Source organism: Oncorhynchus kisutch, linkage group LG29 (assembly GCF_002021735.2).
Source record: "Oncorhynchus kisutch isolate 150728-3 linkage group LG29, Okis_V2, whole genome shotgun sequence".
Classification (NCBI taxonomy): Eukaryota; Metazoa; Chordata; class Actinopteri; order Salmoniformes; family Salmonidae; genus Oncorhynchus; species Oncorhynchus kisutch.
Genome location: NC_034202.2, coordinates 23,328,573 through 23,435,194, shown reverse-complemented (window position 1 = coordinate 23,435,194; position 106,622 = coordinate 23,328,573). Strand labels below are relative to the sequence as shown.

Below are 106,622 nucleotides of genomic sequence, written 5' to 3'. Positions count from 1 at the left end.
ACAGAAGCCAATCTTTTCGATGTCTTCTGGTAAACCAGTGTCTCTCTGTGAGATCTGATATCTGTAATGGCTGTGGCATTATGGGGATTAGACTGCTGAGTGTGTCTGAAGGTAGGAGAGAGAGAGAGAGCCCTGAAGGACATGTAAAGCATCTGTAAACACACGACACAAAGAGCCTTAACAATCTAAACCACAAGCCACACTGCCCATACAATGGAGCGTCTTATTGAATTGGCCCAGTGCTGCCTGGGGGAGAGACTATCTGGTTAAAAAGAGAACAGGGTGTGAGTTAAGCTGGGAGAAAGCAGCATGGTGGACACTTGTCCATGTCGGGAATTCACACTGTGCTTTAGACACCACTCTCTTCTCTAGTTTATATAAGCACAATGACATACTCTGTCAGACATTCATATAAATGCAAAGTCACTTTTTATGTGTGACCGTGACACACACACAAACATGCACACAAACACACACACACATCCACAAACACACCTGTGCACACATGCACGCAGGCATGCAAGCACACACGAATCACCAAAACAACCAGTCAATAAACTGGGGGGAAGGGATTCATTCTAAACCTGCCTTCTTTTCATACAGCACAGGAGCTGCTGTCACCAGATCAGGCACCAGATGGCGCTGTGCCGGTGGGTGCCATGAGATAATCGGGACAGATCGGGTCACATTACTCCCCATTATCTTCTCATTATTCTTGTGTGGAGCGCTGATCCTGCCGTTTGTGTAAGAGGATGGCACAGAGAGCCTGCCTGTCGCCCCCGGCAACATGGATTCCTCCCACTTCCCTCACCTCCTCGGGGACAGAGCGAGAGAAGGGAGATCAGCTGGGGGTGGGGGAGGAAATAGAGGGGAGGTGGCAGCATAGAGGGTTAAGGCAACCAACCGTATCAAAATTCTTATAAGACACTATCTGTAGTAGCGATATGCCTTAAAGAAAGGAAGAATACAGGAAGAATACACTGTAACCTGCAACCTTTGACCTGTGTCAAAGAATATGTGGTATCATGCCCTCATACTGTATTACCTACCATACGATTGCAGGTGTTTGCCATTCGGGTCATGATCCGTCCCCTTACTTCCTGGTGTAGCCTATACCAACATACTAAAGATGCAGTCTTTTCCTTCTGATGACTCTATGAAGTGGTGTAAGGATACAGTTCAGTAACACTTTATTTTAAAGGTCTGTAATAAACCATTTATAAGGCATGTATAAATGGTGTGTTCACCATTTATTAATCATTACTCCCACATGAATAAACCATTTACTAATCATTAGTCAAGTCTTTTTTGCAGTCCCTAATCTAAAATGAGTGCTATTTATACTTTATAAATACTTCATGAATGTCTGAGTGACCAGTGTAATTTCTCACAAATATATGGGCATGCTGTTGGTAGACATTCAGGATGTTTAAGGAAATATGTGTGAATAACTAGCTTACTAAAATGTAAAAATGTGGGAGTAATGATTAATAAATGGTGAACACACAATTTATACATGCCTTATTAATGGTTTATTTGGGACACTTAAAATGAAATGTTACCCTGTCTTAAAATAGAATGTTACCCTGTCTTAAAATGAAATGTTACCCTGTCTTAAAATGAAATGTTACCCTGTCTTAAAATAAAGTGTTACCCTGTCTTAAAATGAAATGTTACCCTGTCTTAAAATAAAGTGTTACCCTGTCTTAAAAGAAAGTGTTACCCTGTCTTAAAATAAAGTGTTACCCTGTCTTAAAATAAAGTGTTACCCTGTCTTAAAATGAAGCGTTACCCTGTCTTAAAATGAAGTGTTACCCTGTCTTAAAATGAAGTGTTACATACAGTTCAACTCTCCAAGGTTCTATTTTTACAGTGCCTGCGCAGAACAGACTCACCCCCAAAGCACAGCAATAACTGCTCGGTGGCATAATGGCTTACCATGTGATGGGTCCTATGTGCACACTCTTAAGCGCGACACTACCCAGAACATCTTCACTTAATTATCAGCATTTTGTTCAGCAGCCTCCTATTTTGCATATTAATATCTGTCAGCTCAGTAAGTAATAAGAGAAGAGTAGAGGATAGATCCCTGCCAAGATCTTACAGTGAAAGCACCATTCCTCTGAGTGATTCACTCTCACTAGACATGATATGGAGGCCAAATGCTTCAATGCCTTTTTCTGACTCATAACTACATCTGTGCAATGTGTGCATATCCTCAATCTTCAAAGTGTGTATTTACAGTATGTTGAGTGTCTGTGCATTACGTGTGGATGTTTTATGTGTGTGTGTGTGTTCACATATGGATGCGTGTAGTGTGTGGGTGAACAGGAAAACATGTTTACCCACTAGTGTACCCGGCTGGTGTGTATGTGTGTGCCCACTGCGCCTGGTAGCAGCCTCAGACTGACATGCGATAAAACACAGCGCGGCGTTGATCAATCTCGCCGGCTCACAGGCCGCACAGCAAGGGCATGTACATGCAAATGAGAATAGCTAAATGCCACTGTGGGGGCGGGAGAGAGAGGCAATCAGTTCAGCTGACAGACTGCACAGGGAGGGAAGGGGGATGGGATGGGAGGTGGTATTCGGAGGGAAATACTGTATCTGCAAGGTGAACCAAGAGAAATAAGGACAGCAGTCTTATTTACTGTTACCCTATGTGGGTCGGATTGGTCCACAGCCAGTAGACTTCGAACCTATGGGTTTGGGTTAGAGAGATCCATTGGCTTATAAAGAGCCACTGTTGATTATCAAAATGTCTATGACACATTGGATGATGATGGGTAGCCTACTGAGGGGGGGACAAATAGGAAGCATTGTCTGTGTGAGTATTTGTCTGCATGTGTATGTGTGTGGGGGGGAGAGAGAAAGAGAGATTTAATGAAGAGTGTTAGAGAGCAGAGTGTGCAAGATCTAAAAGAAGAGTGGAACCATTCCCGAGGTCAGGCCAGCTAATCTGGGCCACTTGGCCAATAACTAACGCACACACGGCCAGAGAAAGGAACAAAAGTGCTTGGAGCTGCTGGTAAAAGGATGATAGAGAAGGCCCATGAGAAGATGATCAGTCAGGGAGATCCTGACAGGAGAGCAGATTAGGATGGATGCTTTTAGAACTATGGGAACCGTCGGAGGGAACCAGCCTAGAGCTCTACAAACTCTGACCCCTTACACAGAGACTCAACCCTGGGAGCCAATCCCCATCCTCTAAGCTGCTCCAGCCTGATCTAGTGATGGTTCATTAAACAACAATGAGAACAGATAACCACTGAATGGGAGTATAGAAAGCTTTTAGTTTGCCTTCAGGAGGCTTTAAACCTACGTCATCTCCCATTTGAGAGAGTAATCCTTTGCCTCTTGTCATATTCTCTCTTGTCTTTATAGTACTAAAACCACAGATAGATCTGTTTTTTTCTTCTTGAAGTCAACGCCCACCCGTTCCAGCTAGATAAAGTCTATAGGTGCTTTGACTAGTCTTGATGAAACCATACACATCATCGCCCGTTATTCAATCTCCCACAGTTAATCACACAGTTGGACAGTGCAAAGAGAGGGCTGAGAGAGGGGAATGTTTCCCGGAAATAACGCCCAGGCTCGGGGCTTTCTCTCTGGGCACTCCATCGTGCTTTGGAGGAACTGCTCCGGATCAAAGGCAAGCGCCACTGATGTGTGAGTGCAGTGCTCCACTCCCCAGTGCCCTTGTCATACGTGCTACTCTCTCCTCCACCCTTTGATATTGCTCCCCCTGCACACACGCTCCATGCCTCTCAAATGAAATAGCATTCCTTCAATAGGGACAAAGGTTGGCACCTTCCCCGGGGCCCTGTGTTCATCCTCAGAGTCAGTCAGGAGCAGAGGGGTCAATCTCAGAACAGGAACATCCTTAATTTTATCTGGACTGGGCCTGCCAGTCAATGGATAGTCATGACACCAGCCACATCAGTCAAAGTGAAAAGAACTGGCAGCCAGGGGATAATTGTATATTATTGAACTTACTAAGAGCATGCCATGCTGCTCTAGCTTGTTGATATCATATGCATAATTTAGTATGGTCTCCATACATGTATAATCAATTATTTGGATTTTTGAGGTGGTACAATGTAATTGATATCCAGGAGTATGGAGCCTTCTTCACAAATGTTCTGCCTTTCTCCATCCTCTTCCATTGTCTGATTCGGTCTCTGGGACTCTGTCGCTGGGACTTTGAGAAGCAGTATGTGTAAGTGAGTGAGTGTGTGTACATGCGTGTTGTGTGCACATCTGCCTGTGTGTGTGTGCGCACTAGAGGCAGACAATACCTTATCAGCTCCTGCTGAACGCCAACACCTTGACGTCCCTGACAGCAAATTATTACTTTTTCATGACGCAACCAGGTGCAATTATAGAAACATCTTTGCACCGTATGCTGCTGCCGTAACTGTCAGAACACTTTCTGGGCGGGATCCTACAGCAGGTAAGACATCAAGTCCTCCCAGTCCTCCACAGACAGACAGACAGACAGACACAGACACACACACACACACACACACACACACACACACACACACACACACACACACACACACACACACACACACACACACACACACACACACACACACACACACACACAGACAGACAGACTTTACAGGTGAAGGATTTGAAATATGTCAAAAGATATTGCAAATTGCCATTTTCAGGTACATGTTTTGTTTTGACTTGATTGGTTTCAGAGTGAACAGTTTTATTTCCATCTAGAGGTTTGGTTTCAGAGTGAACAGTTTTATTTCCATCTAGAGGTTTGGTTTCAGAGTGAACAGTTATATTTCCATCTAAAGGTTTGGTTTCAGAGTGAACAGTTTTATTTCCATCTAGAGGTTTGGTTTCAGAGTGAACAGTTTTATTTCCATCTAGAGGTTTGGTTTCAGAGTGAAGTTTTATTTCCATCTAGAGGTTTGGTTTCAGAGTGAACAGTTTTATTTCCATCTAAAGGTTTGGTTTCAGAGTGAACAGTTTTATTTCCATCTAGAGGTTTGGTTTCAGAGTGAACAGTTTTATTTCCATCTAGAGGTTTGGTTTCAGAGTGAACAGTTTTATTTCCATCTAGAGGTTTGGTTTCAGAGTGAACAGTTTTATTTCCATCTAAAGGTTTGGTTTCTGAGTGAACAGTTTTATTTCCATCTAGAGGTTTGGTTTCAGAGTGAACAGTTTTATTTCCATCTAGAGGTTTGGTTTCAGAGTGAACAGTTTTATTTCCATCTAGAGGTTTGGTTTCAGAGTGAACAGTTTTATTTCCATCTAAAGGTTTGGTTTCAGAGTGAACAGTTTTATTTCCATCTAGAGGTTTGGTTTCAGAGTGAACAGTTTTATTTCCATCTAGAGGTTTGGTTTCAGAGTGAACAGTTTTATTTCCATCTAGAGGTTTGGTTTCAGAGTGAACAGTTGTATTTCCATCTAGAGGTTTGGTTTCAAAGTGAACAGTTTTATTTCCATCCACAGGTTTGGTTTCAGGTTGTTGACTGACATTAAGAATGATATGTTTGTAGATTCATTGATATTCAATTGTTTAGCTGAAAAGTCAACAGTGATTGTTTGAAGCTATCAATACCTCAAGTAGAACACTTACTATAGACCTATGACCCCGTACAGCTAATGTATTCTAAAATTGAAAGTGTAACTCAAAGAGTCAGAAGTGTGTGAAGTCCTCCCTGTGGATAGAGCTTCCAGACAGGGGAGAAACCTTCCATCCTGGAGTGGAGGTTGCCTCATGCCTCTGTGTTTGGTGGGTCCCCCAGCTGGGACCAGTGGAATACAAGACGGTGTACGTGTGTGTGTGTGTGTGTGTGTGTGTGTGTGTGTGTGTGTGTGTGTGTGTGTGTGTGTGTGTGTGTGTGTGTGTGTGTGTGTGTGTGTGTGTGTGTGTGTGTGTGTGTGTATGTGTGTGTGTGTATGTGTGTGTGTGTGTGTGTGTGTGTGTGTGTGTGTGTGTGTGTGTGTGTGTGTGTGTGTGTGTGTGTGTGTGTGTGTGTGTGTGTGTGTGTGTGTGTGTGTGTGTGTGTGTGTGTGTGTGTGGACACATTTTACTATACTTATGAGCAGGGTTGGGTAGGTTACTTTCTAAATGTAATCCGTTACAGTTACTAGTTACCTGTCCAAAATAGTAATCGGTAACGTAACTTTTGAATTACCCAAACTTTTACTTTCCACTTAAGAGGCATTAGAAGAAGACTTTAAAAGTATGTTACCAATTGAACGACCTCTATTGCAGGATAAATGAATGGTAAAATGTACGTAGCCGGCCATATAAGGATGTTACATTGTACTTTATGGGTTGGTTATGTAGGCTTCTTCTAATCCACCGCTTTCCACTACATATAATAATACGATTCAATTATATTTTACCATTAAAAACCTAAGTCTATCAGAATCCCAGTCACTCCAATACATGTTATACACCTTTATCTTCAAGAATAAGACTTGGAAATATGGAAGAATAGATTAGCCAAAGTATTTTACCTGAGCATAACCCCAAAAGTAAGGACTTATTAGCCAGCCCTGCTCTGTTGTTTATGATTTTGTTGTCATGGAGGACTGATTGGGCTCATTGATTCGTGTTAATAAATGCTGCGTTACATGGAATGGCCTGCTTTGTTGTTTATGCTGCGTTACATGGAATGGCCTGCTTTGGGCTCATTGATTGGTGTTGAATAAATGCTGCGTTACATGGAATGGCCTGCTCTGTTGTTTATGCTGCGTACATGGAATGGCCTGCTTTGGGCTCATTGATTCGTGTTGAATAAATGCTGCGTTACATGGAATGGCCTGCTTTGGGCTCATTGATTGGTGTTGAATAAATGCTGCGTTACATGGAATGGCCTGCTTTGGGCTCATTGATTCGTGTTGAATAAATGCTGCGTTACATGGAATGGCCTGCTTTGGGCTCATTGATTGGTGTTGAATAAATGCTGCGTTACATGGAATGGCCTGCTCTGTTGTTTATGCTGCGTTACATGGAATGGCCTGCTTTGGGCTCATTGATTGGTGTTGAATAAATGCTGCGTTACATGGAATGGCCTGCTCTGTTGTTTATGCTGCGTTACATGGAATGGCCTGCTTTGGGCTCATTGATTCGTGTTGAATAAATGCTGCGTTACATGGAATGGCCTGCTTTGGGCTCATTGATTGGTGTTGAATAAATGCTGCGTTACATGGAATGGCCTGCTTTGGGCTCATTGATTCGTGTTGAATAAATGCTGCGTTACATGGAATGGCCTGCTTTGGGCTCATTGATTCGTGTTGAATAAATGCTGCGTTACATGGAATGGCCTGCTCTGTTGTTTATGCTGCGTTACATGGAATGGCCTGCTTTGGGCTCATTGATTGGTGTTGAATAAATGCTGCGTTACATGGAATGGCCTGCTCTGTTGTTTATGCTGCGTTACATGGAATGGCCTGCTTTGGGCTCATTGATTCGTGTTGAATAAATGCTGCGTTACATGGAATGGCCTGCTTTGGGCTCATTGATTCGTGTTGAATAAATGCTGCGTTACATGGAATGGCCTGCTTTGGGCTCATTGATTCGTGTTGAATAAATGCTGCGTTACATGGAATGGCCTGCTTTGGGCTCATTGATTGGTGTTGAATAAATGCTGCGTTACATGGAATGGCCTGCTTTGGGCTCATTGATTCGTGTTGAATAAATGCTGCGTTACATGGAATGGCCTGCTTTGGGCTCATTGATTGGTGTTGAATAAATGCTGCGTTACATGGAATGGCCTGCTTTGGGCTCATTGATTCGTGTTGAATAAATGCTGCGTTACATGGAATGGCCTGCTTTGAGCACTACTGTGTTTGTTTACATTTAGAATGTTTACAAACATTGAAGTAAACAAGGTTATACTGTATTTTGGGTTCTCATGGAGTATGACAGTTATATTATAAGTTATATTCTTCAAGAATCAATGCATATACATATATATATAATTTATAAATCCAAAAATGGATTTAGCAACTACAGATTGCCCCTTTAAGTTTATCAAAAGTGTGTGAGTTTGAGCATGTGTCCATTAGGCCTATGGATTTCATTTTTGTTATCAGCATGAATTAGATTGAGCAGTAAAAGCCTTACTTTTATTCCATAGGCTGGGATCTGCAATATGCAGCTGTTGTTCCATAGGCTGGGATCTGCAATATGCAGCTGTTGTTCCATAGGCTGGGATCTGCAATATGCAGCTGTTGTTCCATAGGCTGGGATCCACACTATGCAGCTGTTGTTCCATAGGCTGGGATCTGCAATATGCAGCTGTTGTTCCATAGGCTGGGATCTGCAATATGCAGCTGTTGTTCCATAGGCTGGGATCTGCAATATGCAGCTGTTGTTCCATAGGCTGGGATCCACACTATGCAGCTGTTGTTCCATAGGCTGGGATCTGCAATATGCAGCTGTTGTTCCATAGGCTGGGATCTGCAATATGCAGCTGTTATTCCATAGGCTGGGATCTGCAATATGCAGCTGTTGTTCCATAGGCTGGGATCCACACTATGCAGCTGTTGTTCCATAGGCTGAGATCTGCACTGTGCAGCTGTTGTTCCATAGGCAGGGATCTGCAATGTGCAGCTGTTGTTCCATAGGCTGAGATCTGCACTGTGCAGCTGTTGTTCCATAGGCTGGGATCTGCAATATGCAGCTGTTGTTCCATAGGCTGGGATCCACACTATGCAGCTGTTGTTCCATAGGCTGGGATCTGCAATATGCAGCTGTTGTTCCATAGGCTGGGATCTGCAATATGCAGCTGTTGTTCCATAGGCTGGGATCTGCAATATGCAGCTGTTGTTCCATAGGCTGAGATCTGCACTGTGCAGCTGTTGTTCCATAGGCTGGGATCTGCAATATGCAGCTGTTGTTCCATAGGTTGGGATCTGCAATATGCAGCTGTTGTTCCATAGGCTGAGATCTGCACTGTGCAGCTGTTGTTCCATAGGCTGGGATCTGCAATATGCAGCTGTTGTTCCATAGGCTGGGATCTGCAATATGCAGCTGTTATTCCATAGGCTGGGATCTGCACTGTGCAGCTGTTGTTCCATAGGCTGGGATCTGCAATATGCAGCTGTTGTTCCATAGGCTGGGATCTGCAATATGCAGCTGTTGTTCCATAGGCTGAGATCTGCAATATGCAGCTGTTATTCCATAGGCTGAGATCTGCAATATGCAGCTGTTGTTCCATAGGCTGGGATCTGCACTGTGCAGCTGTTGTTCCATAGGCTGGGATCTGCAATATGCAGCTGTTATTCCATAGGCTGGGATCTGCACTGTGCAGCTGTTGTTCCATAGGCTGGGATCTGCACTATGCAGCTGTTGTTCCATAGGCTGGGATCTGCAATATGCAGCTGTTGTTCCATAGGCTGGGATCTGCAATATGCAGCTGTTGTTCCATAGGCTGGGATCTGCACTGTGCAGTTGTTGTTCCATAGGCTGGGATCTGCAATATGCAGCTGTTGTTCCATAGGCTGGGATCTGCAATATGCAGCTGTTGTTCCATAGGCTGGGATCTGCAATATGCAGCTGTTATTCCATAGGCTGGGATCTGCACTGTGCAGCTGTTGTTCCATAGGCTGGGATCTGCAATATGCAGCTGTTGTTCCATAGGCTGGGATCTGCACTATGCAGCTGTTGTTCCATAGGCTGGGATCTGCAATATGCAGCTGTTGTTCCATAGGCTGAGATCTGCGCTGTGCAGCTGTTGTTCCATAGGCTGGGATCTGCAATATGCAGCTGTTGTTCCATAGGCTGGGATCTGCAATATGCAGCTGTTGTTCCATAGGCTGAGATCTGCACTGTGCAGCTGTTGTTCCATAGGCTGGGATCTGCACTGTGCAGTTGTTGTTCCATAGGCTGGGATCTGCAATATGCAGCTGTTGTTCCATAGGCTGGGATCTGCAATATGCAGCTGTTGTTCCATAGGCTGGGATCTGCAATATGCAGCTGTTATTCCATAGGCTGGGATCTGCACTGTGCAGCTGTTGTTCCATAGGCTGGGATCTGCACTATGCAGCTGTTGTTCCATAGGCTGGGATCTGCACTATGCAGCTGTTGTTCCATAGGCTGGGATCTGCAATATGCAGCTGTTGTTCCATAGGCTGAGATCTGCGCTGTGCAGCTGTTGTTCCATAGGCTGGGATCTGCAATATGCAGCTGTTGTTCCATAGGCTGGGATCTGCAATATGCAGCTGTTGTTCCATAGGCTGAGATCTGCACTGTGCAGCTGTTGTTCCATAGGCTGGGATCTGCAATATGCAGCTGTTGTTCCATAGGCTGGGATCTGCAATATGTAGCTGTTGTTCCATAGGCTGAGATCTGCACTGTGCAGCTGTTGTTCCATAGGCTGGGATCTGCAATATGCAGCTGTTGTTCCATAGGCTGGGATCTGCACTGTGCAGCTGTTGTTCCATAGGCTGGGATCCACACTATGCAGCTGTTGTTCCATAGGCTGGGATCCACACTATGCAGCTGTTGTTCCATAGGCTGGGATCTGCACTGTGCAGCTGTTGTTCCATAGGCTGGGATCTGCAATATGCAGCTGTTGTTCCATAGGCAGGGATCTGCACTATGCAGCTGTTGTTCCATAGGCTGGGATCTGCAATATGCAGCTGTTGTTCCATAGGCTGGGATCTGCAATATGCAGCTGTTGTTCCATAGGCTGGGATCTGCAATATGCAGCTGTTGTTCCATAGGCTGAGATCTGCACTGTGCAGCTGTTGTTCCATAGGCTGGGATCTGCAATATGCAGCTGTTGTTCCATAGGTTGGGATCTGCAATATGCAGCTGTTGTTCCATAGGCTGAGATCTGCACTGTGCAGCTGTTGTTCCATAGGCTGGGATCTGCAATATGCAGCTGTTGTTCCATAGGCTGGGATCTGCACTGTGCAGCTGTTGTTCCATAGGCTGGGATCCACACTATGCAGCTGTTGTTCCATAGGCTGGGATCCACACTATGCAGCTGTTGTTCCATAGGCTGGGATCTGCACTGTGCAGCTGTTGTTCCATAGGCTGGGATCTGCAATATGCAGCTGTTGTTCCATAGGCTGGGATCTGCAATATGCAGCTGTTGTTCCATAGGCTGAGATCTGCAATATGCAGCTGTTGTTCCATAGGCTGGGATCTGCACTGTGCAGCTGTTGTTCCATAGGCTGGGATCTGCAATATGCAGCTGTTATTCCATAGGCTGGGATCTGCACTGTGCAGCTGTTGTTCCATAGGCTGGGATCTGCAATATGCAGCTGTTGTTCCATAGGCTGGGATCTGCAATATGCAGCTGTTGTTCCATAGGCTGAGATCTGCAATATGCAGCTGTTATTCCATAGGCTGAGATCTGCAATATGCAGCTGTTGTTCCATAGGCTGGGATCTGCACTGTGCAGCTGTTGTTCCATAGGCTGGGATCTGCAATATGCAGCTGTTATTCCATAGGCTGGGATCTGCACTGTGCAGCTGTTGTTCCATAGGCTGGGATCTGCACTATGCAGCTGTTGTTCCATAGGCTGGGATCTGCAATATGCAGCTGTTGTTCCATAGGCTGGGATCTGCAATATACAGCTGTTGTTCCATAGGCTGGGATCTGCACTGTGCAGTTGTTGTTCCATAGGCTGGGATCTGCAATATGCAGCTGTTGTTCCATAGGCTGGGATCTGCAATATGCAGCTGTTGTTCCATAGGCTGGGATCTGCAATATGCAGCTGTTATTCCATAGGCTGGGATCTGCACTGTGCAGCTGTTGTTCCATAGGCTGGGATCTGCACTATGCAGCTGTTGTTCCATAGGCTGGGATCTGCACTATGCAGCTGTTGTTCCATAGGCTGGGATCTGCAATATGCAGCTGTTGTTCCATAGGCTGAGATCTGCGCTGTGCAGCTGTTGTTCCATAGGCTGGGATCTGCAATATGCAGCTGTTGTTCCATAGGCTGGGATCTGCAATATGCAGCTGTTGTTCCATAGGCTGGGATCTGCAATATGCAGCTGTTGTTCCATAGGCTGAGATCTGCACTGTGCAGCTGTTGTTCCATAGGCTGGGATCTGCAATATGCAGCTGTTGTTCCATAGGCTGGGATCTGCAATATGTAGCTGTTGTTCCATAGGCTGAGATCTGCACTGTGCAGCTGTTGTTCCATAGGCTGGGATCTGCAATATGCAGCTGTTGTTCCATAGGCTGGGATCTGCACTGTGCAGCTGTTGTTCCATAGGCTGGGATCCACACTATGCAGCTGTTGTTCCATAGGCTGGGATCCACACTATGCAGCTGTTGTTCCATAGGCTGGGATCTGCACTGTGCAGCTGTTGTTCCATAGGCTGGGATCTGCAATATGCAGCTGTTGTTCCATAGGCTGGGATCTGCAATATGCAGCTGTTGTTCCATAGGCTGAGATCTTCAATATGCAGCTGTTGTTCCATAGGCTGGGATCTGCACTGTGCAGCTGTTGTTCCATAGGCTGGGATCTGCAATATGCAGCTGTTATTCCATAGGCTGGGATCTGCACTGTGCAGCTGTTGTTCCATAGGCTGGGATCTGCAATATGCAGCTGTTGTTCCATAGGCTGGGATCTGCAATATGCAGCTGTTGTTCCATAGGCTGGGATCTGCAATATGCAGCTGTTGTTCCATAGGCTGGGATCTGCACTGTGCAGTTGTTGTTCCATAGGCTGGGATCTGCAATATGCAGCTGTTGTTCCATAGGCTGGGATCTGCAATATGCAGCTGTTGTTCCATAGGCTGGGATCTGCAATATGCAGCTGTTATTCCATAGGCTGGGATCTGCACTGTGCAGCTGTTGTTCCATAGGCTGGGATCTGCACTATGCAGCTGTTGTTCCATAGGCTGGGATCTGCAATATGCAGCTGTTGTTCCATAGGCTGAGATCTGCACTGTGCAGCTGTTGTTCCATAGGCTGGGATCTGCAATATGCAGCTGTTGTTCCATAGGCTGGGATCTGCACTGTGCAGCTGTTGAAAGATCGCATTTTTCACTGGCTGTCCACTAGTTTAAAAAACAATGATTTATGAACATCCATCCACAACAACAGTCCGTAAGGCACAAATAGCTAAATGAGAGAGCTGCAGTGTGATTCACATCAATACGCTATGTAGATATCAATAATAAGTGATATCTGTATCGCCGTAGACGACACCACTGCTGTCATCCTGACCTCCAAGAGTTTATTCAAGTTGGATCATCTTTGAAAAGCCTGTTCCTGCTCTTTTCCCACGATCCATCAAACACATTTGGTGTATCATCATAGTGTTTTCTGACTTGTGGTCAGACTGGCTCAGGTGGAACAAACTTGAACTTGGGCCTTTTTTCAATGCTGATTTAAATGTCATTGAGAAAACAGAGAAGTGTCAAAGATTTTTTTCGCCAACATCCTTTCTGAATTTAAAAGTAATCCTCGAAGTAATCATCTAGTTTTTCAAAAGTACCTGTAATCTGATTACAACGATACGTAAAGGATTACAGTTACCGTTTTTTGGTAATCCCTTACATGTAACGGTATTCGTTACTCCCCAACCCTGCTTATGAGTACCAAAAGTCCTCATAAGAATTGTAAACCAACTAAAATTCAGAGAAGTGAGGACATTTTGCCAATCCTCACTTCTAAAAAGTGTATTTTAGGCTCAGGGTTTAGGTTTAAAGTTAGGGTTAGGGGTTAGTGGTTAGGTTGAGGGTTAGCAGTTAAGGTTAGGTTTAGGTTTAGGGTGAGGGGTTAGGGAAAATAGGATTTTGAATGGGAATTTATTTAATTTATTTTTATTTACTAGGCAAGTCAGTTAAGAACAAATGTTTATTTACAATGACGGCCTACACCGGCCAAACCCGGACGATGCTGGGCCAATTGTGCACCGCCCTTTGGGACTGGATGTGATACAGACTGGATTCAAACCAGGGACTGTAGTGACGCCTCTTGCATTGAGATGCAGTACCTTAGACCGCTGCACAACTTAGGAGGCCATTGTTGGTCCCCGAAAAGTCACAAGTATAGTAAGACATAACTGTGTGTGTGTGTGTGTGTGTGTGTGTGTGTGTGTGTGTGTGTGTGTGTGTGTGTGTGTGTGTGTGTGTGTGTGTGTGTGTGTGTGTGTGTGTGTGTGTGTGTGTGTGTGTGGTGTGTGTGTGTGTGTGTGTGTGTGTGTGTGTGTGTGTGTGTGTGTGTGTGTGTGTGTGTGTGTGTGTGTGTGTGTGTGTGTGTGTGTGTGTGTGTGTGTGTGTGTGTGTGTGTGGTGAGGCGGGGGAGACAGGTAGGTGAGAGAACAAACCCATACACACCACTAAGAGCGAATGTCTTTCATCTCAGGCTCATCATCATAGCCGCTCCAGCACAGATCCCCCTCTCCCTCCTTCCCCTCCATCCCTCCCTCCCCACCCAGCCAATTTCCTCAGTTTCCCTTTTACACTCATTGTGCCTTGCAGACATTTACACTGGAAAACCACAGCTGACTTATGTAGCTAATGACACCTCAGTGAGATATTGGGTTTTCATAGCCCTATGTGTGTTTTTTCTCCTTCTGTCTTCTTCTCTAACCTCCCTCCCTCGCTCTTTCTCTCTCTCTCTCTCTCTCTCTCTCACCCTCCCTCTTACTCTCTCCCTCCCATCCTCCATCTCTCTCCAAGACCCCTCCCTCCAATCTCACCGTATTCCCTCCGGCCTCCCTCCTTTCCGCCTTCCTCTCTCTCTCCCTCCCTCTTCCTCTCTCTCTCTCTCTCCCTCCCATCCTCCATCTCTCTCCAATACCCCTCCCTCCAATCTCACCGTATTCCCTCCGGCCTCCCACCTTTCCACCTTCCTCTCTCTCGCTCTCTCTGCTCGGTGTGTCAGACACAGATTTATTCTGCCTGTGATGCGTGTAGAGCAGTGCAGTGTGAGTGAGTGGGGACAGGGGGATGGGGTCAGAAGGAGGGAGGTGTTTGTACAATAAAAGATAAGATCATGTCTCCCCAGGGGCTTGTTTGGCCCTGTACCCCATCCATCAAACACCGACCAGAAGTGCCAAGGTCAATCCTAATGGGCATTTTCTGGGGTCTTATTACACCCCCACCACAAGCACACAGGTACATGTGTGCACACATACGAACACCCATGGCATACATGTACCTGCTCAGTGCATGTATGTAGCTGTAGTGGCGATTGCCTATAAAAAGCCTCTGGCACAGGAGAGAGACGTCCATAACACATCCACAGAAATTGCTTTCCAGATGTAACTATTTTCGGCTGAAGTTCGAATATATTGCGCATACAAACGATAACTAGTTTAATTCCAATACAAATATTAGCATATAAAAGGTGTAGAGGTCAAATCTATGAGAATGTTCTGTGATTACGGTAAGAACTGTATGCCCTTTCCTGGTCACCTGTACTACCCCTTCCTGGTCACCTGTACTACCCCTTCCTGGTCACCTGTACTACCCCTTCCTGGTCACCTGTACTACCCCTTCCTGGTCACCTGTACTACCCCTTCCTGGTCACCTGTCCTACCCTTTCCCGGTCACCTGTACTACCCCTTCCTGGTCACCTGTACTACCCTTTCCTGGTCACCTGTACTACCCCTTCCTGGTCACCTGTACTACCCCTTCCTGGTCAGCTGTCCTACCCTTTCCTGGTCACCTGTACTACCCCTTCCTAGTCACCTGTACTATCCCTTCCTGGTCACCTGTACTACCCCTTCCTGGTCACCTGTACTACCCTTTCCTGGTCACCTGTACTACCCTTTCCTGGTCACCTGTACTACCGCTTCCTGGTCACCTGTACTACCCTTTCCTGGTCACCTGTACTACCCCTTCCTGGTCACCTGTACTACCGCTTCCTGGTCACCTGTACTACCCCTTCCTGGTCACCTGTACTACCCTTTCCTGGTCACCTGTACTACCGCTTCCTGGTCACCTGTACTACCCCTTCCTGGTCACCTGTACTACCCTTTCCTGGTCACCTGTACTACCCCTTCCTGGTCAGCTGTCCTACCCTTTCCTGGTCACCTGTACTACCCCTTCCTAGTCACCTGTACTATCCCTTCCTGGTCACCTGTACTACCCCTTCCTGGTCACCTGTACTACCGCTTCCTGGTCACCTGTACTAACCTTTCCTGGTCACCTGTACTACCCCTTCCTGGTCACCTGTACTACCCCTTCCTGGTCACCTGTACTACCCCTTCCTGGTCACCTGTACTACCCCTTCCTGGTCACCTGTACTACCCCTTCCTGGTCACCTGTACTAACCCTTCCTGGTCACCTGAACTACCCCTCCCTGGTCACCTGTACTACCCATTCCTGGTCACCTGTACTACCCCTTCCTGGTCACCTGTGCTAACCCTTCCCGGTCACCTGTACTACCCCTTCCCGGTCACCTGTACTACCCCTTCCCGGTCACCTGAACTACTTATATACACATGTGACCAGTGACCCATGACCCCAGTATATAGTGCCCTCTAGTGTACAAAAAAGTTTAAATAATCCTTGACATACAATTTACACTGAGGGGCAGTTTCACAGATAGAGTTTAATTTAAATCAGGACTAGGCTAATTCTACTCAAATTGATCCAGGTTTGTCTTTCTGAGACGTTGCTTAGTTTCAGATTAATTTGTTCTAGACCAGTGTTTCCCAACTCCGGTCCTCCAGTACCCCCAACATTACACATTGTATTGTAACCCTGGACAATCACACCTGATTCAACTTGTCAACTAATCATCAAATCCTCAATGAGTTGAATGAGGTGTGTTTAACCAGGGCTACAATGAAAATGTGTGCTGTTGGGGGTACTGGAGGACCAGGGTTGGGGTACTGGTGGGGGTACTGGAGGACCAGGGTTGGGAAACACGGTTCTAGATTAGGGAGTGTGAAGCCTGATTAGATTAACGATGTGCTGACCTGAGGATGCATTCAAAACCAGAGATGGGACACTAATACATAAGCATTGTGTGGAATTGGAACAAGTCACCTAAACCAAACAATGGACGGAGGTAAAAACTAAATGTTCAAAGAATTTCAGTGACTTCTGGAAGCTAGCCCTTTTTGATGTGAAATGTGTCAAACCACCCAATTATCGAGAACAAACAGCGAGATTCATCAACAGAAAACAAGAAGAAGAATGCCTGGACAACCATTTGTAATGAATTCAACTAAAATGAAAAAGTAAACAAAATGACGCTACAACAACTTCAGGCAAGATACTGTTTTTATTGTTGGCCCACTTTGAAATGTTCGTTTTTTGTGCAACACAACAGAGTGGGGCCTAAATTTCATGAGCACTACTAATGTATTTAAAAGAAGAGCATGATATGAAGATATGAATCCTTCATGTTGAGTTGTCTATGAAGGAAGAGGAGAAACAGGAAGCAGCAGCAGTACCAATGGTCTTCTCGAACCAGCACCAGTTTCAGGTCCCAGTATTTCCATGTGTGACGAATTAAGGCTGTTCTGAGGGCAAAGGGGGGTGCTGCAACTCAATATTATGAAGGTGTTCATAATGTTTTGTACACTCAGTGTATACATAACACACAAAAGGACACAAACACAGGCCAAAACAGCTCCTACAATGCAATGTATGTAGCAACGGAAAACATGAATGTATTGAAAAGTAATCCATCGAGCTCTACTCATGTGTAAAAGTGTAGCCTGAGTACTGTTTATAAATGACTTACAGTACATATGTACTGACTTATATAGACTGTTCTACCGCTCGGTTAATGAGCCCCATGCGCCCTACTACTCCCATCATCTCTATCCCAGGAGTAGGAAGCCGATGTGGGCCTGGATGGCACGGTGTGGAGCGGTGGCCTAGGGTCTGCTCATCATCCCCACGTCTGCCCAGACTTGTTAGGGTTTGTGGGCTTGTGGAGCGTGGGTGTGCACTGGAGCATGTGGAGCCTACTAATGAAGCAATAAAAGTCACGGCGGGTGAGGCGAGGGTGGGGTGTGAGGGGGGGTTGGTTCTGACTGGAGGATTGGGAGCCCAGTCTAACCACAGATAGGAGGTGTGATAATTGAGATGTTGCGACCCCACATATTACCTGCATATTGGCCACATTATGAGCCAGAGAGAAAGGCTGGGAGATGGATGCTGGAACTCCCTGTGTGTGTGTGTGTGTGTGTGTGTGTGTGTGTGTGTGTGTGTGTGTGTGTGTGTGTGTGTGTGTGTGTGTGTGTGTGTGTGTGTGTGTGTGTGTGTGTGTGTGTGTGTGTGTGTGTGTGTGTGTGTGTGTGTGTGTGTCAACGAGCAAGACTGTGGCCTACAATAAGATTGGGATCAACCATTCTGTCAAGACTAGAACAATCTAAAAGTAAGATGTTGAACTTGAGAATGAAGACTACAGTACTGTGTTGACATTAAGCCAATGTTATCCATCTAACAAGGGTATTACATTCAACATACTGTACAGACTTCCAACATATCCATTCACCCAACTAGCTGGACAGTGGACACAGAAGTAATTAGTCTTGTGAGTAGAATATGTCCTGTCTGCTGACACGAATGCAGTGATTCATTGACACCATAGTAGCTTTCCTAACCCTAACCCCACACATGGAGTGAAACGGGTAAGGGGGCAACACTGGTTCTCTACCCCCTGGAGTCCTGGGGACTGTCCACCAGCTTGTGTGTGTCTCCCTTTGGCAGCTGGAAGGGACCCTCGGCCCAACCTGAGCCCACCGCACCGACCCACCATCACTCAGGACAACACACTAGCATTGAACTATGGCACCTTACAGAAGAAAAATAAACTTTCTCTCAGTCTTTAACCCCACATCCCATCAGCTTTCATTTCCACTCTAATGTGGGATAACTAATTACAGGAGAGGTACTCATTGGTGTTAGATTAATTGTAAATATTGTATGCAATAATGTCCCCTATTACAATCGTTCCCCATATTCCAACACCATTCTTTGAGGCTGAAGATAGTGTTGTTCACTATCTCAACAATGTATTTTATTTTGACTGAAATATAATCAAAACTGCTGCAGTCCATTTAAAGAAAAGAACCAAAACACACAAAAGCCAGCCAACTGATGACTTCTCCTCAAAGTAAAAGCCGGAGTTCCTCAGTTCCAGCGCCAAGTGTGATAATGGGCTCTGTGACAGTGCCTGGCTCAGACCTTGGCCTCATGACTGTGGATAGGGGGTCATGGAGAAGAGGGTCAGGGTTGGTTTAGGGGAGTTGGCTTTCTTTTACCAGGGGCTGGATATGATGGATGGTTGGAGCACCTCGTCCTCTGCTTCTCCAGACACTCATCCATTGGCCTCCATTCTTTCGCTCCTCTCTTCCCTGTTGGCAACTTCTCTCCATCTCCTCGCTGCCTCGGACCAGATGTATTCATTGAACTCTGTCAAGAATAATAAACCACTGGCTTGTAGAGGCACACTGTGCATACAGAGCAGGAGGGTCTGTGTTCTGGAACAAGGATGGGCCCTCAGTCATGAGACATACAGTACATCGACTATTTGATTAAGACAGTATGCCAAGATTGGCCCACTAAATTAAATGTATGTTAAATTAACATATACACAGACTCCCACAAACACAACTAATAAGAATGTACTCAGAATCACAGATGGAAGTCCATATCAGAAGGCAATCCACAGGCACATACTGCACATTTACATTTATTCATCTCACTCTATCAGGTGACCTCTCATAGACTATACTACACTATAGATATACTGTACACACTATTTTGTCATCAGCCTTTCCGTGGTCTCATGAGATAGGAGTGTTGATATGGAACTATGGTAGAAAGGAACCACTCATGGAGTTCTGCTCTGATGGCACAACCCCGGGCTAGGAGTCCCCTGGGACTGAATCAAACCCTGTCTCTCCTGTCTCTCCTACTTTAACTCTGAAGCCCTGGGAGGCCAGCGGCTACTGACCACCTGGTTCTCCCCTGGCTCTCCCCTGGCTCTCCCATGCTGGAATAGTGGAGGCAGCGCCTGTTTTCTTTTGCAACTTGCGGTAACTCTCTGTGCTTCTAAATCAATAGTTCTTAAGTAGTCTGAAAATGTCTGAAACATTAACTTGCTTGGTCATGCTGTAGGTCATGTAACTATTTGTTACATACAATATGTTTTGTGGACTTCACCGGAAAGATGTTGCTCTCCGGTTTAATGATGAAACAGGTGTAGTTGAATTTATTCTGCCACTGTGTCTTCTTATTGTCTCAGTCTTAGGAATATACTGTATATCACAGTGGCAAGGCATATGAACTAACAAGTTATAGAGCAAACAACACAATTATCACAACACATACAGTGGCAAGAAAAAGTATGTGAACCCTTTGGAATTACCTGGATTTCTGCATAAATTAGTCATCAAATTTGAACTGATCTTCATCTAAGTCACAACAACAGACAAACATAGTGTGCTTAAACCAATAACACACAAATTATTGCATTTTTCTTGTCTATATTGAATACATCATTTAAACATTCAAAGTGTAGGTTGAACCCCAAGGCTAATGACTTCTCCAAAAGCTAATTAGAGTCAGGAGTCAGGTAACCTGGAGTCCAATCAATGAGACAAGTTTGGAGATGTTGGTTAGAGCTGCCTTGCCCTATAAAAACAGTCACAAAATTTGAGTTTGCTATTCACAAGAAGCACTGCCTGATGTGAACCATGCCTTGAACTAAAGAGATCTCAGAAGACCTAAGATTAAGAATTGTTGACTTTCATAAAGCTGGAAAAGTTTACAAAAGTATCTCTAAAAGCCTTGATGTTCATCACTCCATGGTAAGACAAAGTGTCTATAAATGGAGAAAGTTCAGCACTGTTGCTACTCTCCCTAGGAGAGGCCGTCCTGCAAAGATGACTGCAAAAGCACAGCGCAGAATGCACAATGAGGTTAAGAAGAATCCTAGACTGTCAGCTAAAGACTTAGAGAAATCTCTGGAACATGCTAACATCTCTGTTTACGAGTCTACGATACGTAAAACACTAAACAAGAATGGTGTTCATGGGAGGACAACACGGAAGAAGCCACTGCTGTCCAAAAAAAACATTGCTGCACGTCTGAAGTTTGCAAAAGTGCACCTGGATGTTCCACAGCGCTACTGGCAAAATATTCTGTGGACAGATGAAACTACAGTTGAGTTGTTTGGAAGGAACACAACACTATGTGTGGAGAAAAAAAGGCACAGCACACCAACATCAAAACCTCAAAAATACATCCTCACCCACGCACCGCTACTGGTTCTGGCTCTCCCCTGGCTAATCCCCCTGGCTCTCACCTCGTTCTCCCCTGGCTCTCCCCTGGCTCTCCCCTCGCTCTTCCCTGGCTCCTGCCTGGCCAAGGATGAGAGAGGGGCAGCGAGGTGATGAAGGGAGTGCTACTGAAGGCTAGAGTGATGATTTATTTTACAGACACCAAACTGTACACACATACACGCACACACACACATGCCCCCCTTACCCCTGCCCTCCAGCGATCCACTCAGTCACTCACTCTCTCTGACACACACACACAGACTAGGCCTCTCCAATTAAATCAAAAGTGGTTTGTTTTTATTGGTCTTTTGCACTGACAAGTGGGTTATCATTCTGACAGCTCTACCTGTCATGAGTGGCTGGGAATCCTCAGTTGACAATGCCCAATGCTTCCAATTAAAGGAGAATCAGACTCCTGGTGAGCTAGCCATATTCCCACCTTCCCTACCTCCTTCCATCCTTCCTCCCCTTTCTTCTGCACTCACTCCAAGAGCCTCTGCCATTCCCCTTCGCTATTGCTTTCCTCATAATTTCTACCTCCCCTCTCTCTGCCTCTCTCTTTCTGGTGGAGAGAGGTCTGTCTCTGCTGCAAATTACCAACACAAAATGAGGTGGCGCTGCCTGGCGCTGAGAGCTGCCGGTCCTGGGCCCTGTCAACTTTAATGAGATGATGAAGGTTTATTTCCCCCGCATGCTTGTGCTAAATTGTTTCTTGTGTGACAGCTGACTGGAAAATTTGAGTGTTAACCTTATAAAAGATTCAGCGATTCTCATTATTGTCTGTCAAGTCCCCTACCTGATGGCTTTTTAAGGTGCATCATTTGCATCCCTGACTGGTCTGGATGTGCCAATCCTGATGTTATTTTATGCTGTTTGTTTGTGTGAAGTCATCTTTTTTACATATCTCCTATCGAAAGCCATGTTATACTCAATGTCCCAAAACGATAGAGATGCCAAAGTTTATCCAAAGACGACACGTATTTTACAAAACAAATCTATATATATATTTAACACACATCCAATCGAATGAATAAATAAAAATCACCATATTGTTTTCACATATTGCCCAGAGTGAATGGGAGCCCCTGTAAGTGTTATTACTCACAGTGGACAGGGATTTCTTATTGTTGTTGTTTTTTACCCATTTTCCTCCCCAATTTCGTGGTATCCAATTGGTAGTTACAGTCTTGTCCCATCGCTGCAACTCCTGTACGGACGGAGAGGCGAAGGTCGAGAGCCGTGTGTCCTCGAAACACAACCCAACCAAGCCGCACTGCTTCTTGACACAATGTCTGCTTAACCCGGAAGCCAGCCACACCAATGTGTAGGAGGAAACGCCGTACACCTGTCGACGGTGTCAGTGTGCATGCACCCGGACCGCCACAGGAGTCGCTAGAGCGTGATCACCGTGATGGGACAAGGACATCCCTGACGGCCAAACCCTCCCCTAACCCAGACGACGCTAGGCCAATTGTGCATCGCCCCATGGGTCTCCCAGTCATGGCCGAACCAGGATCTCGAACCAGGATCTCTAGTGGCACATCTAGCACTGCGAAGCAGTGCCTTAGACCACTGCGCCACAAGGGAGGCCTGGAAAGGGATTTCTAGCAGCATAAATTAGTCAGTGTCCAGAAAGAAAATATTAACATAAGTGACAAACTGGCCTCAGAGCCATATGAAACATACTTTAAGTATTTCTGAGAAACTCAAAGACCAATGATACCTACTAGTTTACTTTATTAAAAAACTAAAGTAGGAAGGTTGGTCAGGGAGGATGGATGGGTGTAATCCTTGACCATCTAGCAATCCAAAGGTTGAGTGTTTGAGTCATATATTAGCTAACTCTTCCCCTAACTGTTATTCTAAACTTAACCCAATTCACTTAACCTGCTACGTAAATTCCCCTAAGCTTTGTTCTTTTAGTTTTCCTAACCTTTTACATTTGTTGATTATCCTAACCTTTGTCATTAGTTCCCTTAACCGCCAAATTCAATTCTCCCAGTAATTCTCCTTTGTTGTTATGCTTAACAAGCAACCTGGTCTCAGAGAAAGATATAAAGTTAGGTCATCCAATTTATATGCTATTGCACGACAGGGTAAGAGGCATGATACTATACATCCTATAATTTGTATGATATTGTACAACTGCTATTCCATTCATATAACCTAATGTAACATAATATATCATACTAAATGGACTGTCACATATTTACATACAGAATAATACGAATTGTCATGAGACCACGTTGCTAGTCTAGAAATAAATATTCTTCATTTCAGCTGCACTTTCTACAGTGTGAGGAAACCATTTGTTATGCACATATTATTCAGATACACAATTATTCGTTTTGAAAATTGACAGACTATATTGACCATTACTTACAACTGTGACACCAACCTTGGACTATAAAAAACTGACTAACACCCAAAATGTGTGTGCAAGACATAAAATAAAAATAAATTTGGTTTCATCCATTATGTCATATTTACAAAATGCATCATAATGTGAGTTTCTGTATGTTGAAAGTACTATATCTTGAAAACTTGATTGCTGACATGCAAAACATTATGGGACTGTATCAACAGCGGACTAATGAAACAAATACCAAAATATCGTTTTGAGTGGTATTACCCTTTAAGACAGAAATGTGATAGAAAGTGATTGTATGCTTTAGATCTCTCAAACATTAACACACACTGAAAATCTCTGCTTCCTTTGACCAGCCAAGTCATTACACTGCATTACATCTCTCACCTTCACACACACACACACACACACACACACACACACACACACACACAAAGGAAGTGTACACCTGACCATCCATACACTTGCAAGAGACAAGTGGTAGCAGTGGAACATATTGACAAAGAGATCAGCACACCATAAGTCTACAGTCTGGTCTCATTCCCTGGTGGAATTGTTCGATAAAGTGTACAGAAAATTACTTTGGATTACTCTTGCAAGGGTAGCTCAGAAATATAAATGTACAAAAGGTCATCAGGACAACTATTTTACAAAAGACACACCCAAAGCAATGTGTTTCCACTTGAATTATTTTGCATACAGTTGTTACTATATTATGCACATTATATTTTAGCCATGTAATTGTTAATCTGAGAATTGTAAACTCAGGCCAGATTTGAGTTGTGAAATAGATAGACCTATATAAAAAAAAGCTAATTCGTTTATTTATTTTTTAAATGGCAAGGAACAGGAGTTGTTCAAATGAAATGTCCATAACCCACCTCCGGAGCCCAAGTAGACTAAATTGGAAAGAAATACAACGTTAGGATGAGTATGAAGGCTACTCTTTTCCATCTCTGTCCCCGCCTTAATGTGACAGCTTGCAGCCGCGATAGGACACTATGGAAGCGGGGAGCGGATTCACTAACCTGCCGGTGTCGAGACCAACGCTCGCCTCCAATCTGTCGGTCACATGGGGGGTTCGATTATTAGGGCCTGTCGGGGAGTCATGTGGGGCTAACTGTTTTGGAGGAAAAAAAAACGAAAGTGGAGACAATGGCATTTCATGCACATTAAAGTTTGCGTCACGCCATCCTTTCAGCACATGCTGTTCGGACTATTATTCCTCATTAGCATTGTATTACTATTAGATAGGCTACTTATTATGAGCTAAACGTTGACTATTCGATGCTGGAGCTTTGTTCACCCCCAGAAAAGAAGTGTATGGAGTAGTATTTTGTGGCCTAATTATGCATGTATGAAAGTCTTGCTCTCGGTGCATATGCCTATGCAACAACAACACATTTGTTGTCCGATAAAATAAATATATTATTTGTGTCATAATAATTTTTTAAACAATGAGTTCACAGCACTGGCTGTGTCCTCAACGCATTAGAAATGAATGCAGGCTACGTTAAATCTAGGCTATAGGAATAAATATTATAATGATATGCATTTCTCATACCAGTATCAAAACAACAACAACATGATGAAGCTGATACTGATGCTGATGCTGATACTGATGCTGATGCTGATACTGATGCTGATGCTGATACTGATGCTGCTGATAATAATAATAATAATATACAAATCGTTTCGGAATTAATTTTGAATCAGAAAAAAAGTTATCAAATACACCCTTAATATTTTTTATAGAAGTATTTTGATATTTATAAAACAACTCTAACATAGATGGAAAAACAATTAACCTAAATTCAGACTCAATAAATGCAAAGGTAAAAAATTGTCCATAATGTTTTTAAAAAAGCCTGTTAAGTTTTGACTGAACGAGATGCGAGAGAAAAGTCCTACCAGCTCCACATAATAACCCCATTATAAGCCTCATCAATGATGTAATGAAAGCAAATAGTGGGAAAATTTTCTGTAAACAGTTGGATATGAGTATCCTGGTGAATTCAATGTCTCTTTTAATCAAAGAACGGGAGCGAGGAGGAGGGATGAGTGAGAATGTGGGGGGTCCACTTTCCTCTCCACAAGCCCGTCAGCACCCAAAAAGTCCCCTCAACCAATGAAGTCTTGTCACTGGGGACTCACGTGGACGGGGCGTCCTTAAAAACCTAGCTCCTGAGTTTTCCTCAAGTTTCATCTCTGTGCTTTCGTTCACAGTTATGTCTATTTAACCCGCGTTACCTCTGTTTTACAGTGCACGTCTTCTCGACTGCAGCTGCCCACCGGTTTCGAGTCTCTTGTTGCATCTCTATGCTGGCTCAGGATGCCTTTACCTTCCTCTGCCATCGAGCGCCGCACGGGTCACACAAGCGAACCACTTTTTAAGTGATTAACATTTCAGCAATTGTGTCCTCGCGCTGCGTCATTTCCAGGTCTTGAATTCCACCTGCAACACTCGCTGCTGTCTCTGTCCGTGGTGCTGAAACGTGGTGCTGAATCGCCTTGCGCTAATGCCGCTCCACTGCCTCTAATCAATGTAGTCTTTTGTCAATATTTGAAATAAATTGAGAAATAATTGAGAAATCTTACCGACGAGTTTTCATTTCTAAAAAATGTTGTAAAAAATTGGATCCAGAAAAATCAATCAAACTTCCCAACAGAGAATAGCACCAAGCTGCATCGATTTTATGAAGAGTGCTGTACTTAGGACAAAATAGTTGGATGCAGGGTTGATGTAACATCGATAACCTGGAGATTGTGCCATTTTGCCAGCTATAAAATTCAATCAAGAAGAGGAGAAAACATCGTGGATGAATATTTGTGATTTCCGTAACATCTTTGGATTTTCCAGCTGGATAAATTGAGGCAGTCTCATCTCAGCAATCGCCGCTCAACCTGAACTTGCCTCGAATACCAATGATAGTTTGAGTTGAGGCCTCGAAGAACTCAGTTGCGCCGGTAAACAATGGAGGCATCCACCAATGGGTCCAGCTTTGGGATCGACTCTTTACTTTCCCACAGACCTGGAAGTCCGGTCATGTCGAAAGGGGACAGTTTGGTGGGAGAGTGCCGGTCACCGTTGGAGTTCAGCCCGAGGTCAGACCTAGAGAGCGGCTGCTCCTCTCCCCGGTCGCCGAGGAGGGAGTGTCTGGATGAGGCATCGCAGAGGCAAGGTCACGCTATCGGGCTGCCGCTTCATCTCCAACAAGGACAGATCTCCGCCGGGTCACAGCCGCGGACCGTCACCTCTTCCTTTCTGATCAGAGATATTCTAGCTGACTGCAAACCGCTGGCCGCCTGCGCCCCATACTCCAGTAATGGCCTGCCAACTCAAGAAACGGGGCGACTTGTCTCCAAGCTCGCAGAGGACTTCATGGACAAAATCCATAGCAACTCGTCGTCAGACAGCGAATACAAAGGTAAAAGACTGATGTAAACAAACATAATGTTTTAAAATCAATTACACTTAGGTCTATTTATCACATAATTTCAAATTTAATTTGTGTAGGCCTGCTGTTCTGCATTTGTGTGTTAGCTTCATGCAGATATTAGGCTAGCCTGCAGTAGCAGTTGATTTGCTATATCATTGATTTTAACTCTAGAAGTTTTAAAGGTTTTACATTTTGACTCGGAAGACTAGGGAGAAAGTATTGTATCTATGCTTGCACAAAATGAATCCCATCTAATATGTATCTAATCAAATATTAAATGATATGGAACGTGATATGTACACTTATGACTGTAAACCCTATAGAGATGAATCGCTTGGTGAAAGTTTACCAACAATATTATCTTGGACAACAGGAGCTCTATCGGCTATAGTTACAGTTTATATAGGTTAATTGAAAAATAATACACTAGCCTTTTCTTTAAGTATTACATCCACACTGTTGATATTCTCCAATGATTTGCTGTCAACCCGTTTTTCCTTTCAAACGCATTTGCTTGCATTAGCAGACGTCTTAAAAGCATCTGTTGATGTCAGGGAGGCAAGAGAAAAGCTGGGGAAAATATGACAGGGTCGCCTCCAGATAAATGCCATCAAAGATCTGTCGGTTTCCAATCATGTCAGCCACAACATACATGTCACCTCGATTGTCAGTTGAATGATGCAGCACCTGGATACAACTAAGTCATCCGTTGATAGGCGAGGTCAATTCCTTCCTGGATACAACTAAGTCATCCATTGATAGGCGAGGTCAATTCCTTCTTGCAGGAATTAATCAATACATAAAATACATTTGCTCTTTATTTAACCAGGTAGGCCAGTTGAGAACAAGTTCTCATTTACAACTGCGACCTGGCCAAGATAAAGCAAAGCAGAAATATTTATCTGATTAACTTATACAACCAAAACACAAATATATCCACCCCTTAAGAAAATGTCAGGTTGCCGTGACAAAAACAGATTATAATAAGGATATATTATTAGTATTCATATTCTTATTGTTATTATTCATTAGACTATTGGTTAATATTAGTCATATTATTTAAGCCCACATGTTATTTATACTATAGTGAACAATGTTATTACATCCATCTTTTATAGCAAGAGTTTAACGTTTTTCCTGCAGGTCAATGACTTCACCCCAGTTTACAAAAAGAAACATGAACATGAATAACACATCATTCTACTTTGGATACAGTGTGTGTGTGTGTGTGTGACAGATTCTCATTGATATCAACGCAGTCAATTCTGCTCCATAAACCTTGTAGGGACTAGTACGCTGCTTTGATTTCAGCGAATCCGCCTCCTAATATTTGGGGGATTTGATGCAATTTGTCCCAGTGCTAATCAGATTTGTAACGCGCGAGACCGGCCGACTCTTTATTTCGCTCTTAACCGCAGCCCTGTGAAGTTTCTCCGGTCGCGGTTGAAAGACTCCCTTCCCTTGTGGCTCAATTAGCCGGATTATTGTGGTTCTTGAGAGACGACTCAACTATTCAGCTAGCAAGAGCTCTCACGTCGTGTAGCCTCTTTTTGGATAGAAGCGTGGGATGGGGGAGAATGAACTGAACATGGTTTATTACAGTTCAAGACCCAAAACAACAGCAAAGTAAAGAGTATAACAAATGGGAATCTTACACACAGTACATTGCAGAAACAATGTTTTAAAATGTGCAAACAATAAGTGACATAGGCTACATCTTCATAAAATCTCTAGGCGCAATGGAGAGTGGCCTAAAGTCCTCCAACATTGGATCACCAAAATTAGGCTATATGAATGTTGAAAAACAAACTTTGAAATATGTCCATTTGTAAATGTAGCTAGGCCTATATTTTGATGAAACTCAGAGCATTTTTTAAAACCTTTTTTAAACTAGGCAAGTCAGTTAAGAACAAATTATCATCTTCAATGACAGCCTGGGAACAGTGGGTTAACTGCCTTGTTCAGGGGCAAAACGACAGATTTTTACCTTGTCAGCTCGGGATTCGATCTTGCAACCTTTCGGTTACTAGTCCAACGCTCTAACAACTAGGCTACCTGCTGCCTATTTCGCATTATTCTGTACTTAAATCATATACACTCCATTTAGTATGGTGTGTTACGTTTCCTATGTTACGTTTCGTATGGTTGGTATTAATTTGTTAATGTCCAGCACGCATTTCGTATGATATGCTACGAATTAAAATTCATGTTATATGTTCCGAATTTGCTAAATATACAATATTGTCAGAATTTTCAAAACGTACAATATGTTAGGAATATGCAAAACATTGGATATATTATGAATTTTAGCTAGCTCACGAACGTTAGCTAGGCTAGGGGTTAAGGGAAGGGTTAGTGTTAGTGTTAGCTAACATGCTAAGTAGTCGCAAAGTAGCTAAAAAAGTAGTCATTAGTTGCTTATTAGCTCAAATGTTATTTGTCTATGATGAGATTCGAACTCGCAACCTATATGCCCACCCATCCACCATACTTTCATTTGCCTTAAAACCATCTGTCTTATGTAACCATACCAAAAGTAACAAATCATCCTAAATGGAGTGTTTGCATTTACTCACAGAATAATACGAAATGCTGAGACAAAGTTGGTTTAATGTTCTTACCCATCAATTTGATAGGCTTTATGAACATTTGAAATATATGTATTTTCTTGTTGTTGAGTGTTTCATGTTTAAGAAATAAGGCCCGATGAGGTGTGGTATATGGCCAATATACCATGGCTAAGGGTTGTTCTTAACACGACGCAATGCGGAGTGCCTGGACACAGTCCTTAGCCGTGGTATATTGGCCATATATCACAAGTCCGAGGTACCTTATTGCTATTATAAAGTGTTTACCAACATAATAAGAGCAGTAAAAATACATGTTTTGTCATACCAGTGGTTTACGATCAGATATTCCACAGCTGTCGGCCAATCAGCATTCAGGGCTTGAACCTGCCAGTTTATAATTGTGTATAGTTTACAGACGAATGACTCCCTGTTAAAATAAAGGTTAAATAAAATATTTGTCCTATTCTTGTGAGCAGTGAAAGAGGAAGGAGGCCGAGAGATCTCGAGTAGTAGGGACAGTCCGCATCACATTCGGCTGAAGAAACCCAGGAAGGCGCGAACAGCCTTCACCGACCACCAGCTGGCCCAGCTCGAGCGCAGCTTCGAACGGCAGAAGTACCTGAGCGTGCAAGACCGAATGGAGCTGGCTGCTTCCCTCAACCTCACAGACACACAGGTCAAAACCTGGTACCAGAACAGGAGGTAAGCACTGCCACACTTGGTTGCCTTTAGTTTAATTACACGAATTCTAACCTATTTAAAAGGACGATAAGTATTTTGATAGTGGGATACAGGCTTAATGGATGAATGCAGTGAGCTCATGCCAAAATAGAATATGTGTGCGCGCGTGCACCTGTCAGCTCTTCACCTATAGACAGAATGATTTTCTCATGTCAGTCAGACAAATGTATTTGTCACATATGCAGCCAGGTCACATAGATCGATTTTATTTCTCAAAACTTGCACACACTGCATCAATTTCTTCACGATAAAGGAGAAAATTATAACAGAAAAAAAATCGTTAAATATTGGCAATTGGGCACTGCATTAAAACTTTGAACAATGTGATTCAAATACTGAACGGAAGACGGTAGAAATATTTGTTGTTTTTAATCATTTTTGGAGGGGAAAAAACAAATGGTTTCCTAATGAAGCTTTGACATTCAGACAGCAAAACGACATTAATAAATATAAAAACACAACACTTTGGTGCATTAATAATCTATCGTTGCATGTATGCCATATCAATAATTCACCCACGCTACTACATTTACTCAATTATTATAATTATAAATAATTGACCTAATAGAGGAGTGCTTTTCAATTGACAATCTAAATCTGACAGATTACCCTTCCGCGTGAATACGCGTAACGGGGGAATGATTTAACAGAATAACCGAAGTGCGTCACTGAGAGTAGCCACACTTTGAATCTTTATTTGAAAAATAGTGGAAAACACATTTCCGACGCCATGATGACACCAATACAATCCCAAACCGAAAATTCACCCATTGAATACAGATGTTTCCAATTTACTGAACTTTAATGACTGACATTAAATGTGCATTTCAAACCCCACAATGGAAAAGAAAATGTATATTGTGGTAAGAAAATATGCTACATGTTTTGTTAACGTTTTTACCAACAAGGAAGGCCTACATCCAGTAAGAAAAATTTAATTTCGTTGAAATTGAACCACGTATCTTATTTGTGCATGCATTTTCATTTTTTTTACGCATGCAGATGTGATTGAATTCTAAACTTTATGATCCGAGTCCTATAATAAAAATATTTGAACTGTACTTTTCAAACTTATTTAGAACTTTACGATAAGAGTTCCCTTACTAATATCTACTGTTTCTTGTCCGAATAGAACAAAGTGGAAGAGGCAGACAGCGGTTGGACTGGAACTGTTAGCGGAGGCTGGAAATTACTCTGCTCTTCAGAGAATGTTTCCGTCGCCCTATTTCTACCCTCAAAGCCTGATGTCCAACCTGGACCCCGGAGCGGCGCTCTACCTATACAGAGGACCCTCGGCGCCTCCTCCCGCTCTGCAACGACCTCTCGTTCCGCGGATTCTTCTCCACGGTCTGCAGGGGGGTAGTGAACCACCCCCACTCCCCCTTCTCTCCGGTGTGCTTCCCCGGCCAACACAGCAGCGGTGAGACGGCCTCTCCGGATATATGCCATACCTGGCAGTCTGGGACTCTAAACGAGAGAGGAAAAAACGATTCAAACTGGTGACAAAAGAAGCTGGCATCAAACAATGAACTTCATGACTAAATTTCCAACTCTCTAAAGTGGACAGGTTTTTACCATACTGAAGTTATTTATTTATAACTTAGGCCTATTTATTTTTCTCTATGTATTTAACTTATATATTTATATTTTTGTTTACCATAAAAATCTTTAGCGTGGGCTACATCAGAAAGGACACGATCGTTTTACAGATACTAGTCGCTGGCACCAGGTCTTATGGCAATGTCACTTTTACTCAGACTTAAGAAATCATAAAATTACTATTATTATGATTATTAGGCTATGTTGTCAGGATACAATGGAGAGAAAAAACATGCATAACAAACCAATGTATTGGTCTGTAAACTGAAATGGCATTCCAAATTGAGTTGAATAATTAGAGGAGAGCCAAAGGCATTTCATAACAGTTATTCTTTCTCTTTCTCTTTACAAAGACCAGTTGACTTTCATTCACTTTTTTACAAAGGAACAACATTAGAATCCGAAGACGTAGACATGTAAAAAACGAATATTTTGAATTCTATTTTTTAAAGTATCTTGATTTGAAGATATTTTTCTTTCACTCATTTTTTTATTTCCTTCAGATGACAAAGATTCTGTACAAAAACTATAGATTAGCAAGAGCTCAAGGTTTATTCCCTATCATTTCAGAGATAATCAGGGGGGGAACAATGAAGTTCCATGAGATGAACATGTATTTAAAAATGTCTAATCATAAGGTTTTTACCTAAAGTCCGAATGATATCAAATACGGAGTCAAAGTAAGAGGTAGGCCTAAATCAATTTACGAAGGCGCAATGAATCCTTGCAAACCCTTCATTTTTGATAAACAAATAATGATTGAAGACTGAGTCGGTTGCCAATTTGGGTCGTGTGCCTGTTGATTTGCTAGGTGTATTAAACAGACGTTGTGCATTACTTACTTACGTTATTTCATACGAAACCGGTGGAAACCTTGTTAGGCTACTTACTCTCTTTAGTGAAAATGTATATTGCAGATATTCATTTGTGGATTGGTTCTCTTATTTCTGGTTCGTTTTTTGTTCCCCTCCCCATGTGTTAGCTAAACGAACCTTTTGTCAAACTGTTCAAACATCTTAAATCGGCGCTAGAGGGGGATCTACTTTTATATACGTGTAAATAAAGGTATTTCATTTAATAACGTGACTACGTTATATCTTTCAAAACTCACGCATGACAAATACAGGGCCCACGTCGATTTTGATTGCAAATGGAATACATGTAGGCTAATCGCCTTCGTTATCACCATCCTCACCTTCGAGTTCAACCAAAGAGCAATGCACTCGTTTGATACACAAAGTAAACTTTTGAAATGAGCATCAGACTTTGGCTGTAGGCATATACTTTTAGTCCTCTATATTATTTTATCAAGGCTATATTTTGTAATCAATCTAATATCTGATTAGTTGTTGTTTTGGGGTTATTCAAGGTCTGGTAAGTGGCGTTTTCTCCCGGAAGTAGAAATGGACAAATGGATTTGGTCCTGCAATCATTGCTCGAGTCAACAGCTCACTTTCCAATTTATCAATGGATTAATTCATGACATTGATCATTAATGACAACCTCATGTTTAGCCAAACTGTACAGGAAAATGACACGGTGACATCCTTTCATATATATAATGCCAGAATGTAATTGCAATCAAAGATTATAATTAGGTATATTTCATCATAAAACAACAAAACGTGTTCTGTTGAGACAAAGGAGAGTCAAGGTATAACTAACTTGTGATAAATATGCCTGATAAAATCCAATTAATGTTCGTATAATTATATTAGAAACACCGTGTTTGAATACTTTTTAACACTCCCTCAACCCCCCTCACGATTTGTTTAATGTCATGGATTTAATTTGTCGAACCTAAAAATGTTCATAAAGAATGTCACCGCCAGAGCAAGGAACATTAACCAACATAACCTTTAAATCACGCCTAGATATTTATCCAACGCTTTGGAGTGGTGAGATTTCAATTTGAGACATTTTATTCTGCCTTGATATCTAAAACGTTTGCCTATCTTATAAGTTATGACTAGAAATGTATTTTGGTAGGCTATATATTTGATATGAATAAATACAGATGGATTTCAACGTTCATCCACCTTGGTTTAGGCTCATAGTTCTGCCAAACGTTACATTAATGGGAATATGTATATAATAAAACACACACGCCATGCCTCAAACGTGAAGTCGGTTAAATCTAACATAGGTCTAATAAATCATGGAAATAGGCTGCTACGGATTCGAGCAATTGCATCGAGCGTCAATCATTGGAAAAAGAGGTCAATTTATTCAGCTAGGCTAGCACATGTTGCAAATAGGCTAATACACTAGACCTATACCCTACACCGGCAGACTACATTAATAATTCAATTTCATTCGTTTTCCATAAACAATATGAAGACGAAATATTAATGTAAGTGTGCAATTGTTTAAGTGCCTTAAATGATCCCATTTGGAAATTGATTGCTTCCATGCCTCTTTCTTGAGAGTGTTTGTGATGTGCTCTTTGCCAAACGGCTCCAACAGCTGGTGACCGGGCGACGCTGACTGTGGGCCGGATCAGCGTTGGGACATCTGGTCAGCGGCTCGGCAGTGCCTCTGCTCCACCAACCCCACCCTCCACCCCAACCTCACTCCTAATAGGAGTCTAACTTTAAACCAACCAAAATATCAGACTATAAAGCACAGGGTTAGGGAGTTTAGTCTGACAGAGTTGGCCAATAGGATATTAACGATTAGACCAAATACTTTATTAGCTTTTAATTGAAAGTCGATAATAGTCACCGCTCGCATGGCACATGTTCTCCCTTCTCCCATTGACCACCAGCGAATCACTCCATAAAACATCACACTGACTTTGACTAATTGACACATTTATAGTGCGTACATTTGCTATAGCCTAACTGAGAAATAGTAGCCTTTAAAGGCTACACATCACACCGTGGTTGGTTGGGACTTGAAAAAAAGGGAGAGGAAAACCTGTACCAAATTCCCACCCAAAAAAATCTAATTAGAAGTATATCATAAGGATCCATGACTGATTCAAATAACGATGACCCCCCTCAACATTTATGAAAAGGGTTATTCTTGCGAAGTGCGCAGCTGATTACAGGGAAAGCTCTCTGTCTTGCTGGATGACGCTGATATTTTTGCATGTGAAAGGATACGTGCAAATCCCTCGGCTCTTGCCGCGGTTTGTCCCCGGCTCAGGGTTAATGAAGTGCGGATAGAGTCTCGTTGAGCTCCCGACAAACAAAAACACAACACGGGGAGGCTTAGACTCAGAGGATCAGTGACTCTGATTAAACTCATTGACTCAGAATAAAAACTAAACAAAACAACCTTCAGAGGAAATTAAGAGTCAATCAAAGCGCAATTTGCGTTGTAGAGTGGGCGATAGTCTTTTTTCACAGTGCCTTTTCAATCAGTATTTTATCTGTAGATTTGGTTACTGCTGCAGACTTTTAAAATGAACAGGCAACGTTATTTAATCCAGAGGAAGCCTCAGAGAATGGACAAATCGATACATACCAAATTATACAGAATAGCATATTTTGCTTTTCTTACAAACAGTTGTAATAAAATACTTGACCAACTGCATATCCAATTGAATTTCAAATGATTAACTATTTTGTGATGTATTTATTTAATAGTGAATAATTATAGTCTTATTGTAACTTAATATCCACAACCTTTCAAAAAAAAATCAAGTTAAGTTTCCCATATTTGTTAGAAAACGAAAATAATAGGCTACTTGCAATAGTGATTGAACCAAATTAAGCTTAAATGTAGGCCATGAACATAGGCTGTACTGTTGCAGTGAAAAATACATTCCCACTCATACCCATAGACTTATAATAATGGAGGTAAAGATAATACGTAAGCATTTGTCATTAATATTTGATATAAAAAAAGACCGACAACCAGTAATACTGCATGACAATATCACACTGGATACTATTGAACATTTGCAACTAAGCTGTGTATGAAGTGTAAAGGTGAACACATACAGTGAGCTCCAAAATGATTGGGGCAGTGAAACGTTTTTGTTATTTTGGCCCAACGGAACTTTAGATTTTAAATTATACAATGCTACCACGATTACGGATCATCCGAAATGAATCATGAATAATGATGAGTGAGACATGTACCGAGACATAAATATCATACACCCCCGAAAAATGCTAACCTCCCACGTTATTGTAATAGTGAGAGGTTAGCATGTCTTGGGGGTATGATATTCACGCATCTGTAACTTTCTCATTATTCACGATTCATTCAGGACTATCCGTAATCATGGTAGCATCCGCATTAACGTAGAAGTGCTTAGAAAGATATTCTTATTTACAATAAAAGACGCTCCAAAATGACACAATATCCAATCCTGATCGGTTGCATCACCGCCTGGTATGACAACTTGCTCCGCCTCCGACCGCAAGGCACTACAGCGGGTAGTGCGTACGGCCCAGTACATCACTGGGGCCAAGCTTCCTGACATCCAGGACCTATTTACTAGGTGGTGTCAGAGGAAGGACCAAAAAAGTGTCAAAGACTCCAGTCACCCAAGTTATAGAATGTTCTCTCTGCTACCGCACGGCAAGCGGTACCGAAGCGCCACGTCTAAGGACCAATGAATCAAATGGCCACCCGGACTATTTACATTGACCCCCACCTCCAACAAGTTTGTAGAGTCACAAGCTTGATGTAAACATTGTGTGCTAGGAATATGAGACCAAATATTAAACATTGGACTACTTTATTACACATAAATTAATTTGTCCAAATACTTTTGGCCCCCTAAAATGACGGGACTATGTACAGAAAGTGCTGTAATTTCTAAAACGGTTCACCCAATATGGATGAATATTAAAGCTGACAGTCTGCACTGTATCATTATGTGTTCCTGTCCCAATACTGTTGGAGCTCACCGTATATCCATTCAGTATGGTGGGTTAGGGGGAAAAATGACAGGTCCAACCAGGTTGGTCATCACTTCGTGGGGGGGGGGGGGGGGGGGGGAACAGCCCCTAACCATGGCTCTCTCACCCCATCATTCTGTAGGCCCGCCATTTTCTCTCACACAAACAAAGTCAAGAACAACACACCTTATTCTACCATATCATTGGGTAGGATGGGAGAGGGGACAGAAAATAGAAAAATACCAAGAATTTGTATTCTGGCACATTGAAAGATAAACATTTAGTAGAGAAGATTGAAATATCAGTCGAAACTGGCGAGAGTGAAGGAGTCAGGGGGAAAAAACAGTAAGTCATTCCTGTGGCAAAGTCAGGGTTAGCAAATCCTCTTGTGGCCCAAGTTATGAGGCAGAGAGAGGAGAAAGAAAAGCTTTGCCATGCAGAGAGGAGATAACCCCGCTAATAATTTCCCTGATAAAACTGGGAGAACTACAAACATGGGTCAGGGGCGCAGAGATTGACATACCAATCTCAGCAAATAATGAAAGCTTAAGCTTCCCGCTTCCCTCTCAGAGCTGAAGGAGAAGAGAAGAGAAGGGAAGATGAATGAAATCAGGACTAACAGATGAAGAGGTGGCGCCTCCTGTTCAAGGCTTGCCCCCCAGTCAGTGATTACTGCCATGTACCCCCAGCAGGGAGGCAGTGTAAGCCACACAGGCATCACATGACACAGAGATTATCTAATCAATAAATTGTGGCGTTAGGGCTGTCCACCCCTCCCCTGACCCCCCACTACCGAACAGAGCAATGTTTCTGGGATAATACACCCCTGAGCAATAACAATGTCTCACACAGGACTGACCCTGACCACAAGGCCTACAGTAGAGTGAGGGGACAGCAGCCTCAAAGACCATAAGTGCCCACCAGTCTCCACATCACACTATAGCACCTCCTGCTGGATGGGGGCATTCTGCTGCCTCCAAATCTCCGTATACACTGCAGACCTGGTACCATTATCAAAACTAATTATCTAGCTACCTAGTTACCATTTGGCCTGAACAAAAAATACCTAAGCCTGAGGATGGTGAAATTCCCTAAATCTCTACTGAATTCAGAAACTGTATAATGGATTTCTTATCTATGTCTTTGTCTTCTACAGTAAGAGCGGTAATCTTGATCCACCATATAATGTCAATTTCTAACCAAACATCACCCTACTTAAATATGATTCCCAGTGATGATAAATGCAGCTTCTAGACAATGGAGGAGCTCCTCTTCCAAGGTAGCATTACTATTTATGTGATCCCTGTGTACAGCATGCATATATGGAGGAGAGTCCACATGTTACGGTCTAATTTAAGTGGACTAAATAATAAGGAACAGGCAGTGTCTCGGACACCCCGGTGGACCCCTGGGTCAGTGTACAGGACCACAGGGAGGCCTCTCACCTCATAAACATAAAGAGAGGAGAGAAGCATCAATAAGTCATGAGGTGTGGTATACATGTATATTTAACGCCCTTCCGTGTGAAGTCTGGCAGGCGCTCATACCCTGTCTGCTGCTAGCTGGCAGAAAGCAAGAGAGGACCATGTGTGCTTTTGTCTTACAGTTGTCTCACTGTTCAATGTGTTTGAGAGTGGGGGTCGGGGCAGAGGGAGTGTTTGGAAATTAGAGTTGAACAAGACAAGTAAAAGTTGTAGGGGCTAAGAACATAAGTTCAACTGTAGACAAAAATGCAAACATCACACTACAGGTAGAGCTGCATCTTTCTATAGGCAGACTACGAGCTGTACATTGCCCCCCCCCCCCAAAACAAAAAAAATGTTTTAGAAAATAGTTAAAAAAGTAGAAAACACAAGGTGCAATTTCAAAATGTGATAGTGCATCAGCAGTTTTCCACTTGACAGTCACTCAATTAGCCATGTCAGCTAACAATATTTAGATTGCTAGGTAAGGTAGTCTAGCCAGCTATCTACACCTTGTAGTAGGCCTAATCATCACCAAATGCCCAGAGGCCCTGATCTCCAATGGGCCCCCATGGATTTTGTTAGTCACTCTCTCACAGATATCATGTGAACATGCAATAAGTCATGGCAAAATGTGTAGAATTGCAGTAAATGAGCTTTTAAACTGCAAACGTTTCTCACCACCCCATTGCAAAATGTGTAGAATTGCAGACAATTTGCTTTAAAACTTCAACAATTTCTCTCCACCTCATGATAAAATGTGTAGAATTACAGGATATTATCATTGAAACTGCAACATTTTCTCTTTTCTCTGCCCCATGGCATGAGTAGAATTGCATGAAATTAGTTTACCCGTGAGATGGGGGAGCCCCCCCACCAAATCTCACATAGGACCCACAAAAGGCTAGAGGTGGCACTGATTAGAGGGAACTACCAAGCTAAGGAAATGGCCACATGCTCTCTTGCTTTAGACAGGGGTTTGAGACGCAGACGTAAAGCCATGGTGGGGAGAATACGATGAAGAACAGGAAGGAGAACCCAATGAAGAACAGGAAGGAGAACATGATGAAGAACATGAAGGAGAACATGATGAAGAACATGAAGGAGAACATGATGAAGAACATGAAGAAGAACATGATGGAGAACATGACGAAGAACAGGAAGGAGAACATGATGAAAAACATAATGAAGAACATGATGAAAAACATAATGAAGAACATGAAGGAGAACATGATGGAGAACATAATGAAGAACATGATGAAGAACATAATGAAGAACAGGAAGGATAACATAATGAAGAACATGAAGGAGAACATGATGGAGAACATGAAGGAGAACATAATGAAGAACAGGAAGGATAACATAATGAAGAACATGAAGGAGAACATGATGAAGAACATGAAGGAGAACATAATGAAGAACAGGAAGGATAACATAATGAAGAACATGAAGGAGAACATGATGGAGAACATGAAGGAGAACATAATGAAGAACAGGAAGGATAACATAATGAAGAACATGAAGGAGAACATGATGAAGAACATGAAGGAGAACATAATGAAGAACAGGAAGGATAACATAATGAAGAACATGAAGGAGAACATGATGGAGAACATGATGAAGAACATGAAGGAGAACATGGAGAACATGATGAAGAACATGAAGGAGAACATAATGAAGAACATGAAGGAAAACATAATGAAGAACATGAAGGAGAACATGATAAAGAACATGATGAAGACATCGTTGTTTTGTTTGCCCCATTGCGCCTTTGCTGTCACCAACCATTAACAGGCAAACAGACCTAAGGACCCTTACTGGGTCACGGTGGCAATTCTCACCAGTTTTACTACAACTATAGTAAGTGCAGTGTGGACAGCGAGCAACAATGTCTCATTGCGTGTGTGTGTGTGTGTGTGCACGCGTGTGCATGTGTGTTGGGTATAGGCTGGTCAATTGGACATGTGAGGCCAGTAGCAGCAGTGAGGCTGACTGCTGGGGGAGATGTTCTACCTCCAACGACCACTCCTTGACTTCCCATTCGCCTCTGTGGACCCCCAGGGCTGGCCAAGCAGCTGGCCGACTGAGCTATAGCTCCAGGCCAAGGCAAAGACCCCAGGCTAACAAGCCAAAGATAGAGAGCTGGGAGGAGGAAGGTGGAAGAGAAGAGAGAAGACAAGATAGCAGAGAGGAGTAAAACAACAAGCAGTAAATAAACTAATAAGTCAAGAGAGACACAGAGATAGGCTATGACATTTGTGCTTAACCCTTAGCCTACAATTTCAGTGGCCCTGTGGAAATCTAATTAACATAATACAAAAATCCCCATCAAAATCTGTCTGTTTAAGCTAGAGATATCTGGGGTGCGTCTCAATACATCGCATCCGCCGATCTCGCCCTTCCACATCTGCGGTGAAAGGTAGCAGAGCTTGAGCGGTGTTTGTCAGACCATGAGACACCCCAAAAATCAGTCTTCTCACGAAAACCTCTGCAGCATCCGAACGGCTTGGCCTACAAACTATTATGACCACTCTAGTGAAAGATTAGACTCCGTTTGCTCTAGGACGCCCACAAGCCTTGCAAGACTCGTCTGAAGGTCCCTGGGACCATTTAAAAAGTTAATGGAAGTATATACGGATAGGGTTTAGTACATAAACTAAGGGAATAAATACAACAGTTTCCTGATATGTCTTCTATCTCTCAGATATAGGACAGACACTTCACACCAAACTTCCTTTCCTTTTGTTCCAGGTCATGAGTCTGTTTCTATTGACTAATAGCAGTAATGCCAAATTCAATTTTGGCATTACTGTTTACAAATACTCGAACAAAATAACAAAGAGAAAAAACGAACAGTTCTGTAAGGCAAATAAAGTATACAGAAAACAACTACCCACAAAACACAGGTGGGGAAAAGGCTATGACTCCCAATCAGAGACAACGATAGACAGCTGTCTCTGATTGGGTACTACACTGGGCCAAAAACAAAGAAATAGAAAACATAGAAATAAAGAAACTAGAATGCCCACCCTAGTCACACCCTGGCCTAACCCAGATAGAGAATAAAAGCCTCTCTATGGCCAGGGCGTGACAACAATGCCATATAGCTTAGTAGATCAGAGGGCGGATTTCTATAATGGAGATAGCTAGCAACACCAGCAAACAGAGCACAGGGCTTCCTCACCCTGTTCCACACAGCTGAACAGGGACACACACACCGGGGGTTTGAAGTTAGTCTGGAGTGGCAAGACGAATAAAGCCTGAGGAGTGTGATGCCAGGTAGAGGAGAGAAGCATCTTCAAACGGTTATCAATACAATTGTCTGTGCCAGATGCAGCAGTTTAACCTCTTTAGCGCGTCGCACTTCTGCTAACTGGATGTGACGCCTCCTCTTCATAGAGCCTCACAACACTGGAGGATGATGGGTACTGAGAGTCCCAGTTGAACTCTGTACAGTTCCTTTAACAGTCCCCAGACTGAACCACTATATTGTCGCAGTGAAAACAACAACTATATACACAAGGTGAATAAATGGTGGTACTCTCAGAACGGTACTGTAAAGCCTGCTTATCGCAGACGTCTCAAGGCAGACATTTCCGTGCCTGGGAAGAAACTTCTCCTGACTTCTCTCATAACACTTTGTATTGAGTATGTTTATAAAAACACTTTGTATTGAGTATGTTTATAAAAATGAGGTATTAAATACATCTCATCTCACTGAGTTTATCTGTAAATATTTTAACATGCAAGCTATTCACACCATTACATTATATCGGGGCGGAAGGTAGCCTAGTGGTTAGAGAGGTGAACTAGTAACCGAAAGGTTGTTAGATCGAATCCCCGAGCTGGCAAGGTTAAAATATGTCGTTCCGCCCCTGAATAAGGCAGTTAACCCACTGTTCCTTGGCTGTCATTGGAAAATAATAATTTGTTCTTAACTGACTTGCCTAGTAAAATAAAGGTAAAAAAAAAAAAAAAAAAATATATATATATATATATGTAATAGCCAGGTAACTACATGGCTTAATGACACCTGTCTAATCACGTGTCCTTCAGTCAAACAACACGTTCTCTAATCATTCAGCCATGGTAAAGTTTGTAACACTGATATATCCTGAGGCCTGAACAGAAGAGGAATAAATACACAAGCAAAACCTTCTTATAGTGCCAAGATGAGCAGAGAGAGAAGGGCAGAGGCCTAGGCTGCCAAGGATGTGGCAGAGGCATTATGGACTGCAGCTGGCATGTGATTAGGCTGGCTCTCCGTGCTAGCAGCCCTGCACCCCTTGATCCTGCACAGATGCAGGTCTCCACAGACCTAGGAGTGCCAAGAGTGGATGCTCCAAACCTAGAACCCTCAGCTTCGGTACGGATACAAGCAGACACACATACTAGCATGAACACACACACACACATGAATGCATGCACGCACGTACACACAGTGTAAACCTTGCACATTCTGTCTCTCTCACTCTGACAGGCTATACAAATTTTGGTAGACAAAGAACATAGGATTTCATTTTCAGGGGGAGGACCATTGCTGTTTTTATGTGCACAAGGAATGTATCTGCCCATCCTATACTGCAAAACATAGAAAGAGAGTGATAGAGAGAGAGAGAGGGAGATGGGGTGGTGTAGGGAGTATAACATGCTCATCAGGTTTAAAGGACACATACCGCTGGGCTGACCATCAGTACCTGACCCATGGGGCAGATACACAGTAATTAAGCTGTGGATTACCTGATGGTTGAGTGAAAGAGACATGGGGAGACGGGTAAAAGAATGCAATGGAGGAGACGAGATAGAACAGACAAGATGTACAGTAGTTAGGGTAGCTAATGAAGGCAGAGAGGGAAAGTAAGGGGGAGGCCGTGGAGGAGGAAAAGCTGAGATAAACCAGGGCCCGGTATTTCAAAAGTTGTTTGTATTTCGCTTATCAGGTATAATTAAATGCATAGAAATAAAATGAATAGAACGGACAAATCATTGACTTTAATGGGGGCTTCCGTTCTATTCATTCAATTTCTATGCATTTAATCCTATCCGATAAACAAAATCCAGATAGATACCTTTTTGAAAAACTAGTCCCAGTAGATAGGGAACCTAGGTCTGCACCGTGTGGTGTTCAAACATACACGTCCTCACAGACACTATAGATTCATGCTACCTCCCCGAAGACACCAAGGAGCTCCTGAGGACACACACCGGGTTGCAGCGCTACTGTGAGGGTGTCTGCTGGTCCAGGAACAGACTGGAAAATCACAGAGGATCAAAGAGGAAGAAAGGTGTGTGGGTAGGGGGCAGAGGTTCTCCAATAACCCTGCCAGGTACATCCTGCATAGGCCACCCTATCTCTCTGGTTCTAAGGTTACCCTGCTGTACCCAGAGACATGCAGCACACTGTTTAGTCAGACTTGAAAAACAGTCCCCGTCTGTACTTTTTCTGTATTTACAAGGACTATCAAGTTTCAATAATAGAAAATTAGACAATATAATGTAACAAACCTTTCCCATTGTCACCAAATCACATTAAAGTAACAATGAACATAGTGTTTAATGGTAATAGCACATACTATTACTGTAAGATATTGTCCAAAAAAGCCATTACAGTTCCCCTCCGCCATGGTTCTACCAACAGGATATGACTTCACTTCCTCTCTACAACACTGGTTCAACAGGCCTGTAAAACTGGATGGAAAGATACATGTATACAACTGGTGAGACAGACCATGAAAATGAACTTTAATACAAAGCAATCAATATGAAACTGATTTAACTCTATACAGGTTATAAACCTTTGAGCCACAAAGTTTACTGGTGACACAGCACTCCCCTTCAACAAGAGCTATAAAAATAGAGAGAAAAGAGAAACGTATTGTTTTTATGAGATATATTCCCCCAGTGGTCCAGTCAATAATGACTTGATATATCAGTGACTGCCTTGCTATTTGCACTGTTTTTGCTGTGTTTTCTGTGCCTGTGATTGAGCAGGGCTCTTTTCACACGTGGAGAGAGGTGGTTCAGGACCAGGGAGGCTAACGTCTGTTTGATCAAAGTTTATGTGAAATTTCCCGGGGCCACCAGGGGAGCCGGTGTTTATGAACTGTAATAAAAAGAGTCATTTTGATGGCATGACCCCGGTGCTGTGGCAGGGGGGGATTTGGTTATGTCTCTGTTTGCAAGGAAGCTCAGAGCAGATCTCCGAGAGACAGAAAAGGGAGAGAGGGAGAATGTGGGAGAGGACAGAGAGAAATATGGAGAGAGGGAGAGAGACAGAAAGAGGGAGAGAGATGGAGGGCTATAACACCTCTGTGTTCTCTAAGCAGCCAGACAGCAGTTTGATGAAGTCACTTTACAGCCCCTAGATTAACTTGATTAAAATAATCCCATTCATTTAAATATATAATAAACTATATAAATTGGAAATGACATATATAGCCCTGACCTTAGAGATACTTTTTATTTCTCTATTTGGTTAGGTCGGGGTGAGATTTGGGTGGGCATTCTAGTTTTTCTATTTCTTTGTTGGCTGGGTATGGTTCCCAATCAGAGGCAGCTGTCTATCGTTGTCTCTGATTGGGGATCATACTTAGGCAGCCTTTTTTTCCACCTTTAGTTGTGGGATCCTGACTATGTTTGTGTGTAGTTGCTTTCTGCACTGCATGTAGCTTTACGTGCCTTTTTTGTATTTTGTTGGTTTTTCGGTGTCATTTAAAATAAAGGAAAAATGTACGTCTACCACGCTGCACCTTGGTCCAATCCATCAAACGATGAACGTGGCAATATATATATATATGTATGCATTTACATCACACATACTATTAATTTGATCATGTTAAATGAAACTAAAATAAATATTTAACTTTTTGTCTTCCTTACCAAAAGATTCTGCATCACATAATACATGTAGGACTGCATTGCATATACAACTGCCGGGAGAGGGTATCAAAGGCAGCACATTAGATCAACACAGACCACAACAGATGCCATATGAAAAGTTAAAAATAGAATGTAAAGTCTAAACCATGCAGAGCGACATGTCTTTGTGCACAGCGCTGCATTGTGTTGCTAAATAAACTGCCCCAGGTCACTGAAACTGCAGGAGAAATCACTGAGTGTCTGATCTATGAAGCTTTGCTGTGACAACACTGCTCGTGTTCCTGTTAGATGAGGAGATATCAGAAAATCAATGGTGTTTGCTGTAAGCAAGTACTGGTATATAGCACACACATATCTACCATAACAAGCACTGTCTGGAGGCCCATCAGTGATAATAACCACTGAGTGAGTTCATGGGAGGCTCAGAAACTCAGGTGTTTGTCTGAAGTGGTAAACAAAACAAGAGCTTACTTAAATGGCAACAACAGAACTGTCATCCAATATAATAAAGCCTTCAGATTGTGTCTCTGTAAACACTAACAACCAACACGAAGATGGTTTCCTTAATTCATCAACACAGCACAAACCCACATTGCAAAATGTTTATGTTGATGAGCAGAACAGATTTTCATGTCCCCATTGAACAACTCACACTCAAACACACACACGTTTGTTTTACTTTCCTTGTGGAGGCCAAACAATTGATTCCCCTTCAATGTCCTATTTCCCTTACCCCTAAATCTAACCCTTAACCCTAACCCCTAATTCTAACCCTAATGGCTAAAATAGCCTATTTCCATGTGAAATGTGAAATGAAAAACAGTGAAATGTCCCCACTTGTTTTACTATCCTTGTGAGAATTTCTGGTCCCCACAAGGACAGTGAAAACCAAAACACACACAGAACCAGGGTGGGCTGGATTATTGAGGTAGTATCAAGCGGGAATAATAAAGCTTCTTAAGATTTGAATAAGAATAAAATGAAACAGTAACCACCAAAGGGCCAGCAGGGCTAATCCCCTCAATATTACTGAAAATAAAGAGGGGAGAGCTAGAGTGAGAAGAGGAGGGAGGAGGTGGGGACAGAGAGAGAGATATTACATGTAGAATACAGAATACCATTATCTACAGATTTAATGTAAAGCTGTTGCTATGATGCAACTGGCTAGCATAGGCTGAGAGATACAACAGGTTAATGAGTCCACAAATAACAATTAGGTTTTCAAAAACAATTCTGTTTTGCACACACACACACACACACACACACACACACACACATTTACACAAAGAAACACATACGTTGAGGTGACACGTATGCCTCTACATTCAGATCATGATTACCGTACTGTTCACGTCCTATGCGTTGAACACCAAACCAACGCTGGTTCCACAGCATATTTCCAATGTCAAAGCACGTGCACAGGCAGCAGATGGCATGAAACAGTTGGCAGGAGAGAGTGAGCATGAATAGCTCTTCACTAATAACCCTTTAATTACTTCAGATGGGCAACGGGATCAAACAGCCAGACTCACATAGGAATTACCTTAAATGAGACCGGACTGGAAAAATATGCTTACCCCTTATGTTACCAATAAGGGCCTTCACTTGAGGGGGTAAGCTTTTTGTGTGTTTGTTTTAGCTTAATAAATAGATAAATAGCATACATTATCTGAGGTGAGAGAACTCCTTTGTCTGTGTGACTATACACAATGACGGCATTACAGTCGCCGCCAGTACACTGGTATAACACTGTAATAATGAATGCTGCTGGCAAGAAGATTCCTGCAGTGAGTGAACGTCATGAAGTATTCCTTCATCTGCTAGGATAACGTTAACCTTCTCCATTTTGTTCCACTGACTGAACCCACCTCTCGGGTAAATATGCTACAAAAGATGTGCACTATTTGGGTTTTTCTCTCCCAGACAGAGTTCTAGCCAGCATCTGCTGTTCATCTCTGTTTCATTACGTAAATGGAGAGTGAATCCCATTCAGCGCCTGCCCTTTTCCTACGCGTTGTGAAAGCATACATTCTAATGACGAGACCTTTACTCTTGAATAACGGCACTGAGGGAGGAAAATAAATTGCTGTTCAAAAGGAGGTATCACTCTTGGCATTGTGGGATTGTAGAGGATTGGACAGCTGTGGCACTGTGACCCGCACATCGAGACCAAGCTGTATAAATGAAGACATAAATAACCTCATATAGAGTAGTATTAGTGGGTTTGTGTTTGAGTGTGCATGCATATACATGTATCTGTGTGTGTGTGTGTGTGAGCATGCACATTTGTGTGTTCCTGTGTGAACGTGTGTGTTCGTGAGAGTATGCGTGCGTGTGCATGGATGTGTGTGTGAACGTGTGCGTGCACATGTGTGTGGGGACATAAATCCCTCTCAAGTGTAAGACAAACAGAGCGGTGGCTGTGTGAGGGCTGAGACGGCCTTGCCTGGTTATTGTATTTTCTTCCCTTGAATCCTGGTAAAGACCCCCACAGCCCTCCGCTGTCACTCAGGCCATACTGTCATCAGCCAGTAACCAGGTTGCAGGGATGCAGGAGAGGCCTGGCTCAGGCCCCAAAAGAAAATTAAAAGGGGATTATGACTGGCTGACACTTTGTGGTCAATTGCTCATTTATTCTGGTGTGTAGTGCAGGGTAGGGCACTGCTGTGTCCTGTTATGGCCATGAGGAGAGGGTTGGTCTGGGAGGATGGACCTCTAGGTTTTATTATTAGCTCATTGTCAATAGTATAAGCACCCAAAAGGTCTTTGTGTTTACATGCTGCTACTCTTACCTGGTCTCCTTTTCCTTGACCTAAGAGAGGGCGGATGCATGGTCTGGTCCACTGTAGAAGAACAGATTGAATAATACCATTTTATTCTATTTCACTTAATTGCATGTTTGAGTAAACATGCTTACAACTCATTAGTATTTTATTAGGTAATACTGTAGACATATAGTAGCAGGGCTGTAGCATCACAGCCCATGCTATTACATTGTCGCATCTACAAGGTGTTACCACACAGTATCAGCATCACTGCAAGGAGCATGGAGGAGCCAGATGCTGATATTAGAGTGCCTATGTGTAATTAATAGACATTAGCAGTCAACCAGTTTCCAGCACAACAGGGTCTCCAGCCTGGGACGTCAGGGGGAACCAGGAAGCTGTCTCTCTCCTCAGAGGCCCACAAAGGCTCAGTGAGGGGTGACAGTATCCAGGAGCATCAGACAGGTGCCAGAGAGCGAAGATGGTTAGTATTGTATATACTGTGCGGACGTCTCACAACTCAAATGCAAGCACACACATTCAAAAAGACAGGAACATGGCACAGGTAAGCACATAGGCCTATTCATGTACACACGTAGTGCTTATGAGCACTTGCACATGTACTTGAAAGCACATAGGACACAATTGGCATGCATATTACACACAGAGGTACACAAATATCCTGAAATCTATCTGTAATGCAGTAGGAGGGTATTGGTCAGGTGCAACTTTTTGCATTAATGTCATCCATCCTGTCCCTCTCTCTAATCAGGTGTGGTGTGGTGGCAATATGACAGAGTTATCAATTATCCACAGCACAGTGGCACTCTGGCTTCCCCCAGCTCTGTGTTAAATTAAGTTGTCAGCGCTGTCTCTCCGATTTCCCCCATCACACAGGCAGACGCTGATGCTGCATGACGGCCACTCGCCGCCGCTCCTCGCCGGCTGCCGCCCCGCATCTCGCCTGCAATTCATCAGCTCCGGAACACACTGGCCCAGGCTCAGTCCACGCCAGCACACACGCCGCGCAGCGCTGGAACCAACCAGCGGATGGCAGGAGAAAGAGACAGATCACCTTCCAAAACAACACCGGCGCTAACAGAGGACGGGGTTCAGTGGAATTTTTCCCCAGTGTCTGTGATCACGTGTTAAGTGTGTGTGAGAGAGAGAGAGAGAGAGGGAGGGAGAAATAGTAGAAAGATAACGAGGGAAATTAAATAGCTTGAGAAGGATAGATAGAGAGAAAGCAGAGAGAAAGAAGACTGAAACAGGGATAGTGAAGGACAATATCTGGTGAGCATGCAGACAGCAGGGCAGGCCATTGTCCCCCTTGTCCTGTGGGCACTAGAGCTCAGTTGAGGGCAGAGAATGTGGGCCACTGGGCAGGGAGGGAAGCTGGGCCACTGGGCAGGGAGGGAAGCTGGGCCACTGGGCAGGGAGGGAAGCTGGGCCACTGGACAGTGAGGGAAGCTGGGCCACTGGGCAGGGAGGGAAGCTGGGCCACTGGGCAGGGAGGGAAGCTAGGCCACTGGGCAGGGAGGGAAGCTGGGCCACTGGGCAGGGAGGGAAGCTGGGCCACTGGGCAGGGAGGGAAGCTAGGCCACTGGGCAGGGAGGGAAGCTGGGCCACTGGGCAGGGAGGGAAGCTGGGCCACTGGGCAGGGAGGGAAGCTGGGCCACTGGGCAGGGAGGGAAGCTGGGCCGCTGGGCAGGGAGGGAAGCTAGGCCACTGGGCAGGGAGGGAAGCTGGGCCACTGGGCAGGGAGGGAAGCTAGGCCACTGGGCAGGGAGGGAAGCTGGGCCACTGAGCAGGGAGGGAAGCTGGGCCACTGGGCAGGGAGGGAAGCTAGGCCACTGGGCAGGGAGGGAAGCTAGGCCACTGGGCAGGGAGGGAAGCTAGGCCACTGGGCAGGGAGGGAAGCTTGACCACTGGGCTGAAGGGCATGGGAACGAACAGTGAGGAGGCAGCAAGCCGCGAGAGGGAAGGGGCCAGACCAGACCAGACAGCCGGTCGACAGAAATAATGGATAACTGTAAAACAGCGGGACGCTAAGCTCTGTGCTAAAGTATTTATTTGTGATGAATAGTAATGATGGCACACTTACAAAGCACTTGGTTAATATGGAATGGCTCGAGAGGCGGGTATCGTTCACAAAGTCCTTAACAGGGCCCATGCTCCTCTGTGGCCACAGGGAGATGCCAAACCCTGCCCACCCCTAGTCCCCCCCCCCCCCCCCCCACACCCCTCCAATCCACATTCAAAACATTTGCCGTCCCTTTACACTGTCTCTGCCCTGGTCCCTTTACACTGTCTCTGCCCTGGTCCCTTTACACTGTCTCTGCCCTGTTCCCTTTACACTGTCTCTGCCCTGTTCCCTTTACACTGTCTCTGCCCTGGTCCCTTTACACTGTCTCTGCCCTGGTCCCTTTACACTGTCTCTGCCCTGGTCCCTTTACACTGTCTCTGCCCTGTTCCCTTTACACTGTCTCTGCCCTGGTCCCTTTACACTGTCTCTGCCCTGGTCCCTTTACACTGTCTCTGCCCTGGTCCCTTTACACTGTCTCTGCCCTGGTCCCTTTACACTGTCTCTGCCCTGGTCCCTTTACACTGTCTCTGCCCTGGTCCCTTTACACTGTCTCTGCCCTGGTCCCTTTACACTGTCTCTGCCCTGGTCCCTTTACACTGTCTCTGCCCTGGTCCCTTTACACTGTCTCTGCCCTGGACCCTTTACACTGTCTCTGCCCTGGACCCTTTACACTGTCTCTGCCCTGGTCCCTTTAGACTGTCTCTGCCCTGGTCCCTTTACACTGTCTCTGCCCTGGTCCCTTTACATTCTCCTGATTCCTTTACATTCTCCAAAGTCCATGGAGAATAAGAACACCTCCTCCCAGCTGCCCACTGCATTGAAGATAGGAAACACTGTCACCACTGATAAATCCACCATAATTGAGAATTTCAATAAGCATTTTTCTACGGCTGGCCATGCTTTCCACCTGGCTACTCCTACCCCGGACAACAGCACTGCACCCCCAACAGCAACTCGCCCAAGCCTTCCCCATTTCTCCTTCTCCCAAATCCATTCAGCTGATGTTCTGAAAGAGCTGCGAAATCTGGACCCCTACAAATCAGCCGGGCTAGACAATCTGGACCCTTTCTTTCTAAAATTATCTGCCGAAATTGTTGCCACCCCTATTACTAGCCTGTTCAACCTCTCTTTCGTGTCGTCTGAGATTCCCAAAGATTGGAAAGCAGCTGCGGTCATCCCCCTCTTCAAAGGGGGGGACACTCTTGACCCAAACTGCTACAGACCTATATCTATCCTACCGTGCCTTTCTAAGGTCTTCGAAAGCCAAGTCAACAAACAGATTACCGACCATTTCGAATCTCACCATACCTTCTCTGCTATGCAATCTGGTTTCAGAGCTGGTCATGGGTGCACCTCAGCCACGCTCAAGGTCCTAAACGATATCTTAACCGCCATCGATAAGAAACATTACTGTGCAGCCGTATTCATTGATCTGGCCAAGGCTTTCGACTCTGTCAATCACCATATCCTCATCGGCAGACTCGACAGCCTTGGTTTCTCAAATGATTGCCTCGCCTGGTTCACCAACTACTTCTCTGATAGAGTTCAGTGTGTCAAATCGGAGGGTCTGCTGTCCGGACCTCTGGCAGTCTCTATGGGGGTGCCACAGGGTTCAATTCTTGGACCGACTCTCTTCTCTGTATACATCAATGAGGTCGCTCTTGCTGCTGGTGAGTCCCTGATCCACCTCTACGCAGACGACACCATTCTGTATACTTCCGGCCCTTCTCTGGACACTGTGTTAACAACCCTCCAGGCAAGCTTCAATGCCATACAACTCTCCTTCCGTGGCCTCCAATTGCTCTTGAATGCAAGTAAAACTAAATGCATGCTCTTCAACCGATCGCTGCCTGCACCTACCCGCCTGTCCAACATCACTACTCTGGACGGCTCTGACTTAGAATACGTGGACAACTACAAATACTTAGGTGTCTGGTTAGATTGTAAACTCTCCTTCCAGACCCATATCAAACATCTCCAATCCAAAGTTAAATCTAGAATTGGCTTCCTATTTCGCAACAAAGCATCCTTCACTCATGCTGCCAAACATACCCTTGTAAAACTGACCATCCTACCAATCCTCGACTTTGGCGATGTCATTTACAAAATAGCCTCCAATACCCTACTCAACAAATTGGATGCAGTCTATCACAGTGCAATCCGTTTTATCACCAAAGCCCCATATACTACCCACCATTGCGACCTGTACGCTCTCGTTGGCTGGCCCTCGCTTCATACTCGTCGCCAAACCCACTGGCTCCATGTCATCTACAAGACCCTGCTAGGTAAAGTCCCCCCTTATCTCAGCTCGCTGGTCACCATAGCATCTCCCACCTGTAGCACACGCTCCAGCAGGTATATCTCTCTAGTCACCCCCAAAACCAATTCTTTCTTTGGCCGCCTCTCCTTCCAGTTCTCTGCTGCCAATGACTGGAACGAACTACAAAAATCTCTGAAACTGGAAACACTTATCTCCCTCACTAGCTTTAAGCACCAACTGTCAGAGCAGCTCACAGATTACTGCACCTGTACATAGCCCACCTATAATTTAGCCCAAACAACTACCTCTTTCCCAACTGTATTTAATTTTAATTTATTTATTTATTTTGCTCCTTTGCACCCCATTATTTTTTATTTCTACTTTGCACATTCTTCCATTGCAAAACTACCATTCCAGTATTTTACTTGCTATATTGTATTTACTTTGCCATCATGGCCTTTTTTGCCTTTACCTCCCTTCTCACCTCATTTGCTCACATTGTATATAGACTTGTTTATACTGCATTATTGACTGTATGTTTGTTTTTACTCCATGTGTAACTCTGTGTCGTTTTATCTGTCGAACTGCTTTGCTTTATCTTGGCCAGGTCGCAATTGTAAATGAGAACTTGTTCTCAACTTGCCTACCTGGTAAAATAAAGGTAAAATAAAATAAAATAAAAACACTGTCTCTGCCCTGGTCCCTTTACACTGTCTCTGCCCTGGTCCCTTTACACTGTCTCTGCCCTGGTCCCTTTACACTGTCTCTGCCCTGGTCCCTTTACACTGTCTCTGCCCTGGTCCCTTTACACTGTCTCTGCCCTGGTCCCTTTACACTGTCTCTGCCCTGGTCCCTTTACACGGTCTCTGCCCTGGTCCCTTTACACGGTCTCTGCCCTGGTCCCTTTACACTGTCTCTGCCCTGGTCCCTTTACACTGTCTCTGCCCTGGTCCCTTTACACTGTCTCTGCCCTGGTCCCTTTACACTGTCTCTGCCCTGGTCCCTTTACACTGTCTCTGCCCTGGTCCCTTTACACTGTCTCTGTCCTGGTCCCTTTACACTGTCTCTGCCCTGGACCCTTTACACTGTCTCTGCCCTGGTCCCTTTACACTGTCTCTGCCCTGGTCCCTTTACACTGTCTCTGCCCTGGTCCCTTTACACTGTCTCTGCCCTGGTCCCTTTACACTGTCTCTGCCCTGGTCCCTTTACACTGTCTCTGCCCTGGTCCCTTTACACTGTCTCTGCCCTGGTCCCTTTACACTGTCTCTGCCCTGGTCCCTTTACACGGTCTCTGCCCTGGTCCCTTTACACGGTCTCTGCCCTGGTCCCTTTACACTGTCTCTGCCCTGGTCCCTTTACACTGTCTCTGCCCTGGTTCCTTTACACTGTCTCTGCCCTGGTCCCTTTACACTGTCTCTGCCCTGGTCCCTTTACAATGTCTCTGCCCTGGTCCCTTTACACTGTCTCTGTCCTGGTCCCTTTACACTGTCTCTGCCCTGGTCCCTTTACACTGTCTCTGCCCTGGTTCCTTTACACTGTCTCTGCCCTGGTCCCTTTACACTGTCTCTGCCCTGGTCCCTTTACACTGTCTCTGCCCTGGTCCCTTTACACTGTCTCTGTCCTGGTCCCTTTACACTGTCTCTGCCCTGGTCCCTTTACACTGTCTCTGTCCTGGTCCCTTTACACTGTCTCTGCCCTGGTGTTCAATAATAAATGAAACACCATTCTGAGATATTAACTTACTTACACAAAATATACTTTAAAAAAAAGTGTGATTTAAGTCAATTTGGTTGGTGTTCAATGCTGCCCAGCTGTCACGGTCTAGCTAACCTAAATAATCCACTATAGCGTTCCTTCGTTCTAAGGACTTTGGTTGGATGCCACTGTAAAGGGAATAAACTACTCCTTTTATACTTCAAACGTTCCTCGCTGTTTCATGAAGTCAGTCTTGTAATTTTCTCTTAAACCAAGCCATTATTGAATCCTAGTGATAATGAGTACATGTTGACCTTGCTTACAAACAATATTTAATTTATGTATTTACCAGGCTAATATAAGGCAACAGTGCTAAATCTTTCACCAAAGGAAGCAAAAGACTGTCAGAGTATCTCTCCTACTAATAATCTGTATCCATCCCAACCCCAGTGTATCACTGGCACAGGTTTCAGCAGCTATGGATCAAACAGTCATCACCTCCTGTTCCAGGGATAAGCTGCAATCAAATCTATGGGGGACCTTTAAACAGGGAAGAGAGAAGGGGAAAAACAGACAACGGGAAGTCAGCAGAGAGGAGTGAGGTGGCAGGAGTGTGAGGGGGAGGCTGCAGCGATGCCTCCGAGTGGAGATGGCACACCTCTCACCTGTGACGTGCCTGAACGGGCCGCAGGAGGGTGGCGAGCTAAGCTCCTGCGCTTAATTGGGCACTCAAATGCTATCGGTCCCTTCCCAACGATTCTCGAGGTGACACATGGCAGAGGGAAAGAGACAGAGAAGTCCCATGGAGGGAATAGAGCAGTGTGTGAGGAGAGAGGAAATGGAACACAGGGTTTAGCACCTCCTATGGCCAGTTTTTTTCCCTTCTCTCTGGGTTTCTGGGAGGATGAAGGATGGAGGGAACGATGGTACATGTGGTCCGAACTGTGCCAAAGATGACAGGGCAAAATTAACCCCTCAGTGCTGGGAAGAATGGCATCCGGGGTTGAGGCATTATATAATTATCATAATGTATGATCATCTCTAATATATCAGTTGATTAGCCGAATCCATAACGTCGGGGTCAACAACAACAACAAATGATATGAAACTCTCCATGGTGCTGCCACAGTTCGCGTCGGTGGACTTGCCAAAGACTATGACCTGATAAGGATTTTCACATTTAATAAAGTCGAATGCATCACTGACATATTATTGACTTAGGACATTTACATACCACAATGAATTTGTGACCTTGTGAAATACATCAGACAAACAGCCTTTTGAATGTATATGCTTCCTTTAAAACAAATATATAACCTTGACTTTTACAGTATCTTTACTGTAACGATAACAGAAGCTTTGCAGGAGACAATGAGTAAATAGCTCTAAATGTTGTTCTATTTTCCAGTCCATCAAAGCTTGTGGCGGCTAATCCCTTTCTTATATAAATAGCTCTTTGGTGGAGAGTGTAGCTGCCGCATGGAGCTCCAACCCTTCTGTCCCTGAAGCTACAGCCAGGATAAGCTGTGTGTTGGATTGGCACACCGGGCTGCCTGGGGCCTGCTGCTGTGCTGGCCGCCAGTACAGATGGAGGCCAGGGCTGGGGAATGCCAGCTTGTCAGTCGGATTAAAACGACTCATTTATTCACTGAAGTATCGCGCAAAGCGACTGGGCCAAAGCAGGGTGAGACGAGGGGGACGGGGGTCGAATAATGGCAGTGGAGGAGGGGGCCGTTTGAAAGTGAGAGTGGGTCTTCAACTAACTGCCCCTTACCCATCCCTCCCTTTCCCTCCCTCTCTCTCTGTCGTTTTTCTGCCGGTTACTTATCTTTCTGGGGCTGCCAGAAGCCATTACTGCAGTGTACGGAAGGCGGCCGGCGGGGTGGCATCCCCCCGTGCCCGGGTGACAGATTGGTAGCGGAGGAGGTGAGGCTGGAAAGCGATTGGCTCTGATGGTCAGGAAGTGGGCGCTGAGGGATAGCAAAGGGAGGAGGGGGAAGAGGAGAAGGAGGACAGAGAGGCAGGGAGAGGATGACAAGACCTGGCTGTGTGACCTTTCATATTAGGTGTTTTACTTAAAGGGGCACCACCCCTGCTTTTAAGAGCATGCTTGGTAGTGGTGGGAACTGTGGTGCAGCCGGCTTGTACATGGATGCCAGGGCAAGGAGAGGGCACTGTGAACTACAGTCTGAGAGGATGGACCTGAGAGGAACTGTCCATGGACTGATCTGTGTATACAGGCCTTACTCAGATCAACAAGCACAGAGTGTTGGTAGAGGTTCAAACTCTAGACCAAGTCAGATTCACCTCTGCAAGTTCAGGTAAAACTTTTTTGTTGTCAGAAGGTCTGCTATTACTGGTACTAAAGCACTCGAAGACCAGACAGAGTTCTACTGAGGATCCCTGCTAAGAGGCTACTTACAAGGTCCATGGAACCTCATCATTTCAACATCGACTTACAGTATAGTACTAGGTTTTAAGCACAATCTTTCAAATCTTTTGGAATGATTGTATCGTAAACACTTTTGGCTACTATTTATACAAGGGCATTGACCTTCCTAACCATTTTGCCAGACAAATGTCTAGAAAAATCAGAGGAGTGACACATGGTGTGTCATTTAGTGACTGGTCAGTGCCTGCAGTCCATCCCATAATCCCTCACTCTCAGGTCACTGTCAGGCCAACGGTGTGTGTGTGGTGTGGTGTGTCAGATGTGTGTGTGTGTGGCAGGGCTAGGGGGGTGAACCTTGGAAGGCTTTTATTGGGTCTAATTACTCCCGATAGCTGTAATTTACAGGTTGACAGCAGGGAGAAATCGGCAAGATTCACACTTCTGCGGGTCAGCATCTGTCGCCATTACGGTGGCGTGCGCACTGCCGGCCAGTCAGCGAGCGAGCAGTGAGGAATGGTAAACAACAAACGCCGTGTGACAGATTAGCAGCGCGGGCTAAAGGACCTTCCACTGACACATCATTTCTCTCTCTCCCCAGTTTGTTTCGCGGCAGCTGTCACCAATAAAACGGAAAAGCGGGAGATGGGGAGGTGGCGGTGGCTTTTGTTCCAGTTCCAGGGAGGTGGTTGGTGCAGGAGGAGGAGGAGGAGAGTTCAGTGAGTGAAGTGTTTAAAAGTCTGGCCTCACTTTTTAACGGTATATATTAGGAGGAAACAAGGGCAGGATTGGGTCAAGCTGTATGCTTCTGATGACTTCATATGAATGACCTCTTCTAGTTCTCTGTTTTAGGTCTGCGTTACAAATTGCAGGTGTCACCCTGAAGAGATCATTTTAGATCTGTTTTCAACTGCATGTGTGGTACAGTAAGGAGCACAAAGGTAATCTAGAGGGTAAGCATTAGCTCGGGGCAGTCATTCTGACTGTACTGTAGCCCCGTCACACACACACCCTCCCTCCTTCCTCCTTCCTCTTTCCTCCCATCCCATGTGGCTTTCCCCCCCCCCCAACCCGGCCTAGTCATATGATGCACAGATCAGAGCCAGAAAGGGCCCGTGCCAGAGTGGGATAGTGGTGGGGTACTGCTCTCCCCCTGTCCATCTCATTGCCTTCCCATCACAGAGCCTGGCTGTTCTCTAGTCTGTACATTAGGTTAGCCTCTCATGGATCCTGGCAGACCAACTTTTCCTTGACCTCCAACTAAAGGTCATCCTCTCAGTAGTTGTTTCACTGAACCTGATGGTTTGGTAAATTGTAAGTTAGAGGAGTATGGTCAGTGAAAGCATTACAAAAATGGCAAACAAATGATGACATTTGTCCTTTAATTGTGCTTGTAGCAGCTTCTGTACAAGTATATTGACTTCTTCAGGGTGTCCTTAGAGTAGGCGTGCACAGGCCTCCATCTTTGTTATCTCTACTCACCAAACGGATCCATAATGCTGGGCGGGTAATGGGCGAGCCCACGGGTCTGGCCTTGTCCTGTTCAATATCTAACGGGAGACTAGTGGCTCTGTGTGCCAACCTCCAGAGCCCCAGTGTTCTCACAAGTGCCATATGGGCGGTCCAGTCCCATTCCATTAGCAGGGCCCAAACAGAGGCCTGGACCCCGGCCCTCCTGCCACTCCCCTTGCATAGCCACTGGGCATGGCCTGCCTACCACCAGCTGCCAAGACCAGGGCAGGGGAAAGGCAACAGGACAGCCACAGCCACGTCACACCTGGCCCTGTCAGCAACAGGGCCACCAGGCACTGAAAACACTGGGACACAATTGAGATAGGATTATTGGACAGACAAAAAAGAAACTGAACAATGTGTGCCGTCATAGAGATGTGATAAAAGTGACAATAAAGACACTGGCCCAAATTCATGCTGTCCAGCATGTAAGAAAAATGATTGGAGTTAACAGTGTTAATTTACTTGGAAGCCTATAAAGGAATTATAATAGACAGACGATTAAAAGTGAGGCAATTAAGTAGATTATTGCAATTAAAATGACTCATGTTTTGCAGTAAGGGTGCAATGATTTGAATTTAGGTCTGCAGTCACTGAAGGAAGGCATGAGGGGTAGAGAACCAAGAGGGAGAACAGAGAGAGAGAGGGAGAGAAGGAGAAGGGGAGACAGAGAGTAGAGAGATGTTTAGCACATCGTCTGGGAATGCCAGTGTGTGCCTCAGCAGCCTGTACCTGCCACAGGACCTGAGGCCTTTTTTAATTAATCATTCCACACAATGAATAATTCAGCCATTATCACTGTGGATATATAGAATTGCTCGTTAGACTCCCAGGAACTATTTTTCCAATCAATTTTCATGTTTCCTTTAATAAGCTACAGTTCCTAGTGAGAGATACAAACACACTACACAATAATAGTTCTTGCAGAGCATATATAACTCATCAAACATCTATATTTATCTACAGTACCAGTCAAAAGTTTAGACATACCTACTCATTCAAGGATTTTTCTTTATTTTTACTATTTTCTACATTGTAGAATTATAGTGAAGACATCAAAACGATAAAATAACACATATGGAATCATGAAGTAACCAAAAAAGTGTTAAACATATCAAAATATATTTTATATTTTTTGAGATACATCAAAGTAGCCACCCTTTGCCTTGATGACTACTTTGCACACTCTTGGCATTCTCTCAACCAGCTTCGTGAGGTATGCCTTTCCAACAGTCTTGAAGGAGTTCCCACATATGCTGAGCACTTGTTGGCTGCTTTTAACACTTTTTGGGTTACTACATGATTCCATGTGTTATTTGATCATTTTTACGTCTTCACTACTTTTCTACAATGTAGAAAATAGTAAAAATAAAGAAAAACCCTTTGAATGAGTAGGTGTGTCCAAACTTTTGACTGGTACTGTATGCTTCAAAGATACATTCCCAAACGACACAAATATCTATTGCAAGGCCTAATCCATGGCTAACTGTAAAGTTTCTAGGTGTATGTTGTTTCTAGATGTAAGGTAAGGGAATATGAAACCTGCTGGCTGAATGAGAGAAGTCATGCATAGCAGACTAAATATTATTGTTACAGCCAACAACTTTATCATTAAGGTTTTTCACATTTTACACACTCATTCAAACCAGGCTCACAGGTAAAATAGGCCTACAACAAATCATGACACTGTGTCACCTTGCCCTCTTTTGGGGTAACTTAACAACTCAAAATAACCAGACTGAGTGTTGTGGTTCTGGTTCCCACAGATGAGAAATCCTTGACTTCTCATTGAAAGGGGATTTATAGTAGGTACCAAGGGTCTCCCAGTGTGTTTCAGTGGCCTACCTACCATGGTAGACGTCAGGGAAAGGATGGGGTGGCTTGCCTGGTCCCCAACTTCCCCCCAAGGACAGCATGGGGGGCAGAGGAGCACTCACCTGTCAGGTAAGACTTTCACAGTTGACGGGACTCAAGGTGAGCAAAGCCCACCGCTATGACCGCTAATCTCCGACGTGCCAGTCTCCACTGGGATACCGGCAGGGTCCTGAGCACCCGATCGAGCCGCCTCACGCCTGCCGTCCCACTAACTAACATCTCCTCGGTCTCCTGAGCCGAATGACCCACGCTGATGTGCTCTAAATACGTTTCATTATCGTCATGATGATTACAGCCGTGATTGTGTGTAGCTGGTAATGCGCTGCAGCAGCTCCCCCCTGGGAGGTGACTGTGAGACTGAATGATTAAAACACGTATGATGAACCATGCATCAAAACATCCCTGTGGGGTTCCTACAACATACAGGCAACCACCTCCACTGATGCTGTACACAAGCACATAACATGGGATTGTAGTCTACTGAGGGTTTGGGGGGTTTAAAGGTAAAAACTACAGGATACAATGACAGCAGGTGGAAATTGGCAATGGTGTGACTTGACCTTTGCTGACCCCATCCATGTCCGTAACCTTAAGCCTCACACTATATATAACCTATACAGTAAATGAATACCATATAGACTTTGGAATAAACTCACTATCAAACAAAAAAAGGAAGGAAGGATGAGGGCTTTGTCCCATCTGGACCAGGCTTCCGCCACATGTGATGACAGAAAGTGAAGTGAGTTAATGTGACAGCGTTGGATGAATGTTTAATCCGACATTCGCCTACATCCCTAGCTGGGATCATCCCAAGTCAAAACCCACCAAAGACACACAGCAGGTGTCTGCAATATTCATATGCTACACGCTTCATTACGAATGAAACATACCAAGGTCCGTGAATTGATTTATTCATTTCGATTATCGAAACAAAAGACAGAAAATTTGAGATTAAGACACGGTCGGTGCGCGCTATTCTATATTTGTCTCACAGATTTGTAACAATTTGTTTTGTGACAAATAACTGTGCCTGGTGAAATCCCACTGTCACCTCAGTGAGAGTCAGGCTGTGGCTTACTGTACTGTAGGGCTGCAACAAATCACTGTCTGTCTCTGTAGCTCTCTGTACTTCAGGAGACCACAGCAGTTTGCCCTTTGCCCTGTCCAGGAGTGTTCAGTGTCTCATCTCACAACACATACTGAGTGGTCTCAGAGAGACATGAACCAGAGTCCACATCTACAGCAGAGTACAGGAGAGTTTTCATATTTTCACAATTAATGATCCCACTAGGTGTCCTTCGCAAAGCCCACTAGGCAGATTAAATGACTGATGTCTCGCTTGTCAGGTAAGGAATAACTCATTATTTATTAAGAGTATGTCACTATAATGCCTGCCATTGGTGATACAGCACATTTCTACAGTAGCGTGGTGAAACAGAGGTGACACAGTCTGTTCTTTTGAGCTTTGATTCAGGGTCTTTACCTGACAAAGTAATGTTAAGATATATGAGTTATTCTGTTAGAGGTTTTGTGCCGAATCCACTGCAGTGTTACAGGTGTCACGTTTATGGGCATGTTGCAGCAGTGTGTAGGAGGGAGATTCCAAGATGTGGGAAGTGTGCAGGAACACATGGAACAGAGGAATGTGTAATTTTGGTGGAAAATGTTGTCAACTGTAGGGGTGCCCATGTTTCTGGGGATCAGAGTTGTCCGGTAAAAGATGCGGCAGGTTCAGGTGGCCAGGGTCAGAGAGGCAGGTTGAGGTGGCCAGGGTCAGAGAGGCAGGTTGAGGTGGCCAGGGTCAGAGAGGCAGGTTGAGGTGGCCAGGGTCAGAGAGGCAGGTTGAGGTGGCCAGGGTCAGAGAGGCAGGTTGAGGTGGCCAGGGTCAGAGAGGCAGGTTGAGGTGGCCAGGGTCAGAGACGCAGGTTGAGGTGGCCAGGGTCAGAGAGGCAGGTTGAGGTGGCCAGGGTCAGAGAGGCAAGTTGAGGTGGCCAGGGTCAGAGAGGCAGGTTGAGGTGGCCAGAGTCAGAGAGGCAGGTTGAGGTGGCCAGGGTCAGAGAGGCAGGATGAGGTGGCCAGGGTCAGAGAGGCAGGTTGAGGTGGCCAGGGTCAGAGAGGCAGGTTGAGGTGGCCAGGGTCAGAGAGGCAGGTTGAGGTGGCCAGGGTCAGAGAGGCAGGTTGAGGTGGCCAGGGTCAGAGAGGCAGGTTGAGGTGGCCAGGGTCAGAGAGGCAGGATGAGGTGGCCAGGGTCAGAGAGGCAGGATGAGGTGGCCAGGGTCAGAGAGGCAGGTTGAGGTGGCCAGGGTCAGAGAGGCAGGTTGAGGTGGCCAGGGTCAGAGAGGCAGGATGAGGTGGCCAGGGTCAGAGAGGCAGGTTGAGGTGGCCAGGGTCAGAGAGGCAGGTTGAGGTGGCCAGGGTCAGAGAGGCAGGTGTTGTATTCTGAGGCAGTGAAGAAAGTAGGAGGGTGGATCAAGGGTGAGGGATTCTGAGAGGATCCCTGTGAATAGTATATCTGTTCCAGAACAGAGGGATATGCCAATGAGTGATATACAGTATTTTTCAGTAAGGTTGGCTTCTTAGCGTTCATAGCAATGGTTATCAACTGTACTGCAGAGATGGTACGCAAGTCACAGAAAATAGATGTTGTGGTGGCAGCTGCAGAGATGTACTTGTGGGTACGAGATTTGATTTCAGAAGAGTTACAGGGTGTGTTGAGTGGTAGTGTCTCTTCAGTGCTGCTTTTGATGTAATTGATCATGAACTGTTACTAGGTCAACTCAAATGTTATGGTTTTAAGTCTGCAGCTCTATCCTGGATGGAAAGCTATCTATCCAGGAGAAGGCAAAATGTGTTCTTTAATGGCAGCTTTTCAAACAGTAAAGATATACACTTTGGTGTTCCTCAAGGAAGCTGCCTAGGCCCACTGCTGTACTCTATCTTTACTAATGATTTACCTTCAGTTATGAACAAAGCAAGAGTGGCAATGTATGTTGATGACTCTACAATGTATAGTGCAGCATCAGAATGTAATGAGCTGACAGATGTACTGAGTAGTGAACTGAGAATGGTGTCTGAGTGGGTTGATATGAACAAATTGGTGTTGAACATTTCTAAAACAAAATGTATTATATTTGGTTCAAGATACATCTATTTTTATTTATTTGACCTTTATTTAACTAGGCAAGTCAGTTAAGAACAAATTCTTATTTTCAATGACGGCCTAGGAACAGTGGGTTAACTGCCTTGTTCAGGGGCAGAACGACAGATGTTTTACCTTGTCAGCTTGGGGATTCGATCTTGCAACCTTTCGGTTACTAGTCCAACGTTCTAACCACTATGTTACCTGCCGCCCCAGGTTGCTTGCTGATGATACCCAATGTAATTTGTTGATGAATAGAACGCATGTAGAGCAAGTGAAAAAAAAACTACTAGGTGTCATGTCGGGGCGGCAGGGTAGCCTAGTGGTTAGAGAGTTGGACTAATAACCGGAAGGTTGCAAGTTCAAATCCCTGAGCTGACAAGGTACAGATCTGTCATTCTGCCCCTGAACAGGCAGTTAACCCGCTGTTCCTAAGCCGTCATGGAAAACAAGAATTTGTTATTAACTGACTTGCCTAGTTAAATAAAGGTTAAAAAAATGTTGGACGCAGCTGTATCATGGTCAGAACACATAGATGTTATTCTTATCTATCATTTTTTTTGTGGTATTTTCTTAAAACTGCATTGTTGGTTAAGGGGTTGTAAGTAAGCATTTCACTGTAAGGTCTACACCTCTTGTATTAGGCGCATGTGACAAAAACATTTGATTTGATTAACTAATTGCTGTTACAAGAAAATGTTCAGAGTATGTAACATCTAGCACTCTGAATCAGGTGATTCAATCCCTGGTCCTATCACACTTAGAGTACTGTCCAGTTATATGGTCAATCCCTGGTCCTATCACACTTAGAGTACTGTCCAGTTATATGGTCAATCCCTGGTCCTATCACACTTAAGAGTACTGTCCAGTTATATGGTCAATCCCTGGTCCTATCACACTTAAGAGTACTGTCCAGTTATATGGTCAATCCCTGGTCCTATCACACTTAGAGTACTGTCCAGTTATATGGTCAATCCCTGGTCCTATCACACTTAGAGTACTGTCCAGTTATATGGTCAATCCCTGGTCCTATCACACTTAGAGTACTGTCCAGTTATATGGTCAATCCATGGTCCTATCACACTTAAGAGTACTGTCCAGTTATATGGTCAATCCCTGGTCCTATCACACTTAGAGTACTGTCCAGTTATATGGTCAATCCCTGGTCCTATCACACTTAGAGTACTGTCCAGTTATATGGTCAATCCCTGGTCCTATCACACTTAGAGTACTGTCCAGTTATATGGTCAATCCCTGGTCCTATCACACTTAGAGTACTGTCCAGTTATATGGTCAATCCCTGGTCCTATCACACTTAGAGTACTGTCCAGTTATATGGTCAATCCATGGTCCTATCACACTTAAGAGTACTGTCCAGTTATATGGTCAATCCCTGGTCCTATCACACTTAGAGTACTGTCCAGTTATATGGTCAATCCCTGGTCCTATCACACTTAGAGTACTGTCCAGTTATATGGTCAATCCCTGGTCCTATCACACTTAGAGTATTGTCCAGTTATATGGTCAATCCCTGGTCCTATCACACTTAGAGTACTGTCCAGTTATATGGTCAATCCCTGGTCCTATCACACTTAGAGTATTGTCCAGTTATATGGTCAATCCCTGGTCCTATCACACTTAGAGTACTGTCCAGTTATATGGTCAATCCCTGGTCCTATCACACTTAGAGTACTGTCCAGTTATATGGTCAATCCCTGGTCCTATCACACTTAGAGTACTGTCCAGTTATATGGTCAATCCCTGGTCCTATCACACTTAGAGTATTGTCCAGTTATATGGTCAATCCCTGGTCCTATCACACTTAGAGTACTGTCCAGTTATATGGTCAATCCCTGGTCCTATCACACTTAGAGTACTGTCCAGTTATATGGTCAATCCCTGGTCCTATCACACTTAGAGTACTGTCCAGTTATATGGTCAATCCCTGGTCCTATCACACTTAGAGTACTGTCCAGTTATATGGTCAATCCATGGTCCTATCACACTTAAGAGTACTGTCCAGTTATATGGTCAATCCCTGGTCCTATCACACTTAGAGTACTGTCCAGTTATATGGTCAATCCCTGGTCCTATCACACTTAGAGTACTGTCCAGTTATATGGTCAATCCCTGGTCCTATCACACTTAGAGTATTGTCCAGTTATATGGTCAATCCCTGGTCCTATCACACTTAGAGTATTGTCCAGTTATATGGTCAATCCCTGGTCCTATCACACTTAGAGTACTGTCCAGTTATATGGTCATCTGCAGCAAAGAAAGATATTTAAAAAAGATCAAAACAGGGCAGTCAGATTATCTCTTCATTGCTCTATCCGTATGAATATTATCCAAATGCATCAAAATCTCTCATGGCTTCACGTTGAAAACAAATGACTATCCAGTCTTCTGATTTTCTTTAGGGATGTTATATCTTTCAAAAAAACACAGTATTTTTCAGGCCAGTTAGTTCATATTAGCAACACACATAACCACCAAACCAGACAGGTAAATTCAGGGCATCTAAGACAACCCAAGACAAGGACAAATCGCCTTAAATCTACAGTTTTATATAGAGTCATAGCTGAATGGAACTCTTTACCAATCCATACTTCTCAGGCAAAAAGTAAATCCACCTTCAAGAAAAAAATAAAAGCGCATCTAATGTGACCATATGACTGGACAGGAAATAGAACGCATCAACTGAATGTTAAATGTGTTTCCTGTCAGGTATTTTAATTGTCTGTATTGTCTACTTGTTACATGTTTGTAAAGTCTTAATTTGTAATTGTTTGTGATGTCTTATTAATTAGTGTTGGACTCCAGGAAGATTAGCTAACGTTACGGCGTTAGCTAATAGGGATCCTAATAAAAATGCACAAATTCCTCTCAGGCTGTTGGCCTGGGGTAGAATCAGATTGGGTTAGTAATGGAATAAGGTGGTGGGTTTTAATGAGTATAGGGTTAGTTGGTAGGGTAATAAAACATATGTTTATTTATTTTTCTAACGGGGATCCTAATAAATACCAAATACCATCCAGAGACGGTCATGCGGTTATCTCAACCTTTATCACTGTGTTGTATTATGATACATTGTAATACTTCATATTCTACCATAAACAATATTCCCAACTCCTGGACTAAATGAAGACAGATACATACTCATGGCTGGATGTCGAACTTGCTGATGTTATCTAGCTAGCTCTACCTTAATTTAGGCATAATACAGTAGTGATCTCTGCACTGCAACCGATCTCTACACTGAAGATTTGCGGATCTTTTTCCTAGTGGTATGAGATGTCCCTCCTCCTCGCCGTAGTGACGGTTCAGAAACTCTGTGGTGACGCGTTGTTTTATGTTTCACATGGAAAATGGCGGCTTGCAGCCCAAATCGCGCTCCGGATAGGGTAGAGGTAGGACAACTTACCGAAGCCGAACGGGAGAATGATCCCTGGGCAGCACTCGGGCCAGTCGTGAAGAGGGATCCGGTGATAAAGCTACTGAGTCCGGTCAGCGGCCTGGAGCCGCTCACGTGGTCTGAGGACCACCGAATCTCGGCCTCTAGCACAAGTGGTATTTCTTTGATGGAGGTAGTGTGCGATGTTCACGGCAATAAGCAAGACTTGGTGTTGCACCGGACCTCCATTCCCGTGCCGGACCAAGTCTGTGAACTGAAGGTGAATCTTTCACACATGTAGCTAGCTAGCAAGCGTGCCTTTGCGTTCATTCCATACCTCAAAACCGTGCATTACCAAAATAGAAGTTGTGAAGTTGTTTTTACCTGTCTCATAGGAGGGGCTCCAGCTGAGTTCATTCACAGGGTAGAGGACTGAACTCCACTCCTTGGTGAATGACGTTTCTGATGACTTCACCAACGGAGTGGAGCAGAGACCAGGCTTTGTGGAATCTATCTCCTAAAAGGGGTGCAACTTTCAATGGGGATGGGGACATTTCCCCTCCACATTCTGAAATTGCATTTGACCCCCCCAGTTTTATCATTGGAATGTGATTCAAAATGTGGCAACGTCTGAGTGGTCGGGTAGGGCTATTTTGGAGTGTTTATCCAACTGTATCATTTAAAAAATATATTATGCCCCCCCCCCCCCCACTTCTAAAACCATTTGCCCAAGGTCAATACTTAAAAAAATGTAAATGATGAAATGCCTACCTTGTGCCCATGTTTGTCCTCTGTAGTTGAGTTTCTTTGTTTGCTGAAATCCATACTTTTTCAATTCGATGTTAGTCAAATACAACCTCTGTGAGGGCTACGGCTTCAGTTCAGGAAAAGATGGAGGAAGTGGATGCTGAGTTGGAATCAAGCAGCGCGTTGAGCAAAGTTGGTGAAGACGAATGTTCTGAAGGGACAACAGTAGTATCGAAAACTGGAACAAAAAGGACAGTCTAAAATTGGAGTGGAGGATAAGTGTATGAATGACAATGAATCGCTTCTTGTTGGGATGCGTTTGTTGAGTAAGACTGCATATGTGGGGAAACCCGGTTTGAGGTGTCAAATGGTGAAGTATGTGCTGGGGAAAGTGGAGTCTGTCAAAGTGACCAGGAGTGGTCTTATTTTTGATTAATTATATTTCTGAAGAACAGAGGAAGATTGCAATGAGCCTCACTATAATCCGAGCAACAGAAGTTTTGTGTTTTGAACTTCGGAGTAGAGAGCCCATCAATGGAGTAATCTTAGGGGTGACGACGGATGTTCAGGTTGAATACCTGAAGAGAATTCCCGGTGTGGTTGCCTAACGTCTGACCCTGATGGGTGAATGGAGAAAAATAAGAAAGTCTGTCGGTCCTGTTGTTTTTTGATAAAGAGCAAATGCCTACACATGTGAAGCTTGGTTATGCTCCCGATTGGCGCAGCAGTCTAAGGCACTGCATCTCAGTGTTGGAGGCGTCAATACAGACCCTGTTTTGACTCCAGGCTGTATCACAACCGGTCGTGATTTGGAGTCCCATAGGGCGGCGCACAATTGGCCCAGCATCGTTAAGGTTTGGCCGGGGTAGGCCGTCATTGTAAATAAGAATTTGTTCTTAATTAACTGACTTGCCTAGTTAAATAAAACATTTAAATGTAAGAGCTTTCGTCCCCAAACCATTGTTGTAAGAATTGTAAAGGATTTGGCCATGTTTCAAGTGTGTGCAGATGGAAAGAGTATACTGAAAAACGGTGTGTAGAAGGATGACTGTGTTGCAATTGTGGTGGGGATCATGATCCTGAGTTCCAGGAGTGCCCTGTAAGGGTGAAGGAGATTGAGTTGGCAAAAGTTAGAGCGGTCAATCGAATCTCCTATGCGGAGGCAATTTAAAAGAATTGAGAAAACAAGTGATGCTAGTGAAGAGATGGTAGACGCACCACCACAGCCTGTTGTAAATGTTTGTTGCCAGTCAAAAGTTTGTTACGGTGGATTTTGTGGTGTTCATGGACAAACTTGGAAACTGTACGGCAAAGGTCTAAAAGAAGTCTAAGAAACTAGACATTATTGTAGCTGCGGCATAAAAGCTTTTGGGACTTAAGGATTTTACATCTTCAGACTTGCAAGGGGTACTGGTGCCGGAAGACCCACCCTCCCAGGTTCCCCTTGAGCCTGTGTAGGGATCAGATCTGTTTTTTTAACAGGAACGTTGTTTGATTTAGTTTATTAAAATATATTATATATAATTTGGGAAATCCTGTAGGTGGTGGGATGTACATTAAATAGTGTGATCGTCAAAATACCAAACAAATAAAGGCAGAAACACAGACGACACGCATGCGAATCGATGTAGTCTGAGCTAGATTCCACAAAGCCTAGTCTCTTCTCCACTCCATTCGTGGAGTCAATAGAAACTTCCTTCACTTCAGTGGAGTTTAGTCCTCTATCACAGGGGCAGAGTCAGAATATACACACTACATATACAAAAGTATGTGGACACCCCTTCAAATTAGTGGGCTTTGCCATTTCAGTCACACCAGTTGCTGACAGGTGTATAAAATTAAACATACAGCCATGCAATCTCCATAGACAAACATTGGCAGTAGAATGGCCTTACTGAAGAGCTCAGTGACTTTCAACGTGGCACCGTCATAGGATGTCACCTTTCCGTAGTTTTTTTTACAAATAATTTCGTCAAATTTCTGCCCGGCTAGAACTGTCAACTGTAAGTGATGTTATTGTGAAGTGGAAACATCTCGGAGCAACAAGGTCTCAGCCGCGAAGTTGTAGGTCACACAAGCTCACCGAACAAGACTGCCGAGTACTGAAGCATGTAGTGCGTAAAAATAATTTGTCATCGTTTGCAAAACTCATTACCGAGTTCCAAACTGCATCAGGAAGCAACGTCGGCACAAGAACTGTCAGGAGCTTCATGGAATGGGTTTCCATGGCCGAGCAATGCCAAGTGTCGGCTGGAGTGGTGTAAAGCTCACCGCCATTGGACTCTGAAGCAGTAGAAACGCGTTCTCTGTAGTGATGAATCGCTCTTCACCATCTGGCAGTCTGGGTTTGGCGGATGCCAGGAGAACGCTACCTGCCCAACTGCATAGTGCCAACTGTAAAGTTTGGTGGAGGAGGAATAATGGTCTTAGGCTGTTTTTCATGGTTCGGGCTAGGCCCCTTAGTTCCAGTGAAGGGAAATCTTAACGCTACAGCATGGAATGACATTCTAGACGATTCTGTGCTTCCAACTTTGTGGCACCAGTTGGGGAAGGCCCTTTCTTGTTTCAGCATGACAATGCCCCCATGCACAAAGTGAGGTCCATACAGAAGCTGTTATAGCAGCAAAGGGGGACCAACTCCATATTAATGCCAATGATTTCGGAATGAGATATTTGACAAGCAGGTGTCCACATACACTATATGACCAAAAGTATCTAGCATCTGCCTGATTTGTTTACTTTTTGACTGATGCCTGCAATTAACAATTTATCCCATTGCCAAACATACTATATATTGGACAGGCTAGCAATCTAAGCTAGCAATCTATGTTGATGCAAAAAGTTTTGGATTTGAGATATTATCTAGAAGTTGCTTTTATTTTCTCCCCATCAAATGAGATTACTTATGACTAACATTTGTTTTGTTTGTCCACCAGGTAGGTCCAGCAGAAGAGCTGTTGAGGGCCAAAGACAAGTTCTCCAGCTCCAGTGACCCTGCGATGAGCCAGTCCTTCATGCTGGACAGAGTGCTCAACCCCACCGTGGGCCTCCACAAGGGCATCCTGTACACCAGCTGGTCCCCCCTGGGCTGTGACGCCAATGGCCGGTGCCTCCTAGCCTCCCTCACCCTGGACCACCGGCTGACCATCCACAGCAGCACCAAGCGTCTACAGTGGACTATGGTGGCTGACCTGACCCAGCTGTATGGAGAGAGCCTGGAGAGCAGAGGCTACTCCGTGCCGGGTGGGCAACCCTCCAAGGCTAACCTCCTGGACCTGGCTGAGCTTCAGAGGCGCTACCGCATGCAGACCCCTGTACGGATGGAGTGGTCCAGTGTGTGCACCACGCAGCACGTCCAGACCAACAACGAGTGTAAAGACGTGGGAACGGTGCTGCTGGCCGTGCTGATGGAGAACGGAGACTTGGTGGTGTGGCAGTTTTGCCTGCCCATTCTGGGGAAGGACTCTGTGTTGTCCTGTAACACCATCCAGTCTGGGGTGTTGTCCCCCAGCGTGCTGGCTTGGTGGGAGTACGAGCACAGCGGGCGCAAGATGAGCGGCCTGATCGTGGGCAGCAAGTTAGGGCCCGTCAAGATCCTACCCGTCAACTTGAAGGCGGTGAAGGGCTACTTCACCCTGCGCCAGCCAGTGGTCCTCTGGCAGGAGTCAGACCAGATCCCTGTACACAACATCAAGTGTATCTCCCTGTTCCACCCCAAACAGAACTGTAACTGTAGCCTGGTGGTGGCGGCCAGGGGCTCCTACCTCTTCTGGTGCCTGCTGCTCATCTCTAAGGCGGGCCTCAACGTGCACAACTCACACGTCACGGGCCTGCACTCCACCCCCATCGTCTCCATGACAGCCAGCCGCCAGGGCAGCTCCATCTACACCTGTTCCATGGACGGGACGGTCAAGAAGCTCACGCCCATCTTTACCGATATGGCCGTGGCCTTTAAGCAGGAGGAGATCGTGCTGCCAGAGGGTTTGGCAGGTCGGAGGATACACGGCATCGCGGTCAGCCCCCACGGGGCGTACCTGGCCCTGGTCAGTACTGAGGGGATGACCAACGGTCAGCACCCGGTCTCTAGGCCCTACCAGGTCCAGTTTGTGACCCTGAAGACACCCAATGACGCGGCGGCAGAGTTGCTGGAGTCCCCGGTCCAGAGCCTGTTTAAACAGACTGACCTGCTGGACCTGGTGCGCTGGAGGGTGCTGAGGGACAAACGCATCCCGGCCCTGCTGCAGGAGGAGTTGGACGACAAGGTACACAACACAGGCTCCCCCTACTTGTGGAGGTTAAAACTCTTCCTGGTGCGCGTGCTCTATCAGTCCCTGCAGAAGGCCCCTGTGGAGGCACGTTGGCGCCCCACACACGAGGATTCCAAGGTGTTTGTGAAGGATGAGGAGGGGGGCGTCGTGGGAGAGGGTGGAGGAGGGGAAGAGGAGGTGGTGTCGAAGCTGCAGGACCCAGAGGCCCGGGCGTTGGAGGAGCAGACTGGGGAGGTGATAGCTTGGATCGAGGCGGTGGAGGCCCACCTGACCAGGGAGCACATGAAGAGGGTTCTGGGGGAGGTGTACCTTCACACCTGGATCACTGAGAACACCAGCATCCCCACGCGGGGTGTCTGTGATTTCCTCACCAGCGACCCCACGTATGAGGACAGGGCTGCACAGGTTAGCTCTTCAGTTGTCTTATTCCAGAGCTATAAGCCTGAGCAATAGACGACTGTTTGAACATTCGCCGTACCCTGTTGTTGTGCATGATTCAACACGTCTTGCTCTCTGCACCCCCAGGTCCTGATAGGTCACATCCAGAAGAAGATGAACAAGCAGACATTCCCTGAGTACTGTAGTCTGTGTAAGGAGGTGCTGCCTTTCACAGACCGCAAGCAGGCTGTCTGCTCCAACGGACATATGTGGCTCAGGTAATTGCCATCAACCCTTTCTTCAATATTTCAACCACCAATCACCTGATTCCTGTCATCTAAATCCAGGGTTTCTAATTCTTAGGCATTCCATATTATTTTCATAATTGATAATTAGTCATTAGTCAATTGCATTTACTGATGAATGCCACCGTATCACATTTTCTGAGATTTCCTCGGTATAAACTAGGGCGCATAAGCCTCTGAATTCTGAACAATACTAAGCAGAAGGAGAAGTCTCCAAAGGTCCACAGACACCTGGCTGACACTGACGAGTGACTCCACACACAGCAGCTAAATGCTTTATTTTGACTGTTTGTTTATTATCACAGAACCACCTTTTGATATGCTCCTGTCCTCCTCTATCCCACCATACCGCTCAGTAGTTGGATGGGATATGCTGCCCCTGGTGGACAGTTTGGGACAGTCTGCAGCCTCTATGTCCCACAGCACATTTCAATAGTCTAAAGTGGTTTCCTCTCCCCATCTCCTAGGGATGTGTTGAGTAAGGATGTCAGCCAGGAATTTGCGTTCAACTATTCTGTTTTTTTTTTCTCCCTCCCAGTCATTGCAAATGAAGGGAAGGAGACAAGGAGAGGAAAGCACTATTGAGATATCCCTCCTACAGTGTTAGTGCTCATCTGAAGTATGCCTGTTTCTTTTAGGTGTGTGTTGTCCTACCAGGCGTGCCAGACACTCGCATACAGACGCTGCCTGCTGCAGGATAGCATCGCCAGACTGCCAGTGCCTGAGGGTAAGCAGCTAGTCACTTTCCATCTCTCTACCTCTCTGACACTCACTCCGTCCTCCTCTTTCTCTCTCCAGGGCAGGTATTAACTGGCAGCTCACTCTCATCCTGCTCTCTGATCAGCATATCTTCTTATTCAGCGTTGACACAATATAAGAAAGTACTTGAGAGTGTACGTACATTTTTCTCAGGCTTAGTTTTTACTAGTTGTCAGACTGTCAGCATATATGATTTTAAATAAGCCTAACATTGCTGAGTGATCAATCTGTTGTCTGTTTACTGCTCAAATAGTGGAGCAGGTGATTTGTGATTGAACAGATGAATCTGATAAAAATACTCAATGTTAGCTTCATTATTTAGTGTGCCCCCTCCCCTGTGTCCCTCCACCCTCCTCACTGCAGACCCAGACTGGATCAAGAGGATACTGCAGGGTCCTTGTACATTCTGCGACTCCCCCCTCCTCTAGGACTATAGGACAGGCTTGTGGAGAGCCGGGGTTACATTGCCTGCAACACTTGTGCGCCTGCTTGGACTAGATGGACAATTGTCTTTATTTTGACTTGTTATTAATAAGCATTATTTATATGTTTAAATGAATTATACCACAACCTTTTAATTTACAAAAAATAAAGGTTTTGAATATACATTTGAAACCCCACTGATATGAATATGGTTTATTAAGAGAGAAAGTTGAGTGTGTGGAGATGGATCTAACCTTTTCTCTGAGTTCACAGACCCATAAGTTAACCTCCTTATTTTCCTCATTTTTTACTACATTTCCAAACACGTGTGTTATTCTGTTAGGCAAAAACAGGGGGGGGGGGGGGGTCTTGGCGTGTCAGCCTTATTTTAGGTCTACTTCTGCCATTAGAGAGCAACACATACATATCCTCACTGACTGAGGGGAAACAATCTAAATGTATGTTATTTTAATTGGCAGTGTAAAGCAATTTCCATGCTGCATGTGGGAGAAAAAAATGACTCTTAGATGAGGACTTCCGATATTGTAGACTGAGAGGAGTGTGAGGTAGGAAGAGAGGGATAGAAAGTGTTTAAAACCGAAGCTGTGTCTCCCATGGGGGCTGATTGTAATGAGATTCTACAGTAATGAGGAACAGAGCTGGGCGGCAGGCAGATGTGATGCTCGTTCTAATCAGAGGGGGGGTTAAGAGTGCATATTGTTAAATACAATTAACCCTGTTTTACTTTGGGAAGGATGTGTACTTGATGTGCTCTCCCCGCCGCCCCCCTCCCACTCCTTCCCCATATCTCGGAAACATGGAGGTCAGTGGCCAGTGATCAAAGATGGAGTTGGACCTAGTAGACTGGGCTAGTAACAGCACTGCTCTCCAGCTTGTCGTCTCATCCCTTACATCCCCATGCACAGCCCTGGCCAGGCAGAGGGGTGAGGTTCCACCCTCCCTCTGGTGTCACTGGAGATGATAGGCTGCCCTGAGGCTAGCCCTGCGTGAGGAAGCTGCCCGGCTCACAGCTCTCAACACTTGATGAGAGAGCCAGAGTTTTACCCAGAATCCTCAGCCCATTGTCATCAGTAGACATGTTCAGAGATTAGTAGTTGAGTAAATTTGGATAATTTGCCTGTTTTCTGTGGTCGATATGGCGGTAGTATGTGACACCACAGTATTTTGACGATCCACACTGAAAATACGTCTTCAGGTTTTGAATCATTCATTAGAAACTAGCACTTTGCGAATTATTACCATTCAATATTCTCTCGTTCAAAATGACCAGTCTTTTTCTTAGACCAACTCTGTAGCGTTATATGGAGCATAAAAGTTTTTCCATCATGTGATTGGCTCCCAGTAAGTGTCTTGTTTGTCAAGGGGAAGTGTTTCTTCAGGTGAGAATGTTCTTGTCATTGATAGGTGGAGACCAGTGCTGTTAGAGGTTAGCTGTGTTTGTTTGAACAACCTCCTACTTTAATAGAACAATCTGTCAAAGAGCATTTCCACCAGTAATTACAGTCTCCCCTCCCTTTCTTCCTCTGTCTTCGCTCTCACAAGACTTCAAAAGGAGGATTCTTCTCTCTGCATACAATATTTATAGTCTTCATGTCAATGGCTGGATCACGTAAAACCTTCAAAACACCTTTTCACGCTTTTATTTAATATGCTATTCCTTTTGTTTGTTTATCTAGTTAGAATTTGATATGTCCTATGCTCTTATGTATACAGAACTCAGTGGAGGCTGGTGGGAGGAGCTATAGGAGGATAGGCTCATTGTAATGGAATAAATGGAACGGTATCAAACATATAGAAACCACGTATTTGACTCTGTTCCTTTCATTCCATTCCAGCCATTACAACGAGCCTATCATCCTATAGCTCCTCCCATTAGCCTCTGATACAGATGCATTTTGCAGAACCCAAATATCTCTCCATCCATTTACACTGCAGCTGCTTCATTACACTGGAAAGTCTTATGGGATCATCTGGTGTTTAAGTGTTTTTTTTGTGTTCATGTTGACTTCTTACCTCTGTCTCACCTGGACTACCCAATCTTCTGTCCTATTTGGCAATCTCATGTCAACTAACAGAGTGCTGTAAAAGCCAGAGATGCTGATTCCTATAGTACCCAAATATGACAGCACTCACACCTCCCTTATCAAGTGCTGTAAATCCTTTTTGTCCTTGTCACTGTGCTGTTTCACAACTTTCATGTCTCTATCGTATTTCATTGGGTCATCAGGACTTTTCCATGACCCTGATCTGTAACCAAGAGTTCATTGGGTCATCAGGACTTTTCCATGACCCTGATCTGTAACCAAGAGTTCATTGGATGATATTTTCCTGATGTGTAAATAAACTTTTTTAAGTCTTTGTACATTTTTGAGTATTTTTCCATTGAATTAGTCTAATATGGAAAAGTGAATCTTCCATAGTCATTTTATTACCCTAAACCATGTTTGTTTACGTAGGTAACAGACAGTTCCCTAACGCTGAGATAAACACGACTGTCTGCAATGTTTGTTTAGGTAGGTAACAGATAGTTCCCTAATGCTGAGATAGACACGACTGTCTGCAATGTTTGTTTAGGTAGGTAACAGACAGTTCCCTAACTCTGAGATAAACACGACTGTCTGCAATGTTTGTTTAGGTAGGTAACAGACAGTTCCTTAACTCTGAGATAAACACGACTGTCTGCAATGTTTGTTTAGGTAGGTAACAGACAGTTCCCTAACTCTGAGATAAACACGACTGTCTGCAATGTTTGTTTAGGTAGGTAACAGACAGTTCCTTAACTCTGAGATAAACACGACTGTCTGCAATGTTTGTTTAGGTAGGTAACAGACAGTTCCCTACCGCTGAGATAAACACGACTGTCTGCAATGTTTGTTTAGGTAGGTAACAGACAGTTCCCTAACTCTGAGATAAACACGACTGTCTGCAATGTTTGTTTAGGTAGGTAACAGACAGTTCCCTAACTCTGAGATAAACACGACTGTCTGCAATGTTTGTTTAGGTAGGTAACAGACAGTTCCCTAACTCTGAGATAAACACGACTGTCTGCAATGTTTGTTTAGGTAGGTAACAGACAGTTCCCTAACTCTGAGATAAACACGACTGTCTGCAATGTTTGCACCCCAAAAATAAACACACAAGAAACATTAGGGAGAACAAATGTTTTTTCTGAAGTCACTTCACTCCGCTCACAACTCCCGAGATAATACTTTTCTCTCCTCAGGTTTTAAACTACTCCAAACTGAGGCACATCCTCTAACTAACTTGTTCCTGCTAATGAAGTGAGTCTGGGGGGTTTGTTTTAAAGCAGACTTAACATGGTCCTTTAACGTGTAGACTCCTCTCTGTCCCCAGAGGGGCCGGGGCACTGACCCGAGACCAGTGGTGGAGAGGAGGAGGGGGACATGTCCATCATTAGAGACGCTGCTTGTTCTTGAGCATGGGGCCGCTGGAGTGGAACTAATAATGAGAAGTAGCAGTACAAAGGGCATGAGCAGGGAGGCTTGTGTTTTACTGCTACATTAATTAAGCTCATTCTCAACATGGTGTCGGCCAGTCTCAGCCAGAGTTAAATAAGTCTGAGGGGGTGTGTCAAATCCAATTTTATTTGTAAATATGCTTCGTAAACAACAGGTGTAGACAGTGAAATGCTTATTTACAGGCCCTTCCCGACAATGCAGAGAGAAAGAATAGAGAAATAATAGAAAAGTAATAATAAACACACAATGCGTAACAATAACTTGGCTATATACACAGGGTACCAGTACCGAGTCGATATGCAGGGGTACAAGGTAATTGAGGTAGATATGTACATATAACTAGGAATAAAGTGACTAGGCAACAGGATAGATAGTAAATAGTAGCAGCAGTTTATGTGATGAGTCCCCGTATTGTTAACTATTTAACTAACTATTTAGCAGTCTTATCGCTTGGGGGTAGAAGCTGTTCAGGGCCCTGTTGGTTCTAAACCTGTTGCATTGGTACCACTTGCCGTGTGGTAGCAGAGAGAACAGTCTATGACTTGGGTGGCTGATGTCTGACCACTCACCACCACTGAGTATGCATCCTGGTAATCCGCCTGGCCATGCAACCTTGTGAATGTTAACCTGTTTAAAGCTCTTACTCACATCAGCTACGGAGAGCATGATCACGCAGTCGTCCGGAACAGCTGGTGCTCTCATGCATGGTTCAGTGTTGCTTGCCTCAAAGCGAGCACAGAAAGGCATTTAGCTCTTCTGGTAGGTTCACGTCATTGGGCAGCTCTGTGTGTTTTCATGTTGGCTCCACTTAGCGACCAGAATATCCTTCTAGCTAAAAGGATTTGTATGATATGGAGTTGATGTGAATGGTGGAGTCATTGGTCAGTGAGTCCTTTCCTGGATCAGTCCAGATGAGTCAGAGGTCAAGTGAAAAGAGAAGTCTAACTTATACCTGGCTTTATTCAGCTTGTTTCTTCTTTGTGTGAGACACAGTACATGTGTTGTAGTTGTAAATCTTGACACTCTCCTTTTTAGGATGTCTCTACCCATCAGTTATGACACCACTGAGGTGGCAGCTTTCGATAATAGTGACAGTGTTGAGTTACAGCTAAGAGAGATTGCCTTCAGGTGTCTGACTGGATCCAGAATCGTACCAAGGATACATTCCTCTCCTTTTGACGGCTGAAGGGCTCATTGTGCCTTTTTATATTCCCACATTTCAACAGGAAGAGGAATGGAAATGGCTCATTTGAGAGATTTCTTTAATATCAGTCTTTCAGAGATCAGAGCGTGTCATATTCATCCACCTCATAGCTCATGTAAAAGTCCCTTAAACAGTATTATGGAATCATAATGGCTGCTTCCCATGACCTTATCTGACAAGGGAAACTTAGTCACCGTCTTTGGTAAACAGACTTCTACAGTGTCAGTGTTAGCGAATTATGTGTCTTTTTATCATGCAAGTAAATACAACGAGACACAACGATGTCTATTATATCTCTCACATAGGCCTTTATCACAGGTTGAGGAGTTCTCTTCGCCATAGTAATGATACTGTAGTAGCTCTGGACAGATAATCAATCAACAAAGGAGATAAGGCATTGGCTTACTCTTGTTCTGGTTATAAATTAGTTTGTTAGCAGTGTAAATAATCCTGAGTGTGTGTGTTTAAGTGTCTGAGGATGTATGAGATTATTTCGGGGATTGGTTATGCAGAAATTATAATGAGTATTTTTTATTTATTTATTGTAAGAAATACCGGTAATAACTACTGTGCGAAACTGTTAAAATGAATATTTATGTTTTTTTATATGAAATATTCATTACGTTGGTATAAAAAGAACAAGGACCAAGACTAGGGAGCGAGGTTGTGTGTGTGTGTTTTTTTTTTAAAGGGGAGGTAGGCCCACATCGCTTATCGTGCAGAGAGCTACTGACAAAACCCTTGGATTGAATATCTGACATCTATTAACAAAAGCAGCAGCAATAGCATCTTCCTTCTTGTTTTTTCAACCATCCCTCCCTCACTCCCTCCTCCTCTGCCTGAGGTGATACGAGTCTCTGTTCACCCGATCTCCACATCTCTCGCATTCTTTCTCTCATCCCTACCTTTCTCAATCTCTCCATCACTTCCCCTTCATTCCATCTACCCAAATTAAGAAATTAATGAGGGATAGGTTCTTTACCAACTGCCCCCGCAATGTTTACCACTGATGAAATTATAATGAAGGTCCTGCTGTATTATTTATAAGCCAATTAGGGGAAGTGTTACTTGATTTGATGGGGAGACGACACAGAGTACATTTATCTAATAGAAAGAAAGAGATAGAGGAGCGGAGGGAGGGAGAGAGAGAGAAGGGACAGCTGAGGCTGATGATTCAGTACGATGCTCTAAGATTACGTGGCTAATTGCCCTGCTTTATCTGTCTGTCACGGATAGCCATGCATTTTTCAGCGTTCCCAAACACTTTGATTGTTTGCACTCATGTTGGGTCTGTAACAAGTAGAGCAGAGGCCAGAGTGGAGTGTAGTTAAAAACTGGCAGCAGGGGAGCTGTGAAGGGGCATGGGGCAAGAATGGGGGCTATACAAAACTAATTGTGACAGGTGCAGGGGAAGTTTTGACAGGGAGGAAAGGGGACAAATGTATGAGAAACATACTTCAGCTTAACCATGTGGAAAATACGCAGCTGTCATTACTAGTTTTAATGACATAAACTTACTGAATTACAGCAACCATGGAAGGAAGACCATGAATTTTGTGCAGATTTTGAGAAACAAAACACATTGTCAAATGGCCTTTTTGAATGTAGTATAGACACTTGATGGCATCAGAAAATTAGGCCTACATGTTGAACAAAAGTGTTGCCTCAACACTCTAGACATTGGACATATAATGTATTTTATCAAAATATTTCCTCTCGTTGGCTTCCATGTGGACATCAATAGTTGAGTATTTTTAATATGGTACAAGACAAAGAGTTTCTGAAACATCAATTCCAACAACTCCATGCCATAATAGATTTTTCTGAAAGTATTTGTAAATGTGTGCCACCCACCAGCAGCGGCCCCCTACTGTAACTTTGTAGTGAGCTAACAGCATTCTAGCATTCTGCTGGAGCCCCGGAGGACATCTCTGAGGAGTTTCTCTCTCTCTGGCCGATCAGCTTTTTGAAAGTCGATCAGACACTTATGCAAAGGATGGGAAAATGGAGCAAAGGCATTGTTAATTATCTGATGAGAGAAGTGTATCTGAACGGTTTCTTTTCCTCTCCTATTTATACTACAGGATCACATGGCACCTCTTTACATAACAAAAGAGCTGCCTGGCTCACTTGCTTCAGATAAGCTACATCCTGATCCACACACACACACACACACACACACACACACACACACACACACACACACACACACACACACACACACACACACACACACACACACACACACACACACACACACACACACACACACACACACACACACACACACACACACACACACACACACACACACACACACACACACACACACACACACACACACACACACACACACACACACACACACACACACACACACACACACACACACACACACACACACACACACACACACACACACACACACACACACACACACACACACACACACACACACACACACACACACACACACACACACACACACACACACACACACACACACACACACACACACACACACACACACACACACACACACACACACACACACACACACACACACACACACACACACACACACACACACACACACACACACACACACACACACACACACACACACACACACACACACACACACACACACACACACACACACACACACACACACACACACACACACACACAGACGAGGTGTGTGTGTGTGTGAGAGAGAGAGAGGCTGTCTTAATTAAATAGGAAATCTACATCTGTATTCTAAACAATAACTATATGGTTCCTGTACAATAGCTAACAGTATCTCAATCTAATATCAAAACTGCTTTGTATGGAAAGGGCACAGCGCAGGCACAGCGCAGGCACAAGTAAACTAAGACCCGGCTGTTGGGTCATATCAATACATTGATACAGTAGCTTATCCAGATAAAACAGTCTAATTCATTCACAATTAAAAGTATTAATGGAGGCTTTGTGTGGTGATTTATTAACCGGCTGGCACAGGCCAGGTTACCTCCTTTAGGGAATGATGGGTAAGAGGATCCATCCTATGTGCCAAGCCCTCTTTGGCCTTCAATCCCTCATATAGGACTGTGGCTTCTCCATTAGAACAACTGGCTGGCTCGAAAATGGCATCCTATTCCCTATATAGTGCCCTACTTTAGACCAGAGGCTTATGGCCACTATGGTGCACTCTATAGGGAATAGGATGCCATTTCAGACACAGCCCTAGTTCAGGGCCTTACACAAGGGCACACACACACACACCTCGTCACCATGCCCACTTATTTATCCCTCCTAAAGCCCATGTAACGGAATAGCTGTTAATTAATATAGCTGTCAGGGAAATTATTGCCGGAGGTCAGACCAACGTCCTCCCTTTCCATCAGTAACATAATCTGAGTCTTGTTTTCACGCCAGGCCTCAGGCTCAATTAAGAGAATGCTATGCAAACGAGGTCTCCCGCCATTAGCCTCATCACTGAGGTGCCCTTAATGGCATAATTGGGGCAGTCCAAAGGACAATTACAATGGCACCGCCCAGAGCCTATGAGATCACCCATCATTTCTAAATATGGCTCCTGAGTCATGAGTCGTGACTGGAGGGTGAGGAGTCATGGCAGGGAATCGACCCCGATGGTTGTCTGCCACACCTCAACCAGCTGGGGAGCAGGGACTGTGTTGCTCGGTGGAGGTAGGACAAATAGTCTAGGGATACAGATTGAAGGTGAAAAGAGTTTAATTATGTCTAACCTGAACAGCGCATCATTTTTTCTATCAATAAATAAGTGCATCCTTTGTAAGCTTACATTCACAGAGAGGATAGGAGGTCAATCCGGTGAATGAATATGAGCACTGTCTGGACATGAAATATTAGTTAGTACACAACAATATTCCACGATCAGGCTGCAAGATGCTCATTCTATTTGCTCACGCCAAACGAAAAAGGAGAAATCACCATCTCTACATCACTGAGAACTCTTGTCAGTTCTCACCTCCACTTTCCTATCTGACACAGACTACGACCACCTAGCTAGCAGAGGCTAAGCTGAGGAGAAGCAGCTCCATCTTGACCCTGGCTTAATGATTCTTCTGATATTACATTGAGGCCTCATTCCACAACATAGCACAGCTTTGCAGATGAATGCCTCTGAACCTCCCTCCTACTTCCCTTCTTGGGAATTTTAAGAGTCAAGCCCCTCTAAATCTCGCTGTATCTACTTTGAAAAATCAATACCATAAATATCCTGTGTGTCCCTCTCTCCTACGCTGCCCGACCCAGCACACACCCAGCTCACCGGAGCAGAGAATTTCACCCTCACCTCGGGCTATGTTTAAAATAATCCCTGTTTTTTGGCTTTAAATGGTCAAGGATCTCAGGTGTAGCTTTTTAAACCGGGAAGGGAGAGGTAGAGTCGTGTTTAACATATGCCAATGGAGAGCGCCAATGGCTAAGTCCTGGCATCGACCGGCGCCATGTGTGATTAGGCTAGTGAAGCTGAGCCTATCCCAGACACAGATCGAACAGCCAACAACTCTCAATATGGATGCGCCTGTGCACACCACAGCTCACCGCCAGCCATATCCAGCTGCTTTATTGATTTCTGCCCTCAATTATATTGTGGAAGCTCTGTTCAGGATTTGAGCTAAAATCACATAGTTTGGAGATCCAATGTCTCCCACAAATCAAGCATTTTCCCTCATATCAAATTGGATTTTTATTGATAGTGTTTGACAGTTTCTCCAGAGACATTTGCGTGTGTGTGTGTGTGTGCGTGTGTGTGTGTGTGTGTGTGTGTGTGTGTGTGTGTGTGTGTGTGTGTGTGTGTGTGTGTGTGTGTGTGTGTGTGTGTGTGTGTGTGTGTGTGTGTGTGTGTGTGTGTGTGTGTGTGTGTGTGTGTGTGTGTGTGTGTGCGTGCGTGCGTGCGTGCGGATGGGTGTTTATATGAAAGAGAGTGTCTTTCAGTCAAAATGACTATTTATTTTTAGTTGAGTTCTAGGAGCAGACAAAGAGGAATTGACTTGAAACTTGATCATGCAGTTCAGCAGGCCACAACTGAGGCCTTTACAACTCATTTATCAAAACCCTTGGATTAGTTCTCCTACACACAGCTCTCATTTATAATTGGAGAACATCCATTTTTAAGTCCTCTAGATGAGGAAAGTCTATAGGGAGGTGGACAAATATATTTTATACACACCTGCAGTACAATTGTGTTATATTTCCATTTCAGGGGGTGTTTTGATATTTCCTTGGATGGTCAGACAAACTAATTGCCACAAACTGTCATACTGTACATGTAAGACAACTCCGGTCAAAATGTTAAGACGATGAAATAATGAGAAGTTATAGCACCTGCCCTTGTGCCTCCTGGGAATATAAATAATAAGAACTGATACAGTAAAGTGACAGCTCTGTACTGTTCCACCGTGTCCTGTTCATAGACAGCCTCGACCCCATTTCAACTCACTGTCCTCCTTTCTGCAAATGAGAGCACCGTCATTATCAGCCAGTGCCATCAGACACCTGAGGAAGAGAGGGTGCGGGGGTTGGAGGTGTGGTTGAAGGGGGGGGGTAATCGGATTCGTAGATGCTATTCTAGTTACGCCAGGGTATTTGGGGGATAATTGTAGCCCTGCCACAGCTCAGGTAATGATGCAATAGAGCCACACAAGTTAAACCCAAGATTCCCACTCTGTTTTATTTGACTGTTCTTCTCCCTCTCCCTCCATCCTTTTCCCCTCTCTCTCTCTCTCTCTCTCTCTCTCTCTCTCTCTCTCTCTCTCTCTCTCTCTCTCTCTCTCTCTCTCTCTCTCTCTCGCTCTCTCTCTCTCACCTTCTCTCTCTCTCTCTCTCTCTCTCTCTCTCTCTCTCTCTCTCTCTCTCTCTCTCACCTTCTCTCTCTCTCTCTCTCTCTCTCTCTCTCACCTTGTCTCTCTCTCTCTCTCTCTCTCTCACCTTGTCTCTCTCTCTCTCTCTATCTCTCTGTCTCTCTCTACCTCTTCTGTATGAATATTCTCTGGCATGCCTAAAAAAACGTTGGTAAGAGGTGGTGGATAGGCGGTGGGGAAGGGTCACAGCTTTAGCTGGAGTAATGAGGCCTAGTCCCCTGCTGACTGAGGCCTGTTTAAACAGCCACTTCCTGAGCCACCCAGTAATGGAGTAATTAACCCCAGCGCCCTCTCCTGCCCAGCAGCTCTACACATCCACCAAGCCTTCTCAGCAGCTCTACACATCCACCAAGCCTTCTCAGCAGCTCCACACATCCACCAAGCCTTCTCAGCAGCTCTACACATCCACCAAGCCTTCTCAGCAGCTCTACACATCCACCAAGCCTTCTCAGCAGCTCCACACATCCACCAAGCCTTCTCAGCAGCTCCACACATCCACCAAGCCTTCTCAGCAGCTCTACACATCCACCAAGCCTTCTCAGCAGCTCTACACATCCACCAAGCCTTCTCAGCAGCTCTACACATCCACCAAGCCTTCTCAGCAGCTCTACACATCCACCAAGCCTTCTCAGCAGCTCTACACATCCACCAAGCCTTCTCAGCAGCTCTACACATCCACCAAGCCTTCTCAGCAGCAGCAGCCTCAGCAGCACTACACATCAACTACATCTACTCTACACAGCCCCAGTTCCAGACTCAACCACAGGGAAGGAGAGAGAGAGAGAAAGGGGGAACTGCAAGTCATGGGAGTGTGATGAGAGAGAGGATCAACATGGAGAAAAGATAGATATGGTAGAGAATAACCAAAGAGAAGGACATGTAAAGGGTATCAATACTATATCCTTCACTTATGGTTGACTATATCCTCCAGGTACAGTATGAGGACATGAGGTATACAGTAGGTGTTGAAGTAGTAGCATGGCTATGATGGTTAAAGGTTCAGTGCTCTCCATTAGCACTGTCATGATGATAAGCACATACATGTTGTCGATATCTACTACAGGCCATTACAGGCACACACACAGCCATCCAGGTACAAAGCACATCTCCAATGATCTGCTTTCCAGACAATTCTACACGGCAGTTTCCTTGTGTTTGCTTTTAGTGGGCTCACAAAAACAATGAGGCACAATCAAACAGCGCACACATCACACAATATCCCAGTGTGCCAAAGGCCTGTCTGTGTCTGCTGCTATCTCCAGCTGGCTTATGCAGAGAGAGGCACTGGGGCGTTTGAAGAAAGCAGCCACCATACATTATGCTAGATGAAATGCTATCATGCATGGTCGCTGAATGGTTTGTGTCATTAAGAGAACAAGGCAAACAGAGAAGTGAGCACGCTCATATACCTGGCTGGCGCTGCTTCTCTGAGGGAAGGCAAGATTAAGGGGATGTTCAGAGACTCTCGTCTGTCAAGACTTCAAAGATGCCAGAGACGCTCCTTGTATCTGCCGGCACCGCACGGCGACCAAATCGTGCACACTCTGCCGCCTCTGTGGCTGTCAAAGCTGTTCTGACATCCCCTTTATCAGGTATACAGGCTTTAATCCATCACAGATAAATAAATCAACACATGCAGGGGCTACTGCTCCTCTCAGCGCCTCCTGGTGGCGTGGCAGGAGAACAACAAGTACCAGTGCTTTTTGGTGCCAGAACATCATTAGTTGGTATTGCTAGAGGGGACAACAAAGAAAGGGCCAATGACATTGTACATAATCAATAACGAAAGCATAATTATCAAAGGCAATAGACCCAGAGAGGTAGAGCACTGGATTCAAAAAAAAATGTGTGTGGGGGGCAATCAAGTCAAATAAATGAGTCAACACACCTAAAGAAATAACCGAGGAAAGAAAGCGCCAGTGGCATCAAGGTCACAGACAGATCTCAGCAAATGGGGCTCATCTCCTCCTGCGTGTCTTGTGGCATGAAAGAAAATGGAATTGAATTCCAAAGTGTATCTATCAGCTTGTACAAACAGAAGAATATGTTCTCCCCCTTTTTCAGCAGTGGAAAATCTAGAGATCCATTTTGACACCGGGCGCAACATCTGGAGGAGACAGAAGATAGAAAATAGAAAGAACAGAGAGGGATAAATTAGAGCTGACAAGCCGACATGCGGCCAGACACGCAGCACATCAGAGCCCAGATCTGGATGGACACATCGGGCCTGTTTGGATACACACATTTCCAATCCTCACTGTGAAACCACACACACACACAGAGGACTGTCTGTCTGTCTGCAGAAAGCAATCTGAGAAATCGACAATGAAACACCGAAGAATGAGAGAACTGGGAGGAAGAACAACATGTGCCCCGATATGAGTATCATAAGTCAGTCAGAAGTGACTTTGCAGAAGGGGAGAAAAGCCTCCGAAAAGACACTGCGTCTGTGTATCTGTCTGGATGTATTTCAGTAGATTTGTTGTTGTTGTTGTTGTTTTAACAGTGGAAGTGAAGCAGACAGAGATCAGCAACAACCGAAATGATGTCTGGGCTGAAAAGTGAGATCTATTGTTTCATTGTTCTGTTTGTTTGTTTGTTTGTTTTGAAGACGGGTCTAGCAGTGGAAAGCACATCCCTTTCAGAATACAAAAGATGCCTTAGACGCAGTGTAAGTGCATTTTCATGCTGATGGCTGCATGACACGAATACAGGTGAAACCCGATACTCTGATCGGAGGAGGATAACTGAAAAGTATGGAGATGATACAGCGAATAAAAAGAAAAGGGGTTTAAAAAGTGAGAAGATGAGAGGACAATTTTATTTTAGTGGTGGAGTACCCAGGGGGCCCTGTACGTTGTGAAAAATTAAAGGAGACGGATTCAAACTGTCCAATTTACACATCAAACAAACCCTGGCTCAATGCTCCTGGAGAGGCTGCTTCACACACCGCCTAGCCTCAGAAAGGTGCCCCCCTCCACCCCCTCCGTATTCTCTATTTCCTCAGTAACCCCGCTCCCTCTCTAATTCCCCTAAGCACTGTACTGGTTACACTAGCCACTGTCTCTCCCCTGTCTAATTATACCCTTGTGAGTCTATTAATCAACTTGTGAATTATTTAAGAGGGAGTGCTCTTCTGCCTGTAACTCGCTTTGACACTGCGAGGGAGAGAGAGAGAAGGGAGAGAGGAGAAGGGGGGGGGAGGTGGGGGAATGAGAGAAAGATGGGGGATGAAAGGTGGGTGGGTGGAAAGGAAGAAAGAGAGGGGAAAGGAGATGGAGAGAGAGAGATGGAATCATAGTCTCCCGCATTGGCATGTCCCTCAGGACCACCCTACGTCTGCCGCTACACGCGGTGCCCAGGCCAGACGAACCTCCGTCACCATTCACTCTCTGTTTGTTTTTTCCACCCTCTGTTTTCATGCATAAGTTTTCATCACAAACAGGAATTCATGAATATATGGAGTGATACAGTGAGAAATGGTGAAAGAGGGAGAGAGAGGAGAGAATGACAAAAACAGAGATATTGACAGAGGGCCACAGAGTGCAAAAATAAGAAATGTAGATGGAAACACAAACGCACGCACGCACACACACACACACACACACACACACACACACACACACACACACACACACACACACACACACACACACACACACACACACACACACACACACACACACACACACACACACACACACACACACACACACACACACACACACACACACACACACACACACACAAAGTCATAATACAGGGGGAATGGGCACCTCCAGTGTTTGACAAGGGCCTGGCTATGTCTCCCCTCTGCATATTTGTGTGCTGCTGTGCTGGTTGTTAGTTAGCTTGCTGTATCCTCACACACCTGTGGTCCTCTGCTCCAGCACCTCTCATCAGCTGAGAGGTGTATTACCTCCTAACAGTTTTTGAAATCCCTTTGGTGCCTATTTTCACAAGCATGTGGTGAATGTTCTAAACTCTTAGTACAACACTTCAAACTGGTAACACTTGTGACACAGCCATTCTTCCATTCAGAATCTCTCATTGTGCATTCATTTTGTTTGTAGACGTCTTTCACCGCACAACCATTGATCCAAAATATAAGTTTACTGTGAAATATAATGAGTTTACTAGTTTAATCACCAAAACATATTGATATCTTCTCAACCAGTTAATAAAATAGCAATAAAAAAAATCTAAATTGCCCCTTGAATGTAGTATGCTACAGTACTGTAAATTACAGTACATTACACTGTTTTCACATTAGGCAATACACTTGCACGACTCATTAAAATTGACTGAACATCAAATGTCCATAATTTGGGTGTGATCAAAGGTGTGATCATTTGAAGAGATCCTTCAAATATCATAAAATGAAAGAAATGAAAGAAACATAATGACGCTTAGGAAATTCAAGCCTGACATAGGTCTGGATTGAAATCATTGCCTCATCCATGGCCTGAAGGAGGGTGGTACGCTCATAGGGATGGCAATCATACATGTATTGTAATCATGTATTGTATTTTACAGTATTGTATTATACTTATGTCATTATGTCATTATGTCATGTGCTGCACGTGGCTCAATTCATTAGAGCAGTGGTTCCCAAACTTTTTATAGTCCCGTACCCCTTCAAACATTCAACCTCCAGTTGCGTGTACCCCCTCTAACACCAGGGTCAGCACACTCTCAAATGTTGTTTTTTGCCAACATTGTAACGGATCCTGTGTTTTGCCTTCCACCCAGGACAATGGATCGGATCCCAGCCGGCGACCCTAAACAACGATACCGTAAAAGGGGCAAACGAGGCGGTCTTCTGGTCAGGCTCCGGAGACGGGCACATCGCGCACCACTCCCTAGCATACTACTCACCAATGTCCAGTCTCTTGACAACAAGGTTGATGAAATCTGAGCAAGAGTAGCATTCCAGAGAGACATCAGAAACTGTAGCATTCTTTGCTTCACGGAAACATGGCTAACTCTCAAGATGCTATCGGAGTCGGTGCAGCCAGCTGGTTTCTTCACTCATCGCACCGACAAAAACAAGCATCTTTCTGGTAAGAAGAGGGGCCGGGGGCCTTATGATTAACGAGACGTGGTGTGATCATAACAACATACAGGAACTCAAGTCCTTCTGTTCACCTGACTTAGAATTATTTACCAAGGGAATTGTCTTCGATTATAATCACGCCGTATATATTCCCCCCCAAGCAGACACATCGATGGCCCTGATCAAACTTCATTTGACTGTATTTAAACTGGAAACCACATATCCTGAGGCTGCATTCATTGTAACTGGGGATTTTAACAAGGCTAATCTGAAAACAAGACTCCCTAAATTCTATCAGCATATCGATTGCGCAACCAGGGCTGGTAAAACCCTCGGTTTTCCGCGACGCATATAAGGCCCACCCCGGCCCTCTTTTCGGAAAAGCTGACCACGACTCCATTTTGTTGCTTCCAGCCTACAGACAGAGACTAAAACAAGAAGCTCCCGCGCTCAGGTCTGTTCAACGCTTGTCCGACCAATCTGATTCCACGCTTCAAGATTGCCTCGATCACATGGATTGGGATATGTTCCGCATTGCGTCCAACAACAACATTGACGAATATGCTGATTCGGTCAGCGAGTTCATTAGAAAGTGCATTGACGATGTTATACCCACAGCAACGATTAAAACATTCCCAAACCAGAAACCGTGGATTGATGGCAGCATTCGCACGAAACTGAAAGCACAAACCACTGCTTTTAACCAGGGCAAGGTGACCGGAAACATGACCGAATACAAACAGTGTAGCTATTCCCTCCGCAAGGCAATCAAACAAACTAAGCGTCAGTATAGAGACAAAGTAGAGTCGCAATTCAATGGCTCAGACACAAGAGGTATGTGGCAGGGTCTACAGTCAATCACGGATTACAAAAAGAAAACCAGCCCCGTCGCAGACCAGGATGTCTTGCTCCCAGACAGACTAAATAACTTTTTTGCCCGCTTTGAGGACAACACAGTGCCACTGACAAGGCCCGCTACCAAAACCTGCGGACTCTCCTTCACTGCGGACTCTCCTTCACTGCAGCCGATGTGAGTAAAACATTTAAACGTGTTAACCCTCGCAGGGCTGCAGGCCCAGACGGCATCCCCAGCCGCGTCCTCAGAGCATGCGCAGACCAACTGGCTGGTGTGTTTACGAACATATTCAATCAATCCTTATCCCAGTCTGCTGTTCCCACATTCTTCAAGAGGGCCACCATTGTTCCTGTTCCCAAGAAAGCTAAGGTAACTGAGCTAAACGACTACCGCCCCGTAGCACTCACTTCCGTCATCATGAAGTGCTTTGAGAGACTAGTCAAGGACCATATCACCTCCACCCTACCTGACACCCTAGACCCACTCCAATTTGCTTACCGCCCCAATAGGTGCACAGACGACACAATTGCAACCACACTGCACACTGCCCTAACCCATCTGGAGAAGAGGAATATCTATGTGAGAATGCTGTTCATCGACTACAGCTCAGCATTTAACACCATAGTACCCTCCAGACTCGTCATCAAGCTTGAGACCCTGGGTCTTGACCCCGCCCTGTGCAACTGGGGACTGGACTTCCTGACGGGCCGCCCCCAGGTGGTGAGGGTAGGTAACAACATCTCCACCCCGCTGATCCTCAACACTGGGGCCCCACAAGGGTACGTTCTGAGCCCTCTCCTGTACTTCCTGTTCACCCACGACTGCGTGACCATGCACGCCTCCAACTCAATCATCAAGTTTGCGGACGACACTACAGTGGTAGGCTTGATTACCAACAACGACGAGACGGCCTACAGGGAGGAGGTGAGGGCCCTCGGAGTGTGGTGTCAGGAAAATAACCTCACACTCAATGTCAACAAAACAAAGGAGATGATTGTGGACTTCAGGAAACAGCAGAGGGAACACCCCCCTATCCACATCGACGGTAGTGGAGAGGGTAGTAAGTTTTATGTTCTTCGGCATACACATCACATACAAACTGAATTGGTCCACCCACACAGACAGCATTGTGAAGAAGGCGCAGCAGCGCCTCTTCAACCTCAGGAGGCTGAAAAATTTGGCTTGTCACCAAAAGTACTCACAAACTTCAACAGATGCACGATCGGGAGCATCCTGTCGGGCTGTATCACCGCCTGGTACGGCAACTGCTCCGCCCACAACCGTAAGGCTCTCCAGAGGGTAGTGAGGTCTGCACAACGCATCACCGGGGGCAAACTACCTGCCCTCCAGGACACCTACACCCCCCGATGTCACAGGAAGGCCATAAAGATCACCAAGGACAACAACCACCCGATCCACTGCCTGTTCACCCCGCTATCATCCAGAAGGCGAGGTCAGTGCAGGTGCATCAAAGCAGGGACAGAGAGACTGAAAAACAGCTTCTATCTCAAGGCCATCAGACTGTTAAACAGCCACCACTAACATTGAGTGGCTGCTGCCAACATACTGACTCAACTCCAGCCACTTTAATAATGGAAATTTATGTAAAAATGTATCACTAGCCACTTTAAACAATGCCACTTAATATAATGTTTACATACCCTACATTACTCATCTCATATGTATATACTGTACTCTATACCATCTACTGCATCTTTATGTAATACATGTATCACTAGCCACTTTAAACTATGCCACTTTATGTTTATATACCCTACATTACTCATCCCATATGTATATACTGTACTCTATACCATCTACTGCATCTTGCCTAACCATGTGTACGTGACATAGAGCTCTTATAGGACCAGGGCACAAATAAATATATAATAATAATCAATAATTGTGCTCTTTATTTCACCATCTTTCACCAAATTGTGAATAACTCACCGCATGTTAATGAGATGGGTGTGCTTGAAAGGATGCACATAACTCGCCAATGTTGGGTTGTATTGGAGAGAGTCTCAGTCTTAAATCATTTTCCACACACAGTCTGTGCCTGTATGTAGTTTTTATGCTAGTGAGGGCTGAGAATCCACTCTCACATAGTTACATGGTTGCAAAGGGCATCAGTGTCTTAACAGCGCGATTTGCCAAGGCAGGATACTCTGAGCACAGCCCTATCCAGAAATCTGTCATTGGCTTCTGATTCAATTCAATTTTCACAGAACCGCTTGTTGCAATTTCTATGAGGTTCTCTTGTTCAGATATCAGTAAGTGGACTGGAGGCAGGGCATGAAAGGGATAACGAATCCAGTTGTTTGTGTCATCCGTTTCGGGAAAGTACATGTGTAATTGCTCACCCAACTCACCCTGTAACACATTTGACATTGTCCATAAGATTGAGTTCATTTGCACACAAAAAATCATACAATGATGGAAAACCCTGTGTGTTGTCCTTGTTTATGCAGACAGAGAAGAGCTCCAACTTCTTAATCATAGTCTCAATTTTGTCCTGCACATTGAATATTGCGGAGAGTCCCTGTAATCCTAGATTCAGATCGTTCAGGGGAGAAAAAACATCCCCCAGATAGGCCAGTCATGTGAGAAACTGGTCATCATGCACGCGGTCAGACAAGTGAAAATTATGGTCAGTAAAGAAAACTTTAAGCTCGTCTCTCAATTTAAAAAAAAAAACGCCTCAATAGTTTGCCCCTTGATAACCAGCGCACTTCTGTATGTTGTAAAAGCGTTACATGCCCATATCATTGCATAGTGCAGAAAATACACGAGAGTTCAGGGGCCTTGCTTTAACAAAGTTCACCATTTTCACTGTGTCCAAAACATCTTTCAAGTGGTCAGGCATTCCCGTTATAGTGGAATTCTCGCGAGAGAGTAACGGTTAATGTGATTGGATGTTAATTATTTCACTAGGCTACCTGTATTTGACATTGTTTTGTTTTTTCGCTCAACACTAGATGGTTTCATTTTATTTTTGGTAGTGAAACGAGGCTACTCAGGTAAGAAAAAAAACTCACCCAAATGTATAGCCCCGTTGGAAAATATAAATGGACTGTTCGAAAATGTGATTTAAAAAAAAATCTTTTTTAAATTGATTCCCGCTGTTGTCAGTCTGGATAAAAGTGTCTGCTACAGTACTGTCTTGGCCAATGCATCAAAAAGACCCCTGCAACTTCATTTTGGATACATGTTTAATGTATGGGGGATGCATTTCCTTCTTGTTTAGGACTTTCTGGATTATTTGCATATCGGTATTGTATTGATATTGTATTACTGCACTGTTGGAGCTAAAAACTCAAGCAGATGTAACATCTAGGTATGCGACCAATAAACTTTTATTTTATTTGTTACATACATCTCTGATCTGATATCAGATTTATTTTTTATTTACTGTGAAGTAAAATCATAATAGTCATCATCATAGTACTAGATTTGAATATATATCATGCTTTTTATGTTTCTACTTTACATATATACAGTTGAAGTCAGAAGTGTACATACACTAAGGTTGGAGTCGTTTTTAAACCACTCCACAAATGTATTGTTAACAAACTATAGTTTTTGGCAAGTCGGTTAGGACATCTACTTTGTGCATGACACGACTAATTTTTCCAACAATTGTTTACAGACAGATTATTTTATTTATAATTCACTGTATCACAATTTCAGTGGGTCAGAAGTTTACATAGACTAAGTTGACTTTGCCTTTAAACAGCTTGGAAAATTCCAGAAAATGATGGCATGGCTTTAGAAGCTTCTATTAGGGTAGATATAATTTGAGTGAATTGGAGGTGCACCTCTGTATGTATTTCAAGGCCCACCTGCAAACTCAGTGCCTCTTTGCCCTTTGTCCTCTGGTCTGATGAAACAAAAATACAACTGTTTGGCCATAATAAATGGTGTTCTTCGGCTTGCAAGCCACCCCCTTTTACCTCCAAAAGGGGGTGGCTTGCAAGCCGAAGAACACCATCCAAACCGTGAAGCACCGGGGTGGCAGCATCATGTTGTGGGGGTGCTTGGCTGCAGGAGGGATTGGTACACTTCAAAAAAATAGATGAAATCATGAGGCAGGAAAATTATGTGGATATATTGAAGCAACATCTCAAGACATCAGTCAGGAAGTTAAAGCTTGGTTGCAAATGGGTCTTCCAAATGGACAATGACCCCAAGCATACTTCCAAAGTTGTGGCAAAATGGTTTAAGGATAACAAAGCCAAGGTATTGGAGTGGCCATCACAAAGCCCTAACCTCAATCCTATAGAGAATTTGTGGGCAGAACTGAAAATGTGTGTGCTAGCAAGGAGGCCTACAAACCTGACTCAGTTACACCAGCTCTGACAGGAGGAATGGTCCAAAATTCACCCATCTCATTGTGGGAAGCTTGTGAAAGGCTAGCCAAAACGTTTGACCCAAGTTAAACAATTTAAAGGCAATGCTACCAAATACTAATTGAGTGTATGCAAACTTCTGACCCACCGGGAATGTGATGAAAGAAATAAAAGCTGAAATAAATAATTCTCTCTACTATTATTCTGACATTTCACATTCTTAAAATATAGTGGTGATTCTAACTGACCTAAGACAGGGAATGTTTACTAGGATTAAATGTCAGGAATTGTGAAAACTGAGTTTAAATGTAGTTGGCTAAGGTGTATGTAAACTTCCGACTTCAACTGTACATGTTCATTATGTAGCTCTCAAATTTTTTAGTAGACAAACCAGTTTACATGTCAAATCTGTAGGTTTAAGTGATCATCAGTTAAGAGCAGTCGGATTAACTCATAGTCAAATGTATTTCAACAAAAGAGAAGAGAATCATATCAAATGTAATGTGAGCATTGCATTGTAAATCGGAATTACTGTATATGAACATGTATTGCAATGTGAAATATGTATTTCAGGATGAAACACTGATTAAGTTTGGTGAAATAGAAAATGTGTTTAGTTTTGAAATAGCTACGATGTATTTAAAAAAAATTTGAGTTGTGTACTAATGGTTGTGAAGATCACCACATACTTGTTAAAATTGCTCCCAAGCGATACAAAAAAACCTATAATGACTCCCATTGCCACTGCCGCCCACCAAAAGCAGTCAGAGCAAGAAGAAACAATCATAAAAGAGAGATAATTATTATTTTCCTAATGCTACATGCTCTCTGTCGGACCCCCGATGCATAACACAATGCCCACAGAATTCTAATCAATACGGTCTGAGGTTTAGAATAAATAAATAAATGTGTTTATTTCGCCCTACTACCTCAGTAAATGTGTGTGTATGTGAAAGAAAACGAGTGGCTGGTGGCTGGTGGCTCGAGGCTGGTGGCTGGTGGCTGGTGGCTGGTGGCTGGTGGCTGGTGGCTGGTGGCTGGTGGCTGGTGGTTGGAGGCTGGAGGCTGGTGGCTGGTGGCTAGTGGCTGGTGGCTGGTGGCTGGTGGGTGGTGTCAGATGGGAGGAGGTTATTGAACTTGACATTTGTGTCTGTCTTTATTCTTTAATCTAACATATCATACAGAAACAGAGGCGTCCATACCACTCAGTTTCCCTGGGATGTTTATTAAATTAATAAAAAGTTGCTTAAGGCGTGCAGTGCTCAGGAATGCCCTGGGCTCGGCCGTGATTGGCACTCCCCGCCGCCCCGCGGTCGCTCGGGGGCCCACCCGTGTTTGCTTTAACTAACTGTCCGTGACTGAGGAGAGCAGGCTGACATGCCTCCTCTCTTTTCACCCCCCCTTCCCCCCTCAATCTTGTCCTCCCTCTATCCTCCTCTCCTATTCTCTTTCGTCTGAGAGGAGCAGGCCTTAGAACTCTACAGGAAGACCAAGCGGGAGGCTGAGGGCAGTGGATGTAGAGACAGAGGAAGGAGAGATGTTTGTAGACTCAAATAATATAATTATTACTTAACATTTCATTTACACAACAGATTTGATTATATATGCTTTAGCCCAGCGATATGTTCCAATTAAACACAAAGGAAAAGTCTCGAATTTCCAAAATGTACAGAGACTCTCCTTTCGGGAAAAACAAATGGTGAAATGTTCATATATTATCATCTCTTAAAAATACTTTAAAAAATAAACAAGACAAACGAAAACAAAACACAACAAAAAAAGCCCCTCTTTTCTGTTTCATCCACCTTATCTCTTTTTCTCTTCTATCTCTCTCGGCTGGTGACTCTCTGAGGAGGAGGAGGAGGAGGAGGATCAGAGAGGGAAGTTATTTGCATATAAACTGTGAGCGGCAGGGATTGTCATCGGCGGCACATTATACGCAAGGAGCGCAAAGAGAGACGATTTTCATGTGCAAATTTCAGCCCCTCCAAACTCTGTGTGCATTATTATTTCATCAGTGCCTAGGAACAATCCCTCCATTCCAAAAGCCCACGTCTCCACGGACACTTGACAATTCCGACCAAATCCCTCCTCCAAACTTCACCCCCACCAGGCCCCGCTGGCATGTCTGTTTACACTGGGTCCATGACGTTGAAAGAGTCAACCGCCCCAGAAATGGGCCGAGATCAGAATATTGAGACACCAGTTGTGACCAGCGATATTGGTGTTCCATGCATTAATTGCTTGTAAACTGTGAGACTGGAGGCTAGCGGGCTTTCACATTTAAAAAGGGGATTACAGCCAATTAGTGGGGCGTCTGAAACCCTGGGCTGGCTGGGGAATAACGTCTGATTCCTAATGTGGGACAGCGGAGGGCAACAAAGGAATAGCCACAGTCTCCCTTTGAACAAACACATACTTTGTACATGGGGGATGGAGCAATTTAGTAACACACACACACACACACTCACACACCAAACAAGCCAGTGCAAAAGAAAATCTAAGAAATGAACCAATTGATAGCAGCAGTCGATGAAAGCCCTGTTGCGACATAAAAAATGCATGGAGTAATACTGAATACATCAACACACACACACACACACAGACACACAAAAGCGTGCACACTCCCAAAGAGACAGATGGAGAGAGACAAGGAGATGAATACGTTTTAAAAGGTGAGGGGACTGTTTGTGGATTGGGGAACGTATTTCATGCTTTTAAATCAATTTGTCAAATTCTCTTAGAGTTGTGTTACCCGGAGAAGCCGATGTTTCCCTGTAAACTGCCATCTTTAATATCTTTGTCTGACATGCTCCACTGTACCACGGCACACTAGAGACTGAGCATGAGGTTAGTGTCGGGTTCACCTCACTCTCATGTAAAATATCAGCCACGAGAACACAGACTCCATAATCTACTACGATGTATGCAGAGCCCCAATTCCAAGTTGAGAGACTCACTGAATGATTCCCGTCTAAGTGATTCTTTATCCCTTTCTGTTTCTCTCTGTTGTACGTGTACCCTCCTTCCACACTGTACCCCAGTGAAGCAGCTGTATGGCCAATATTCTAGACCCCAGCCTCAGTCTAGTGAGATCTGTGGAGTTTCAATGACTGTATTAGAGAGGTTTTCTAACACAGAAGAGCTTCAGCTAGAAGTTAATAAAAAATGGAGGGCCTAAAACAACCAAAGAGGGAGAGAAGGCACTATAAACACCAAGACAAAAAACACTCTGCACAAGGGGAGTATTTGTTGTGAGCATGACACTGTTTCCAGTAGTGGCGACAACAACCATCCTTCACCGTGATGGGCCTCGCCTTTAATGCATCGCAATTAACCACTTCCTAATTACAACTAATGACTGGCTTGTTTAAGCTCCCCGCAGCTAATTGGTAGACTGAACCACAAGCAGAGAAATGCCACGAGGAGGCATAAATAGGAGAGTTGTGAAAAGGAGGGCTGTCCAGAGGAAGCAACTTTAATTAGCAATAATCAATATTCAAGGCAATGCTTTTTTTCGCAGTTTATATGTCTATCAAGCATCATAAATACTTAATGTTTAAAAAAAGTCTGCTGCACCCCCCAATCCCCCCAAATGTATATTTCCCAAGTCTATGGCAATCAGGCAAATCAAATATGATTAATTATAAATTGAACCATTATACCAGCGTGCTTCAGAATCTAACGTTCACGAATTACATCCATAACTGGGTTGCAGATAGATGTGCTCTCATGGTAGTTCTGCTGCCAGAGCAGAGCAGGGTTCCCTGGGCCTGGCCAAGTCACATTCAGGGGCCATTATGATTCTGCAGCGCCCTGTAGTTTCATTTAGATCCATAAGACTCCAATAGACACAGAATCAGATGATTTACAGCATATCTGATCATTTCCTCCTCACCTTGCCTTTGAGAATGTACCCATGCCCCATGCCGAGCATATCTCATTAAAGCTGATCGGCGAACGACAGAAAAAAGAACAGAAGGGGAGAGACATTAATCGAGAGAAAATACAACAACATTCCCAGGTTCTTCCTCTTTGTCCAGGACAGAGAGAGAGAGAGAGAGAGAGAAGGAGAGAGAGAGAGAGGGAAACCAGGTTCTTCCTCTTTGTCCAGGACAGAGAGAGAGAGAGAGGGAAACCAGGTTCCCCCTCTTTGTCCAGGACAGAGAGAGAGAGAGAGAGAGAGAGAGAGAGAGAGAGAGAGAGAGAGAGAGAGAGAGAGAGAGAGAGAGAGAGAGAAGGAGAGAGAGAAGAGGAAACCAGGTTCTTCCTCTTTGTCCAGGACAGAGAGAGGAGAGAGAGAGAGAGAGAGGAGAGAGAGAGAGAGATAGAGAGAGAAGGAGAGAGAGAGAGGGAAACCAGGTTCTTCCTATTTGTCCAGGACAGAGAGAGGGAATGAGAGAGAGAGAGAGAGAGAGAGAGAGAGCGAGAGCGAGAGCGATGAGAGAGAGAGAGAGAGAGAGAGAGAGAGGGAAAACAGGTTTCTTCCTATTTGTCGCAGGACAGAGAGAGAGAGAGGGAAACCAGGTTCTTCCTCTTTGTCCAGACAGAGAGAGAGAGAGAGAGAAGGAAAGAGAGAGAGAGGGAAACCAGGTTCTTCTCTTTGTCCAGGACAGAGAGAGAGAGAAGGATAGAGAGAGAGAGGGAAACCAGGTTCTTCCTCTTTGTCCAGGACGAGAGAGAGAGAGAAGAGAGAGAGAGAGGGAAACCAGGTTCTTCCTCTTTGTCCAGGACAGAGAGCGAGAAGGAGAGAGAGAGAGGAGAGAGAGAGAGAGAGAGAGAGAGAAACCAGGTTCTTCCTCTTTGTCCCAGGACAGAGAGAGAGAGAGAGAAGGAGAGAGAGAGAGAGATGAGGGAACCAGGTTTCTTCCTCTTTGTCCAGGACAGAGAGAGAGAGAGGGAAACCAGGTTCTTCCTCTTTGTCCAGGACAGAGAGAGAGAGAGAGAGAGAGAGAGGAGAGAGAGAGGACGAGGAGAGAGAGAGAGAGAGATGAGGAGAGAGAGAAGGAGAGAGAGAGAGAGAGAGGGAAACAAGGTTCTTCCTATTTGTCCAGGACAGAGAGAGAGAGAGGGAAACCAGGTTCTTCCTCTTTGTCCAGGACAGAGAGAGAGAGAGTGAAGGAGAGAGAGAGAGAGGGAAACCAGGTTCTTCCTCTTTGTCCAGGACAGAGAGAGAGAGCGAAGGAGAGAGAGAGAGGGAAACCAGGTTCTTCCTCTTTGTCCAGGACAGAGAGAGAGAGCGAAGGAGAGAGAGAGAGGGAAACCAGGTTCTTCCTATTTGTCCAGAACAGAGAGAGAGAGAGGGAATGAGAGAGAGAGAGAGAAGGAGAGAGAGATAGGGGGAAACCAGGTTCTTCCTCTTTGTCTAGGACAGAGAGAGAGAGGGGGAAACCAGGTTCTTCCTCTTTGTCCAGGACAGAGAGAGAGAGAGAGAGAAGGAGAAAGAGAGAGAGGGAAACCAGGTTCTTCCTCTTTGTCCAGGACAGAGAGAGAGAGAGTGAAGGAGAGAGAGAGAGAGGGAAACCAGGTTCTTCCTCTTTGTCCAGGACAGAGAGAGAGAGAGCGAAGGAGAGAGAGAGGGGGGGAAACCAGGTTCTTCCTCTTTGTCCAGGACAGAGAGAGAGAGAGAGTGAAGGAGAGAGAGAGAGGGAAACCAGGTACTTCCTCTTTGTCCAGGACAGAGAGAGAGAGCGAATGAGAGAGAGAGAGGGGGAAACCAGGTTCTTCCTCTTTGTCCAGGACAGAGAGAGAGAGCAAAGGAGAGAGAGAGAGAGAGAGAGAGAGAGAGAGAGAGAGAGAGAGAGAGAGAGAGAGAGAGAAACCAGGTTTGACTGGAAAACTGCCTACTTGGGATTTGTTCCCAATAAAAAATACCCTTTACACCAAAAAGGAGCCACGCAGGAGCCCATCTCAAACCACGCAGCCTGAGGACAAGCCCCCCCCCGAAAACCATGCTCCCCAACCCCTCCTAACGGGATAACACGCTCGCTGGAAACAATAGAGTTATTTCCTGGCGCAGAGTGGGACTGAGCGGTGGCATCCCAGGGCAGAGAGCTGAAGGGGTGGGGGCGGAGTGGGGTGTCTGGGAGGGTGTAGGGGTAGGAGCGGGATCTCTAATGGGCTTGGGGAAGCTGCCGGGACCTGGTGGAGGACCACAGGAGGCCCTCCTCTCCTAGCCTGTGGTCTTGCCTTGGGCAGGCCTGCCACAGCAGCAGTCAGGTGGGCTGACAGACTGAGGGAGGCAGAGGGGCCCAACCCATAAGGGCTGCCATCAACCCCCCTCCCTTCTCCTCCACACAGATGTTATGGTATGGGGAGCAACAAGCTGTGGCATGTACAAATAAAGACACTGTGATTTGACGCTATTCATTTTCAATGGAAGACATCAAAACAGAAAGAACTGAGACATTATGTACTTTAAAAAAATGTTTTCACAATCAATCTAAAATAAAAACATATCCCAAGCAAACAAGAGCGATATTTTTGTGAAACAAAATGACATGCCTTGAGCTCTACTATGTTTTAATTCACATTTAAGCACATGTTTACACTCACCCTGCAAGATTAAAAGTAAAATGTTTTCTCATGCAACATGGAGAGGGCTTTGAAGTTTAGAGTTCATATTAATAAATTCATATAAAATTATCTATGGTCATTTACAGACATTAATTAAAAATGAATTTGTGTCTGCCTCTTAACTTGATGCATGTTTAAAGTACAGTATTCATGTGTGGGTGCAGGGCAACCCATCGGCGTGTGTCTATTTGTGTGAGCGCACGTGTATTTACACACACACACACACGTTTATAAAGTCCACTCTCTTTGACTATGTCTGTTATGGACTTGTACACCGCTGCCCCCTAACCCCTTCAACCTTCCAACCCTATGAGGATCAGAGGGGGCTGCCCCCTAACCCATTCAACCTTCCAACCCTATGAGGTGCAGATCAGAGGGGGCTGCCCCCTAACCCCTTCAACCTTCCAACCCTATGAGGATCAGAGGGGGCTGCCCCCTAACCCCTTCAACCTTCCAACCCTATGAGGATCAGAGGGGGCTACCCCCTAACCCCTTCAACCTTCCAACCCTATGAGGATCAGAGGGGGCTACCCCCTAACCCCTCCAACCCTATGAGGATCAGAGGGGCTGCCCCCTAACCCCTTCAACCTTCCAACCCTTTGAGGATCAGGGGGGGCTGCCCCCTAACCCCTCCAGCCATATGAGGTGCAGATCAGAGGGGGCTGCCCCCTAACCCCTCCAACCTTCCAACCCTATGAGGTGCAGACCAGAGGGGGGTGGCCCCTAACCCCTCCAACCCTATGAGGTGTAGATCAGAGGGGGCTGCCCCAGCTCTCCCCTCCTGACTGGGCCCTGGATCTGTGTGTGGAAGTAGTGGTGTGTGGGTTAAATCACTGGGGAAGCCAAGCCAGGAAGAATATCCATATTACAACCTATGTATTGTGAAAATTGCGTTGTTTGCTCTACAACTTGTTAGTTCATATGCTTTGCGACCATGATATATACCTAAGGCCGAGGCAATAAGAAGACACAGTGGCAGAATAAATTTACCCACACCTTAGTTTCACCATAAAACCGGAGAGCAACATCTTTCCAGTGTAGTCCATAAAACATATTGAATGTAACAAACACTTACATGACCTACAGCATGTTCAAGCAAGTTCATGTTTCAGACAATTTAGGACCACTAAACAACTATTGATTTAGAACCACAGAGATTTACTGCAAGTCTCAAACAAACAGGAGCTGACTCCACTATTCCAGCACCATTTCAACGTCAACATTTCAACATCATCGAATCACCGATGCTTAGTCTAATACAGTGACAACTAAAAGACACCAAAAACAGTTTAGTCCAATCAACATCAGCTAAATATGATGTTGCCGTCCATGGTAATGATTTGTGTGTGTGTGTGTGTGTGTGTGTGTGTGTGTGTGTGTGTGTGTGTGTGTGTGTGTGTGTGTGTATGTGTGTGTGTATGCAAGTAGAAAAAATATGTTGACTCACCCTACTTGTAGAGAAACGCCAATGTCATCCTCCTCTCATTCATGTTGTCTAAACGGTCTATGACTCTGTCATATAGTACACACTTTTAGTTTTTGTTGTTCTAGGCTACCTGGCTAAAATGCTTGATCATATTGAACTTTCATCTTCTTAGGCAAGGAGCACAATGTATGAATTTATGGTTGGATCAGAAGTGTCGTTATAATCATTGGCCAGTACGGAGAATTAAGTAAAACCACAAATCCAAATCCCTATCTCCATCCATTGCTAATTTAGGAAAGGGTCCATTTTAGCTAGCACAACACACAATTTGCAACAATACATTTTTTGTTGTTGTCAGTAATGACGTTTGGCTTTTGATGTGAAGCAAAATCCAAACTGACTTCCCTTGACAAATTTTTTTGATGCGCCAGCACCATTCACAGCTCAAGCTCACTCAGTTCAGCTCAACGCTGATTGTCTATTATTCAATATTTTTATCAAGGGAGGCCAAATTCCTGCTGGCTTCCTTTGCATTCAATGGTGCGGGTAGCAACAATATATTATTTTTGATCAGACAGCATCAGATAGATGGGCTACACATATAGAGATGCTCGGATGCTATCCGCCTCTTGTGAAATGAAGGAAAATTATGAAACACAGGGAGAAAATTGTTTTATTTTTAAAAAAAAATTTAAAAAAATGTTTTATTGGTCCATTTTTTAGGAGGCCTTGCTTCCCTTGGCATCCATGGATACACACCACTGCTGTGTGGCGCCTCTGGCATGACTCTCAGCAGGGGAAAACTACCTCCTTCTCACTGCTGCTCAAACATTCATTACACCGCTCTCGTGCAGTGTGTTCCAAAGGGAGACAATGCTGCCTCTCCAGCTTTCAGCCTCTCACTTAAGCACCCTATTTACACAGAGATGGCAGGGAGGAAACTTCAAAGTTAGGGCCCCGGGTTCAGGTCCACATACATCACAGTGGAGGGACACACCGGGAGCAGCACTCTCTATTCAGCTGGGAGGTCATTACCGGGCTATGTTTACGTATAAGCACTGATGTCTGTTGCTGTTTCAACATTTGGAATTCCCTGCTTCCATATACATCTCTTGCAGTCAAAATACCTTATGTTGTGGTGTGTGTTGTTGCTATAGCTGTGGTTTTGGTTGGTAGTACTGAGTGAGCCATCGCAGACACAGAGGATGACTGTGTGAGAGATGATTATGGTTTTTCCTCATGCAGGGCAGAGCAGGGGAGTGTCCATTCATGGAGAGTCAGGCTAAATGTCTCAAAGTTAGGGAGAATTGTACTTGAACAGTGTCATACTATACAATGAAATGTAGGTAGGGTAGTATTGCTCGGTTAGGGATGCTATACACAGAAAATGGACATCAATTAGATAGAGCCATTATTCTACAAGACACTTCAAATGGCGTATTTATCACAGACTTTCATCAAATACCTCCAATGTGTTTTAAGCGTGGTTGTGGACCTAGACCATCAAATACCTCCAATGTGTTTTAAGCGTGGTTGTGGACCTAGACCATCAAATGTTTGTCTATTTTCTATACAAAAAAGTGTGATTGAGAGTGAAAATCTGAAAAATGTATAGGAAAACTAATAACAAACCAATGGAAAACATGATTTTTGACACAGGTTGCCTTTGCTTTGCTGGGCGGGCATTTTGGATACTTTCTGGCAAAATTATAGTATACCCACTTCTCCAGGCACCACTAAACCACTCCATATGGGCGATGGAAAGACAGCAGTCACGCACAGCATGATGTTAAAGGATAAGCAGTCCATAAACTGACATAATGTAATGAGCCAGTAGGTCCCAATCATAAGAATACAAAAACACAACCATTAAGCATTTCCCAAATGAAATGTACAACTATTACTTCCCATTGCAAAAAAAACATTTGACGTTTAGCACAAAGTAACCAGTGACCTAAAGTTTAAAGTGAAACTGACAGCGATTGAACTACTTTGATGATATGAAACAAACAGATAATCTTAATATCAATAAAATATAAAATTCCCAGTTTATGCTAAAAAGAAAACTACTTTATATGAGGGTTTAAAAATATTTTCTATTTGACTTAACGTTCCATGTAATACACTAAGGCACTGCTGGCAGAATAGATGGATGCAGTTCAATACATGACTAATATAATTCACCAATACATTTCTTGGTAGTCCAATAAATATTACTATCAGGTTGTAAATCACAGCTGGCCTGGTACATTGTTTGCGGCCTCCATTCGGGATGCACTGTTTCAGTTTCAATTACTCAATATGCTGGACAAATACGGACGAATGTAACTAAGGCTGGGAATGTCATTATAATCAAACTAGCAAGGGCAATGATCACAAGTCAGCCATAACGTGGCTAATAGGCTAGTATACGTATATTTATATATTTATGTAGCAAGTTAAAAACACTGAACCTAATGTTAGCTGGCTAGCTGCTAGGAGGATGTCATGTCATGCCATTGGAGGGTGAGTGACTGACTTTTCCCCTCATAGTTTTTTGGTGGCTACACAGTGTTACGGTTTTCTAGGTGTGAAGGAGAGTCGGACCAAAATGCAGAGTGTAGATTGCGATCCATGTTTAATGAATAACGTAAACACGAAGTAACAAACACTACAAAACAAAGAATGTAAATAACGAAACGAAAACCGAAACAGCCTATACTTGTGAAAACTAACAAAGATCGGAACAAGGACACTAAGGACAATCACCCACGACAAACTCAAAGAATATGGCTGCCTAAATATGGTTCCCAATCAGAGACAACGATAAACACCTGCCTCTGATTGAGAACCACTCCAGACAGCCATAGACTTTGCTAGATAACCCCACTAGCTACAATCCCAATACATACACACCAAAACCCCAAGACAAAACACACCACGATACAAAAACCCCATGCCACACCCTGGCCTGACCCAATACATGAAGAAAAACACAAAATACTTAGACCAGGGCGTGACAGAACCCCCCCCCCCCCCCCCCCCTAAGGTGCGGACTCCCGAACGCACCTCAAAACAATAGGGAGGGTCCGGGTGGGCGTCTGTCCATGGTGGCGGCTCCGGCGCGGGACGTGGAAACCACTCAGTCAATGTCTTAGTCCCCTCTCCTCGCGTCCCTGGATAGTCCACCCTCGCCGCCGACCATGGCCTAGTAGTCCTCACCCAGAACCCCACTGGACTCAGGTGCAGATCGGGACTGACGGACAGCTCGGGACTGAGGCAGCTCGGGAGTGAGAGAAAGCTCGGGAGTGAGAGAAAGCTCGGGAGTGAGAGAAAGCTCGGGAGTGAGAGAAAGCTCAGGCAGGTAGGTAGATCTACCAGATCCTGGCTGGCTGGTGGTTTCAGCAGATCCTGGCTGACTGGCAGATCCTGGCTGACTGGCGGATCTGGCGGATCCTGGCCGACTGGCAGATCCTGGCTGACTGGCGGATCTGGAAGAGTCTGGCTGACTGGCAGATCTGGAAGAGTCTGGTGACTGGCGGATCCTGGCAGACTGAAAGATCTGGCTGCTCCATGCTGACTGGCGGCTCTGGCTTCTCCATGTAGGCTGACAGCTCTGGCGGCTTCTTACAGACTGGCAGCTCTGGCTGTTCCGTGCAGACTGGCAGCTCCTTGCAGACTGGCAGCTCTGGCTGCTCCATGCAGACTGACATCTCTGGCTGCTCCATGCAGACTGACATCTCTGGCTGCTCCATGCAGACTGACATCTCTGGCTGCTCCATGCAGACTGACAACTCTGGCTGCTCCATGCAGACTGACAACTCTGGCTGCTCCATGCAGACTGACAACTCTGGCTGCTCCATGCAGACTGACAACTCTGGCTGCTCCATGCAGACTGACAACTCTGGCTGCTCCATCCAGGCTGACATCTCTGGCTGCTCCATCCAGGCTGGCAGCTCTGGCTGTGCTGAACAGGCGGGAGAATCCAGCAGCGCTGTAGAGGAGGAAGGCTCTGGCAGCGCTGAACAGACGGGAGACTCCGGCAGCGCAGGAGAGGAGAAAGGCGAGGCGCACTGTAGGCCTGATGCGTGGTGCTGGTATTGGTGGTACTGAACCGAGAACACGCACAGGAAGCCTGGTGCGGGGAGCTGCTACCGGAGGGCTGCCTGGCTCGATGCCCACTCTAGCCCGGCCAATACGAGGAGCTGGAATATACCGCACCGGGCTATGCACCCGCACTGGGGACACCGTGTGCACCACTGCATAACACGGTGCCTGCCCGGTCTCTCTAACCCCACGGTAAGCACAGGGAGTTTGCGCAGGTCTCCTATCTGGCGTAGCCATACTCCCTGTTAGCCCCACCCCCAAGAGGTTTTTGGGGCTGACTCCCGGGCTTCCTTGCCAACCGTGTTCCCTCGTATCGCCGGCTCCTCTCTCCGGCTGCCTCTGCTCTCCTAAGTGCCTCCACCTGTTCCCATGGAAGGCGATCCCTTCCCGCCAGGATCTCCTCCCATGTGTAGCAACCCTTGCCATCCAATATATCGTCCCATGTCCAATCCTCATTGCGCCGCTGTTGCTGCCTTTGTTGCTTCTCCTGCGGCTCCTGCCTGTTAACACACTGCTTGGTCCATTGGTGGTGGGTGATTCTGTTACGGTTTTCTA

General features: G+C 44.7%; 2 protein-coding genes and 1 long non-coding RNA gene across 4 annotated transcripts; 2 read left to right on the top strand and 1 right to left on the bottom strand.

Annotated features, from left to right (window-relative positions):
* Window positions 1-25,606: 25,606 nt before the first annotated feature.
* On the top strand, window positions 25,607-33,050 carry LOC109873973 (barH-like 1 homeobox protein). The gene is made up of 3 exons (XM_020465712.2): window positions 25,607-27,005; window positions 30,064-30,289; window positions 31,461-33,050. Exons 1-3 carry the CDS (start codon window positions 26,552-26,554, stop codon window positions 31,750-31,752), a joined length of 972 nt encoding a protein of 323 aa, XP_020321301.1. The 5' UTR covers window positions 25,607-26,551; the 3' UTR covers window positions 31,753-33,050.
* Window positions 30,755-66,517, bottom strand: LOC116358278 (uncharacterized). Its single transcript, XR_004206154.1, has 2 exons — window positions 66,274-66,517; window positions 30,755-31,795 (listed from the first exon to the last, which is right to left on the bottom strand). It is a non-coding gene; the product is annotated as an uncharacterized LOC116358278 (long non-coding RNA).
* LOC109873972 (general transcription factor 3C polypeptide 4) lies at window positions 65,743-75,506 on the top strand. Of its 2 annotated transcripts, none has more exons than XM_020465711.2 (5): window positions 65,743-66,523; window positions 69,927-71,663; window positions 71,784-71,914; window positions 72,580-72,668; window positions 73,064-75,506. In XM_020465711.2, exons 1-5 carry the CDS (start codon window positions 66,218-66,220, stop codon window positions 73,126-73,128), a joined length of 2,328 nt encoding a protein of 775 aa, XP_020321300.1. In that variant the 5' UTR covers window positions 65,743-66,217; the 3' UTR covers window positions 73,129-75,506. The 2 variants fall into 2 exon arrangements, with proteins under 2 accessions (XP_020321300.1, XP_031665132.1); XM_031809272.1 differs by lacking the exon at window positions 73,064-75,506 and adding an exon at window positions 72,740-73,013 and having other exon boundaries at window positions 66,103-66,523.
* Window positions 75,507-106,622: the final 31,116 nt, after the last annotated feature.

Excerpts from the sequence above, each read along its gene's own strand:
- LOC109873973 (XM_020465712.2), top strand. The coding sequence starts at position 26,552 with ATGGAGGCATCCACCAATGGGTCCAGCTTTGGGATCGACTCTTTACTT. Across the intron at positions 27,006-30,063 it reads GTCAGACAGCGAATACAAAG|TGAAAGAGGAAGGAGGCCGA; the intron begins GTAAAAGACTGA and ends TCTTGTGAGCAG. Across the intron at positions 30,290-31,460 it reads ACCTGGTACCAGAACAGGAG|AACAAAGTGGAAGAGGCAGA; the intron begins GTAAGCACTGCC and ends TTGTCCGAATAG.
- LOC109873972 (XM_031809272.1), top strand. The coding sequence starts at position 66,218 with ATGGCGGCTTGCAGCCCAAATCGCGCTCCGGATAGGGTAGAGGTAGGA. Across the intron at positions 71,664-71,783 it reads ATGAGGACAGGGCTGCACAG|GTCCTGATAGGTCACATCCA; the intron begins GTTAGCTCTTCA and ends CTGCACCCCCAG. Across the intron at positions 71,915-72,579 it reads AACGGACATATGTGGCTCAG|GTGTGTGTTGTCCTACCAGG; the intron begins GTAATTGCCATC and ends TGTTTCTTTTAG.